Source organism: Medicago truncatula, chromosome 7, assembly GCF_003473485.1.
Source record: "Medicago truncatula cultivar Jemalong A17 chromosome 7, MtrunA17r5.0-ANR, whole genome shotgun sequence".
NCBI classification, from domain to species: domain Eukaryota; kingdom Viridiplantae; phylum Streptophyta; class Magnoliopsida; order Fabales; family Fabaceae; genus Medicago; species Medicago truncatula.
The window spans coordinates 23,597,742-23,724,094 of record NC_053048.1 but is presented as its reverse complement, the minus strand read 5'-3'; the positions used below and the strand labels follow the sequence as shown (position 1 = coordinate 23,724,094).

Here is a 126,353-nt window from a genome sequence, read left to right as displayed (position 1 = left end):
TCCACCCGAAATCCAAGTTTAACATGATTAAGATGTTTGACCAACTTTACAAGTCTTACGTAAGTCTATATGAGCTGTAGGCTTAACTTATAATCTCATTCATTTCATAAAAGTTCAATTCAACAAAAATCTGGGATTTCCAAAAATATCCAAGTTTCAACCCAAAATGGAAAATCCAAGTTGAAAGAATCATTTTACAAAGCTCGGATTGGCCCCCTAAAGCCCGGGACAAAAACCAAAAGTGGCTGAATCTGGGCAGGTTCGATTAAGCGACCACCTGGTTCGCTTAAGCGAACAAGTTCTAGTAGCTACCTGTAATGTACGCTTATTGATCACTCCCTTTTCGCTTAAGCGAACACGTTCCAGTAGCTATTAGTAATGTACGCTTTACAGGTTCGCTTAAGCGACCTCCTTCCAGAACTTGCTATGATGGTTCGCTTAAGCGAACAGTCATAGTTCTGCAGAAAAAATATTACGGGTTTCAACCCCTTTTCACCCGAAACCCCCAATTTTGATCTCCCAATGCCCAAATGCGTTTCCAGAGTTTGTTTACAGGTTAATATAACTAAATTGATTCACAAAGACACAACAAACATGAAAACAATTGACATTTGCACCAATTCACCAATTTTACAAAACCACCAACAACAACTCATTTCTCATCAACAAATCATGAATTATGAATACCCAAGCCATGAATCATCATTAACAACATCACTTAGCAACAACAACATCAATTGAACATGACTCTTACAACAATTCAACAACAACATAGCATAATTCAACAATTTGAGTATAATTCAACATATATCACTTTCTCATACTTTGAACATGAAATTTCACAAACAACAATTCAATTATCCACAACTTCGTGCATTCAAACATATCATCATAATTAGAGCACGAATTATAACAACTTTGAACAATTAATTATTTACTCAATTAAGCACTTAATCATAAAATAATTGAAAAATTACACTAAAAATGATTATGATTGAATTCTAACCCCCTTACCTTAATTATCACCAATTCTTAGCCCAAGCTTCACTTTACCTCGTAGGATCTCTTCCAATTCTTGAATTTTCAAGTTCTTCTTCTCTCTAACCCTTTTTCCTCTTCTCCTTCACTTTCTCTCTCTACCTCTCTCAAAATATCTTATGTAATGAAAAATGAGTGATATTTTCTCTTAAGACAAGTCTTATATGGTCTATTCTCTTAATGAGTTTAACCCTAAAACCTTACTGGACTTAACCCACTCCAACTCAATTCTAAAATGTTTCTACATTCACAACGGTAAATACTAATTACTACACTAGTAACTTAGTAAAATAATGGTTCTCACCAAAATTACTAATTTTAGCCCCTAGCACGAAAACCCATGAAAATTTACCCAATGATGAAACACACAAGCACAAATAAACACACAATAAAATAATTAAAATAATTCTAACAAAAATCAGGCTGTTACAACGCCAAAGTCATTGATCAGATCTGCGCTTAATCAAAGCTAGTCTTTCTACCTGAATCAAATAATCATCGCACTAAGACAGGAAATCAAAAGCGCACCGCATAAAGACATGAAATCAAAAGCACACCGCATAAAGCCGGGAAATTAAAGCAAACAGATTCGTGCAAAGACAACAAAATCACAAAAACAGACGAAAGAAACCTGAAAATATGTGAAAAGCGCATATTCAATTAGTATAGAAGGAAATAAGTGATTTTCACATAGATCTAGGTTTTTTCTTTGTGATTTCATCATCTAAGTGTGGTGATTTGTTGTTCATCGTCTTGTGCGGCGTGGTTTGATTTTCCTTCTTCATGCGTGTTCATTTGATTCATATTGAAAGATCGATTATTCAATCAAAGATTTGGATGTCAACGTTGCAGATTTGAAGGCCATGGATATTCTGGTCACTTTAATTTTATCATATATTTTTGTAGGCATTATGCCGTTATATGCTAGTAACTTGGATGTTGTGAGTTTGTTCGCAGATTCATCCTTTATATTTTTAGCGGTGTTAAATGATATATCTCCCGATTTGAATGAATAAAGATTATTTTATTTTATTTTTTTTTTAAAAAAAAAGAAGGAAAACAATTAAAAAGGGTATTTTGGGTCAAAATTTACTCTAAATCACATATATAATTACTTTTATTTTTAGTGAATTTTGTTTTAGAGAAAAATGTTAGTAGCATTTCAGCAGCAATCAATCAATTATATATGATGCTACATCGCTAAAAATGTGAAGATAACTAAAGATGTGTTTACATTTAAGTTGACAAAAATAAATGATATGAATTCATTCAAGTTGATAGAGTACATGGATATAATAAAATTGAAAGTCATTAAAAACAAAAAGGATGAATCTGGAAACATACTCACATCATCCATTTAATAGCATAAACGAAAAAGTATTTATGCATATAAATATGATTATATTCAAGTCTCTGAAATACTCATTGTCAAAATAAAAAAAAAAAAGTCTCTGAAAATACTTATGTCTCCGGATCTACAACGTTGATGACGCCAAAGTCATTGATCGGAAGTGCACTTAGTCAAAGCTAGTCTTTCTACCAAAATCAAATAATCACCGCAGTAAGACTAGAAATCAAAACAAACAGATGACCCATTTGTTATAGCTTTTTTTAAAATAGATTTTTGTTGTGTAATATGTTTTTGTTATAATTTTTTAAATAAATTTTTTTTTAAGGAAAGTTTCAAATGAAAAATCAGTTTGAATAGCTTATCTTCAAATGTCATTTTATGTATTTCATCATCTTGTTATAAAAAATTTTGGATACTAAAATTTTGAAAAAAAATCTCTAAAAAAAAGCTATTTCAAATAGCTTTCATAAAAATTATTTTTGAAAGATATCATTTTGAAAAAAAAATATATGTGTGTTTTCCTATGTAAAATCTCGAACAACAAATATTTAAATTAGTGAATATCAAAATATCTTTTTTAACTTATATCAAATGAGTTCGGGGTAACTTTTACTATTTTTGAGTAAATTTTTAAAAATACAAAGAATTTTTTTTTTAAAATCTATAACAAATGGACTACAGTCATGCAAGACAACAAAATCAACAACAAACGAAAGAAACCTGAAAATATGTGAAAATCATATATTCAATTAGAGTATAATGAAAACAATTCAGAGGGGTGATTTTTGGTCAAAATTCACTATAAATCACCCCTCTTTCTTAAACAAGAAGAAAAGAGTGACGATTAGGGTTTGACAAGAAGAGAAAGAGAGGTAAAAAAATATGTTTTTTACTCTATAAAGTATTATGTTGATTATATAAAGTATTACCTAATAAACTCGATAAGAGAGTTTGTCAAATATAACAAAATTGAATACAATTGGCCATAATGGCTCTGCACTACGTGGTATCACACTCTTTGAACCAATTTTGAATTTCACATTTGCTAATTGTAAATCATAATATACATGATTGCATGATATAGTCATAAAGCTTGCTCTACACCCATTAAGCACAATGGGATAAAGCACATAGTTTTGGAGAGAACATAACAACCTTTTCATCTTGAATACACATTTCTATACTCTTGAAGCAACAATAATTTTTATGAGTATTTTAAAGATAACAAACTTCGTGGAATAAATGATGAGTTTTGTGAATGGTGTGATCTATTGGTAATTGCACTTGAGTTTTTGTTAAATGAACAAGAATCACATAAATGGATAAGTTAAAAGTCACTCACATCAATAAGTACATTATACCTACTCATCAATGAAAGAACGAGGATATCATCAGTTGCAACAACAATATTGAATCCCCATATAGATTCATAACTCAAGAATCATGATGGAAGAACTTACATTACAAGCTACACAAGAATGTTCTTGAAGTTATGTGACATGGGAAAACCAAATAAAAGAAAATATGCATACAAGTTATGAAAATTCTCAGAACCTGCTCAAAGTGTCATACTTCTAAAGCATCCAAAGATAAGAAATTCAGAGTTCAAAATGTCCATAAGAACAGAGTTAAAAAAAATCATATGAATGATTACTTCATGGATCAATAATAATATTTAACCCAAAGTATTTCCAGAAATAATAAAGGATTACTTCATGGATCAACAAGAATATTAAAATTCATTTGTTACAAACAATGGTGAACTAAATCAAAGAAATATTCTTTTAGACTTCAAAGAAAGAATCATTTTGTTTGTCAAAACAAATTATCTTTCATTTATATGCTTGAAGTAGATTTGAATGGAATAAATAACAACCTGCATAAGGTTCAGAGTTTTGAAGAACATTAGAATGTTTAAGAACATCAAAATGTTCAACATACAGCACAATTATCAAAAAGAAAGGATCTCAGTAGAAACATTCTGAAGTTTATATGGAGAACCCATAAAGAGTTTAGAAGGTTGTTTGGAAGGTTCCTCAGAGCAAATCCTGAAATCAATGTACATGCCAAGAACAGACATGCCATGTACATATCATATGCAGAAAATGATTTCGACATGGGATCAAGAAATCATAAAAGGCACACCTATGGTGATTAAAGGATTAATAAACTTTGGTAGTTTCTTGGTATTTAATATGTGTTCTTGAGTGATTAACTAAGACATGAACAAAGTATAAATTAAACCAAGAATCAAGTGATAAAAGAAAACATTAAAGCTTATGAACCCAATCAGAGTTCAGAAGGTTCGACGATAGTTGATAAGGTTGTTCATATAGTTTATCAAGAAGTCTCACATGACATAAACAAAAGTATAGAAAAGGATTATGACTTTGGATTAATAAAGACATTTATTTGAATAAAAGGTCAAAAGCATATTCAATGTTCATTAAAGGCTTATGAACAAATGAAGTACAAAATTATGAATATTCTTAATATATGTTATACATATTGATGTCCTTTCACCGCATGAATTTGTTTGCATTGTCTTCTGGTTGCGGGTTGTTTTTCAACTTCGGTGGTTTCAGTTGCGTTGAGTATACTTTTTGCTTGATTCTGATTCGTCAGATGTTGATATGCTTGTTGAGATAAATTCCAAAAATCTCTTTTTAAATTGTTTTGACGATAACAAAACATATAAATTATATTAAATGGATTATGGGATTATTTGTTATTTAAAATGTGTTCTTGAGTGATTTTTAAAGATAGGTTACAAAGCAAGCAAATGTTTTCAAGAACATTCTCATAACAACGCTCATCACCACTCTCTTGATATGCCACATCAAAGTCAGCTCAAGCAAAGATAAATTAGAAGATATTGGTATTTAAGAAGAATTTATGTGTCAAGGATCTTAGTGGAAATATTGAACAAAAGGATCAAGAGTTCTATGCTACAAAAGGAACATATTTATTATGATATACCTTCAAAGGAATGAAAAAAAAATATAGGTCCTATGAAGAAACAAAAAGGAACCCATGAGCATTAGACAACACAACAAAAATGAAGTACAAAAGCCAATGAGAAATGGACAACACATCAAGCTAAAAGGAATAGATAAAATCCAATCACTTGTACTTGCTTTCTTTCCCACCAAGGTGTGAGTTTTCTACGGCTCACAACAAAGCAAGTGTGGCTGCCAACAAGCAAGCAAAATATGCGTGGTACTATTCATGATGTCACACTTTATTGCAAGCTGTCCAAACAGATTTTTGAGAACGTTCTTAGAATTTTGAGAACAATCGGCCAAGCAATTTTACACAAGAGTTTTTCACTTTGATGAGTTGGCAAACTTTCGTCTACCTATTTTACCCTCAGGAGCGTGTGTTTAATACCTCAGCAAGGGACTCCTTTCATCTATAAATAAAAGGCTTGCAAACACTACTAAAAAAACAGTGTTTTCTGACGGAATTTTCGAACGAAAGCTTATTTGTCTGAATTTTTCGGACAGATTTGGGACAATTTTAAAGGAGCAAAATTTTCTTCCCAAAATTATCTGAAATTTTTATGGCATGTTCAAACAAGATTTTTCCCATGAATTTCACACGAATTTCCTTAAAAAAAAAATGTGTCCCAAATCCGTGTGATATTTTGAGACGGATTTCAGACGACTAATATTTGAGGGTTTTAATTTTATTTTTTAATTTGGAAAATTTCATATCCCGCTTCTCACTTAGAATTTATCTCGTGTGTGTTGCTTTGCTCGCAAAACCATTTCCCCTCTTTCATAACCCTAAAATCAATTTCACCATCAACTTCTCAACCTCTTCAATCAATTTCTTCCAAAAACGTTCTCAAGCTCTTCAATCACGTTTTCAATCTCTCCAATCACGTCTCAAGCTCTTCAAGGTTTGCTTCTCTTCTCTTCAGATCTTAGTTTGGATTCTGAGTTTTTTTTTTTTTTTTTAATTTCTCAAGCTTTTTAAGGTATTACCATTCACTCTCTCTATTAATAATATGTGTTATCTTCAAAAAATCAACCATGTTCCCATAAACTTGTACTTGATTCTTGGTTTTGTTTTAGGGTTTATTTTGTTTTACTTATTAGGGATTTTAGAGTGCTTTACCATCTAGACCTGGATTCATGTTTGCTGTTGAAATTTATATTGTTAAATTTTGGTCTTTCATTTAGTTAAGTTATGGGTTTTTTTTATATGGTCTGAGTTTAAGTGAGTGCTCTGACATTGTTTCTGCATAGTTTTATTGTCGAATTATCACAAGTTTTTATCCTTATGCCTTTGTTTATTTTGTACAATTTATTGACACCGAGCTAAATGAAAGTGAATTGTATATGTTTCCAAGTTGGACCTGTATCAGGACTTTTATGTTTTTTGAAGCATAAATTTGGACAATCAGGCCTTTTATACATAGTAAGAAGCATAAATTTGTTAGGAAATTTATTTTTATCAGTCTAGATATTTGTTAAGAAGCATAAATTCGACTTAGTGTCTGCTCTCAACACTTATTATACAATGTTAAAAAGACAACAACAATTGAATTAGATTTGTTTTGCTAGTTCTGTTTCAAATTTATACAATGGAATGGTTAGGCTGAAACAACTAGTGGCAAATGAGTTGCATGAGGATGAATGAGTCATAATTTTGTGATGTCTATGAATTTGGTCTTGCAATATGTGGATGGAAATTTGGAGTTAAGAGGAGATGAAGATAGAGTTATAACACGTGTTAAAGAAATAACAAAATATTTTCATGGAGATGTTAGTAAAGAGGATAATCCACTTGGGGTATTTGTTATTGTGAGAGATTTTATGGGAATGTTAGATAATCTTTGTAAAGAGCTTTGAAGGTCTAAAATTCCACGTACACCAAACTCTCTTGCTCCATTTAGATAGATTAGACTTAGTCTTTACTTACACTTAATTTCATGTTAGTGTTCATAGGAATTAATTGAAATTTTCAAACGACTTGAGTGTAACTTGAATTTCATTTTATGGACTTTTGGTATATGTGGACTTCATATTCTTTTATCTTTATTTTATGGTGCTAGTACCCACTTTTGTCAAAGTGTGTAGTGTGTAAATATGCAATGCTTGTATAGGTAAGCTTCTCTCATCACTTATGTGACCATGCACGTCAGCTTTATAACTTAAGTAAGTGAATTATTGTTTCATAAAAGACAAGTAAATGAGTCATTGTTGAAATATAAGGATGCCAAATAATTGGTGGAACTAAAATAGTATTCTTTTTGGAGTTGTTGGGTGTAAAGATGTGATGAAATTGAAAATGTAAAAATAGCAATGCGTGCAAGTTTTGTTAATGTCTAGCCCTTAATTGTGGCAATTCAAGTTAGCTTTATTATAACTTTGTTGTGTTTTGTGATGCTCCTGTGTGATGATGGTCTTCAAACATTTGGTCTATTTTAGAGTTAAAAGACCTTTTAGAATATTTATTTGTTAATGTTTCTTGTTTTACTTTCTTTTTTAGTTACTGGTTCTACTCATGACATTAATTAAATTATAGGAAAGAATTGTTGCTTCAACGAGTCACTCGTGGCTTATTATCTTGAACAAGAACCTCACCCATCATCCTCCAAAAGCTTGAACCAACTGAACCACCTTTTCCAAAGTATGTTCCATATTCCGTTATCTTCAATTGGTTTCTTTATCTGAGAATTATGTTGTGACTTTTCTAGCTGTTTTCAATTAGCACTAGTACATTTAGCTATAGTAATTTGATGTTATTGCTCATATTTAGGATTTTCACTACTGATTGTTACCATCACAAAACCGGGAAGATTTAAATTTTACTAAGAACCCCTGAGACGTGATTAATAGCAATAATAAACTCCTTTAACCATGACCAGCAAAATGAAGTTTTAAACATGAATGGTTTTTTGCAAAGTAATTAAGGGAGAAATAAAAAAATGCATGAATTCTCAAACAACTACATTTTTATAAGATGTAAGATTAGTTGCAATGGGCGTGTTAGACACTATGATCGAGAACAAAGATGCATTCTTAAGTAAAGATTAAGAGCACGAGATAACTAAAGTTCACGATTCTATCAAGGATTGGAAAAGTTAATGCCAAGGGAGAATGGAAAAGAATATAATTGCATAATTACTTACTGCATTGATTTTTGCTGATTAAGACGAGGTAGAAGATCTTGTGGAAGACAATGGTTGCTGTCATTGTGCAATTAGACAAAGTTGTGAGAATATTAATTGACAACATAAAAATTCCAAATAACTTATCATAGACATACAATATAGCTTTTCTTTATCAGAATATATCATGTTTTGAACAATCAAAATTTCTGCTACGATGTCCTTGTTTAGTTAGATAATTTATCTCAAAGAAATTAAATACAAACATCAGCAGCAACATTTAAAAACCTGATATTTTGAGCATCATGCCACATACTTATTAATGTAAGAAGAGATATAAAATCATATAATCAACCCTATGCTTGAGATAGAACATTCATTTAAGTCCTTCTACATGTAATGTCTCAGGTTGTGAAGATAAATAAAGGAATCCTAGATTTTGAATCTCTTCTCTGAGAAAACTTAAATCAGCCTTGCCATTTTCTTCACCATTACGACCACCAAACTAAAAATTAAAATAGATATTAGAAGAATACAAGAAATACATGCACATTGCATTTTATATTAGTACTAGGCACGAAAAGTAGTTACCTGACCCAAAGCTTCTGGGTGGAAAGGTATAAATTCTTGCAGCGCAAGTTGATCTTGCACTAATTGGTTCGATAAATTAGCATTTGGCATAACATGTCCACCCAACATGCTATCAACATTGGACAAATCAATTCTTTCTAGGACAATAGGTTCGCGATGTATATAATCATCATCATTCTCACTAGTGATTGATTTTCTTATGTTACTATGGTAACCTTCAACTGCATTGTCTCATATCAATTACAACACCATTAGTCACAATATGATAAATTTATAGTTACTCCAAGCCTTAGAAGCATTACTTAGATATAAACACTGTACTATTTATAGTTTCAAATTACTATAATAATTAGACTTAAAAATATAGTTTTTGAAAAACAAATAAGTTAACAACAGATGTCGATTTTTGAATAACAATATTCTAGTGTTAGAACTTACTTCCTGTAAAAGACCAAGGATTGGGGAGTGGAGTAGTATCGTTACTCCACTCCCCACTCCACTCCCCATTCATTACCAAATACTCCTCCACTCCCCAATCCTTGGTCTTTTACAGGAAGTAAGTTCTAACACTAGAATATTGTTACTCGACAATCGATATCTCTTGTTAACTTATTTGTTTTTTAAAAAATATCTTTTTAAGTCTAATTATTATAGTAATTTGTAACTATAAATAATACATTGCTTATGTCTAAGTAATGCTTCTAAGGCTTGGAATAACTATAAATTTACCATATTGTGACTAATGGTGTTGTAATTGATATGAGACAATGCAGTTGAAGGTTACCATAATAACATAAGAAGATCAATCACTAGTGAGAATGATGATGATTATATACATCGCGAACATATTGTCTTACAAAGAATTGATTTGTCCAATGTTGATAGCCTCTTGGGTGGACATGTTATGCCAAATGCTAATTTATCGACCCAATTAGTGCTAGATCAACTTGCCCTACAAGAATTTATACCTTCCCACCCAGAAGCTTTGGGTCAGGTATCTACTTTCCGTGCTTAGTACTAACACAAAATGCAATCTGCATGTATTTCTTGTATTCTTCTAATATCTATTTTACTTTTAGTTTGGTGGTGTAATGGTGAAGAAAATGGCAAGGATGATTTAAGTTTACTCAGAGAAGAGATTCAAAATCCAGGATTCCTTTGTTTGTCTTCACAACCTGAGACATTGCAGGTAGAATGATTTAAATGAATGTTCTATCTCAAGCATAAGGTTGATTATATGATTTTATATCTCTTCTTACATTAATAAGTATGTGGCATGATGCTCATAATATAAGGTTTTTAAATGTTGCTTCAGATGTTTGTATGTAATTTCTTTAAGATAAATTATCTAACTAAACAAGGACATCATAGCAGAAATTTCTATGCTGTCAATTAATATTCTCACAACTTTGTTTAATTGCACAATGACAACAACCATTGTCTTCCCAACAAGATCTTCTACCTCATCTTAATCAGCAAGAATCAACGCAGTAAGTAATTATTCAATTGTATTCTTTCCATTCTCCCTTGGCATTAACTTTTCCAATCCTTAATAGAATTGTGAACTTTAATTATCTCGTGTTCTTAATCTTTACTTAAGAATGCATCTTTGTTCTCGATAATATTGTCTAACACGCCCATTGCAACTAATCTTACATCTTGATGCATCATTTGACATCCTATAAAAATGTAGTTGTCTGAGAATTCATGCATTTTTTTATTACCCGATGATTAATTTGCAGAAATCGATTCATGTTTAAAGCTTCATTTTACTGATCATGCTTAAATGAGTCTATTATTGCTATTAATCACGTCTCAGGTATTTCTTAGTAAAATTTAAATCTTTCTGATTATGTATGCTAAATGTTATCACTAAAAGTAATTTGATTGATAAGTTTGGTCTAGGTAGATTTATGTTGTCCTGATGTTTCGTGGTTGTTGTATTGGTTTGTGTTTGATTGTTCTTGTCTTGTATTTTGCTTTGTCTTGGAATTTCCTTTTGGTTGGAGTTATCTTTCCAAACCTCTTTACCTTTTGGCTATTTAATTTTTTCGGGTAGTTGTTGTCGCCCTTGTTCTTGCTAGTGCACTGGAGTGTGTATCTGTTTGTCTTGTGTTCAAGTTGGTCATCTTTTGAACAAAGTATTTCTCAAATTTTTATTAATTTACTTTTCAGTATTGACTAGTGAACAATTTAGTCATGTTATTTTGTGATATATTGTGCTAGAACATTGAGCACATATATGAATCTAGTTTGTATAATTTTTTTTTTAGACAATGAGCATTTGTTTACTCTTGAATTATTATTTAATTTTATTTGAATCTAGTATGTATTATTGAATATGAATTTAAGTATTTGAATTTATCTCAAACTCATTAAAATAAATTAATTTTGTTGCAATTCTGTAAAAAAAAAAAAAACTTATAATCTCTCCCCAAAAACGTGGTAAATATTTTAAGGTTTCCTAATTTCGTCCGAAAATCGTTGGAAAATTTGTCTAAATATCGTAGGAAATTAAACTCAATACCGTCCAAAAATTGTAGGAAATTAAACTTACTCTTGTCCGAAATGTGTAGGAAATTAAATTAAATTCCGTCCGAAATGCATAGGAAATTATATTTAATTACGTCCGAATGCGTCCGAAATCTATTCCAATGTCCCACAAACATAAACTTCAGAGTTTGTGTGAAAATTGTGTGAAATCCATTTAAAACATTTTTCGGACGGAATTTGGGACAGAATTATGATTTGCGACGCGGCCTTTTCGGACAACGCCCTATCCGTCCGAATTCCGTTCGAAAACACATTTCCGTCCGAATTCTGTGGGAATTTTCCTTAAATTTCGTCCTAAAACCGTCCGAAATTTCCTCCGAAAATGACCATTTTTTAGTAGTGAAAGAGGAAAGGCATTGAGTCATTAAGCAAATATCCTCTTACTTGATTTTCAAAACATCAAGAATACTCTAAAGACTCTTCCATCGTGTGCAACACTAAAAATCCAGCAACAACTCTTTTTACTTGAGTTCTGTTCAAAGGCAAAAGCATTATAAAACAAAAGCAAAAGATATTAAGAAGAATCATTAAAAGTGTTTAGGGATTGTTGTTTGTAAAATGCTAGTAAGTAAAACGAGTGTCAAGCCCAAGGGGTGAAAAGAGAGAAATTGTATAGATCAAGGAAGTTATCTAAGAAAAAGACTTAGTTGAGATATAGTTAAATACTCAACTACATATTGGAAAATCTCATAGTATTGTGGGGACTGGACTAACCCACATTAAGGGAACCATGATAATTTCTTGTGTGTGATTCTCTCTCTCTCTCTATATATATATATATATATATATATATATCACACACTTCACAATATTATTATTTTATTTACTAACGTACTATACTAACATAATCCAAGTAAACACTTGAGAATTTTTGTTTGGTAATTTTTATTAGATCACAATTCAACCCCCCCTTTCTTGAGATTTTTTTTTTGTTTTTTTGAAAACTGGTATCTGATCCAAGAATCGACTAATCCGAGGGGACCAATCCCACCACTCACTTGCAGGGGTCCCGTTTTAAGCCAGAGCAATCTCTGTATGGACTTAGCCCACCGAAATTGGCACCAGAGAGAATTGAACCTGAGACCTCTGGAGGAGCAAACTCCAAGATCCCAAGCCAACCACTAAGCCAACCCCAAATGGGTTTCTTGAGATATTAATTTTACTTCAATGCCTTGTGATCTGGAGTTTTTCAGGCCGTTTCGTGCTCACTTGTTGTGTTCGGTGATTGTCGATGCATGTTTCTCTGTGTTGGCGGTACTCATCTTTGGCTGATTTCAAACGGACCCTAAGAGATGAAATTCTACTCACAAAATTACTTGACAAAACAAAAAAGAGCAATAAAATTGATATTTTATACAATTAGCTAATTATAATTTATTCAATAATATTGCCATTTAACCCTCTCTATTTATCATTTTGTTCCAATCAATTGTCATTTAACCCTCTCTATTTATCAAATGGAGGCTATCATTTGGAGAGATAAACAAAAAAATAGATAGCATGTGTTACGATTAAATGAATTTCACCATCATTTTAAATGGAAATTGTGCTCCTCGATTTTCGGATATCAAACCATTAATTGGTTTAAATCGTCAATCTTTGAACTCTCGATTTTTATTCTTGGGAAGGGAAAAAATGAGTAAAAACCCTTAAGACTTTGGATTCGGGGGTTGGTTACGCGAAGGGAATGTGCTAGCACCCTAAGCGTCTATGGTATTCCATAAAACCCTCTTACCTAGATTATCCTGTGCTAAATTCATTTGCTTACTTGAAAAATTATTACCTAAAAATCTAAGTGAAAGAATGGAGGGAGAAGAAGTATGTTTTTGGTTATTTTTATTTGATTTGGAAGGAATGATTCCCCTGCCTACATACCCTTGAAGAAACGGATCAAAACCCATGTAGTTCACCTCAAAAATTTCTTTGGTGGATTAGGTTGATTTTAAGATTTTTGAAAATGGTTTTAAGAAGAGAAAGAGGCCTCAAGGCATGAGATAAAAGAAATGAGTGAGGTTGATTGATTTTAAATTTTGAAAATGATTGAAGTTGAATTAAAATTGATTGAGATGATTAAGAAAATAAAGGAAAAATGTTATTAAGAAAATGATTTTGAAGTTTTGCATATTTGATTTTTTTGAGAAAATGATTTTTCTAAACTAACGGTGAAAACTAACGTAACGTCGTAAAAAAAAAAACGAGCGGAAAGCGGTAAATAAATTGTGGTAGTGTCGGTGCTTGTGTTACCTACATTATTACATCAATTCCTAAATACAACCCTAAGGCCTTTATGCCAAAATAAAATGCAAGAAATAAAATTACATCAATTCCCTATTTATAAACACTAAGTCAATGACAAAATAAAATGATGAGAAAATTAAATGTGCATGCTATGATTCAAGACAAAAATTAAATCGTTAGTAAGCATAAGAAATATCATGGTGAATGAGACATAAGAAATAAAAAGTAAGGAATTAAGACAAGCAACAATTAAGATCATCATATAAGAAATAAACAAAAAAAATTAAAAGAAAACAAATAGGATAGATTTTTAAAATTAAAATGATGAGAACAATATTTTGGAATTTTTCTAAACACAAAAAAAAAATCAAAAAGTGTAAAAACAGTAAAAATAAAGACAATTAAAAATAAGAAATCAAAAATTGGCTCAGCAGGATCTAATCTGGACCGTTGGATGAATCCAGAGGTCCAGATCTGAATCCCAAGATCTCATCACAGTCATAGGATCTAAGATCCAACGGTTAAAAAAAACAGAAAAAGGAAGGATATACTGGAAGCACAGTGACCGTCAGATCAACGATCTGACGGTTCAACAGCAGGCACGCAGTATTCCACACAAAAGAAACAAACACTCAACCACATACGAGATGCATCATCGGCCGTTAGATCTACGATCTGACGGCCTAGATTTAACCGTACACGATAATACGATGGAAAAACACACATGGAATTAAAATAAAATGATGAGGTTATATAAAGTGGTTTCAACAAAAAAAACAACGTAAATCAAAAAATCCTTCTCTCTCTAAGTTAAACTTAGAGAGAGAAGCTCTCCCTTCTCTCTAAAAGAAATGTCGCCGGAGAAGATGACGAGGAGTGGTCGGAGCTGCTCTGGCGCGGTGGTCGGCCATAGCGCCGCCGCGTCGGAGCTTTTTTATTTACTTTTTTTTTTGAAAATTTTTACATCAAAAGCTTCTTCTAACAAAGAAAGTTTGAGTGAAATTACCTTCGGTTTCAAAACGGAGAAGACTGGATCTACTACTTTAAGCTCGGATTCACTTCCTTCTTGCTAAATTCCTCCGATTCAGTTCGAATCCAGTCCGATTTGCTTTCCTTTTGCTCCGGTTCGGTTCGTTTTGCTTAGATCCGGTTCGGTTTGAGTTGGATTTGTGTATTGGAATAGATGATGATGATTAGTGTTGTATTGATTTTCGATTCTAAGAAAAATGGAGAAGGTTCATGATGAACTTGTGTTGGATTAGGGATTCGGTTTGTTTTTTTTTGTTGGTACAGTGGTTCAATGGTTTATGGATTCCGAGATCACTGTGTATGATTTGTGTTGTTTCTGTTGGAATTCGGAGTATGTGAATCAAAGGAAAATTGTTGTTGTTTATGTGATTTCTGTGATTTTGTGTTCATGAATGTTCATGAGGATTCATGAAGTGTTCATCATTTTTGTGGTGTTTGATCTTGTAAAGAGGAGAGAGAGAAGGAAATTGTGTTTGTAGTCACTGATTTTTCTCTGACGCGTTCTGACTCTAATTGGTCACGTTTTCTCTCTCTGAACAGTGCAGCAGTAAATGCTGCTATTTATATCTGACACATGTAGGATTCTGGATCAAATTGACTACTAAGCTTCTGACACGTGGACATGGACCAAATGACTTTCAAGAGGACTAACTTGGACTTTGTAGAGACTTAATAAAAAATAATATGAAATAGAAAACTTGGATTTTGAAAAAACGTGACTTAATCAAAAAACGAAAAGAAAAAGAAAAGGAAAAAACAAAAGAATATAAAACAATAAAGAAATTAGATAAGTGGAATTAAAATAATAAAGATAAAGTGAATGAATTAACAAAAAGTAAAAATTGTCCCTTTTGGTAACTAAAATGAGCTACTTCAAAGTAATCTGCAGAAATTTACGATTAGACCTTTTAAAATGACTTGACTGTTATGACTAAAAAGACTAAAATGTGTTATTAATATGCAAATGAAGTGATTTTAATTGTTGTAAAAATGCAAGCGGAGACTTAAATGCAAGATAAATTTTTTTAAATGATTAAAGACGAAAAATATGAGTTTTAAATGGTAAAAAAACGAATAAAAGAGAAAGTGGATTATTTTAAAATATGGACAAAAAAGATTTTAAACGGTCCAAATTTGGGGTATGACAGAAACAACCCAAACTTTCAAACAAGGTAATTAAAATCGGACTGGACCATCTGGTTCAACGGGAACCGAACCACTGTCCGGTTCGGTTGAGCCTAAAAACCGATGGCACATTAAATCGGATAAAAAGCCAGAAAATCGGTCTAAACTGAAAACTGTTGGTTTATACGGTCTTGAAGGTTTGAACATCTTTGCTCCGATCTGTTTCCATATGTTCCTGATTTACATGACTTTTTGTTTAAAGATTTGGGCAATAAATAATAAGCCTTTAAATCTCCTTTTGTTTCAATGACTGCAAGATTAAAATCCGGAAAATATACATATTGAATTAGATACAACGAAATTGCAGAACAAATACAGGGAAGGAAGGAAATTGCAAAAGAAAGAGAGAATCAGGAGAAAAAGAACTGTAATCAATTCATTTCATTGAAATTTTCATGGAAGCACCAACGAGGATGCAAGAGAAGGAAGAAAAATAAATTGGAGTAGAAGAAAGAAGGGTAGATGCTGCAAAGATGAGATGGAGAAAGGAAAACTAAAGGAAGTGACTAGGTACTCATCTATTATAATTTAGGGTTTCTTTGGGGAAGTATAATTTTGGGTTAAATAATAGACTGGGCTTATAAAAGGCGGCGTCTAGCCAAGCAATTAGTTTGCCGAAGTTAGAATTTTTTTACAATAGGAATGTGCCTGATGCTCTGAAGAATAGCATTACCAATATTTTGGCGGTCTGGGCTGTTTTGGGAACATGTAAGTACTTAGGTATGCCATCTATGATAGGAAGGGTTAGGACGGCTACTTTTGCTTTTATTAAAGACTGTGTATGAAGAATCAACTCTTGGAGTAGCAAGTGTCTTTCGAAGGCGGCGCAGGGGGTTATGATTAAGTTTGTACTCCAAGCTATTCCGTCTTATGTAATGAGTCTTTTCCAAATGCCATATACACTCATTACTTCTATCAAAAGGATGATGAACTCATTTGTGGGGGGGGGGGGGGGGGTCACGGTAGAACCACTCATAAAGGCATAAATTGGCTTAGTTGGGAAAAGTTGTCCATGCACAAATCTCAAGGGGGAATAGGTTTCAAGGATCTCTCAGCTTTCAATCTTGCGATATTAGGAAAGCAAGCGAGGAAATTCCTTTCGGAATCTCAATCCTTTGTCTCCCGCATCTTTAAGGCTCGATACTTCCCGAGTAAGTCCTTTCTTGATGCTAGCATTGGTCGCAATCCGAGTTATGTTTGGCGGAGCATTCTACGTTCCCTTTTCATTGTTCATGGTGGAGCAAGATGGAGCATTGGCTCTGGTGCAACAATCCCTATTCTTCATGCACCATGGCTGGCTAATGGCGAGTCAATTGATGGTAACATTGCTGGTGGTTTATATGTTCGTGATTTTAATGTTCAAAGTTTATTATCTGAGCATAGTAAAAGTCGGAACACGCCTCTTGTTCAATAGATTTTTAGTAACAACATAGCTGAAACAATATTGCATACACCCATGTATGATTAAGTTATCCATGATCGTCTCATATGGAAAGCGGAAAGTAATGGCTGTTATTCGGTGCGGAGTGCATACAACATATGTGTGGAAGAGTTAATTGATGTGTCTCACCTCCGTCGTCCAGGTAATTGGTAGAATATTTGGCGTTTAAAAGTTCCGCCAAAAGTTTAAAATTTGTTATGGCGTATGTGTTGCGGATGTTTGTCAACAAGAGTTTGCTTGCAAGATAAAGGAGGTCTCGTGCCCGACAAATTGTGGAACTTGCGGTGCTGATCACGAGGACATGAATCACCTATTGTTTGAATGTTCTTTTTCTATCCAAGTTTGGAATTCCGTCGGAATTTTGTATGAAGTTCAATATGCAGCCATATGATGAGTCAATAATTAGTGTTTTAAATATATTATTTGAGTCTATTTTATTTAGATTTTATTTGTTTTTATCTCCTGTCTAGAACTATTTTACTTCAATTGCAAGTTATTTAATTTCAGAAACAAATATTTTAAATATTGAGTCTTGAAGCAAATGAAATATGATTTGGAGCTGATTCGGGCTGAAAATACAGAGATTGAAGACAAAAATATGATTCCCCCAAGTCAGAAGCTTGGCATGGCCCGTGCCACCAGCCACACGGACGTGCCAACTCCCAGGATCTCTTTTGTTGTTTTCTGCTTCATGGACAAGCTACCTGTTAGTTTATTTCTGACCTAAATGCCCGTGGTTTCTTGTGGAACATTCTAGTGATATATTTCTTAGGGCTTAAGTCATTGTAAACTATAAATAGAGTAGCTAGCAATCACAACAATTCATCTTTTGTTCTTGGAAATAATAAGTGACAATTGTCTCTTTGAATAAAAGTTCATCTTTATTTTCTTTATTTTATTTTATGTTTTTCTTCTTCTTCTTCTCTATGTCTACAATGAACGTGAGTGAGTAGACTTCTTTATCTTGGGATTGTTGGATGAGTCTAATGACATAATCCCTATCAAACCAAGCCTCGAACCCTAATTTTATGTAAATCTATTTTCAAACATGAGAATAGTCTAGCAAACCTTGAGACAGTAAAGTTTCAAGCTTCAAGGATTTCAATAGCAATCAACCATGAGAATAGACGTGGTTGCTAGAGAAACATACTCACTGAAACCGAAAGGAGATGTGATAGGCTAAAGAGAAACTTGTATTTAGAAAATAGGTCCAACATAAAGTTCTAGGTTTAGGTTTGGTTTATGAAGGATTTGTCACCATGACAACCAATAATCCCAAGACACCTTTTTATTACTATTGTTATTTTAATTCAAATAAAAATCCAAACTTTTTAACTTAAACTCTCATCTAACCATTGTTGAAAGTTAATCAAATTCATAACTCCTTGTTGGAACGATATCTTTATTACTACATCGGTAAACCGTGCACTTCCGGATTTACCCCATCACCATACAGTCGAATTCAGCTATTAATTCCATTTTCTATTTGCTACAGAATCTACCCATGAACATTCAACGGTGCCCAAGTTGTGGAAGCATTGAAATCTTAAAATTTGGGAGAATGTTGATGAAAACAGTGCCCAAGTTGTTGACATGGCTCGACACTTGATTGAAGAATGGCAGAGAGCTAATCTGTTGTGTCCGGCACCATACCAGCAAGTGCATGCGCAACAGCAACAACCTGCTACCCCACTGCAGGTTAACGCACAACACCACCATAACAGGCCAGCAGGTTCTGTGCATCCGAAATGAACGCCACCGAGCAGTGGAAGAATCAAATGCAATGTAGACACGGCCTTTTCGGAACAATTTCATAGGACAGGCATCGATGTGTGTATTCGTGATGATTCTGGAACCTTTGTGTTAGCTAAAGTGCTGCAATTTGATCAAGTCTACCCCCGTAGCAGTTGGCGAGGCGTTGGATCTATATCATGCACTTCAATTGCAAGATATGCAATTTGATAATATAAAATTTGAGCTTGATTCAAAAATCACACGAGATGCTTTTCATTCCCGCACAATCGATGTTACTGAGTTCGGACATATAATTGACGCGTGTAGAGGGATATATTCCACCTCTTTTACAAACTACTGGGTTGAGTTTATTAGGCGACAAGCGAATGCGGCGGCTCATGCCTTAAAAGTTGTGACATTTTCTTATAAATAGGACCAAAACATTAAGGACTAGAGGGAGTATGAATTTAACAACAATTTACAACTTTAAATAAATTATCACAACTAGATTGTACTGTTCTTCCTTCTTACGAAATGCTTTAACACAAAAAAAAAAAAAAGAAGACTTTTATATGTATTTAGTCCATGCAAATAAGAGTCGTTTAAAATTTGGTCTCTGAATTTGTTAATCCTTGTTTTTTGCCGCTGCAAAATTTAATCATTCAAAATTTAGTCCCTTATGTCTTAATCTCGCTGAGGTGGCAGTGATTAGCTGACGTGTTCGGTGTTAATTGGGATAAGTAATTGCTGACACATATTTTTGACTTGAATGGACAAAAATGCCCATAATAAAATTAGAACACGATGAAAGGACTATTTTGCCCTTGTCTTCTACCTTTTTCCATCTTTCCTCTCCCTCCTTTCACCGCCAAAGCCGCCACTAACAAGTCATCCATTTCCTAAGTTCAATTAGATACAACTCCAACAACAACTCGCCTCCACCCAAAGTGTCATGCCATAAACCAAAACTCACTCAATTCATATGATCCAGAAGAACGAAGAAGAGTGGAGAGGAGGGAATCAATTTTCTAAAAAAACAAAAGGGAATAAGAGAGGGAATCAGTTGCAGAGAGCAAAGGGACCGAATCAATTCAAATTCTGAATTTGAGCTACATGAACAGAAATAGGGAAGGACCAAAATGCTTAATCAATTTAAATTCTGAAATTGGATTCGAGCTACAGGGACAAGACAAAACATATGTCTTAAGCTTCACTTTCCATAGCTTAGGATGTTTAATTCGGACAAAACTCATATCTGAGATGCGAGGAGGATTTAATTTTGTGCAGAGTTTTTGCGATTTTGAGTCGTGAGAGAACAAGAACGAACATGTCCAAGGCTTTTGCGATTTGAGTGAAAAAGGAATAGGGTTTCAGATTTTGTGTCTTTGCAACATCAATGAACAAGGAATTTTAGTGATGAAGGTTTTTCTCTTCCGCGTTAATCTTTTCAAAAATGTTTCAATTCTTATTGTTTCGTTTTGATTTCAAGGTGAGAGAGGAGGACGAAGAAGAAGCACTGAACACAGAGGAGAGAGAGAGAGAGAGAGAGAGAGAGAGAGAGAGAGAGAGAAGAGCGCGCGAGAGAGAGAGGAAGAAGATGAAGTTGTTGTTGTCTCATGAGGAGGAAGAAGTCTTGTTGAGTGGAAGAAAAAAAAGAAGAATGTTTTGAGAGGAAGAAAGGACTTGAGGGCATTATGGTATAATGAAGAGGAATGAAGAAGATGAAGTGAGGGCATTTTAGTCATTTCGCATATGTCTAAACAATTCGAAGGCATTTTCATCAGTTCACCCTCTATTTCGGTGACCAAGCAAATCACTTAGCAAATCAACAGTGTCACGTCATCAAATTACTGACGTGACAGTGATTAAATGGGGATATGGATGAAATTTTAAATGATTAAATTTTATAGTGGTAAAAATCAAGGATTAGCAAATTCAGGATCAAATTTAAAATGACTCATATTTGCAGGGACTAAACATATATAAAAGAAAAAAAAATTGTTATTTTACACAATCAATTTTTTTTGGTGGTGTATTAATTTTTTGGTGGTGACACAATCAAATTATTAAATTAAATGAATAGATTGTTTAATCATTGATTAAAACATAAATTGATAAACAACAAAAAAAAACATCGAAGCAAAATTTCAAAGAACCACCCTATCTGATATTCCACTATTGACAAATTTATGAGTTGTTTGTAAACGAGACATATGAGTTTACTTTTTCAATTTGTTTTGCATTTATTTTTCGTTTTGTTAGTAATTATTGATGCTAAACCAGATATGAGATTGAGTAAAAAAAACAAGCTCTGGATATTTTTTCATCATACACAAGTCCAAATCAATCCACCTTAACAACAAGAAAAATACTAAAACCATCAACTATAAAAATTGTAATCTATAACCCTAAACTCTTTTATTTAATTTTATTGTTCAAAAATAAGTAACGCGGATTGTTTGGACGAAACGACAATCCCCGTGAATACGATACTCTACTTATACTTTATTACTTCATAAACAATTTAATACATTTGCCTAATCCGACCATCAAATATGCTTAAGAAAGATATTGATAATTAAACATTCTGAAGCACTAAATTGTTTAATACATATTAAAATTCAAAGTACAAATCAATATTGTGCATAACAAAAGTAAGAGGAAACATGGGTAAAAAAAATCCTAAGGTTGTCTTGTTCGCATTTGATGCAGCAAAGCCTTGATATCTTCAGCCACAAAGTCCTACTTTTCTATAGAAGCATCTAGCTTGGCTTCCATGACCTCTTGCTTCTGTATAAATACACTCAAGTCTTGAAGTTCATGGTGGGATGGTGGTGGTGTGAAAATGTTGATGTTATTTCTTGAATGTCTAAGGATTGGATGATTAGATGTTGACGGGGTGACTTCTGAAGATGGCATGGCATGTTTAGATGCTTGTTGAGTAACAACATATGAAACTGAGTCAGAGTTTGTTTCAACATCAGACATGACCATTGTGTTAGACAGGGTTTCAACCTCAGTTTCGTTTTCATTTTGGGTTTGTGTGAAGGGTTCTCGGGGGTGAAGCTAACATAAATTGATTGGACAATAGTTTCAAAAGCTAGAAATTCTTCTTATACTAAATAACCTTCCAGAAGGTGAGGGGAAGTGACAAGTGTTGGGATAGGTATTAGAAATCGGCCAACTCCTAACCGATGTGGGACTCTTAACACACGCCTCACGTTCAGAATTACACATCTGAAGCGTGAACATAAATGACGGGTGGCCCAAAGAATCATGAAGAGGCTCTGATACCATATTAAAAATCGTGGTTGGGCCTAACACAACCCCACAAAACCGGCTTGTGAGATGAGAATTGCCCCCACTTATAAACAAATTGTCAGGCCAACTCTTAACCGATGTGGGACTCTTAACAATAGGAATGTCAGAGACTTCACTAACGGGTAAAAGAACTATAGGGTGAGTTTTAGAGTCAGTTGCAGACTCTAATAAACCTAAGTTTGGGTCATGTTGGATAGAAGTTGATGAGAGGATAATATCAAACAGCTGTTGTAAGAGATTATCAATTTCTGACTGTTTGATTTGGTGTCATTGATGTAGGTTTTATAAATTTTCTAAACCATCATCAATAACGTCTTCATCTAACGTCGATGAACCATCAGACACATTAATGGATGGGGAGGATGGTTGGATCATACTTATAGGTTTGAACACATTTATAGGAGATGGAGTATGTTCGGACGATTTTAGAGATAAGGGTTTAGGAATGGATTTTTGTGAGGAAGGGTTAGATTAAGGTATGGATTTTTGTGAGGAAGGGTTTAGGTATGGATCACCTCCTTGTTATCCAGTTGAGAGATGAGAGGGAAGTCTTGGGTAAAAGTAAGATTCTCCTTTCTGATGCTAAAAAGAACTTTAGAATCCACAACCTCATTTGCCTTCAGGACTTTCATATGTCCCAGAGTTGCTGGAGACATAGTCTTTTCATACTCAATGTCCAACTCTAAGGATGCACCAAAGTCACGAAGATTTTGAATCAACCTACTTTGATAGAAGAGCTTAAACAATAATCTTCCATATGGTATATTCTTCTTCTTGTGCTTCCTGCACTCCTTAATGTTTTCATATAGACGGTGAAATATGTAGGCATGTAGATTTACCTTCACCTTGTTTTCTAAAAGTAAGATTAGGTGTTCGTGATCCCAGCTAATCTGATCAGTATGTTGGAGTGTCTTGGTTGCAGGCACCCAAGGACTATCTTGAAGTACAACTTGTGAAGAGGGTTCGTGTTGTACTTACTCCAACGTTGCTCCAAATCTTGTGGGCGACATGTTTACCAAATGACGGTAGAAGCGACTGATCAGAAGGCCCCTCGAAAAAAGAATCAGGTGCCGGTGGGGCTGTTGGTGAGCCATGTTGCTCATGGGGCTAAGACTCATCATGCTCCTCAACAGAGTTGTATTAGCGCTTCTTAGTGACGTAGTACTCGTTTTGAGAATGTTCCACACCCGTCTGTGAGGTCCCCTTTATGCCACTCCTACAACTGCGTCCCCTTTAAATGATAAGGGGGGCATCCACTTTCTCCTTGCGAGCGCTAGAAGTCATCATCTCCTTGCCTAGTCGGCGCCTAATTAGGTTTGGGTTGTAAAACATATCCAAACACATTAAAACTAAAAAAATGAACGAAAAAATCATTATCACATTTCATCAACTTGGAATTCAAAATACAAAACAACGATTCATTGTGTTATTTTAACTTTGGATAAATTGCCACTTTGGTCTCTGACCTTACATCTCGCTGTCACAATGGTTCTTTACTCAAGATAAAATACAAAATAGTCTCTGGATGTGTACCTCTATTATCAATTTAGTCATTGACGTTAAAACCTTGTGTTAACTGATGAGGTGACAATGGTTTTGAATGATTTGGACGTGTGACGTGGCATAAGGGCCAAAAGGAATGTAACCAAACGGTCATTTATTAGTAACCAAAGTAATCGTCCATTCTCCCTCCAAATCAAAACCCAAATGAAAACCCACCTTCATCCCTCCTCACCTTCCGCTGGAAAACCCAAGCAACCTCGTCGTCGCGCTTCCATATTCGTCGCGTCGTCACATGTACAATTTCATTTGTCATTTGAAACCCCAAGGTCAGTGACATTCGAAGTCCATTTTTTTACTTGTTTTGATCATGCACAATATTAGCTTTTCATCTTTGTTATGCTCATTAAATTCTGCACTTTTAATCTTAGCTTTTCATCTGCATATTAAATTCTGCACTTTTTGCAATATAAATTCTGCACCTTAAATTCTGGATTGTCTGGAACCATGGAATTATGGCTCTATTTTTGTCAAATCCATTGAAAATTTATACCAATGAGAATATAAGTTTAGTCAAATTCATTGAATAAATTATGTCAAAGTTTAGTCAAGAATTTAAGTTTAGTACAAGTCGAAATATTACAGTTCCAAAAGCATAATTTAAAATGCATCAAGTATCACTTCTTTGGAAAGTCGGGGGTTGGGATAAACTCCATGAACTTAGGTTGAGTTGAACTAGATGGACCATAATTTGGATATGGTACTCTAATAACGCAGGAGCAGTTGGATGTGTTGGTGTAGGACCCCTCATTGGTGTTTGTTTATACCTCTCATTTGAAATAATTGGCCCTCTAATGACATACCTCCTTGCAGGAACACCCTGCAACAACATTTTCAATCATATATATCAGTCCTTAATTCATAAAACATTCAACAAATCAGTCCTTAAATTATTACTCTTACTAGCAAATCGATCCTTAAAATTTAACAGTCATACATGTCCAAGCACTACTTCATTTGCAACACCATTGGCAACATTTTGTCCCTGAATTGCAACATTTCCAGCAACAACATTTCCAACATTGACATTTTCAGCATTTTGTGCAACTTGTCCATCATTTTCAGCAACAAGATTTTTTACATTTCCTGATACATTTCCAGCATTTTCTGCAACACCTCCAACATTTTCTGCATTTTAAGACTTTAACACAAAACCCTAATATCAGTAATCTAAAAAACACAATCAAAGTAAGCAAAAACAAAGCATAAAATGAAATTTAAAGTTGAACACGAATGCCTAAAAACTGAAAACGAAAATCACAAAAAAGGGAGAAAACGAACATGACTGAATAAAAAACGAACATGAGGCGTAACCTTAAGAAACGACGAAATCTTCTGTTAAAACAGAATCTTTTGCAATGTTCCTCGCCGTAAATGATGATGATGAAGATGATGAAGGTTTTAGCGGGAAGGAGAATAATCAGGGACGTGTTTGATGTTCTGACTGAAAGGTGAGGATGGAAATGTGTGGGGAATAAAGGGGTAGATTTGGAAAAATAGAAAAAATTGAATTTAAAAAGGAAAACTGAAATTTTTAGTGTTTCCATCAAATTGGTCCTTGTACATATGACTTTCTTGTAGACACGTGTACAAGACAACATGACATGCAGAACGACAAATCAGCAGCACTAACGGAGTATTTGGATAGAAGGACGACGTTTGTTAATTCAGAACAAAGTGTGCATTTCGATAAATTGGGGGACGTTTTTGTTCGATTCGTGCAAATTCAGGGACGAAATTGAATATTCACTCTTTTGAAAACACATGCTAGCTAATTGGGCACCGTCCAAATTTTCTTTTTGGGCACCGTCCAAAAGTTTCAAACTACTCCAACATATATCCCCGGAAGAAGTTACATTTCCTACGCACAAAATTTGAATGAATGCAATTTACTAGATAAGATATATTCCCTCCTGCATCAAGTTACAAACTCATGTACTATCCCTTATAAATAGTCATGGCCGGTCAATATTTTATCAAGCACCACATCATGCATCACACTCATACCAAAATTTGGTTGTTTGAGCTTAATGGAGATGAAATCCAAACCACCGTGACAGATGATGAGAAATTGATTGACGATCATATATCATCTTTCTTACGCCCTACCAACAATCACGGAACGAAGGTTATTGGGATTGATACCGAGTGGCGTCCAATTATCTATAACAATCACGATGAAACCAGACCCGCAATTTTTCAACTTTGCGACGGATATTCGTGTCTTATTCTTGACCTACACTCTCAGTTTGAGGTTCCCCTCTCACTTCTTAATTTTCTTCGTCAACCAAATTATACCTTCGTTGGTTGTGGCATTAAGGATAATTTTGTTAACTTGGAGAAGCATCATGGGATTGGATGCAGAAATGCAGTTGAACTTGGAACCCTAGCTGCCACTCTCATGAATGCGCCTCATTTAAGTTTTTGTGGCGTTGATGAACTTGCATTTGTGGTCGATAAACTTGATCTTCGTAAGTATAGGCCTTTAAGCATGAATTTTAACTGGGGTGATTATCCCCTTAAGGAAGAACTTGCTAAACTTGCTACTGTTAATGTTTACTCTTATCATAAGATTGGGAGTAAATTGCTTGGAAGGTATATACCTTAATTGGTTTGTTTTAGGAGTTTTGTTGATTATTGAAAGATTTATGGAATGGTCGTCTCTAATTAGTATATCGAATTATTATATCTTTTAAGGTTAAAATGTTTTTTTTGTTTCTTTTTCTAACTTTACCTAACATTTTTTGTTTGTTTTATTGTCTTAAAATTCTACCTATCAATGGCTGGCATGATTCATTTGCCAATCGTTGTTCATGGTGTTAAATTGTAATTCCAACAGGAAAAATATTTAGATAGTCACAACTTAAATAAAAATCATTTAGACACATTCTCATAAAATATATATAATTTAATGATCTAATAAATATATTATTTAATTTTTCTTTTATACTTTTTTCATATATGTCATTTATGTGTATGTATGTTTAAATGAAATTTATTTAGATTTGTGATCAAGTAAGTTTATCTCTTCCAATGATGTCATGCTTTTTCCATTGTTGACTTTAAATATATATCACGAATTTAAGAAATTTTTAGTAATTAATATAAAATATGTTCATAAACTAATATGTTTTTTTTATTAAAAACAATGTTTTAAATATTGGTTCAAATAAACTCAATAAGAATATTCAATCACTAATCTAATCGAATGTATGATTGAATCAATTAAAATCAGGACATAGTTTCTATAAAAGTTTTAAGTCGGTCTAAAACGTTGCTCATATTGCAATAAGTTAGTCCTTTCTTCACTTGACCGTTTAGAGATATAGTTTGAGAACATGGGTGTTAGAATTTAACTTATTTATAAAATTAGTTTTAAAATTTTTTATTTTATTTTATTAAACTCAATATTATGTGGCAGAATGGACTAATTTATTCAACAGTGAGTAATGTATGTGATCAACTTAAAACTTTTAAATTCTATACGGTTATTGTGGAAACTAAGTTTTAAAATCTTACTTATGTTAACCCATTTGGGGTCGGCCTAGTGGTTGGTTTGCGATCTTGGAGTTTGCTCCTCCATAGGTCTCAAGTTCGATTCCCTCTGGTGCCAATTTCGGTGAGCTAAGTCCATACAGAGCTTGCTCTGGCTTTAAACGGGGCCCCCGCAAGTGGGCGGTGGGATTGGTCCCCTCGAATTAGTCGATTCTTGGATCGGATACCGAGTTTTAAAAAAAAAAAAAATCTTACTTCTGTTACCTTACAGGTTGAGCGGGTTGATAGATGGATTTGGTCTTGACATACTTCTAACTATTACACTGTTAGTTCTGGTTACTCTTACTTAACAGAAGCAAATAGCAGTCAGGAGCAGATTAATAATAACAACTTCCTGTGGTTGAAAGCGGTGTCTTTAAAACTATCAATTTTTTCCTAAATCGGATCACAGAGACAAGTTGCTCCAAAGCGCGTGTTACTGGTTTCCGAAAATAGTTGTGTTGAAATTGCGGTCTTAACAAGGATATAGATCATTTATTTCTAAATTGCGTTTTTTTTTGGAGGTATCTGGCAACACATTGTGGGTTGGTTTGGCTTCTCAACAACTTTTCATGGCTCTTTTACACTGTTAGTTCTGCTTACTCTTACTTAAGAGAAGCAAATATCAGTTAGGAGCAGATTAATACTTCATCTGTCCCAAATTGTATGACGTTTTGGACATTTCACACATATTAAGAAATGTAATTAATATTTCCCAAATTGTATGACACCTTGTTGATTGGGGATCGAAGTTGGGCTAATATTCAATCTCTGAAAGCTCCGCTTCTTCTCTTTGATGCGATATCTGGTCTTAAGGTGAACTTCCACAAAAATATGTTAGTTTGTGTTAATATTCATGATTCTTGGTTGGTTGAGGCAACCTCTGTTCTTAATTGTAAATTGGGCAGAGCCCTCTTCCTTTATTCGGGATTGCCTATAGGTGGTGATTAGAGCTGTCAAAACGGGCGGCCCGGTCCTAAACGGGTCGGGCCTAACGGGCTTCGGGCTTTATCGGACCGGGCCAAAAAGCCAGTTTGAAAAACAGGCTTGAAATATACTACCTTAGCCCGGCCCTACACAGGCCGCTGGCTAACGGGCCGGCCCTTATTAAAAATTATATATATTTTTATATAAAAAAAGCACTATAAAATACTCCTATAGATTTTTGTATAAATAAATTTTTAATATGTTTAAATAATGTCTAGCACAAAACTAAATTGTAAACATTTTCGTACACTAGTCATAAACTAAAACGGCGAGGAAAACAATTTTAAATAAATTAGATACGTTATGGTTATAGATATTTACTTCCCTAAAAAAGGTTATAGATATTTATATATTTGATCTTTAAAATTATAAATAACGAAACGAGTAAATATAATTTTATATTACATTCATATGTGTTAATTCATTGAATTTTTCACTTTTATTTTTTACTTTAATAATCAACTAAGTAAAGAATTATTTGAAAAATATATATAATTCATAGAATTTTTTTGTTATGCGGGCTACCCGCGGCCCGTTCGGGCTAGCCCTAACGGGTACCGGACTTTTTAGGGTCGGGCTAAAAAGCCATAGTAAAATTCGGACTCAATATTTAAGGCCCAAGCCCTATAATTAATCGGGCTAAACGGGCCGGCCCGTAAGGCCCGGCCCGTTTTGACAGCTCTAGTGGTGATCCTCGAAAATTAAAATTTTGGTAACTGTTGATTGATCGTATTATATCAAGATTATGGGATCGGAAGAGTAGAAATTTTTCTTTGGGTGGCCGTTTAGTTCTCCTAAAGTCTGTCTTGTCCTCTCTTCCGGTCTACTTTCTTTCCTTCTTCAAAGCTCCTGCAGGTATCATTTCTTCTATTGAATCTTTATTTAATTGATTTTTCTGGGGGGGGGGGGGGGGGGGGGGGGGGGGCGGGGGGGGTTGTGAGGAGGTTTGAAAAAATTCTTGGATTAACTGGGACACTATTTGTTCCAAAAAGGAGGAAGGCGGTTTAGGAGTGCGGAGGATTAGGGAATTTAATTTGGCTTTACTTGGTAAATGGATTTGGCGAATGCGGGTTGAGAATAGGAGTTTGTGGTATAGAGTTTTATTAGCCAGATACAGCGAGGTATAGGAGGGAAAATTGCTGAGGAGGGGAGGTTTAACTCTGTTTGGTGGAATAATTTGATAAATGTTCAAAATGGGGCTGGTGTGGGAGGTGGTTTGATGATAATGGTGGAGGAGAGGTGGGAGATGGTGCCCAAACTTTATTTCGGTGGGATCCTTGGATTGACGGGTTAGTTTTGAAGAATAGTTTCAGTCGCCTTTTTGATCTTGCTACTAATAAAATGGCAACGGTGGCTGAAATGTATTCTCTTGAGTGGGGGGGTTGAGGGTGTAGCTTGGCACTGGCGGCGTCATTTGTTAGCTTGGGAGGAGGAAAAGGTGCATGAATGTTGTGATATTGTTTTGCAGCCTACTCATCCTGGCAGGTGCATTTGGCACTTACATGCCTTCAACAATTATAATGTCTCAAGTGCTTATAACCATATGTTGACATCAACCAGCAACAACTTGGCGGTTACTAACATCATTGAAATTTGGAACAAGGAAGTGCCCCTGAAAATCAGTCTCTTCGCGTGGCGCTTGTTACGTGATAGATTACCAACAACGGACAATCTAATCAAAATACACATTTTACATCCGAATGCTTAGTTATGTGTGGGTCGTTGCGGTACAATAGAAGATGCAAATCACTTATTCCTCTCTTGTGATTTTTTGGCAAACTTTGGTTTGGTATCTCTCACTGGCTTGGTTACAACATAGTGTTTCCTAAAAATGTGTCAGACCATTTATATCAACTTGGCACCTTTAGCGGTTTTTCTAACAGTAGACACTTAACTCTTAACCTTATTTGGTTATCTTGTGTGTGAGTGATTTGACTTGAAAGGAATGCTTAAATCTTTACCAATAAAAAGCTTCTTTTAATCAATTGCTAGATAAAGTTAAGCTTCAATCTCACTGGTGGCTGAAAGAAAATCGTCATAGTTTTGTTCTCTCCTACCATTCGTGGTGGTTGAATCCTTTACCTTGTTTGGGAATATTTTTGTAATAGGGTAGCTTTCTTTTTTGAGCTTGTTTTGGCTCCCCGTTTTTGTTATTACTTGTAATTGACTGTTTCAGCTGGGATTTGACACTCCTTATACTGAAATCTCCCGGCTTTCAGTATTTTAATACATTTTAACTTCTTAAAAAAAAAACTCTCAACTAGTCTTGGTTTTTATTTTTCTATTTTCTATCCAACCAATTAATTGTATTTTACTATCTCCCACCTAAAAAAATAGGTGCGCGTGTTTCATTCATTTATGATACTATGAGATGCTGCCACGAAGCAAAAAGTAAACAACTTTTAATCAAAAACCCTTCAATGATTGCAAAACTTTTACTATTATTTGACTGATTCCCTCTTTTGTACGTTGTGAAGGAACTTTCGTGATGATTCAAAACCAACGTTCACACGGTTATTAAAAAATGATATGCTTCCAAAATATACTTTTTAAGAAAAAACAATATTTTTCAATTGACTAGTTGACTTGACGGTCTTGCAAGTCTTCCTATCTACCTTGTATAAATAGTTACCAATTCTCATCTTTACTTCATCACCACTTCATTGCTAAAAAACACTTCACTCAAAACTTCATCATCAACTTGCTCCTCTTCATATTCCTTTGCATTTGTCATCAATAGTTCTTAGTTAGCTCGCACAAACTTCAACAACAATGAAGGTCAGAATTAGAATCTTGAAAGCCATTTTTCTTCTTTCACTTTTCTCATTTAATTTATTTTGTTTTCATGAATAAATTATGTTGTTGATGTCCCTTTTCTTGCTGTTATATCCTTTTATATTTTAGAATGGAAGTAATTAATTGTTGGGTTTTAACTCTTTGATTTACTTTTTAACAGAAAGTAGTGTTGAAAGTGGACTTTTATAATGATAGAATCAAGCAAAAAGTTATGAAGACAGCATCTAGCCTTTCAGGTACATAACATGACTCTAACTTACATTAATTTGATAAGGTCTACTTCTAACGCAATCTAAGTTCATAAAAAAAAAAAAAACTTAAATAATAGTTATTTTATAACTATTTCAAATTTGAACTCCGTTGTCTGTGAATGAAGCCTAATTTAATTTTACTTTTGTGTAAATTAAAAGACAAACCATATAACATAAAAGTTTAATATTTTATTTTTTATTTTGCAGGGGTTGAATCAGTATCAATAGACTGGAAAGAGAAGAAATTGACAATATCAGGGGATATTGATCCGATAAAAGGAGTGTGCAAGCTAAGAAAGTTGTGTCAAACTGAAATAGTTTCAATTGGACCTCTAAAAGAAGAGAAGAAAGGGTCAACAAATACAAATGAAGTTATTCCACTTCAATACTTTGAAACCTATCCATTTTATTATCAGATGACCCCATCACAATATTTTCAAGATTACTATTATGGGTCTGTTTGGTAACACCCAAAAAAGAGTTTTTAGCTCTTAACTTATAGTTTATAAGTTCGTTTGACAAAAAAAGCTCTGTTTGGTAACACTTTTCACCATGAGTTTATAGCTTATTTCACGAGCTTATAAGCTATTTTTCAGAAGCTATTTCAAGTAGCGTTTGAGCTTATAGCTTCTCACTTTTTCTTCCAATTTTACCCTTATTATTTCATTTAAATTCCATTTTTATCCATTACAATTTTTATAATAAACTATGTAATAAAGACTACCATCCCCTTATTCCTTGAATTTTATTTTTACTTTCTCATGATCTAGAATTAGATTTTGTTTTTCCTTCCTTCCAAAGCATGCAAAGACATCGCAAGAAATTGATTTCTTATCACAAGAAACATCAGAAATATATTAATAAGATTAAATATATGTACTGCTTGAAACATGTAAGACAAGTAGTGATTCAATTTGTTACTAATGACCGACTTGGTCACTACATCAGCTATATTTTCTGAAGTATGATTTTTTTTTTAAGTAATATCTATCCATATGCAAGTAACTATCTAACGTGTGATATACCTCACATCAATATGTTTGGTTTTATCTAAATACATCTCATTTGTTTGCCAGATAAATTGCAAGTTGACTATCACATTGCAATCGAACTCCGCTCAATATCCAATTATCTCGCTATTTGCATCTCTTTTGTGTCTATCTATAAGTCATACTCAACCTAAATAATAAACAAGGCCGAAGAAATATTTTCAGGCAATAATATTACTCATATTGCAAGAATCATTAGACAATAATCAAAAGCCACAAATTTCATGTTTTGGGTCACTGAATCGATTCACATATATATGAATTGTAGAGGTCTTTGACTTCCAATGAAACAATTCACAACTTTTTGAGTCGTATCACTGTCGAATCGATTCATGTTTGTTTGAATCGTATCATCAAAGTCTGAATCGCATCATTCTTCATCATGAGCTCACTTGAACCGACTCACATTTACAATGAATCGTATCAATATTCATTGGTCTCTGACTTACATTTTTGCTATCTGAATCGATTCACTCATTTAATGAATCGATTCACTTAGTTGTTTTTGCACGAAAATTTGCACTTACCCTCATTTTCTATATATATATATTTACTCTCTCATAACTCCCAAACTATTTGAAATTTTAAGGTTGTTTGAAATTTGTTGTTCCCGCCTTCGGTAGTGAGAGGACTGATGTGATGGGTTAACACTGGTTTTTGTGCCAAGGGTTTTCTCTGGCAATATGATGCACACTCTCATGTTTAATTTGAATAGCGTAGTTGCGCAATGACAAGTGTACCAGTCGTTTTTATCAAGTAATAAAGTTAGTAAGTAGAGTATCGTATCCATAGGGGTTGTCCTTTCATCCGAACGATTCTCGTTACGTATTTTTTTAAGTTTGATGGTATAAAAGTAGTTGCAATTTTTATCTGTTTCCAACAGAGCGATTTTACCTGTTTTTGGTTGCAGAAAAGAAAGTAGTGATTAGGATTCTTCAAATGCCCTCTGTATATTTGTTGTTAGATAATTAATAATATAAATGTCACGTTTATTTATCTTAGTAAACTATATAAGTGATGAGGTTGTTGGGAGTTTTCTAAATAGGTAGGGCACCACCTGACCCAATGGGCATCATCCACTGGGTACCTAATTAGGCCTTTCCCTCCGATGGCTAACTGCACCTATTGATCGCACGGTGATCCCTACGTGCAGGGTCTTGCTAATTCAAAGGTAATTGAAACATAAACTTAAATTTTCTTTCCACTGTTTCCCAAGGCAATGAAGGTCAAGGTTCCCTTAGGTCTGCCCATCTATGAATCTTATGACACTCATAGCACACTCTTTATACGCTTACTTACTAGTTCTAGAAACGGGCAACCCTAATCTACGTCTACCTTACTAAGGGTTTCAAGAGAATGGTCTTACTAAACTATAGCCATAAATAAGACAGCTAGGTGCTTGTTTCCCTAATTACTAACAAGTTAATTCCTAGCTTCAGTAATACACCACACGACCCAATGGGTATCATCCACTTTTACCTATGTCCCGGGTCGACAATTCCAGTGGTTTCTTTGGCTAATTAATAATTACTTACTTCCTAGACCGACAGTTAACAGTAAAAGGATATAAATATCAAGATATAAGCATACAGTTAGTGAAAACAATATTAGGTAATGTCACAACCTAAGTACCTAATCTTGGGTTTCACCTCTCATAGAAATAAAACTATAATCTAATAAAACTTAATAGCGAACAAAAGAATAAATAAATTAAATAAACGACAAATTATATTAAATAAATATCCAACAAAAATATACAGAGGTTCATCTTAGAACGCTAACCTAAAAAGATTTAGTTACACATGGCAACTAAAAACAAGATATAAAAGATAAAAACATACCCTAGAAAGTTAATGAGAAGATAGAAACTCTCCCGAAGCTCCAAAGTAGCCTTCCTCTTGAACTGCTCCAGTTCTGAACGAGAAATTCTGAATGAGGAAGGCTGGTATATTTATAGTGAGAGTTTCTACCTAAGTTTGGGCTAAAAGTGCGGGCTTTACCCAAAACCCTAACCGGAAAAGAGAAATGTTCCCCAAGTTTTCAGGCGCTCGAGGCACATTACCAGTGTGCTAGGCGCATGGATGTCTACTCCATGTGCTACGCACATTGCAAATGTGCTAGGCGCATGTGATATCTTTCCTGGGTCCAAATTCTCCGATTTTCTGTCGTTTTAAGTCTTCGTCTTCAAATAACTTGCCTCAGGACTTGGGAACAGAATTCCTCACATTTGTAAGTCTTCTGAGGCCTCTTGAATTTTGCTGCTATTTCATACTAAAATAAACTAAAAAACATGCTAAGAATAATGTAAGATGACATGTCATCACAATACTCCTGGAAAATTTCCCAGGGGTTCACGCTCCTGGCATAATTTCCTGGCTAATTCCAGCATTTCCTGTAGTGAATTAAATTGACCCACCAAACAAATAGAGATTCCTCTTAAAACCCTACACAATTAGGGTTTAGTTACTCATGGTAGCCAAAAACAAATTACAAACACAAATAAAACATACTCAGGAGACAAAGGTTGAGGAGAGACTCCACCCAAAATGTTCATTAAGGGTGGGCAAAAATAACCAAAAACCAAATCTAACCGGTTAACCAAACCGAACGGTATCTAAATTAATTGAACCATTTTACCAATTCTCAAACCGGACAATTATTTTGATAACAATTCACTAACCAAACTGAACCGTTAATAACCTCCATTGTCCGAACCGAACCAAACCAGTAACCATATCTATTTTATACAAAACAACTTAATACGATCTCGTTTTAAAAAACAACTTATTACGATATCTTTTTTAAAAAACAACTTATTTAAAACAACTTATCTTATGCAAAACAACTTTTTACGATTTCTTTTTAAAAACAACTTATTCAAAACAACTTATTTTATGAAAACAAACTTATTTTTTCTGAATAAGTTATTTTTTTTTAAAAAAGATTGTACTAAGCTGTTTTGAATAAAAAAGTTGTTTTTAAAATAAGCTGTTTTGAATGATTTGTTTTTTAAAATAAACTGTTTTTCATAAACTAAGCTGTTTTGAATAAGATATTTTTAAAATAAGTTGTTTTGCATATAATAAACTATTTTCAATAAGTTGTTTTGCATATAATAAACTATTTTCAATAAGTTGTTTTGTATAAAATAAGTTGTTAAGAGATTTCCTGATTCACTTGTTATCTAATGATCCCATATATTTTAAACATTTCCTGATCTCACAAGATGTTAGAGATTTGAAGGATTCATGACACTATTTATCATGAATATCGTATGAATGAAGAATGAACAATTTCTTACGTTGAACTAATATGGATCAAGAAAACTATCATCCACCAAAACAAAATCTCATTTGATAAGAACCTCAACAAAGCATTATAAAAGAAGTAACAAAAATCAATATTACCTCAAGTACTCCTAGAGCCTCGTACTGATAACGTGTTATAAACTAAACTAAATGACAATATCAAAAATAGAGAAGATGAGAGCTTTGTATTATTCTCTTTTTAAGTGTATTCTTTACATTGTATATAAGTCTTATTTATAGGACACAAATATTGTGAATTACAAGTACATAAAGAGTCATAGGACTAAATTCCAAACGTAATGAGTAAAGTCATTTACTCATAGAAGGTTAGGAATATAGAAAGGTTATAGACAATGAACATCCACGTTATGTTATTAATATTATTCATTCATAACACATTATTCTTAATACATTTTTGACAAACCACTCACAATTGAACTCAATATCATGGATGTGATTCTGAACAAAATTTCTCACTAATAACATATGGAATAGTGTTTTCCACGAGAAATAATATAACTAGACTCTTACATATTTCTAATCAAATCTATACTATTTAGTCATCTAACCAATTAATTGTATTGTACTATTTCCCACCTAACAAAATAGGAGCTCTAACTCAAAGCGTGTGTTTCATTTATTTATTGCAGCCACGAAGCAAAAAGCTAAACAACTTCAATGATTGCAAAACTTTTACTATTATTTGACTGATTCACTCTTTTAATTTGTACGCTGTGAAGGAACTTTCAGGATGATTCAAACTAACATTCACACGGTTACAAATGCTTTTGAAGAAAAAGAAACATTTTTTCAATTGACTAGTTGACTTGACGGTCTTTTAAGTCTTCCTATCAACCTTATATATATAGTTACCGACACTTCACCATTTCATTGCTAAAAAAATCACTTCACTCAAAACTTCATCATCAACTTACTCCTATTCTTATTCCTTTGCATTTGTCATCGATAATTCTTAGTTAGCTCGCACAAACTTCAACAATTATGAAGGTCAGAATTTGAATCGTGAAATCCATTTTTCTTCTTCATTTTTCTCATTTAATTTACTATGTTTTCATGCATGAATTATGTTGTTGTTGTCCCTTTTTTTGCATCCTTTTATATTTTAGAATGGTAGTAATTGCTGGATTTTAATTCTTTGATTTACTTTTTTTTAACAGAAAGTGTTGTTGAAAGTGGACTTTTATAATGATAGAATCAAGCAAAAAGTTATGAAGACAGCATCTAGCCTTCCAGGTATATATATATTGAATTTCATATATCATATAAGTACCACTGCTATGTAATGTGGCTAAATTACATGACTAATAAGTTACAGATGGAAATGACCAAAATATTTTAGCGGTAGTTAACTACCGTTAGCATACAATTAAAAAATCGACAACTAAACATATCAAATGTTGCTGTAATCTTTTATCATCTTCACTTACGATACCATCATGATTGATTTTAAATTTCGAAGATATAATATGACTATAAGTTACATTAATTTGATAAGGTCCATTTCTAACACAATCTAACTTTATTAAAAAAAATTTTAAATAAGGCAAAATTATTATTAATAACGATGACAGTCACAGTTATTCTACAACTATTTCAAATAGTAATTGAACTTCGTCATTCCAGAATGAAAACTAATTTAATTTGACCTTTGTGTAAATAAATAGACAAACCATCTAACACAAATGATTCATTTTTTTCTTTCTATTTTGCAGGGGCTGAATCAGTAGCAATAGACTCGAAAGAGAAGAAATTGACATTATCGGGGGATATTGATCCTGTAAAGGCAGTGTGCAAGCTAAGAAAGTTGTGTCAAACTGAAATAGTATCAATTGGACCTTTAAAAGATGAGAAGAAGGATTCAACAAATACAAATGAAGTTATTCCAGTTCAATACTTTGACACCTATCCATTTTATTATCAGATGACCCAACCACGATATTTTCAATATTACTACTATGTTTGATGTGCATAATAAGAAAACAATCTTTTATTGAGTTTGATAAGCGTCACCACCAACCATTTCTTATTACAGGAAACATCATAAAATATATGTAGTGTTTGAAACATGTAAGTCCAAGCGGTGCTTCAATTTGTTACAAATGAGTAAGTTGGTCAATACATCAACTATATTTTCTAAAGTATGAACTTTTTCATGTAATATCTATCAAGGTGTAAGTAAATCTCTAATGTGTGATACCTCACATCAATATGTTTGGTTTGGGCATCATACACCTCAATGTTTGCCAAATAAATGGCACATTGACTATCACATTTCAATCGAACTCCACATTGTTTAACACCCAATTTTCTCGCCATTTGCCTCGCTTGTATCTATATACAAGTTATACTCAACATAAATGATAAACCATTTACAATATCATTAATTAATTTTAACAAAAGAATTTTAAAAAATTATCATTTGAAAAATATAAAGCATGTATCTAATTGTGTCATACATGTCACACGTCCATAACTTAAATGGACTAAATAGAGCATTAGGTAAATGGAGCATATATGCTCCATTTAGATTATGGACGTGTGACATGTGCCAAAAAAAGATCTTAGGATTGAGATTTATAATAAAAAAAAATATTTATTTCATAAAGAAAAGTAACAAAACAAAAGGTGTCCTTCTGCTCCCCTTCCTCTCATTGCCATAAACCTCCACCCGCTGTCGTTCGTCGCCGCTGATCGCCTTATTAACAACATCTCCCCTCTTCCTCTCATCGTCGTCATGTTGCTGTCGTTTCAAACCATTGCTGCTGATGTTATTGATTTTCAACTTGGTTTTGCAGCCTTCTCAAAACTACAATTCTTTCTTGTTTCTATTCTGATTTGGTTTCTTTGATGGTTTTTGTGTTGACAGTTGGATTATTAAAGGAGATAATCATCCAACGAAATATGTTTCAGCCAAAAAGGGCAGATTGAAGGAAACGGGGAAACAAATCTTGAAACGGCGGTATACGCTGGTGGGGCAGAGACCATAGTGAGAGGAGAGAGACGATGAATGGATAAGGAAACGACAGCGATTGGTGGCGGTAGGTGGGGGTTGACGGTCATGAAACGAGAGGGTGGGAAGGAACACGTAAAAGAGGAGAGCATAAATTTGTTTTTTATTATAAATCTCAACCTTAAGATCTTTTTTTGCCACATGTCACACATTCATAGCCTAAATTGACTAATATAGTAACTAGTAGCTAATTCGGTGAATGAAAGTGTAACTTGTGTGTGACGTTGAGTAACGCTTATATAGCCAAGGAGTTCGATAACTACCTATGTATTACGCGACGTAAATCCTGAACGCCGTTAGAGATGACTATGACTGCTAGGATTTGATCATGGCGCGCTACTGTGCGGCAAGGGCCACAAGGCTTCATGTGCACCTTCACGGTGCTTCTTTTTGAATAGCATGGACCTTGGCTTTATTGGTTCGTTTGCGATGGATTTTCTGCTAGTTCGAAATAATAACCATAAAAATGGGTTGAGAAAGAACAAAGAAAATTGCTTTTTCGACAATGAATACTTCCTATTGACACAAGTAAATGACGCTTTTATCCACAGCGGCAGTTAACTGCCGTTAGGCAATGCACCGAAAATTAACAACCGCTGGAAGCCAGCGGCAGTTAACTGCCGTTGTGTTCGTGATATGAACAAAACAGCATAGGAGTTTCCAAAACTCCATTGTTACATTTTTTGCTTCCATAGGTGCGAATTTCACAAACTATAAGCCATTCCAAGCCAATTTCAATCACAAAATCAATTAAGTTTTTCGAATCCAACTGTGTTGCTATTTTGTGATTGATTTGATAGTTTTTTTTGTTAAATTGCGATTATAGAGGTTTGTTGATTTTATGATGTTATGATAGTTTAGTTTGTTTGAATTGTTAGGTTTAGGTTAGAATTGCTTAGATTGTTAGAATTGTAGAATTGTTATGAAATTATGGTAGAATTGTTGTATAATCGTTGCAATTAGTTTAGGTTTGTTATGAAATTTTGTTGTTATGAATTTGTGATAGAATTGTTACGATTTGTTACGGTATAATTTTTAGAATTAGTTTAGGTTTTGATGAATTATTGTAGAATTGTTACGACATGATGTAGGTTTTGATCGCCGATTTGTTTATGTAGATATGTCTCAGAATCAGGGAAACGTTGAGTTGAACAAGAAGAAGGAGGGTGACGACAAGAAGAAAGAAAAATCGCCGATGACATGGCACGGAATCACATGTGATGGATCTTTCAAAAAGAAGGATTCGAAGGTGCTGGTGTATAATCATTCGAGGTTGAGGAGGAGCGGGAGGACATGCTATTTTGGTCCTCAGCCAAAAGCAGGTGCCCCAGGGACTGTCGAGGACAACCCAATTGACTTTTGTGATGAGGAAGATGATTGAATGTAATGTGTTGTAATATCTAATTGTTTTGGATCTTTTTTTATGGTACATTTTGCTTGACATATTGGTACTTTGAATAAATTTTCGTTTTAAATAATTTCAATTAAAATCGCGTTTTGAATAATTTCGATTAAAGTCGCGTTTTGAATAATTGCGTATTGGAATTAAAACAAATCAAATCTAACGTGAATTCAACTAATTAAAATTGCGTAATGAATAAATAAATTTGAAAAGTGAATAAATAAGATAATTATTGTTCAATTCAAAACAAAATATATGTTATCACATTGCATTACATTACATAATGTACCTTCCAACTACAACAATTGTCTTGCCTTTGAATGGGGCAAATTCAAACTTGCTAACCAGCAGGACTCCAGTATTCGATCATCATTTTGAACGCTGGTATTCAAGTGTGAAAAGAATGAGGTGCATTCCTTGACACTTGAATACCAGCGTTCAAGATGCTTATCGAATGCTGGAGTCCTGCCGATTAACAAGTTTGAATTGCCCCATCCAGAGTAAGACAATTGTTGCAGTTAGAATGTGCATTCCAACTACAACAATTGTCTTACCTTTGAATGGGGTAAATTCAAACTTGCCAAACAACAGGACTCAAGCATTTTGCCTCGCATTCATGTTTTTCCTTTGAAAATAATAAACTTTTGTTAGGCTTGCTTTAGATGATGGTATTCAAGTGCCACCGAAATGAGGTTCATTCCTTGACACTTAATACCTTCATCTAAACCAGCATAACAAGAATTTAATATTTTCAAAGGAAAAACATGAACACTGGACGAAATGCTTGAGTCATGGCCGTTTGGCAAGTTTGAATTACCCCATTTCAGAGGTAAGACAATTGTTGCAGTTGGAATGCACCTCACCCTAACTAATGACGATGATCTTCTGGCAGAATCAAACTTTTGATGATATCTTCAGTTGATCTCAGCAACATCACCCGCATATCGATCCACTGGAACATGTTGTGCTTCCAAAACATGTTCGTCACGTTTTCGTCGTTCGTTAATTCCACCCAAGTGAATGATATTCTTCCCTCGTCGAGTGTTGGACGTTTATACCAAACGTGTTACACCCTCCTTGTGTCTCTAAGGTTGACTCCTTGGTTGAATTCAGTCAGTTCATCCTTGAGACCTCTTAACGTTACACCAAGGCATCAAACCTTCAACCTCTGAGGTTCTCCGCCGTTGAATTGTGCATGAACGTCGATCCATGATGAGATAAAACCGCAAGTGCACGGTCTTACCGAAGTAGTATAAAAGAGTATCGTTCCGACAGGGAGTAGTTCAATTTAATTAACCTTTAGAGATGATCAGAAGAGAAGAGAATTGTAAGTTGGGGGTTTTCAAGCGTTTGAAAGATAATAATAAAAAGAGCCTTGGGATCGTTGGTTTCCTCTAAATGACAAGTCCTTCTCAAACCAAAACTATAAGCTTATAATGTTATGTTAGACCTAATTTCTCAAGACAGTTTCTCTTATGTTCCTCTAGCAACCAAGCCTATTTCGCTAACTTGATTACTATTAGATTTTGGTTCCTCTAACAACCAAGCCTATTTCGCTGACTTGATTGTTATTAGTTCCATTGAAGATCGAAACTATATGTCTCAAAGATTGCAAAACCTATTTCGCTGACTTTGCAATCCTTGTCTGAATTCACTTGTTCGAATATCAAAGCTCCACTTTCGTTTTATGAATTGATATTTGGAATAATGGATAAACAATTATCAAACCCTCCACTTTTGTTTCCACGGTTTGATAATGGTTGATCCATGTTAAGACGGTGAATTCAGATAAGAAATTAGGGTTACATAAGATTAAGGCTTAGAGCTTGGTTTGATTAGGATTATGTCATTTAGACTTATCCAACAATCCCAAGACAAGGAGAAGTCTACTCGCTCATGTTCATCGTAGACATGGGGGAGAAGAGAGAAAGCATAAAAGTAAATGACAAGAAAGTAAAGGAAAAGAAAAGAACTTTAATTAGAAAAGCAATTGTCACTTATTGTATTCCAAGTAAAGATGAATATTTGTGATGGATGGCTACTCTATTTATAGCATTTGATCGACTTAAAATCTAAGCTATTACATTTGGGCTAAAAATAGAGTAGCTTAAAATCTAAGCAAAAGCAGCAAAAGGCACTCTGGAGGGTGGCACGGCCGTGCCAAGGCTAGCACGGGCCGTGGCAAGCTTCTGACTTGTGGGAGACATATTTTTGTCTCTCAATCTTCATATTTTTGCGTCCAATTGGCTCCAAGTCCCTTTCTTTTGCTCCAAGACTCAATCCATCCAATATTCTTTCCTGAAATATAATAAAATTCAATTTAAAGTAAACTATCCTAAAAAGGAAATAATACTAATATAAAATCATATAAAATCTAAATAAAACTAAACTAAAAAGCATATTAAAATAGTCTATAAATGACTCATCAAACTCCCCCACACTTGAATCTTTGCTTGTCCTCAAGCAAAAGACATAAACATAGTAGGACAAACAGTTATATCAAATGACAATTCAATTAAAGCACATGTCTCCTCAAGGGCTTAAATCCCAAATGTACACTAATCACAAACTCAAGCATTTCTTGTAATTTTTATTCAACCCAACGATCAAGTTTCAAGTGAGTGTGTGTGTGAAGTCCAACCCTTTTCTTGCTCCTGTATAAGATAGGCATTATGAGGAAACATGGTCTAATCCTAGCACTAAACCAACCAAGAAAGATTCCTTCTATAATTCATATAAGAGAGATGGGAGTATTTGAGAATCTTTGTTCTTTGCCATTTGCACATTTAAGTTCTTTATTTAAGGAACAACATCTTCACGTAGGAGGTCGGAGGGCCTACCCCCTTCCCCAATCTAGATTCAATGGTATCCCTTAAAACATCATCTTCACGTAGGAAGTCGGAGGGCCTACCTCCTTCCCCAATCTAGATTCAATGATGAGATCTTGGAATTTATTTGGCTTTTTGGCTTTTTATGAACTCCCTTATACTAACTTATACTACTGGTACTTTGAGAATCTTTAAAGGTTAATGCCCCACTAAGATTAAAACGCGTTTCCTTAAAATACCTATTCATACATTTACTCAAGGGAAGCAACTTTGTGTTTTTCTCATTGGAGAATTTTATTCACTTTAAAACAAGATGTGGGTATATCAAGAAGACTTAAAACACAAGAGTTTGCTTTCATGTACAAGAATCAATCAAATAAGAGGAGACAATGAAAATTTTGTGTCATGATATTTTCAATAAAAATTAGCTACTTAACCATGCCTTTTACAATAAAACAAAACAAAAGAATAAAGTTCAAGGGAGTTTGGAAACACTACGACTAAAGACGCTTTATTAGGCTCCCCCCACACTTAGGAGAAGCATTGTCCTCAATGATTTAAGATATTAGAAACGAAAGAAATAAGGAAAAAGTGAGAAAGGATGCAGAAAGCTCACAATTTGCCGAAATTTTGAACTCCGGAGGCCTTCAGGTTGGCACGGCCGTGCCGGCTGTAGCACGGGCCGTGCCATCATTCTGCCAAGTTTTATGAAAGTGGTGTTGTGATGCTTGGCACGGCCGTGCCAAATCAAGCACGGGCCGTGCCACCTTTCTGGTTCTTGGAACTTTGATGTTTTTTTCTTGCGTTTCTTAATCAATCTTGGACACTTACCTACAAAACAAAGAGAAATAACAGAAAACAAAGAAAGCAATTAAATTGGTGGGTTGCCTCCCACGAAGCGCTCTTTTAACGTCACTAGCTTGACGAAAATAAGGATAAAAATCCTTAAGGCGGGTCACTAAGGGTGAAATCAGCCACTACTTCATTTACTTCTCCGGTATTATAGATTTTAAGCCTTTGTCCATTAACCGTGAAGGATCCTGTTTCTTCAGAAAAGATTTCAATCGCCCCATAAGGGTAGACCGTGCGAACTTGAAAAGGACCGGACCATTGTGACCGTAGTTTACCTGGAAAGAGCTTTAGCCTAGAGTTAAAGAGCAGCACAAGGTCACCGCTTTTGAAGTGCTTCTTGATGATTTTCTTGTCATGCCAGTTCTTAGTTCTCTCCTTATAAATGCAGGCATTCTCATATGCATCTATCCTAAGTTCTTCTAGCTCGTTTAATCGAAGTTTTCTTTTTTCACCGGCTAAATTGGGGTCTAAGTTGAGGTTTCTAATTGCCCAATAGGCCTTATGCTCGAGCTCAACGGGAAGGTGACAAGATTTCCCATAGACAAGTTTAAAAGGGGTCATTCCAATGGGGGTTTTATAAGCCGTTCGATAGGCCCAAAGGGCATCGTCAAGCTTACTTGACCAATCTTTTCTAGAGGTTGAAACAGTTTTTTCAAGGATAGCTTTGATTTGTCTATTTGAGACCTCCACTTGTCCGCTAGTTTGGGGGGTGATAAGGTGTCGCAATTTTATGCCTCACTCCAAGTTTTTGCAAAAGTTTTTCAAAATGTCTTGAAATGAAGTGAGACCCTCCATCGCTTATCACAACTCGTGGCACTCCGAACCTAGGGAAAATGACCTTTTTAAACAGTTTTATAACAACCTGTGCATCATTAGTGGGGGAGGCAATAGCTTCAACCCATTTGGACACATAGTCAACGGCTACTAATATGTATTGATTCCCAAAAGAGGAGGGGAATGGTCCCATAAAATCAATACCCCAAACATCAAAAATTTCTACTTCAAGGATGTTGTTCAAAGGCATTTCATTTCTTTTAGTAATGCTACCGGTGCGTTGACATTTGTCACATTTAGAGATAAAGAGATGCACATCTTTGAAAAGTGATGGCCACCAGAAACCAGAATGAAGAATTTTGAAAGAAGTCTTTTGTGTACTGGCGTGGCCGCCATAAGAAGAGGAGTGGCAATGAGTTAGAATACTACTTACCTCGTTTTCAGGAATGCATCTCCTGAAAATCCCATCTGAGCCTCTTCTGAAGAGGTAGGGCTCATCCCAATAGTAGTGCTTGAGATCATTGAAGAATTTCTTCTTTTGTTGGTAGCTTAACTCAGGCGGTAGTACTCCTGCTGCAAGAAAATTAACAAAATCTGCATACCAAGGTGCGTCAGTTTGTGCCAATAAGAAGAGTTGGTCATCCGAGAATGAATCATCCAAGGGTAACTCATCTTCATTGGTCTCCCGAAGTCGGGACAAGTGGTCAGCGACAACATTTTCTACGCCCTTTTTATCTTTTATTTCAAGGTCAAATTCTTGGAGGAGCAAAATCCATCGGATCAATCTCGGTTTGGCATCTTTTTTGTTTAGCAAGTATTTTATGGCCGAGTGATCTGTGTAAACAATGATTTTTGATCCCACCAAGTATTGCCGAAATTTGTCAATGGCGTAGACAACTGCTAGCAATTCTTTTTCTGTTGTGGCATAGTTACCTGTGCCCCATCTAGGGTCTTACTGGCGTAGTATATGGCATGCATCTTTTTTTCCTTTCTTTGACCTAACACTGCTCCAACCGCATAGTCGCTTGCATCACACATTATTTCAAAAAGGCAAGTTCCAATCTGGTGGTTGTATGATTGGGGCAGTAATTAGTGCTTCTTTCAACCTGCAAAATGCCTGCAAACAAGCATCATCAAAGACAAAGTCTGCATCCTTGAGAAGCAGACTTGTTTGTGGTTTAGTGATTGATGAAAAATCTTTAATGAAACGGCGGTAGAACCCTGCATGTCCTAGGAAACTTCGAATTTCTTTGACTGAGGTGGGAGGTAGCATTTTTTCAATAATTTCGATTTTTGCTTTGTCTACCTCTATACCTCTGTCAGAGACCAAGTGTCCTAGGAAAATTCCTTCTCTTACCATGAAGTGACATTTCTCCCAATTTAAGACTAGGTTCACCTGTTCACATCTTTCCAAAACTTTTTCAAGGTTAGTCAAACAATCATCAAAACTAGATCCATGCACAGAAAAATCATCCATAAAGACTTCCATTATCTTTTCAACAAAGTCAGAAAAAATAGACATCATGCATCTTTGAAAAGTAGCAGGGGCATTACAGAGACCAAAAGGCATTCTTCTATAGGCAAAGGTCCCGAAGGGGCACGTAAAAGTTGTCTTTTCTTGGTCATTAGGGTGAATCGGTATTTGGAAAAATCCAGAATAACCATCTAAGTAGCAAAAATGTGAATGCTTAGCTAACCTTTCCAACATTTGGTCTATAAAAGGGAGAGGGAAGTGATCTTTACGGGTTGCTTTATTAAGCTTCCTATAATCAATACACATTCTCCAACCGGTGACGGTCCTAGTGGCAATGGATTCATTCTTATCATTTTTAATAACTGTGAGACCACCCTTTTTTGGTACAACTTGCACGGGGCTAACCCATTTGGAGTCAGAAATTGGATAAATAACACCTGCATCTAGGAGTTTTAAGACTTCTTTTTTCACAACTTCTTTCATATTAGGATTCAGCCTTCTTTGATGTTCAATGGAGGGTTTATAGTCTTCTTAAAGAAGTATCCTATGCATGCATAATGAAGGATTTATTCCTTTAATGTCGTCAATGGTGTACCCTATAGCTTTAGGATATTTCTTGAGGACATAAAGCAACTTTTCAGTTTCTACTTCATCGAGACTTGCATTTACAATAACAGGATAGGTAGAGTTAGGACCCAAGAATTCATACCTTAGATTTGATGGAAGTGTTTTAAGTTCTACTTTCGGTGCTTCCTTGGGTAGAAGTACTGGTTCTTCTTTCACTAACTCCTCCACACTTAGACCTTTCATTGGAGGAGTTCTATCCAACAGCTCTTCATAAGCTTTTGCCTCCCCTTCTAGTTTTGTACCTACATTGTTTACTAAGCATACTTCCAAACCATCATGTATAGTTGATGCTAAAGAGCACTCTTTCACGCAATGATCGATTATATCTACCATGCAACAAGAGTCCTTAATGGAAGGACTTTTCATTAGTTTAGCAAGTTCAAATTCAACAGTCTCCTTACTGACATTAAAGGCAAGCTTACCCTTTTTTACATCAATGATAGCTCCTGCAGTAGCAAGGAAAGGTCTTCCTAAAAGAATTGGTACTTGATTGTCTTCCTCCATTTCCATTACAACAAAATCAGCGGGGATGTATACCTCTCCTACCTTAACGGGGACATATTCTATGATTCCAGCTGGATACTTAACAGAACGGTCCGCTAGTTGTAGGGTCATCCTTGTTCATTTAAGTTCCCCTATTCCCAACCTCTCATAAAGGGATAAAGACATTAGGCTGACACTGGCTCCTAGATCACACATAGCTTTCTTCACAACTTCCGACCCTATGACACAAGGTATGAAAAAACTGCCTAGATCTTTAAGCTTTGGTGGCAATTTATTTTGGATGATGGCACTACATTCTTCCGTAAGGTTAACCGTCTCACCTTCCTCAATCTTTCTTGTTTTAGAAAGGATTTCTTTCAAAATTTAGCATATGTAGGCATTTGGGTTAGGACTTCGGTAAAAGGCACATCAATATATATCTTGTTCATCATTTCTATGAACTTTTTGAATTGCTCATCTAGCTTTGATTTGGCAAACCTTTGTGGGAAGGGAATTTTTGGTTTAAAGGGAGGTGGTGTGTTTTCCTCAACTCGTGGTTCTTCTCTTTCTGCCCTGGTTTCCCTAGATGGTGGTTCGCAGATCTCTTTCTCACTGTCATCGGTTTTGGTTCTCCTTATGGGGTCTTCGAGTGGCTTACCACTCCTAAGTGTAACAGCATTCATTTTATTGGGGTGGTCAACCTTACGAACTACCTGGGAGAGCTGAGTTTCAGAAGTTTTGTTGTGAGAGGAGATGGAGTCTATCTTTGTTGTGAGAGTAGCAAGAGAGTTGTTCAAAAGTCTAGTTTGATCCTTGAGCTCTTGGAGCTGTTCGGATTGTTTAAGAAAATAGTTTTCCATTAAAAGTTCAATGTGAGATTTTTGAACAACTCTTTGGCAATTCTGAACAAAGTTTAACTGCTCAACACTACTTAGGTTGCAATCGGTGCTAGAATGACTAGATAGGCCACATGCTTCACAAGGAGGTGAGAAGGTAGGTGTGCTAGCACAAGTGCTCATGCGATCAAGTCTTTGAGATAACGCATTCACCTTGGTAGATAGATAGTCAATGGAAGAGGTTTCATCCATACCTGCCTCTTTTTTAGAGGGTGAAGGATCGATGATTGCTTTTTCTTCTGTCCATTGGAAAAGGTTTAGAGCCATGTCCTCAATCAACGCGTAAGCTATCGTGAAGTCTTTGTTCATTAGGGCACCACCTGCAGCTGCATCAATAGTCAATTTAGTGCTAGATGTTAGACCATTATAAAAGGTGTGGATGATTAACCATTTTTCTAGACCGTGATGGGGACAACGTCTAAGTATTTCTTTAAAACACTCCCACACATCGAAAAGAGATTCCCCGTTCTTTTGAGTAAATTGGTAAAGCTTTCCCCTAAGTTGGGCGGTTTTAGATGGGGGAAAGAAACGGCAAAGGAATTCTCGCCTTAGTTGGTCCCATGAGGTGATGGAACCGGGCTTTAAAGAGTTGAACCAATTGTTGGCCCTATCTTTTAGAGAAAAAGGGAAGAGATGTAGCCTGACGGTTTCTTGGTCGTCTTTGCAAGTTACACTAAGTCTCCAAAAGGTTGAGATATGTAAATTTGGATCTTCGGAAGGTGATCCAGAGAACTGGTTTTGTTGTACCAGAATTAGTAGTGCAGGTTTTATTTTGAAGTTGCTACCTTGAACCGTTGGGTAAACTATAATAGTGCATGGCTCATCCGAAGAAGGGATCGAATACTCCTTAAGAGTGCGTTCCTTAGCCATGTTATCTATTATCTTTATGCTACCCAAAAAGTCAAGTGTAGGAAAAGAGAGAAGAAGGGAAGAAGAGGGGAGAGAAAAGAGTTCTAATCACAAAGAAAGAGTTAATCAAATTAGTTTACTCCCCGGCAGCGGCACCAAAAACTTGATGAGATAAAACCGCAAGTGCACGGTCTTACCGAAGTAGTATAAAAGAGTATCGTTCCGACAGGGAGTAGTTCAATTTAATTAACCTTTAGAGATGATTAGAAGAGAAGAGAATTGTAAGTTGGGGGTTTTCAAGCGTTTGAAAGATAATAATAAAAAGAGTCTTGGGATCGTTGGTTTCCTCTAAATGACAAGTCCTTCTCAAACCAAAACTATAAGCTTATAATGTTATGTTAGACCTAATTTCTCAAGACAGTTTATCTTATGTTCCTCTAGCAACCAAGTCTATTTCGCTGACTTGATTACTATTAGATTTTGGTTCCTCTAACAACCAAGCCTATTTCGCTGACTTGATTGTTATTAGTTCCCTTGAAGATCGAAATTATATGTCTCAAAGATTGCAAAGCCTATTTCGCTGACTTTGCAATCCTTGTCTGAATTCACTTGTTCGAATATCAAAGCTCCACTTTCGTTTTATGAATTGATATTTGGAATAATGGATAAACAATTATCAAACCCTCCACTTTCGTTTCCACGGTTTGATAATGGTTGATCCATGTTAAGACGGTGAATTCAGATAAGAAATTAGGGTTACATAAGATTAAGGCTTAGAGCTTGGTTTGATTAGGATTATGTCATTTAGACTTATCCAACAATCCCAAGACAAGGAGAAGTCTACTCGCTCATGTTCATCATAGACATGGGGGAGAAGAGAGAAAGCATAAAAGTAAATGACAAGAAAGTAAAGGAAAAGAAAAGAACTTTAATTCGAAAAGCAATTGTCACTTATTGTGTATTCCAAGTAAAGATGAATATTTGTGATGGATGGCTACTCTATTTATAGCATTTGATCGACTTAGAATCTAAGCTATTACATTTGGGCTAAAAATAGAGTAGCTTAAAATCTAAGCAAAAGCAGCAAAAGGCACTCTGGATGGTGGCACGGCCGTGCCAAGGCTAGCACGGGCCGTGCCAAGCTTCTGACTTGTGGGAGACATATTTTTGTCTCTCAATCTTCATATTTTTGCGTCCAATCGGCTCCAAGTCCCTTTCTTTTGCTTCAAGACTCAATCCATCCAATATTCTTTCTTGAAACATAATAAAATTCAATTTAAAGTAAACTATCCTAAAAAGGAAATAATACTAATATAAAATCATATAAAATCTAAATAAAACTAAACTAAAAAGCATATTAAAATAGTCTATAAATGACTCATCAATCCACCCGACCATTGTTTCAAATCTAAACAATTAGAAATTAAAACTAATCAATGAAAAACTCATTCAAACACTTGTAGTGAAAATTTGACATAAACTCTAAAAATCCTAAACAAACCCTAAAAAATTTATAAAATTCAAAAATAAAATATAAATTTATGCAATATAACTTCATTATAACAGGTATTCATAATATATGTTAATAGCATTTCAGATCTACAACATAACTATATTATAAACAAATATTCAAACCCTAAAAAATTTATAAAATTCGAAAAAAAATAATATAAATTCAAGCAATATAACTTCATTATAAGAGATATTCATAAGATATGTTAATAGCATTTCATATCTACAACATAACTATATTAAAAACAAAAATTTAAAATTTAATAATTAAACAACAACTAAAATTATAAACATATAAACACATATACTAACTAAAATGTATGACAATAGCATAAGTGATAACTTACTTGTGATTTAGTGGAAGAAATTTTGGATGATTTGGTAGAATTTTTTTAGAGAGAGTGAGTGAAAATTTGAGAGAAAGATGGTGAAAATGATGGAGTGAGTGAGTGTCTGGCTACTGACTTGGATATATCACGAACACAACGACAGTTAACTGCCGCTGGAAGGCCAACGATTGTTAGCTACCGGTGCATTGCCTAACGGCACATAACTGCCGTTGGGGGTAAAAGCGTCATTTACTTGTGTCAATAGAAAGTATTCTATGTCAGAAAAGCAATTTTCAAGAACGAATGGGAAAGGCACAAATTGAGATTTGGAGGATTGTTATTTCTACTTACTATCGATCGCCCTGAATGAAGGTAAGATCTTTAAATGTATTTATTATGTGAAAATAATAGATTCTAAAATCTTTTAAATCATGATAGTTTTCTTGAATGCAAACATGAATCAGAAAGTTATAATTTCCAATGTGGTTTTCAAAAATTAAATTACCCACCACTAAAAGAGAGATGGAGAGATATGGTATATTTACACAAAACTTGAAGACATAAGATATCACCCTTATACAATCAACATTTATCCCATTATTTTTTGAGTCATGTTAACTTATGTCCTTAGGGCATAAGTTAAGGAGTTTAAAATCGAAATTAAAAAAAAAATTATATTAAAAGTATAACTTTTGAAACTTTTAAGATATTGAATGCACAAGTTTCAAGAAAAACTTTCTACATTTGACTTCTTAACTTATGCACAAAGGGCATAAGTTAACCTTTCCCTTGTTTTTAACAGATTTTTGACAAACCACTCACACTTAAACATAATAGAGAATTGTTGTTGATACATTTGGTTATGCTGAGAAACACGAGTAAAATATATATATATATATATATATAATTCACTTTAATTAATTCAATTGAAAAAATATTTTTAGATAACTTTGATTATAAATTAATATTTTACAATAAAAAATGCAAGAAGAAAAATATTTGAATAATTAAAGGGGCACAATTTATAGTTTCGTCCAGGACACCAAAAATTTTAAGGCAGACCCTGAACCCAAGCTCACGGGTTTTTAACTAGTTTCTAATCAAATCTATAAAATTTAGTCATCTCATAGTATCATTTTATTTATGTTAATCATGGTAAGCTGCTAATGCACAATGAAATCTTACATGAAAGCTCTCAACGAAGCTTGTTTTTTTATTTTTCCATTATTTTCTATCTAACCAATTAATTGTATTGTACTATTTCCCACCTAACCAATTAAAGCGTGTGTTTCATTTGTTTATATACTATGAGATGCAGCCACGGAGCAAAAAGTAAACAACTTCAATGATTGCAAAACTTTTACTATTATTTGACTGATTCACTCTTTTAATTTGTACGTTGTGAAGGAACTTTCATGATGATTCAAACTAACATTCACACGGTTACTAATGCTTTTGAAGAAAAAGAAACATTTTTTCAATTGACTAGTTGACTTGACGGTCTTTTAAGTCTTCCTATCAAACCTTATATATATAGTTACCAATTCTCATCTTTACTTCATCACCACTTCATTGCTAAAAAACACTTCACTCCAACAACTATAATTCCTTCAAAACTTGCTCCTCTATAATTCCTTTGCACTTGTCATCTATAATTCCTAATCAGCTCGCACAAACTCCAACAACTATGAAGGTGAGAATTTGAATCTTGAAATCCTTTCTTCTTCTTCATTTTTCTCATTTAATTTACTATGTTTTCATGCATGAATTATGTTGTTGTTATCCCTTTTTTTTGCATCCTTTTATATTTTAGAATGGTAGTAATTGCTGGATTTTAATTCTTTGATTTACTTTTTTTAACAGAAAGTGTTGTTGAAAGTGGACTTTTATAATGATAGAATCAAGCAAAAAGTTATGAAGACAGCATCTAGCCTTCCAGGTATATATTGAATTTCATATATCATATAAGTACCACTGCTATGTAATGTGGCTAAATTACATGACTAGTAAGTTACAGATGGAAATGACCAAAAAATTTTAGCGGTAGTTAACTACCGTTGACATACAATTAGAAAATCGGCAACTAAACATCAAATGTTGCGGAAATCTTTTATCATCTTCACTTACGATACCATCATGATTGATTTTAATTTTCGATGATATAATATGACTATAAGTTACATTAATTTGATAAGGTCCATTTCTAACACAATCTAACTTTATTAAAAAAAACTTAAACAAGGAAAAATTATTATTAATAACGATGACAAGGAAAAATTATTATTAATAACGATGACAGTCAGAGTTATTTTATAACTATTTCAAATAGTATTTGAACTTCGTCATTCAAGAATAAAACTAATTTAATTTGACCTTTGTGTAAATAAAAAGACAAACCCATCTAACACAAATGATTCATTTTTTTTCTTTCTATTTTGCAGGGGTTGAATCAGTAGCAATAGACTCGAAAGAGAAGAAATTGACATTATCGGGGGATATTGATCCAGTAAAGGCAGTGTGCAAGCTAAGAAAGTTGTGTCAAACTGAAATAGTATCGATTGGACCTTTAAAAGATAAGAAGAAGGATTCAACAAATACAAATGAAGTTATTCCACTTCAATACTTTGACACCTATCCATTTTATTATCAGATGACTCAACCACGATATTTTCAAAATTACTACTATGTTTGATGTGCATAATAAGAAAAGAATCTTTTATTGAGTTTGATAAAATACGTCTTGTGTTTTCCTTGAATTTTATTTTTACTTTATATGACCTAGAATTGGATTATGCTTGTCTTCCTTCCAAATCATGCAAAGACATCACTAAGAAATTAAGCGTCACCACCAACCATTTCTTATTACAAGAAACATCATAAAATATATGTAGTGTTTGAAACATGTAAGTCCAAGCGGTGCTTCAATTTGTTACTAATGAGTAAGTTGGTCAATACATCAACTATATTTTCTAAAGTATGAACTTTTTCATGTAATATGTATCAAGGTGTAAGTAAATCTCTAATGTGTGATACCTCACATCAATATGTTTGGTTTGGGCATCATACACCTCAATGTTTGCCAAATAAATGGCACATTGACTATCACATTGCAATTGAACTCCACATTGTTTAACACCCAATTTTCTCGCCCTTTGCCTAGCTTGTGTCTATATACAAGTTATACTCAACATAAATGATAAACCATTTACAATACTCCCTTCGTCTCAAATTGTATGTCGCTTTAGGGAAATTTTTGTATCCCAAATTATATGTCGCTTTACAATACTAATGCAACATTAATGTTACTTTTCCTATTATAACCTTAGCTATTTATTACTCTTCTTTCAATTCTTTCATTTATCTTTCTCATATTATTTATTAAGAACAATTTTGTAAAACAACTCATAATATCTCTTTTCCACAGAATATTAATTGCATTTCTTAATATGTGCGGAATGCCTAAAACGTCATATAATTTGGGACGGAGGGAGTATCATTAATTAATTTTTATAAAAGAATTTTAAAAAATTACTATCATTTGAAAAATATAAAGCATGTATCTAATTGTGTCATACATGTCACACATCCATAACCTAAATGGAGCATTAGATAAATGAAGCATACCTTTTTTTGCTTCATTTATCTAATGCTCCATTTAGGTTATGGATGTGTGACATGTGGCAAAAAAAGATCTTAGGATTGAGATTTATAATAAAAAAACAAATATTTATTTGATAAAAAAAGTAACAAAACAAAACGTGTCCTTCTGCTCCCCTTCCTCTCATTGCCATAAACCTCCTCCACCCGTTGCCGTTCGTCGCCGTTGATCGCCTTATTAACAACATCTCCCCTCTTCCACTCATCGTCGTCATGTTGCCGTTGTTTCAAACCATTGCTGTTGATGTTATTGATTTTCAACTTGGTTTTGCAGCCTTCTCAAAACTGCAATTCTTTCTTGTTTCAATTCTGATTTGGTTTCTTTGCTGGTTTTTGTGTTGACAATTGGATTATTTAAGGAGATAATCATCCAACGAAATATGTTTCAGCCAAAAAGGACAGATTGAAGGAAACGGGGAAACAAATCTTGAAACAGTGGTATACGCCAGTGGCGCGGAGACCATAGTGAGAGGAGAGAGACGATGAAAGGATAAGGAAACGACAGTGATTGGTGGCGATAGGTCATGAAACGAGAGGGAAGGAGGAAACACGTAAAGGAGGAGAGCATAAATTTGTTTTTTATTATAAATCTCAACCTTAAGATATTTTTTTGCCATATGTCACACATTCATAGCCTAAATTGACTAATATAGTAACTAGTAATTGGGTGAATGAAAGTGTAACTTGTGTGTGACGTTGAGTAACGCTTATATAGCCAAGGAGTTCGATAACTACCTATGTATTACGCGACGTAAATCCTGAACGCCATTAGAGATGACTATGACTCTAGGATATGATCATGGCGCGCTACTGTGCGGCAAGGGCCACAAGGCTTCATGTGCACCTTCACGGTGCTTCTTTTTGAATAGCATGGACCTTGGCTTTATTAGTTCGTTTGCAATGGGCTTTCTGCTATTCCGGAATAATAACCATAAAAATGGGTTGAGAAAGAACGAATGGGAAAGGCACAGATTGAGATTTGGAGGATTGTTATTTCTACTTACTATCAATCGCCCTGAATGAAGGTAAGATTTTAAGTGTATTTATTATGTGAAAATAATAGATTTTAAAATCTTTGAAATCATGATAGTTTTCTTGAATGCAAACATGATTCTGAAAATTATAATTTACAATGTGGTTTTCAAAAATTAAATTACCCACCACTAGAAGAGAGATGGAGAGACATGGTATCTTTACACAAAACTTGAAGACATAAGATATATGAGTCACACCCTTATACAATCAACATTTATCCCATTATTTTTTGGGTCAAGTTAACTTATGGCATTAGGGCACATGTTAAGGAGTTTAAAATTGAAATTAAAAAAAAAATTATATTGAAAGTATAACTTTTGGAACTTTTAAGATATTGAATGCACAAGTTTCAAAAAAAACCTTCTACGTTTGACTTCTTACCTTATGCACAAAGGGCATAAGTTAACCTTTCCCTTTTTTTTAACATATTTCTGACAAACCACTCACACTTAAACATAATAGAGAATTGATGTTGACACTTAAATTATTATTTTGTTTAGTAGTTAGTAATATATATATATATATATATATATATATATATATATATATATATATATATATATATATATATTGAATTCGCTTTGATTAATTCAATTGAAAAGATATTTTTAAATAACTTTGATTATAAATGAATATTTTGCAACAAAAAATGCAAGAAGAAAAATATTTGAATAATTAAAAGGATATAATTTATAGTTTTATCCAGGGCACCAAAAATCTTCGGGCTGACCCTGAACCCAAGCTCACGGGTTTTTAACTGGTTTCTAATCAAATCTATACAATTTAGTCATCTCATGGTATCATTTATTTATGTTAATCATGGTAAGCTGCTAATGCACAATGAAATCTTACATGAAAGCTCTCAACGAAGCTTGTTTTTTATTTTTCTATTTTCTATGTAACCAATTTAGGCTAAAATATGGTTTTAGTCCCTGCAAATATGTCTCGTTTTGGTTTTAGTCCCTTAATTTTTTGTTTTGTTTTTGAAAATAGTCTCTGACCCCACTTTTGTGATGATTTGCATACGTGACACATTATAACTAAACAAATTTTGTAGTTTTTGGTCCCTGCAAAATATTTTGTTTTTAAAAAAGGTCCCTGCAAAATTTTTTGTTTTTGAAAATAGTCCCTCCCAGGGACTATTTTCAAAAACAAAAAATTTTGCAGGGACCAAAAACAAATTTTTTTTTTTACAAAGACTAAAACCAAAACGAAGCACATTTGCAGGGATTAAAATCATATTTTAACCACCAATTTATTGTATTTTACTATTTCCCACATAACAAACAAAATAGGATCTCTAACTCAAAGCGTGTGTTTCATTTGTTTATGATACTATGAGATGCAGCCACGAAGCAAAAAGTAATTAAACAACTTCAATGATTGCAAAACTTTTACTATTATTTGACCGATTCACTCTTTTGTACGTTGTGAAGGATTCAAACTAACATTCACACGGTTACTAATACTTTTGAAGAAAAACAAACATTTTTTCAATTGACTAGTTGACTTGACGGTCTTTAAAGTCTTCCTATCAACCTTATATATATAGTTACCAATTCTCATCTTTACTTCATCACCACTTCATTGCTAAAAAACACTTCACTCAAAACTTGCTCCTCTATAATTCCTTTGCACTTGTCATCTATAATTCTTAATCAGCTCGCACAAACTCCAACAACTATGAAGGTCAGAATTTGAATCTTGAAATCCTTTTTTCTTCTTCATTTTTCTCATTTAATTTACTATGTTTTCATGCATGAATTATGTTGTTGTTGTCCCTTTTTTGCATCCTTTTATATTTTAGAATGGTAGTAATAATTGCTGGATTTTAATTCTTTGATTTACTTTTTGTTAACAGAAAGTGTTGTTGAAAGTGGACTTTTATAATGATAGAATCAAGCAAAAAGTTATGAAGACAGCATCTAGCCTTCCAGGTATATATATATTGAATTTCATATATCATATAAGTACCACTGCTATGTAACGTGGCTAAATTACATGACTAGTAAGTTACAGAGCGAAATGACCAAAAATTTTTAGAGGTGGTTAACTACCGTTGGCATATAATTAAAAAATCGGCTAAACATATCAAATGTTGCGGTAATCTTTTATCATCTTCACTTACGATACCATCATGATTGATTTTAATTTTTGAAGATATAATATGACTCTAAGTTACATTAATTTGATAAGGTCCATTTCTAACACAATCTAACTTTATTAAAAAAAAATTAAATAAGGCAAAATTATTATTAATATCGATGACAGTCACAGTTATTTTACAACTATTTCAAATAGTATTTGAACTTCGTCATTCAAGAATGAAAACTAATTTAATTTGACCTTTGTGTAAATAAAAAGACAAACCATCTAACACAAATGATTCATTTTTTTCTTATTATTTTGCAGGGTTTGAATCATTATCAATAGACTCGAAAGAGAAGAAATTGACAGTATCTGGGGATATTGATCCAGTAAAGGTAGTGTGCAAGCTAAGAAAGTTGTGTCAAACTGAAATAGTATCGATTGGACCTCTAAAAGATGAGAAGAAGGATTCAACAAATACAAATGAAGTTATTCCACTTCAACACTTTGGAACCTATCCATTTTATTATCAGATGACCCCACCACAATATTTTCAAAATTACTACTACGTTTGATGTGCATAATAAGAAAAGAATCTTTTATTGAGTTTGATAAAATACATCTTGTGTTTTCCTTGAATTTTATTTTTAGTTTATATGACCTAGAATTGGATTATGCTTGTCTTCCTTCCAAATCATGCAAACAGATCACTAAGAAATTAAGCGTCACCACCAACCATTTCTTATTACAAGAAACATCATAAATATATTAATAAGATAAAATATATGTAGTGTTTGAAACATGTAAGTCCAAGCGGTGCTTCAATTTGTTACTAATGAGTAACTTGGTCAATACATCAACTATATTTTCTAAAGTATGAACTTTTTCATGTAATATCTATCAAGGTGTAAGTAAATCTCTAATGTGTGATACCTCACATCAATATGTTTGGTTTGGGTATCCATACACCTCAATGTTTGCCAAATAAATGGCACATTGACTATCACATTACAATCAAACTCCACATTGTTTAACACCCAATTTTCTCGCCCTTTGCATCGCTTGTCTCTATATATAAGTTATACTCAACATAAATGATAAACAATTTACAACTAGTATAATGACCCGTGCCAGCACGGGAAGTAAAAAACTTTTTTGATCATATGTATAGATTTTATATTATGTTATCTTAAAGTTATAATTGTCGTTATAATTTAAATTCGATATGAAAAAAATATCATCTTAATTTTGTATATATTTTGAAATATCTAAACATTGCATATAGCGAGAAAAGTATTTGGATTATTATACTTGTACTAATTATTTGTAGTATAAGATGCACTCATTGTTAAACTTAGCATATGTAATATTTTTGCAAAAATACGCCGACGTACTGTATAATAATATTTGTTGACAAAATGTATTTTATTAATCATAAAAACTAAAAAATATGTATTTTTTTATATATAATAGTCAGTATCATATGCATACACGTAGTCGGCAAATGCAAATGTTTAATTTTTTTACGGGTGTGCATAAATATAGTTTGGGCTACAGAAACGCCGATTGTTATTTGTTTTTCATTTTTACAAAACAAATGGTCTAATGTAAATATTGTATTTTAGCGTAACAACGATGTAAAAAAAAAAGGTTCCGCGGATTGTTAAACTTGAAAAATGCATGAATTAATAGTCAATGGCAGGAGGATCTGCTTATATAGAAATTGCATGTCTATAATGACTCGTACGCCTTACAAAGAAATTAAAAATAAAACGACTTCCAAATAATAGGCAACTTTAGTTTTCTAAATTATAGCAACAACAATTCTAAAACATAACCAATGATCATACTTTTTGAAAAACTTCACGATACACAACAATTATGGTCTCCTTACAAACATTATTATCTTCATCCAGGATGAGCAGCTTCAGACCTTTTCTTGAAGTTACTCGAGAGACAGCGACATAAAGTTGTCCATGCGTGAACACAGACTTAAGAAGATAAACCCCCACTCGAGATAAAGATTGACTCTGGCTTTTATTTATTGTCATTGCAAAACAAAGCGTCAATGGAAATTGCTTGCGCCTGAATTTTAAGGGTAGTCCTGGATCATTCAGAATAAGATTCATCTTGGGAATGAATACCCTGGTGCCTTCCCTTTTTCCTGTAATTACAGTAGCAGCTATCGTGCTCTTCCCTAGATGTGTAACTGTCAGCCTCGTACCATTACACAGTCCATTGACCTGATCGATGTTTCTCATCAACATAACTGGACATCCCACCCTTAGTTTCAACCGGTGATTTGGAATTCTAGAGCTCTTAATACCATTAAGAAATTCCGTTGTGAACCACTCGCTCTGGACATCAGACTTTTTCACCCAATCGACAAATTGAATCAGAGCTTAAATACTCTTTCTCTTCACCTGGAATCACTGACATCATATATTCGTTAACATGCTCAACCGAATCAAGCGTTGGTGCGAGTATTCCCTTTTCTTGGAAAAAAGAGCGGGTCACCAATGTTATCATTCAAATCGGGATATACAAAGTCTATGAGTGACATCAACGGATTTGTTGTGTCGGATATGAGCAAATCTTCGGGAATTTCTACATTCATTTCACCATTCTCATCGTTGTCCTCTCCAATTGAGGGTATCCACTTGCCAAAATTATCAGTTTCTTCCTTCTCTGCAGGTCCCGAAGATGCACCCAATCTCATATTAACAGTAAGCCTCAACACATTACAATAAGTCCATATCTTTGATGAATTGATTGAGGCATCAACAATATCCTGCCTCGTTCCTTTTCGGACAACAGACAATATATGCCTGAAATCACCACTTAAAACTACTGTCATTCCACCAAAAGGTCTAAACTCGTATAGGGGATCATTCTTGGATATGATATCATGCATTGATTGGTCAACTGCCTCAAAACACCATCGGTGCATCATTGGAGCCTCATCCCAAATTATCAACTTTGAAGCATGCACCAGGTCTGCCTAGGACTATCCTTTTCCATCGTAAGCGATGATGCCTCATTAATCTCAACAGGGACTGTTAGCGTCGAGTGCACGGTTCTTCCACCTGGTAATAGAAGAGTCGATATACCGCTGGATGCAACATTCAATACAATTAACCCCTTCGATCTAACAGCAACTGACAATGTTTTCCATATAAAGATTTTTCCAGTACCACTGTAACCATATATGAAAAAGAAACCATCGTCGTCAAAATCAACAGACTCCATGAACTTGTCATGCACACATCTTTGTTCATCAGCTAGCATCAGTAACATATCAGCGTGTGTCTTTTCCCGTTTATCTTTGTTGTAATTTAGCTCATCAACGATAAACTTAATTTTGAACGTTGGCATGTCTACTGTGTTTGCCATGGGCATAGATTTGAAGTCAGTAAGCGACCGTCCATTTTCCTGAAGCAGCATTTCAATTTCAATCAAACACATGTTCTTCAAGTCATCGTCACCGATACGCAGATCTGCATATTAAATGTAAAGTCACGAAATTAATATTAACACCTTTGCATGCATATGTGTGCACGTTGAAGAGAAACAAAAAATATTAGCTTTATATGAGAGTCCTTTATATTTAAACATATCAGCCTAAAAAATGTGGAAAATGCTGAATGGTATCGTGGAGTTAGTAACTCTTAGTTTGTTCTTTACTATATCCTAAAAAAAGTACCTCTTAACTACTTAAACTACTCTAATCACCCTTTACTATATCCTTAAAAACACACCCCTCGAAAACAACCTTGACATCAAGGTTGGAATGTGCTAAATTTCTTAATGTGTAATAGTCTTCAAATGTATCACCCTTATCCCTAATTTTTAATAGTGAAGTATTGTTTTGATTCTCACTTTAATTTGAATCTTTGGTTCCACCAAGATTCTTTACTCCTAGCTAGGTCCAAAACCTATTAATTCTTCTAGTGTCTCTTTTGCTACTTTTATAATCTCATATGTCATTTTGTTCCACGTATCATTTTTACTTCTATGTAGCTTCACAGAACCTTCCTTCAAAATCTTTTGTAGGAAAACACTTTGGTTTTGATCCTTTAAATGTCACCAGTTGATCCTTGTATACCAATCGTGCCTCTCATCTCTGCTCTTATCTTAACCCTTACATCGATAACCAATACTATATGTTGGATAGTCAAACTCTCTTCATGTAAAACTTTAAATTCAAACAAATATTTTTGTCATAATGTCTAATAAGAAATAAATCTATTTGAGAACATGAAATCCCACTCTTGTATGTAATAAATTTCCTTTTTATTTTCCTAAAGTAAGATTAAAAGACAACAAAAAATCTAGGATGGATTTACCCTATGTATTTATGTCCCCGAGGCTATACCCTCATTCACACCTTTAAAACTTATCAAACACTCCTTACATGCCCACTTAGATCCCCTCCTAGAAAAACATTTTCTCCTTGTGGTATATCTTGAATTAAACCTTTCAAATCCTTCCAAAATTTAACATTAGAATATTATTCCAAACCTACCTAAGGTGAGTAAACACTCATAACATTAAAGATGTCTTGTTTCCTTTTAAAAAAATAAAATAAATAAAGATGTCTTACTAAACTAAAAATTTGTGGGATACAATCAAATCTCACATCCTCTTTACATCCACAATATCCTTTTTCAATTCTTTATCCACAATAATGCCTACACTATTTCTCGATCTAACTTTTCCAGTTTATCAATGCTTAAACCTTGAACTATCTAATTCTTTCGCCTTTTCACCTACCCACATAGTTTCTTGTTGGCACATAAAATTAATCTTCATTTTAGTCATAGCGTCAATTATTTCCATATATGTTCAAGTAGGGGTGCCTTTATTCCATGTTCTAAAACGGATCATACTCTCATTAACTAACTTATGTACCCACACTCGTTCATAAAGATGTGGAAACCCTTGCATATTTTTTATTGTATTCAGGCAGCGATGTATCCATCCTTGATCATTTAACATTGTATTTGAGCTATACAACACGTTTCTTCTACGCATTGACCCAGTGTCACACTATTATATACTCGGTCCATGTCATAGAGATTGAAAGTGTTTCAATTAAATTCAAGTGTTCAAAATTTAATTAGTAGAATCTAGTCCAAGTAATTAGTAGAATCTAGTCCAAGTCTTAAAAATTTTATAATATAGAATGTCGTTTAATTATATATATTTTTGAGATTTTTTTTAAAAAGTTACGTGTAATTATTTATTGATCCAACCTAATGAAACTTGATTGCATCGGGTAATAAATTACAATGAAAACCGACCCATCCCGTGATCACCTGTAGGCGTGGATGCTGAAACATGTTTGCTTAATTTTTTTTTTAAATAGGTATCATCATCCATAATTAATTTTTTTTTTTATACCCATGACGATCATAAATTTGTTTAAATTTAATTTTTTTATTGAATGATTTTTCTTACAAACGACGAAAGAATTAGATGATTGTATTTTCTATGTTAGTGGTCATTTACTATTAATTGATTTTATTTCCCTCATCAATGGAACTCTCTTTAGTTCATTAAAAAACAATGACATGTTGAAAGTGCTTATCCCACTTTTACTTAAAAAAAGAGGCAATTTTTAAGGACAAAAAACATGAATATTTTTATTTTATTTTTCAGGAGAAGGGGATGGTTTACATGGTATAATATGGGTTAGACTACCCGTTGTACTCTCTTTTATTATGTATTATTTTTCTGATTACAACTCCAACATTTAAATATCCGATTGTCATTCTTTATCTTTTGATAAAATATCTTTTTAAATTCTGATTTAATGCACATTAAGATTATAGAAATCAATACTTTTTTTAATAATTTCTATAATTAAAACAATAAAAATTGAAATTCCTGTAAATAAAAAACTATAATATCGAATAAGTAAACTTATTTTGAATATTTTCTACAACTAATTAGTTACCTTATTTTTAACTTCCATTTAAAATTTAAAGTTGACCATAATTTTTTTCCGTTAATTTTAAATTAGCAACCACATAATATCAAATAAGTTATTTGTCCCAAATTTTTTATTTCATACTTTGATTGATTCTCTTGATTCTGAGAACATGCTTGCTTGGTTTGATTTTTTTTTTTTAATGATGGTTCATTGATCTAATGTTTACCAAGAATAGTAGAAACATGAATTGAAGAAAGGGATGAGGGTCAAGATTAAATACAAATAAGAAAATGAGACATACATATTCATTATTGAGTGATTTAAAATATTCCTTGAATTTATTTTTTGTGATTGTCTTGATTGATGCATTTCAAATTTTCTACAATTTGTTTACCTTTAATGCAATTAATTATTAATTAATGAGTTTTATTTATTTTTTTTTAAATAAAAGAGGATTTTTTTATGATGGTTTAAAAGTTATTCAATGGTGATTGACTATGGAAAACAGAAAACTTGCTATATATTCTTAAATGATTTAAAGAATACCGTGAATTTTTAAGATATCCTTGATTGCAACATGTCAAAGTTTCAACAATTCATTTATAGTACAAATACATTTCACAATTTTACAATATGAATTGTTCACATAACTTATACTGACCAATTTTTTTTAACTAATGTTAGCATGTAAGATGTTGTTTGATTTGTCTCAATCAATATTTTCAAATAGGATTATCAAAGAATGTATTTATTTTTTAAAAAAGAAAATAGGATTTTTTTTATGATTATTTTAAGATTATTGACCGTTAAAAATGATAAATATTGCATTTTTTTTTACAGTAATTAATGCAGATATATCTTGCACATTAATACATATACAATTCTACAAATGTAAAATTTCTTTGTCAGAGTGAAAAAGATATAGTACAAATATCATTCTTTTAAGATTCACCTCGAAGCAAATCTTTACCTTCAAAGGACATTAATGTTAATAGAATTGGTCCATGAACCCATCCATGGAACATGCATACTTGATTCACCTCGAAGCAAACCTTGAGCCCATTCTTTTTTTTGTTGAACTTATAGATATAGTACATTTGATGTACGATAATTTAAAACTATAACGATGAACAACAAAAAACATATGAATTTGATTTATATAATTTTTATATATATAGAGATTTTAAATTGTCTTATTTTTGGTGATGTTAATATTTTTAAAATTATATTTATACCAATAAGATTCATAAAATATATTTTAATTTATTTAACCTTTTTAAATATGCTTAAAATTATGTTAGTATAAAATTTATTTAATATATACCAATTTCTCAAATAAGTTGACTATCTCGAAAAATAAAATAAAAATAGTTTACATATCATTAATGCATTAAAATCATATGATTCACCTTCCTTTCACCAATAAAAGTATAAGACCTTCCTTTCTCCAATAAATGTATAAGATATTCTATTAATGGTTTTAAATTAATTTAATCAAAATACTATGATTCACATTACCTTTTAAAATTAATAATGGTTTTGTGTGAATATTAAATAATTAAGTTTGTTAATATCTCATCAAACTACTATTTGTATAGATCAATTTTCGTTTTGTATATTCGATTTATGCTAAGAAAAAAAGCAACATCGTTGTGTTAGAAAGAATGAAGACAATACAAATAAAAAAAACTATAATAGTGGATGTCCAACTCGAATTTTTCATTCGCACCAATAACCAAATTTCTATAATATTCAATAAGATCCTATCAATATTAGAATATTAAGAAGAAAAAAATCATGATAAACATATGACAGTTCTTACAACCTATTTTTGTATATGCACATCAAAGTTGAAAGTACAACATAATCATTAATCTATAGAAACACCACTATTTTGGAATGTGAAATATCATTTACAACACAAACTGTATCTCTAAAACTAACTACATGGATAGTCGTGCAAAAGAATAATCTTCACTTAAAAACTAATAAAATTCATTCATATTAATCAGAGTGTTTAATCCAATTTCTTCTGAGTTCACACCATATGTTGATTCTTCCATTAGATTCGTCGTTTGAGATCCACTTCTGCAACAATTAAAGATCGGGTGAATAAAGATCAAGATAAATGAACATAGAAAAAATATAGAGAAGTTCGTTTAATTGTTTTTCCAATTGAAAAAAATATCAGAAATCAAACCATTTTTAAGAATTAGATATATGAAAAAAATGAATAAAATGAAAGAGCGATGAAGTTTTTCAAAATTTTATCATGAATCTCGAAATTGTGTGAAAATGTTGAAATTAAAAAACAAAATTTATAGCAAAAAGACGTGAAATTTGTGAGTTGTAACTCAAAACATTGTGAAAATTGCGAGTCTCAAACACAATATTTATAGTCAACATGTACCAAGCAATCAAAAAAATTATTCCCTTAATTTATGGATGTAGTAATTTTTATCAATACCCATTTGAAGACATGTTTTCTCATTAAAAATATGGGAAATTCTTGCTTACCCATTAATAAAAGGTGGGTAACACTACCCATTCTTTATATATTATTAATAAAAATAATAGAAAACAAATAAATACTTTGATTGATGTCAACTTAGGGTTGTGTTACCCACATTTCATTGATGGGTAAGGAAGTTGTCACCAACAAAACATATTTTCTCAATTATTAAGAACGGGGATTAAATAGTTTGCTAAAAAATTCCAAAGCATTATCCGTCCATTCACCAAACATGTAATGCATAAATATAAACTATTTAATATTATGTAATCCATCAATACCCATTTCATTGAGTTTGCACATATTTTCTCTTTAATTTTTGAAGATATAATATGACTCTAAGTTACATTAATTTGATAAGGTCCATTTCTAACACAATCTAACTTTATTAAAAAAAACTTAAATAAGGCAAAATTATTATTAATAACGATGACAATCACAGTTATTTTACAACTATTTCAGATAGTATTTGAAATTCGTCATTTAAGAATGAAACTAATTTAATTTGACCTTTGTGTAAATAAAAAGACAAACCATCTAACACAAATGATTCATTTTTTTCTTATTATTTTGCAGGGGTTGAATCATTATCAATAGACTCGAAAGAGAAGAAATTGATAGTATCTGGGGATATTGATCCAGTAAAGGTAGTGTGCAAGCTAAGAAAGTTGTGTCAAACTGAAATAGTATCGATTGGACCTCTAAAAGATGAGAAGAAGGATTCAACAAATACAAATGAAGTTATTCCACTTCAACACTTTGGAACCTATCCATTTTATTATCAGATGACCCCACCACAATATTTTCAAAATTACTACTACGTTTGATGTGCATAATAAGAAAAGAATCTTTTATTGAGTTTGATAAAATACATCTTGTGTTTTCCTTGAATTTTATTTTTACTTTATATGACCTAGAATTGGATTATGCTTGTCTTCCTTCCAAATCATGCAAACAGATCACTAAGAAATTAAGCGTCACCACCAACCATTTCTTATTACAAGAAACATCATAAATATATTAATAAGATAAAATATATGTAGTGTTTGAAACATGTAAGTCCAAGCGGTGCTTCAATTTGTTACTAATGAGTAACTTGGTCAATACATCAACTATATTTTCTAAAGTATGAACTTTTTCATGTAATATCTATCAAGGTGTAAGTAAATCTCTAATGTGTGATACCTCACATCAATATGTTTGGTTTGGGTATCCATACACCTCAATGTTTGCCAAATAAATGGCACATTGACTATCACATTACAATCAAACTCCACATTGTTTAACACCCAATTTTCTCGCCCTTTGCCTCGCTTGTCTCTATATATAAGTTATACTCAACATAAATGATAAACCATTTACAATATCATTAATTAATTTTAACACAGGAATTTTTAAAAAAAAAATCATTTGAAAAATATAAAGCATGTATCTAATTGTGTCATACATGTCACACATCCATAATTTAAATGGACTAAATAGAGCATTAGGTAAATGGAGCATAGTTATGGATGTGTGACATGTGGCAAAAAAAAATCTTAGAATTGAGATTTATAATAAAAAACAAATATTTATTTAATAAAAAAAAGTAACAAAACAAAAGGTGTCCTTCGGGTCCCCTTCCTCTCATTGCCATAAACCTCCACCCGCTGCCGTTCATCACCGCTGATTGCCTTATTAACAACATCTCCCCACTTCCTCTCATCGTCGTCATGTTGCCGTCGTTACAAACATTGCTGCTGATGTTATTGATTTTCAACTTGGTTTTGCAGCCTTCTCAAAACTACAATTATTTCTTGTTTCAATTATGATTTGGTTTCTTTGATGGTTTTTGTGTTGACAGTTGGATTATTTAAGGAGATAATCATCCAACGAAATATGTTTCAGCCAAAAAGGACAGATTGAAGGAAACGGGGAAACAAATCTTGAAATGGAGGTATACGCCGGTTGCGCGGAGACCATAGTGAGAGGAGAGACACGATGAAAGGATAAGGAAACGACATCGATTGGTGGCGGCGGTCATGAAACGAGAGGGCAGGAAGGAACACGTAAAAGAGGAGAGCATAAATTTGTTTTTTATTATAAATTTCAACCTTCAGATCTTTTTTTTGCCACATGTCACACATTCATAGCCTAAGTTGACTAATATAGTAACTAGTAGCTAATTGGGTAAATGAAAGTGTAACTTGAGTGTGACGTTGAGTAACGCTTATATAGCCAAGGAGTTCGATAACTAACTATGTATTACGCGACATAAATCCTGAACGCCGTTAGAGATGACTATGACTCTAGGATATGATCATGGCGCGCTACTGTGCGGCAAGGGCCACAAGGCTTCATGTGCACCTTCACGGTGCTTCTTTTTGAATAGCATGGACCTTGGCTTTATTGGTTCGTTTGCAATGGGCTTTCTGCTAGTTCGAAATAATAACCATAAAAATGGGTTGAGAAAGAACGAAGAAAATTGCTTTTTCGACAATGAATACTTTCTATTGACACAAGTAAATGACACTTTTACCCCCAGCGGCAGTTAACTGCCGTTAGGCAATGCGCCGACAGTTAACAACCGCTGGAAGCCAGCGGCAGTTAACTGCCGTTGTGTTCGTGATATGAACAAAACAGCATAGGAGTTTCCAAAACTCAATTGTTACGTTTTTTGCTTCAATAGGTGCGAATTTCACAAACCATAAGCCATTCCAAGCCAATTTCAAGCACAAAATTAATTAAGTTTTTCGAATCCAATTGCGTTGCTATTTTGTGATTGATTTGATAGTTTTTTTTGGTTAAATTGCGATTATAGAGGTTTATTAATTTTATGATGTTATGATAGTTTAGGTTGTTTGAATTGTTAGGTTTAGGTTAGAATTGTTTAGATTGTTAGAATTGTAGAATTGTTATGAAATTATGGTAGAATTGTTGTATAATCGTTGCGATTAGTTTAGGTTTGTTATGAAATTTTGTTGTTATGAATTTGTGATAGAATTGTTACGATTTGTTACGGTATAATTTTTAGAATTAGTTTAGGTTTTGATGAATTATTGTAGAATTGTTACGACATGATGTAGGTTTTGATCGCCGATTTGTTTATGTAGATATGTCTCAAAATCAGGGAAACGTTGAGTTGAACAAGAAGAAGGAGGGTGAAAACAAGAAGAAAGAAAAATCGCCGATGACATGGCACGGAATCACATGTGATGGATCTTTCAAAAAGAAGGATTCGAAGGTGCTGGTGTATAATCATTCGAGGTTGAGGAGGAGCGGGAGGACATGCTATTTTGGTCCTCAGCCAAAAGCAGGTGCCCTAGGGACTGTCGAGGACAACCCAATTGACTTGTGTGATGAGGAAGATGATTGAATGTAATGTTTTGTAATATCTAATTGTTTTGGATCTTTTTTTATGGTACATTTTGCTTGACATATTGGTACTTTGAATAAATTTTCGTTTTAAATAATTTCAATTAAAATCGCGTTTTGAATAATTTCGATTAAAGTTGCGTTTTGAATAATTTCGTATTCGAATAAAAACAAATTAAATCTAACGTGAATTCAACTAATTAAAATTGCGTAAAGAATAAATAAATTTGAAAAGTGAATAAATAAGATAATTATTGTTCCATTCAAAACAAAATATATGTTATTACATTGCATTACATTACATTACATTCCATAATGTACCTTCCAACTACAACAATTGTCTTGTCTCTGAATGGGGCAAATTCAAACTTGCTAACCAGCAGGACTCTAGTATTCGATTATCATCTTGAACGCTGGTATTCAAGTGTCAAAAGAATGAGGTGCATTCCTTGACACTTGAATACCAGCGTTCAAGACGCTTATCGAATTCTGGAGTCCTGCCGATTAACAAGTTTGAATTGCCCCATCCAGAGTAAGACAATTGTTGCAGTTGGAATGTGCATTCCAACTCCAACAATTGTCTTGCCTTTGAATGGGGTAAATTCAAACTTGCCAAACAACAGGACTCAAGCATTTTGCCTCGCATTCATGTTTTTCCTTTGAAAAGAATAAATTTTTGTTAGGCTTGCTTTAGATGATGGTATTCAAGTGCCACCGAAATGAGGTTCATTCCTTGACACTTAATACCTTCATCTAAACGAAATGGGCGAAATGCTTGAGTCATGGTCGTTTGACAAGTTTGAATTACCCCATTTCAGAGGTAAGACAATTGTCGAGCGTTGGACGTTTATACCGAACGTGTTCCACCCTCCTTGTGTCTCCGGTGTTGACTCCTTGGTAGAATTCAGTCAGTTCATCCTTGAGACCTCTTAACGTTACACCAAGGCATCAAACCTTCAACCTCTGAGGTTCTCCGCCGTTGAATTGTGCATGAACGTCGATCCACCCGGCCATTGTTTCAAATCTACACAATTAGAAATTAAAACTAATCAATGAAAAACTCATTCAAACACTTGTAGTGAAAATTTGACATAAACTCTAAAAATCCTAAACAAACCCTAAAATTTTTATAAAATTCAAAAATAAAATATAAATTTATGCAATATAACTTTATTATAACATGTATTCATAATATATGTTAATAGCATTTCAGATCTACAACATAACTATATTATAAAAAAATATTCAAACCCTAAAAAATTTATAAAATTCGAAAAAAAATATAAATTCAAGCAATATAACTTCATTATAACAGATATTCATAAGATATGTTAATAACATTTCAGATCTACAACATAACTATATTATAAACAAAAGTTCAAAATTTAATAATTAAACAACAACTAAAATTATAAACATATAAACACATATACTAACTAAAATGTATGACAATAGCATAAGTGATAACTTACTTGTGATTTAGTGGAAGAAATTTTGGATGATTTGGTAGAATTTTTTTAGAGAGAGTGAGTGAAAATTTGAGAGAAAGATGGTGAAAATGATGGCGTGAGTGAGTGTCTGGCTACTAACTTGGATATTTCACGAACACAATGACAGTTAACTGCCGCTGGAAGGCCAGCGGTTGTTAGCTGCCAGTGCATTGCCTAACGGCAGTTAACCGCCGTTGGGAGTAAAAGCGTCATTTACTTGTGTCAATAGAAAGTATTCTATGTCAGAAAAGCAATTTTCAAAAACGAATGGGAAAGGCACAGATTGAGATTTGGAGGATTGTTATTTCTACTTACTATCGATCACCCTGAATGAAGGTAAGATCTTTAAATGTATTTATTATGTGAAAATAATAGATTCTAAAATCTTTCAAATCATGATAGTTTTCTTGAATGCAAACATGAATCAGATAGTTATAATTTACAATGTGGTTTTCAAAAATTAAACTACCCACCACTAAAAGAGAGATGGAGAGACATGGTATCTTTACACAAAACTTGAAGACATAAGATATATGAGTCACACCCTTATACAATCAGCATTTATCCCATTATTTTTTTGGGTCATGTTAACTTATGCCCTTAGGGCACAAGTTAAGGAGTTTAAAATTGAAATTAAAAAAAAATTATATTGAAAGTATAACTTTTGAAACATTTAAGATATTGAATGCACAAGTTTCAAGAAAAACTTTCTACATTTGACTTCTTAACTTATGCACAAAGGGCATAAGTTAACCTTTCCCTTGTTTTTAACAGATTTTTGACAAACCACTCACACTTAAACATAATAGAGAATTGTTGTTGACACATTTGGTTAGGCTGAGAAACACGAGTAAAATACGTTTTTGCCCCTTCGGCAGTTAACTGCCGAGGAATTAAAAATATGGTTGCAGTTAACTGCCGAGGATAACCTCGGTAGTTTACTGCCGCCGGTTTAATTTTTCCTCGATAGTTAACTGCTGTGTCGTCCTAAAGCCAATAAATGGCAGAACCTCTTGAGGCAGAACCTGTTACATGTGTTTTTACACATTGTTTCAATGCCAAATCATAAAGTCAATCAAAGAAAATTACCAACATAATTGAAATTAAAAATATGATACGGAAACGAACAATTGTCATATAAAAAGGTCATTGAAATACAAACAAAGTAACAAATGTCATTAAAATACAACAGAACGAACAAAATGTCATGAAAATATACACCAAGTCCTAAAAATCTATCCTAAACATAAAATACTACTACTCCTGGTCCTGTTGATGCTGCTGGTGCCTCCTCCTCGGCCTTTGGCCTCGCTTCCTAGTCAAGATCGCCGCGATCTGCTCCCTAACATGGGTCATGACCTGAAACCACTGCTGAGGACTCATGACCTCCTCCTGTCCTATCTGCGCATCAGCGTAGGCAACAACGGCACTAACCATGTCATAGGTGTTAGGCGAGCTTCACGCCTCATACAGACAGGTAGGCGGTCCATCACAGATCCACTGGAGGTAAGTATTACATCATCATAATCCACATAACAGTTAGACATGATTGTTAGTGGATTATGTACCAGAGATTGTTATTATGCATGGATGTAGAAAAATCCTCCTTTGATCTCAGGTGTTTTGTTCTTCATTTTGGGTTTGTTTTCAAGAAAAATGATTTTTTTTTTTTTTTTTAGTTCAGATTGTCATGTTTGTCGTTGCGATCCTGTTTTTGCATTTGATGCATTTTTTTCATAATCTAGATAAATGCATGCATGTGGATTATAGTAGATGTCATGATTATTAAATTTTAGGTGATGGTAGAGTTGTGACACAGTTGTTATTTTAGCTTTTGACGATCATGTTTTTGCATTTGATGCATTTTTTCCATGGTCTAAATAAATGCATGCATGTGGGTTATAGTAGAGGTCATGATGATTGAATTTTAACTCATGGTAAGGTTTTTACGCAATTGTTACTTTAGCTTCTGGTACTATAGTTAAAAAAAATTGATGCATGTGGGTTATTATATTGGTATATCATGATTGATGTCATTATTTTCGTGATTCAATTGTGGGTGGTGTTAAAGATTTAATACAACTAATATTTTAACACGTGACGTTAAATTTCCAAGTTGATGATAAAGAACCTTGATTTGTTGTTTGATTTTGTGAGTATTCCTAAAGCTGTAACAATTTTCATATTTGGTTTATTCTTTCTTATATCATTGAGCCGTACGAAAGTTGATTTGTGTAAATTTATTTTGGTCATATCATTGAGGTCCAGAAAGTTGATGATACAGAAATTTGTGCATTTATGATCAGGTTGATTTGATATACAAAAATTAATCACACTGAAATATGTTAGCTTCTTTCGATATCAGAATGAACAAAGGGAATAAAATTAACTGATGTATTGTTGTATTTCTATATAGCGCTTTCAATGTTAAGGGATTATGACTACATTAAAAATCTCAAAAAGGATTTGGACATTTGGAAAATAGGATTTAGAGTGCTTGATCTTGGATTGTGACTGGTTGTAATGAGAATCAACATATGGAGCTCATTATTTATGATGCAAAGGTTAGAGGAGTTAGTTAAGATTTGTTGTAATTTCCTTTATGACTTATTATACTTTGTATAATTATCATGTGTGTAATAATGACATTGCATTTTCCTTCAAAAAAAAAAAAAAAAGACATTGCATTTAAGCCCGTTGACCATCCCTTTAAGGTTGTTTTTGGTTCTGGTACAAAGGTGCCGATGTCATTTAAGGAAATTCAAGATGGAAATTCAAAACTGACGTTTTATATGGTATAGTTATGTGCTTTAATTTATTTATGTGTTTTCTCCGATTATAAGGTTATTATAGATATACATTTTTTTTTAAGAAATCGTCGGGTTTCTTCATAATTTGTGTTAGGATACATACCGCATCACTCTTGGGAAAACAACTGAATTCAATCCTAACCAGTTTGGGTGACATTATGATAGCTGCACCAAATATCCGAAGGCATCAAAGTCAAATGGTGCTAGCTATAGATGTACATGCGGGAGTGATGCTTAATTTCCATTTGTTTCAACAATGTTAATTGGTCAACGGGGTACATATAATCCACATGCATGGATTTATATGGACTTTATAGGAAGCTGAGGATAAATTACAAGTCATGGTACATTTTCTTTAGCTTAAAATCAGTTACGTTACCTTCATTTTATAAATTATATATAACTATATTCGCAGACATTTTATCCATGTTAATGTGCATTAGACTAATATTGCAGTCATTTCCCTTTTTAGCATTTTGAAAACGAGGTGTGAAGAAAAAATCTGAAAGGAAAGCGCAAAACAATCAACCTAATTGATGACCAGACATAAAGAAAATATAAGTGTCGCAGCATTACCGCCGAAAGAGCAAGCTATGAAAAATACTTGGGTGGACAGTGGTTCACTAAAAAAATCACCGAAGAACTTGCACGTTCGAGTTGTTCCAAAGTAGACCTTTACTGCTGAACTATTTGACCTTCTACTATTTTGGCGTATCGCTTGGATTGTAATCCTAAACTATCTTGACCTTGAGATGTCATTTGTTTTGTTCATTTTGTCTTATGTAAATATTGGTAAAAATCACTTTTTGGTTAGTCTATGACACTGACAGACTCTTTTATAAACCTAATTATTATGTAACATTAATCTGCATGGTTGCTTCATTGGTTCCAATTAGTATCATGTTAATTATAATGTTGTTTTCCTAATCTCTTGAACAAAATAGAACATGTTCTTTTCCTACAACAAAGCTTTATAATGCTTTGGTAAATATTTTAGAATGGTACATATAGCTGAAATTTGTGCAATATGCTTGCTTGATTTTCACATTTATGAAGGACAACAATTTCTTAGAGAGGTGCAGTTATTTCCCTTAATTTGCTCATTTCTCCTTTATAACAAAGATTTTCAAAAATACAATATTCGACCCAAGCAGGGGTGGCCCTGAGGGAAGGCTTGAGGGGCGGAATTCCAGGGCACCACTTTTTTAGGGCACCAAAATTATTATTTTTATTTAGTAGTTAGTAATATATATATATATATATATCTTTAATTCGCTTTGATTAATTCAATTGAAAAAATATTTTTAGATAACTTTGATTATAAATGAATATTTTGCAACAAAAAATGCAATAAAAATATTTAAATAATTAAAAGGGTACAATTTATAGTTTCGTCCAGGGCACCAAAAATCTTAAGGCCGGCCCTGAACCCAAGCTCACGGGTTTTTAACTAGTTTCTAATCAAATCTATACAATTTAGTCATCTCATAGTATCATTTATTTATGTTAATCATGGTAAGCTGCTAATGCACAATGAAATCTTACATGAAAGCTCTCAACGAAGCTTGTTTTTTATTTTTCTATTTTCTATCCAACCAATTTATTGTATTTTACTATTTCCCACCTAACAAACAAAATAGGATCTCTAACTCAAAGCGTGTGTTTCATTTGTTTATGATACTATGAGATGCAGCCACGAAGCAAAAAGTAATTAAACAACTTCAATGATTGCAAAACTTTTACTATTATTTGACCGATTCACTCTTTTGTACGTTGTGAAGGATTCAAACTAACATTCACACGGTTACTAATACTTTTGAAGAAAAACAAACATTTTTTCAATTGACTAGTTGACTTGACGGTCTTTAAAGTCTTCCTATCAACCTTATATATATAGTTACCAATTCTCATCTTTACTTCATCACCACTTCATTGCTAAAAAACACTTCACTCAAAACTTGCTCCTCTATAATTCCTTTGCACTTGTCATCTATAATTCTTAATCAGCTCGCACAAACTCCAACAACTATGAAGGTCAGAATTTGAATCTTGAAATTCTTTTTTCTTCTTCATTTTTCTCATTTAATTTACTATGTTTTCATGCATGAATTATGTTGTTGTTGTCCCTTTTTTGCATCCTTTTATATTTTAGAATGGTAGTAATAATTGCTGGATTTTAATTCTTTGATTTACTTTTTTTTAACAGAAAGTGTTGTTGAAAGTGGACTTTTATAATGATAGAATCAAGCAAAAAGTTATGAAGACAGCATCTAGCCTTCCAGGTATATATATATTGAATTTCATATATCATATAAGTACCACTGCTATGTAATGTGGCTAAATTATATGACTAGTAAGTTACAAATGGAAATGACCAAAAATTTTTAGTGGTGGTTAACTACCGTTGACATACAATTAGAAAATCGGCAACTAAACATATCAAATGTTGCGGTAATCTTTTATCATCTTCACTTACGATACCATCATGATTGATTTTAATTTTTGAAGATATAATATGACTCTAAGTTACATTAATTTGATAAGGTCCATTTCTAACACAATCTAACTTTATTAAAAAAAAATTAAATAAGGCAAAATTATTATTAATATCGATGACAGTCACAGTTATTTTACAACTATTTCAAATAGTATTTGAACTTCGTCATTCAAGAATGAAAACAAATTTAATTTGACCTTTGTGTAAATAAAAAGACAAACCATCTAACACAAATGATTCATTTTTTTCTTATTATTTTGCAGGGGTTGAATCATTATCAATAGACTCGAAAGAGAAGAAATTGACAGTATCTGGGGATATTGATCCAGTAAAGGTAGTGTGCAAGCTAAGAAAGTTGTGTCAAACTGAAATAGTATCGATTGGACCTCTAAAAGATGAGAAGAAGGATTCAACAAATACAAATGAAATTATTCCACTTCAACACTTTGGAACCTATCCATTTTATTATCAGATGACCCCACCACAATATTTTCAAAATTACTACTACGTTTGATGTGCATAATAAGAAAAGAATCTTTTATTGAGTTTGATAAAATACATATTGTGTTTTCCTTGAATTTTATTTCTACTTTATATGACCTAGAATTGGATTATGCTTGTCTTCCTTCCAAATCATGATATTAATAAGATAAAATATATGTAGTGTTTGAAACATGTAAGTCCAAGCGGTGCTTCAATTTTTTACTAATGAGTAACTTGGTCAATACATCAACTATATTTTCTAAAGTATGAACTTTTTCATGTAATATCTATCAAGGTGTAAGTAAATCTCTAATGTGTGATACCTCACATCAATATGTTTGGTTTGGGTATCCACACACCTCAATGTTTGCCAAATAAATGGCACATTGACTTTCCCTAAAAAAAAAATGGCACATTGACTATCACATTACAATCAAACTCCACATTGTTTAATAACACCCAATTTTCTCGCCCTTTGCCTCGCTTGTATTTATATACAAGTTATACTCAACATAAATGATAAACCATTTACAATATCATTAATTAATTTTAACAAAAGAATTTAAAAAAATATCATTTGAAAAATATAAAGCATGTATCTAATTGTGTCATACATGTCACACATCCATAACTTAAATGGACTAAATAGAAAAGGGTATGCTCCATTTACCTAATGCTCAATTTAGGTTATAGATGTGTGACATGTGGCAAAAAAAATCTTAACATTGAGATGTATAATAAAAAACAAATATTTATTTAATAAAAAAAAGTAACAAAACAAAACGTGTCCTTCTGCTCCCCTTCCTCTCATTGCCATAAACCTCCACCTGCTGCCGTTCGTCGCCGTTGATCACCTTATTAACAACATCTCCCCTCTTCCTCTCATCGTCGTCATGTTGCCGTCGTTTCAAACCATTTCTGCTGATGTTATTTATTCTCAAAACTACAATTCTTTGTTGTTTCAATTCTGATTTGGTTTCTTTGATGGTTTTTAGGTTGACAGTTGGATTATTTAAGGAGATAATCATCCAACGAAATATGTACCATGACATGCTTTTAAGCTAAAGAAATCCGTCACTAATTTCCATCGCTAATTTTGCTTTTTCTAGTAGATGACTTAGAGATTTTTATAAAGCTTTCAATAATGAGCAAAGTTGCTGGTATATATAGCAAACCAATGTGAAGGAAAAACATGCCACAAGCGATCAATACATATTACTTTCAAGCAACGTGCTACCAATTTTGTGATAAGAGTAAACATTAACAGTAGCAAGTCTAGCAAGTTCTTCATTACTGCAAATAAATTTCCAATCAAAATCAAGGTCAGAAGGCCTGTACTTTCGAAGATCAAGTTATTGACCACAAATGCAAGTTCATCAATGCCGCAATAGCTTAAACGAAGCTTTTTCATGACTGTAGCTGCCAAGGGTCCAAGTTCAACTGCATTTCTGCATCCAATCCCATGATGCTTCTCCAAGTTAACAAAATTTTCCTTAATTCCGCAGCCCACGAAGGTATAATTTGGTTGACAAAGAAAATTAAGCAGAGAAAGGGGAACATCCTTATGCCGACAATGTAACTCAATAATAAGACATGAATGTCCATCACAAAGTTGAAGAGTTCCCGGTTTGGTCTGGGAATTGGTTTCATCATGATCATTTACCGATAATTTTACGCCACTCGGTATCAAATCCGATCACCTTGGTTACATAATTGTCTGTAGGGTGTAAGAAAGACGACATATGTTTGTCAATCACTTTCTTTTGATTTGTAATAGTGGTTTTGATTTCCATTCCATTTAGCTCAAACGATAGAACTTTGGTGTCATACATGATGTTCTCTGCTTCACAAAATAGGGATGCCACGGTTATTTATAGGGATAAGCGTGTGTGACATTTGATCAGTAGTATAATTCCAAAAACACCTTCCAAACCATTAAAACACCTCTCCAGATAACCATCAAACCTACCAAAAACCCACGTAACCGCACCTTAAACAAACCACACCAGCTAACATCCGTGTATTTGAAAACCAAGAAAACCCACAAAAAGCATAACCACCACAAGCACCACCACCAAAACTACCATTAACCACCAGTAATCCTCACCAAAAACCAGCATCAGCAATCACGAAAACCAATAAACCCCATTGACCCTCTCCTCAGCCACCACCTCACACCCCTAGCCACCACACAACCACCACGAAAACAGCTACGACGTTTTCGATGCTCTCTATCACCACTTCATCACCACCAACAAATAAATCCACCACCACACTGCAGATCCACCACCACACCACAACAAGTCAGACTCTTCTCTCCACCGATCCACGAAAACAGCATAGTCGACACCACTGCAAAACCACCACGTCATCACGAAAACAACAACGAAAACAGCTACGACGTTTTCGATGCTCTCTATCACCACTTCATCACCACCAACAAATAAATCCACCACCACACCGCAGATCCACCACCACACCACAACAAGTCAGACTCTTCTCTCCACCGATCCACCAAAACAGCATAGTCGACACCACTGCAAAACCACCACGTCATCATCACCTTCACCTTCTATCATCGTCAAAATCATGCCATACTCCACCACAACACACAAACAGAAAATAAAACACGCAACAATTCTAAACGAAAAAGTCTCTGCCATTTCGAATAGGAACAAAAACAACCAAAACACACAAGACCATCGGAGAACAGATCTGGCGTTTAGAGGTGGTGCGGAGGACTGGTGTCACTCGTCGCACCACCACCCTGAGCGGCTACATCTTGCAAATTGAGGGTTTGGATTTGGGTGGAAGAAGGTGTAAGCGGCGACTGTTTGTTAGAGAGATGCGAGATGTGAGAGCTAGGTTTTTTATAATTTGGGACGGAGGGAGTAGTGTTTTAAGATTATACTCCCTTCGTCCCTATATATAATCCCATTTTGCTTTTTTCACATTTCTTAAGAAAAATTGTTAGTGTAATTAATGTGTCTATTTTGCGTGTTAATATTACCAAATTGTATTTTGTTTGTATGTGTATTAAATTTGACTTTTCATATTTCAAGATAAGTTAGTAGTATATTAATTAGGGGTATGTTTAGAAAAAAAATAATAAATGCATCTAGTAATTTGAAAAAGGGTTTACATTTAAGGACAAATTTTTAATCAAATAGATGTTTACATATACGGACGAAGGGAGTATAACGGTAAAAATGTAAATTAATTTTAGAGTAAATTACACTCATCTCCCTTCAAAGATGTTTCAATTACACTCCTCACTCCTCTTATGTTAAAATATCCACTCGTCTTTCTTGAAAAGTAAAATGTATATTCTTCTCCCTTACAAGATGCCTGAATTACCACCAGCACCCTTAATAATTAAATATGCATTACACTTTAATCTATTTTAACATAAATAAATATTTTTATGATATATATTAATTTTGAACCACCATTAAAGAAAAATTAATTCATTTCTTTATAATTTAAATGTCAATGATAATTAAATTTAAATATTTTTCTATTGATTTTATAATTTAGAGTATAAAATTAACTTTTAAATAACCATGCTTTATTTACTTTAGTAATTTTTCACATATTTTAATTTTATTTTGAGTTGTTTCATATTTTATAATAAGGTTTAAAACTACATGTTAATGAAATTATGAATAAAAAATATCGTAAAATATGCATTCAATTTTTTATTATATTAAAATAAACCCGCAATACTATTTTTTTTCGAAGTGTGTTGTTTATTTTTTTTTGCTAGATTATATTAAAATAAAATAAAAAAATTAATTGAGTAAAGTGTAGATTTTAACATAAGAGGGGAGGAGAATGTAATTCAAGCTTCTCTTAGGGGATGGGAGTGAAAAGTTTTCTAATATATTATACTATTTGATATCCACTAATCATGAACAAGCACCCGCATTTTCTTGAGCCCGTTCTCACATGCTTCGGTTTTTTTTTCCGGCACTTTGTAAGCTCCACTCCTTTCACACACTAGGCGGAACATTGGATTGATCAAGCTTGATTTTTGTGTAACAATTGTAAATCCCGCCTTGTTTGTTTGACGACGCGCCCACTCAAGCAATTCATCTCTATCTTTCAACTTAACGTCGTCTGAAAAAAAACCTAGCCGTGTCGACCTCATGTGGGCTTGAAGTGGGAGGACACCGGAGCCGCCAACATACTTTGAAGCTTCAACATGGACGAAAGCTCCATCAATGTTTGGTTTCGCTTCAACCTTAGGCGGTTTGACATCTCCGGAAATTTCGACAAAATTTTGTTTTGTCTCTCCCGGAACATCTTCCGCGTTCTCTACCATTACTACAATTATACAACACATAAATATGAATTAACAACGAACTAATACATAAACATCAATGCCATAAAAAATATTGAATTTTGAGATTGAATGGAGGTGGAAATGAAGTTGATGAAGAAAATAGTATGTAGAGGGAGCAAGTGGTTGTTTCAGTTAACTGCCGAGGGGGCAAAATCGTATTTTCCTGATATGGCACGACCATGTCAAATATGGGAATAGCAATTCTCTTTCTCACCTAACAACGTACAAGCTCTAACTCTAAGCGCGTGTTTCATTTATTTATGATACTATGAGATGCTGCCACGAAGCAAAAAGTAAACAACTTTTAATCAAAAACCCTTCAATGATTGCAAAACTTTTACTATTATTATTTGACTGATTCCCTCTTTTGTTGTGTAGGAACTTTCTTGATGATTCAAAACCAACGTTCACACGGTTATTAAAAAATGATATGCTACCAAAATATACTTTTCAAGAAAAAACAATATTTTTTCAATTGACTAGTTGACTTGATGATCTTTTCAAGTCTTCCTATCTACCTTATATAAATAGACCAATTCTCATCCTTACTACATCACCACTTCATTGCTAGAAAAATCACTTCACTCAAAATTTCATCAACTTACTCCTATTCTTATTCCTTTGCATTTGTCATCGATAATTCTTAGTTAGCTCGCACGAACTTCAACAATTATGAAGGTCAGAATTTGAATTGTGAAATCCATTTTTCTTCTTCACTTTTCTCATTTAATTTATTATATTTTCATGCATGAATAATGTTGTTGTTGTCCCTTTTTTGCTGGTATGTCCTTTCATATTTTAGAATGGAAGTAATTAATTGCTGGGTTTTAATTCTTTAATTTACTTTTTAACAGAAAGTAGTGTTGAAGGTGGACTTTTATAATGATAGAATCAAGCAAAAAGTTATGAAGACAGTATCTAGCCTTTCAGGTACATATTAAATTTAATATTATAAGTACTACTACTGTTTAATGTGGCTAAATTACATGACTTATAAGTTGTATGCATGAATAAGACACTTATTTTAATATCCTGAAATAAACTTTAGATACTATTTATCGGATTCAAGAGTTTGGTAGAAACTATTTGGGGTTGGCCTAGTGGTTGGTTTGAGATCTTGGAGTTTTCTCCTCCAAAGATTTCAGGTTTGATTTCCTCTGGTGTCAATTTTGGTGGGCTAAGTCCATACAGAGCTTGCTCTGTCTTTAAATGGGTCCTCCGCAAATGATTCGTGAGATTATTCCCCTCGGATTAGTCGATTCTTGGATCGGATACTGAGTTTTCAAAAACAAAAGAAAAAGAGTTTGGTAGAGAAATTCACACAACAAGCGTGGATAAGAGAGATATAGTGGGATTGATTGTGCAACTAAACATATCAAATGTTCTCGTAATCTTTCACCATCTCCACTTACAATACCATTTTGATTGATTTTAATTTTTGAAGACATAAGATGGCTCTAACTTAAATTAATTTGATAAGGTCTATTAATATTGCAATCTAACTTTATTTTTAAAAAAAAAAAACTTAAATAGTTATTTTACAACTATTTCAAATAGTATTGAACTCCGTTGTTTGAGAATGAAATCTAATTTTATTTTATTTTTGTCTAAATAAAAAGACAAACCATATAACATGAAAGATTCATTTTTATTTTTATTTTGCAGGGGTTGAATCAATATCAATAGACTCGAAAGAGAAGAAATTAACATTATCGGGGGATATCGATCCAATAAAGGCAGTATGCGAGTTAAGAAAGTTGTGTCAAACTGAAGTAGTTTCGATTGGACCTCTAAAAGAGGAGAAGAAAGAGTCAACAATCACACATGAAGTTATTCCACTTCAATACTTTCCAACCTATCCATTTTATTATCAGATGACCCCATCACAATATTTTTGAGATTACTACTATGTTTGATGTGCATAGTAAAAAAAGAATCCCAATGGCTATGCTAGTATATTAGTATATTTGATAAACTTTTTTTTATTTGAATATCTGCTAAATTTAAGAGCAACATAGAGTTTGACAAAATACATCTTGTATTTTCCTTGAATTTTATTTTTACTTTTTTATGATCTAGAACTAGATTTTCTTTTTCTTCCTTTCAAAGCATGCAAAAACATCACAAGAAATTGATCTCACCATCAACTATTTCTAATCACAAGAAACATAAAAAAAAATATATTAATAAGATAAAATATATATAGTGCTTGAAACATGCAAGTTCAAGCAGTGCTTCAATTTGTTAGTAATGACTAACTTGGTCAATACATCAGCTACTTTTTAACTGATCTATATCCAGATGCACGTAACTTTAACTTGTGATACCTCGCATCAATATGTTTGCTTTTGGCTACATATGTCTCATTGTTTGCTAAATAAATGGCACATCACGGGGTGCTAACTTAATTGGGATGTCGGTGTTGTCTCCTGATGTCTGTCTCTCTCCTTGCTTAGCAAAAAAAAATAAAAATGGCACATTGACTATAACATTGTAATCGAACTCCACCTTATTTAACATTCAATTTTCTCGCCCCTTGTCTCTCTTTTGTGTCTATATAGTATAAGCCATACTCAACACAATATCATTAATTAATTTTAACAAAAGCATTTCCCTTTCAAAAATTATCATTTGAAAAATATAAAGCATGTATCTAATTGTATCATAAGAAAGTGAATGAATACAGTAACTAGTAGTTACCATACCATCTTGAAAGTGTGCATGTTTTTGTTCCATGGCTTGCAATAAGTGGTGAGGCAAATTCCTATTAGCAATAATTTCTTAAAATTGATCGCAAATTAGTAGTTACCATACCATCTTGAAAGAATTCCTATTTAAGAACTTCATGCGATCAATTTTAACAAATGTTGGGCAAAGCAAGAATAAGAAACAAAAAAAGTTATAACATCAAGAAAATATTAAAAAAATAACAATATACTATTAATTAGAGATTTCCATAAAGCTTTCAACAATTAGCAAAATTGCTGGTATATATAGCAAACCAATGTGAAGGAAAAACAAGCCATGTGCGATCAATACATATTACTTTCAAGCAACGTGCTACCAATTTTGTGATAAGAATAAACATTAACAGTAGCAAGTCTAGCAAGTTCTTCATCACTGCAAATAAATTGCCAATCAAAATCAAGGTCAGAAGGCCGGTACTTGCGAAGATCAAGTTTATTGACCACAAATGCAAGTTCATCAACGCCGCAATAGCTTAAACGAGGCATTTTCATAAGTTTAGCAGCCAATGGTCCAAGTTCAACTGCATTTCTGCTTCCAATCCCATGATGCTTCTCCAAGTTAATAAAATTGTCTTTAATTCCGCAGCCCACGAAGGTATAATTTGGTTGACGAAGAAAATTAAGCAGTGAAAGGGGAAGATTATAATCCCGAAAGCAATAATGTAACTCAATAATAAGACACGAATGTCCATCACAAAGTTGAATAGTTCCCGGTTTGGTCCGGGAATTGGTTCCATCTTGATCCTTATCGATAATTTTACGCCACTCAGTATCAAATCCGATCACCTTGGTTCCATGATTGTCTGTAGGGCGTAAGAAAGACGATATATGTTCGTCAATCACTTTCTTTTGATCTGTAATGGTGGTTTTGATTTCCATTCCATTTAGCTCAAACGATAGAACTTTGGTGTCATGCATGAGGTATTCTGCTTCATAACATAGGGATGCCACGGTTATTTATAAGGATAGGCGTTTGTGATATTTAATCAGTAGTATAATCTCAAAAGCCACATTGATTTGATTTTGATGTAGAAAGCTGGATAGATATTCCATCTCGTAAATTGCATTTGTTCATTCATATTTGGTTAGATAGGAAATGTAACTTCCTTCGGGAATATACTACGTTAGTAGTTTAAACTTCCAATATTCGAACCTTTACGGTTATCTTTGGCAGTCAAACGGGTGCCTATTTATTTTTAGTTTTTTATGGTTTTCGCATCGGTTTCCGACCAATCAAAGGTGGACGACTAATCTGGCTCATGTTTTAAGCACAAAAATTTGTTTTAAAATGAATGTCATTTTCAATTTCCAATGCAATAATAACTTTTTCTTTTCAATTGTACCCTTCAATTAATACAATGTTACACTACTTCCAAAGTATTATTTTTTCTTTAATTAATAACAAATCAATAGTTGATTAGGATAATTTGATAAAATTGTTATGGTATTTGACTACTTTATTCTATTTCTTAATATATGTACAACTGATTAAAGCGACACTCATTTTAAAACGAATGAAATACTAACTTCCAACAATGTTAATGACATTTTACTTTTCAACATTATTTTAACGCTCGGTGAAACCTTTTTTTTATACTACAGTGTTTTAAGATTATACTCCCTCCGTCTCTATATATAATCCACTTTTGTTTTTTTTCACATTTTTTAAAAAAAGTTGTTAGTGTAATTAATGTGTCTATTTTGTGTGTTAATACTATCAAATTGTCATTTATTTATATGTATATCTAATCTAATCTAACTTATTTCTAATCCTAGTTAACACTCCAATTATCACTCCAAAACCCTAATCCTAAAGTTTTAGGCGCCAACTAATTATGGCCCTTGGATTGATCCAGCCCTTTATATCAAACTTTGTGAAAAGCGTGCATAGTTCCAATGTTTGCATTGTTAATTCCAATGTTTTGGTTACCAATGTAATGCATATAGTAAAACAACAACCTCTCCAACCCACCCTCTTCATCGTCGCTTTCTCTCCTCCCTCTCTTTTCCTCTTCCACAAATTCTCACTCAAGCCTTTCAGCTCTGACCATTTCCTCACAACCAAGCCTTTCAGCTCCGCCGCTGCTGTCTTTGATTCCAACCCAACACTTTCTTCTTGCTCAAATCAGAATCGTTGATATTCTCTTTCTCTTTTCTCTTCATCAATGGGTCTTCCAATTATGGGTTTTCCCTTTTCAGCATCATCTTCAATCTTAATTCCTATCAATTGACTATTCAAATCAGATCTCAAAGTTTCTGAGAAGAAAGAGAATACGCCTGCTAATGTAATTGGATTTCCGATGAATGACTTTCCTATAATCACGTTTTTCAGGTAAGCAATTGTAAACGGTTAATTTCTTGCTCACACTTTCATCTTCGTCACTCTATTCTCACGCCTCCATAAATCAAAATCGATTTACCCTTCAATTTTCCTCTGAAAGTTGATTTTTATGTTTATCTCTGTAAAAAAATAACTTTGTTCTTTGAATATCAAATACTCAATTACAAATTTGTATATCAAAAAACTACGTAGATTCAATTGAATATCTTCGCACTTCAACGATATCCTTCTATTATTATATGAGTTTCAGAAAATTTTAGGAGCAATTAATTACTTATTTTTGTAATTTCTGCTTTAGCTTAGATATTCAACACCATTTTTGTTTGATTTGCAGCCGTTGGCAGGCTTTGTTATGGTAGAGGTCCTTAAGCAACTTTTTTCTCAACTGTTTGTCCCATACTCATCTGTGCTCTCACATTATCATCTTTGTTTACTAATAAAACTATTCCATTAGTTTAACTTTTGATTCTTCTCTTAACTTATTCACTAATGTATTTAGTTTATGTATTTTTATATGCACTTTATGTATTCATTTTATTTTGATTAATATAGTCATTTTTTGATGCGTAGCTTCAATTGGGATATGTTGGGTGTGATTTTCATTTGTACACTTTATAGATACATAACTCTTCTCTATCAATAATTTATTAGTTCGGATTGTTCCAATGATGATTTTTTATTTTTTTTATTTTCATCTATCGGTTTTAACGGATTGCATTTTTTGTTTTCAGTCTGTTGTCATATTTCAGTCTGTCGTCAAATTAGATCCACATGTTATGCAAGAGGAACTTTCATTTAGTTCGGGTTGAAACTGTAATAAGGACAGCCACATGTGTCTCTAATTAAAACAGAAAATGACGAGACTCTAATAAGGACAACCACATGGTATGCAAGAGAAACTTTCATACAGTTAGAGGAGTATTAAGTTTGAGATTAGTATCTAGATTGTCAAACTTACTCTTTATATTAAACCAACTCAAATAGTTTTAAGCTTTATTTTTAGAAACATTGGGATGAATTTGTTATTTGATCTATGATGACTCATATTGGGTGCTCCTCCACTACTCAGGAGTATTAGCTATTAATTAATGTTCAAAGCAAAACTGAAAAAAAGTTTAATTCGCAAATTTTAGTTTGTTAGTAGTTCATCCAAGTTCAAGGTTTTGGGAAATTGAGTTATTGTGGGGGTTCACATTTTCATTTTTGTTATAATAGACTGCAAGTTGGGTTTGTGCTTACAAGGTTAGTAACATGTTTTCCAAACTTATGTATTTTCTTGGATAGCTATGTTACTAATGTATTTCTATTTTCTATGCCATGAAGCTTAGCATTGAGGCACTCAACCCTCTGAAAGCCAACTCTTTACTCTATACTTGAAGAATTTGACAAGAGATCTAACAAAACTTATGTAACATTTTTCACCCATCATGTTTATGATCAAGGGATGATATCTGATCTTATGGTATTTTTACAAGTCAAATTGAGACATATATATCGGAGTTTGCACCATTACTTACTGCAAGGTTTAGAACAACTATGATATGATATTAGTGTGCCAAAGTGAATCAGGAAGAGGCTAATATGCCAATGTAACATTTGTAATATTACCTAATATATAATAATAATTTATCTTTCTCAGCAAATTGGCAATCAAACATGTTCTATTGGCATCAACATCCCTCCTTTGTTTAGGTCGAAATCCTTTAAGGATTACATGTCATCTCTCTTTCTTATTAATCATTATGGTTCACACTTCTCCTATGCATAAATCCAACAAAAGATGTCAAAATACATCTTCAATTGACGACATTGGCATGGATTAAATTTATCTTTGTTGATCGTTTGTTGCTTATATTTATATAGCATAGTAGTTTTTCCCTGTGTTCTAATTTTTTAATTGCTCAATTCATGGAAACTGTTCAAAATAATATTCTTTTGTCGTGCATGTAATTTCAAATAATTAATTGTTAGTATGAACTCAGTTTTAAGTAAGTATCTCGAGTTACATTAAGAGATGGTCTGAAGATATTATTAACGCATGACAATGGGGACTGTAATTACACCACTTCAAACGTAGTGTATAAAGAGATATTCGAAAAATGTGTGATCACCTGTTATATATCATAAAATATTGTTGATGTTATATTAACTTCTCCATTGTTTATGACCCGGGCGGTAGCACGGGTAAAAGTTCTAGTTGTATTAAATTTGACTTTTCATATTTCAAGATAAGTTAGTAGTATATTAATTAGGTGTATGTTTAGGAAAAAAATAATAAATGCATCTAATAATTTGAAAAGGAGTTTACATTTAAGGATAAATTTTTAGTCAAATAGATGTTTACATATAGGGACAGAGGGAGTATAACGGTAAAAATGTAAATTAATTTTAGAGTAAATTACACTCCCTCCCTTCAAAGATGCTTCAATTACACTCTTCACTCCTCTTATGTTAAAATATTCATTCCTCTTTTTTGAAAAGTAAAATGTATACTCTCCTCCCTTACAAGATGCTTGAATTACCACCCCCTCCCTTAATAATTAAATAGGCACTGCACTTTAGTCTATTTTAACATAAATAAATATTTTTATGATATATATTAATTTTGAACCACCCTTTAAGAAAAATTAATTCATTTCTTTATAATTTAAATGTCAATGATAATTAAATTTAAATTTTTTCTATGGTTTTTATAATTTAGAGTATAAAAATAACTTTTAAATAACCATGCTTTATTTACTTTAATAATTTTTCACATAGTTTTATTTTGGGTTGTTTCATATTTTATAATAAGGTTTAAAACTACATGTTAATGAAATTATTAATAAAAAGTAGCGAAAAATATACATTCAATTTTTTATTATATTAAAATAAACCCGCAATACTATTTTTTCAGAACTGTGTTAGATTATTATTTTTTTGCTATATTATTTTAAAATAAAATAAAAATATTGAGAGAGAGTAAAGTGTAGATTTTGGAGTAAATTACACTTCCTTCCCCTAAGAGAAGCTTGAATTACACTTCCCTCCCCTCTTATGTTAAAATATACACTCTCATCCCTTGAAAAGTAAAATTTATACTCCACTCCCCTATAAGATGCTTGAATTACAATCGGCGGAAGCAAATATATTCATAAAGGAGACATCACTGGATCATGGAGGAAAGAACACCCCCTCGCTGACTTCCTACGTGAAGGTGATGTTTCTCTAATAACTCAAAGTAGCTTCCATAAATCCTTCTAAAAGGAGGAAAGAATTAATTGCATAATTAGGAGGCATCATTAACACATGGAGGAAAGGATACCCCCTCGCTAACTTCCTACGTGAAGATGATGTCTTTTAACTTATAATTTTTTGCAATACTACTTAGGGTGATCATGGAATCTAGGAGGAAAGGATACCCCTCGCAGACTTCCTATGAGAAAATGGTATCCCTTAAGCAATCTGCAGCCCCCAAAGGCATTTAAATTGTCAAAATAAATCTAACTAATTCCCATCTCTCTTATATGAAATGAAGAAATGACTTTTCTCGGTTGGTTTAGTGCTAGGATTAGAACCTGTTTCCTCATAATATCTATCTTATACAGGAGCAAGAAAAGGGTTGGACTACACACACAAACTCACTTGAAACTTGATTGTTGGGTTGAATAAAGATTACAAGAAATGCTTGAGTTTATGATTAGTGTACGCTTTAAATAAAAGCCTTTGAAGAGACATAAGTTTTCAATTGAATTGTCGTATGTTAATCTTGTTTATGCTGCTATATTTATGCCTTTTGCTTGAGGACAAGCAAATATTCAAGTGTGGGGGAGTTTGATGAGTCAATAATTAGTTATTTTAATATAATATTTAAGTCCGTTTTATTTATATTTGAGTTTATTTTATTTAAGTTTATTTCCTTTTTAGAACTCTTTTACTACAATTGCATATTATTATATTTTAGGAACAAATATTCTATAGATTGAGTCTTGGAGCAAAAGAAAGGAGAATTGGAGCTAATTCGTGCCAAAAATATAAAAGATCTTATACAAAAATACCTGGTGCAAGGATTGAGAAAAAAATATGAATATCTCATACAAAAATATCATGTGCAAAGAATTTGAAGATCTTGTACAAATATATACAAGAGGCGCGCCCCACTTTAGTCCTTTTGCTGCTTTTGCTTTCTGGACAAGCTACCTATTAGTTTATTTCTGACCTAAAAGCCCTTGGTTTCTTGTGGAACATTCTAGTAATGTATTGTTTAGGTTTTAAGTCGGTATAGACTATAAATAAAGTAGCTAGCTATCACAACAATTCATCTTTTGTTCTTGGAAATAATAAGGGACAAATGTTTCTTTGAATAAAAGTTCACCTTTATTTTATGTTCTTCTTCTTCTTCTCTTCTATGTCTACAATGAATGTTAGTGAGTAGACTCTTCTTGTGTTGGGATTGTTGGATAAGTCTAATGACATAATCCTAATCAAACCAAGCCTTAAACCCTAATCTTATGTAACCCTAGTTTCTAATCTAAATTTACCGTTTTAACATGAATTAACCATTATCAAACTATAGAAGCGAAAGTGGAGGGCTTGATAATAGTTAATTCATCATCTCAAATATCAATTCATAAAACGAAAGTGGAGTTTTGATATTTGAACAAGTGAATTTAGACAAGGATTGCGAAACATGAAAATAGTCTAGCAAACCTTGGGACAAATAAAGTTTCGAACTTCAAGGATTCTAATAGCAATCAACCATGAAAATAGGCGTGGTTGCTAGAGGAACACACTCACTGAGACCGAAAGGAGATGTGATAGGCTAAAGAGAAACTTGCCCTTAGAAATTAGGTCTAACATGAGGCTTTAGGTTTAATTGTTTGGTTTGTGAAGGATTTGTCATTATGATGAACCAATAATCCCAAGGCTTTTATTTATTTTCTTTTAATTAAAAATCCAAACTTTATAATCTCAACTCTCATCTAATCATTATTAAAGTTAATTGAATTCATAACTCCCTGTCGGAACGATACTCTTTTATTACTACTTCGGTAAGACCGTGCACTAGCGGTTTTATCCCATCATACCACCATTTCGACTTTTTAATCTCTCCTCAAAAAGAAAAAAAATATTGAAACAATATTTATATACTGTTAAGATCATTCTTAATTTCGATCAGACATTATTGTTCCAAAAGGGACTATGATCTTAAAACTACGTTTTATTACGAATGGACATACATTATCGAAGAGATTATGCTTTTAATACCTTTCTTAATTTCGAAGGGACATTATACCGAATAGCGTCAAAGGTCTTTAGAACACTTTTATTTCTGAAGGGACGGAAAAATGAGAAGAGAAGAAGAATAGCTCGTCAACTCAAGCTGGAGGGAGAAGAGAGAAAGAGTTCTCGACAACTCGATAGAAACTCTTTGGTCTTATTTTTAAACTGAGTGGAGTTTGTAACACCCCGTTTTCCCAACGTAAAAATTTCATTTAATTAATCAGAGTAATTCACATAAACGGAATGTCACACTTCTTTTCTTAAAATCATAAGCGGAATAATTAACTAATTATCCTTCAAAATTCAATAACATAATATTTAATACTTCGCAGCAGAATTTATTCAAACATCTAAAGTAATTTTGGCACGAAGGCCTCATCAAAGTATCTCATAAAAATCCAATTAACAACTTAATCATGTAAATTCATAAGCAATACGTAAGGAATAGAAAAACATGCAACAAGTTCCCATCTCGTTACGTATCAGAGCACCTAAAGACACACGTGAGAGATAATGTGTAACGCTCCTATTTCTATTAAAGCAATTAAACATGCGAATAATACATTTATTCAAGAAATAGAGATTACGTCTTATTCAAAATTCAAAAAAAACGATAGACATGTATATAAACCTCAACAGTTGCAACAGAATATAAATCAGAGTGATCAAATATGTACATGCCATGAGCAAATAAATCATATCCCAAAGATAAACCTCAAAAGCCCAAACATACGGGTAGTCATCAACAAAACAATAATCCAAAGGAAAATATAAACAACATAATCTAGACCGACACAACAAGCCTAGATCAGAGCCGACTCGACACCGATATCGGAGAAAGCTCCCGATATCCCAAGCAAAGACTCACCGAGCACTACTCCTGCACAACGTCTACTCACCCATACAGGCAAGTAGGTGGTTAAAACCACTGGGGGTAAGCATTACATTCTCATAATCCAGATAACAATTAAATCAAATAATATCATGTACTTGAATAATAATAGTCATGCATAAATACTTATATCACAACTTGATAGCTCATATTAACATATATCAATCACATGAGTAATTATCCAATCATAATTATTCATTCACAAACATCAATCATTGAGCAATCATTATCAACATTCATTCATCTCATTTCATCACCAATCACATATTTCACATAGGACTCATGATATGATATGCACTTAACCATCAAAGCAGACATATGCAAAGTCTTTCTACTCAATGCATCCGCAACAACATTAGCCTTTCCGGGATGATAACTCAACTGAAAATCAAAGTCCTTAAGATATTCCAACCATCTTCTCTGCCTCATATTCAACTCTTTCTGATCAAACAGATACTTCAAACTCTTGTGGTCACTGAACACTTCAAACTTAGAACCATACAGATAGTGCCTCCAAATCTTCAATTTATACACAACAGCCGCCAATTCCAAATCATGAGTCGGATAATTCTTCTCATGCACTTTCAACTGCCTCGAAGCATAAACTACAACCTGACGATTCTGCATAAGCACACCACCAAGACCCATCTTAGAAGCATCACAATACACCACAAACGATTCCTTCGGATTCGGCAAAATCAACACCGGAGCTGAAGTCAACCTCTTCTTCAACTCTTGGAAACTCTTCTGACACTTGGCATCCCAAACATAAGCTTGTCCTTTCCGAGTCAACTGCGTCAATGGCAACGCCAACTTAGAGAATCCCTCGATGAACCTCCGATAATAACCGGCCAAACCAAGAAAGCTTCTAATTTCAAAAACAGACTTAGGAGACTCCCACTGCAACACTGCATCAACCTTGGAAGGATCCCCAGAAATACCCCCCTTAGAAATCACATGACCAAGAAAACTCACTTCCTTCAACCAAAACTCACACTTAGACAACTTGGCACACAACTGGTTATCTTTCAAGACTTGTAACACAATCCTCAAATGTTCAGCATGCTCTTCCTCAGACTTTGAATACACCAAAATATCATCTATGAACACCACCACAAAACGGTCCAGATAAGGATGAAATATTCTATTCATGTATTCCATAAAGACACCTGGCGCATTAGATACTCCAAATGGCATCCCAGAATACTCACTGTGTCCATACCTCGTTCGGAACGCAGTTTTGGATATATCTTCCGCCTTTACTCTAATCTGATGATATCCTGATCTCAAATCAATCTTACTAAACACCTCTGCACCAACCAGCTGATCCGTCAAATCATCAATCCTTGGAAGTGGATACCGATTCTTAATCGTCACCTTGTTCAACTGCCGATAATCCACACACAACCTCATGCTTCCATCTTTCTTCTTAACCAACAACATTGGAGCACCCCACGGTGAAACACTTGGTCTAGTAAACTGCTTCTCAAGCAATTCTTCCAACTGATTCTTCAATTCACCCAACTCTGATGCAGACATCCGATACGGCGCAATCGAAATTGGACTCGTGCCTGGTACCAAATCAATTACAAACTCAACTTCCCTCTCCGGCGGTAACTCGGTAATATCCTCTGGAAAAACCTCAGGAAACTCTTGTACTACCGGCAAATCACTAACTCCTTTCTTACCACTAACCTTCAAGGATGCAAACATCATAAACACACAAGCCTCACCATCTAAGGACTTCTTCACTCGCTCCGCGGTCAAAAACTTCCTATCTAACTCTTCTACCGGTTGAGAAAAAGTCACACTCCTAGTCAAACAATTAATGCTAACCCCAAAAGCTAACAACCAATCCATACCAAAAATCACATCCATATGCTTCAACGGAAGACAAACAAGATCCAACTCAAAATCAACATCACCAAAATTAACAGGACACTTAGCACACATAAAAGAAGTAGTCACTGAACCGCTAGCCGGGGTGTCAACAACCATTCCCCGCAACAAAGGAGTTACAACCAAATCCAAACGTTCAACATAACTAGCCGAGATAAAAGAATGAGTAGCACCAGTATCAATAATTGCAATCAAAGGAGTACTATAGATAAAACACATACCTCGGATAAGATTATCCGGCTGTTCCACCTCCTCCGCGTTCAAAGCAAACACCTTCCCCGCCGCCTTGTTCGACTTGGTACACTTGGTACTAATATGACCCTTCTCTCCAAAATTGTAGCAAGTAATCTCTCTTGCAACAACTCTGCAATCGGCCGCCTTGTGACCCGCTTTCCCACACTTGTGACAAGTAAAATCATTCTTGCACTCACTAGTATAATGACCCATAGCTCCACAGTTAAAGTACTTGACATCTGCCAAACTTGGCCTAGAGCCTCCACCAGATTCTCTCTTCTTTCCTTTATCCTTGCTGTAAGGTTTCCCAACTCCATAGCCCTTTCCTTTCTTTTCATTCTAAGCCTTGTAGTAATTAGACTTAGCCTTCCCAGCATCATCAAACATACGACACTTATGCACCAAAGTATCAAAGTCTCGGATCTCCTGAACACACATGTACTGATAGATGTCCGGCCTAAACCCACTCTCAAACTTCACACACTTCGAAACCATAGCATCCTCAGCATTGATGTAGGGACAAAACCTCGAAAGCTCCTCAAACTTCGCCGCATACTCGGCTACCGACATGATCCCTTGTTTCAGATTCAGAAACTCAACCTCCTTCTTGGTCCTCAAGTCTTCAGGGAAATACTTCCTCAAGAATTCAACCTTGAACTTGGCCCAGGTCACCACATCACCTCCCAACTCAAGCCTGCCCTTGGCATTGGTTCACCAGTACTCTGCTTCCTCAGCTAGCATATGAGTCACCAATCTGACCTTCTGGTCATCCCCCGTAACCATAGCTCGGAAAATCTGCTCCATTCCCTGCACCCAAGTCTGTGCTCCCTCTGGATCGAACCTCCCTTTGAAAGTCGGTGGATTGTTCCTTAAGAACCTATCAAGCCTCCTCTCTTCGGCCTCACCTTCATTCCTACGGTTAGCCGCCGTATTCTCATTCGCTTGAGCCAAAACTTGTGCCATAGTCGCTAAAGCTTGCGCAATTGCCGCATCATCACGACCGCCTGCCATCTCAGCACTACACAACCAACTCACTAATAAGGAAACAACACAACAAAGCAAATGTCGAAGGTTCTAAGCTACCATTCGCACACAACAGGGAAAAACAACAAAGATTAATCTAAACACGACTGACCATGGCTCTGATACCAACTTGTAACGCTCCTATTTCTATTAAAGCAATTAAACATGCGAATAATACATTTATTCAAGAAATAGAGATTACGTCTTATTCAAAAAAAAAAAACGATAGACATGTATATAAACCTCAACAGTTGCAACAGAATATAAATCAGAGTGATTTAATATGTACATGCCATGAGCAAATAAATCATATCCCAAAGATAAACCTCAAAAGCCCAAACATACGGGTAGTCATCAACAAAACAATAATCCAAAGGAAAATATAAACAACCTAATCTAGACCGACACAACAAGCCTAGATCAGAGCCGACTCGACACCGATATCGGAGAAAGCTCCCGATATCCCAAGCAAAGACTCACCGAGCACTACTCCTGCACAACGTCTACTCACCCATACAGGCAAGTAGGCGGTTAAAACCACTGGGGGTAAGCATTACATTATCATAATCCAGATAACAATTAAATCAAATAATATCATGTACTTGAATAATAATAGTCATGCATAAATACTTATATCACAACTTGATAGCTCATATCAACATATATCAATCACATGAGTAATTATCCAATCATAAATATTCATTCACAAACATCAATCATTGAGCAATCATTATCAACATTCATTCATCTCATTTCATCACCAATCACATATTTCACATATGACTCATGATATGATATGCACTTATTGACACATAAATGCATGTGGTACCAAATCTCAACAAGGTCGTCACCTTTCGATGCCACTTGCACATCGAATGTAAGGGCTCACACCTGCCTTACAATAATCTCAAAGTAAAAGAGTTCAACCCTTTTACAGCAACAACGACTATGATGCATGGACATGTATAAGGACTCGATAATGCGACAACAATTCACAATCTCAACTCAATATATAGGACAGCACCCAATTATATTGATTATCTCCACAACATTGCATTATCAAGAAAACATGCCCACACAAATAAATCATAGTATTCATCATCACACATCAACATATTTATCAATAATCAACAATGTCATCCAACATCAATTACATGACTTTCAATAATCAACAACATCACTTATCACGTATGATTTGACCAATTCAAGAATTCTCATATTCCAAGCAATTAGCATACGTTTCAGTCGATAATCATCATACCTCAAACATATACATGCATACTCAATTATTCACTCTAAGTACCTCATTAACCCATTATTAAGTTTGGAAAAGTTTCACGGCTTATAGAAAAAGTTATGATAAGTTTTCACAAAAATCCACATGACCCATGTGTAGTAATTTGATCATAACTCAAATTCTAAAAATCATTTGAATGCCAAACCAAAGCCACTAGAACAATAATATATTTATCTAAAATTTTCATGTTTACACCAAAGTCTAATTCAAAACAGAAATATGCGAAAAGGGAGCAAGAGCGCGAAACAGGGGAAGCTGTCACTGGGCTTCTCGCCTCGCGAGTAAGTGTTACTCGCCATGGCGAGCAATTCCAGTGGCTACACGCCACCCACTCGCCTCCAGCTCGCCTCGCGAGTGATGACAGTTTGCAGAAAATTCTGTTTTCGTGAAAAATCCATTTTCACCCTAAAATCCCAATTTTTTGACTTCCCAATACCCAAATTGATTCCAAAGGTTTATCAAAATGTTTTTAGACATGAAAAGATACTCAAATCCATATACAAACTTGAATCAAACATCATTTTAAACAAAATCACCATTTGACCCATTTTCACAAAACAACAACAACATCTCATTTCTCATCATCAATCCATAATTATGTATACCCAAGTCATAATTCACCCACAACAACATCAGTTAATAGAAACAACATCAATGGAACATGAATCACATCTCATTTCAACAACAACATATCAAAATTTCATTAATTAAGTATAATCTCATAACTTAACATTTATACATACTTTGAAACATGTAATTTCACACACAAACATACCATAATCATCAATTCATGCACAAGAAAATAGCATCACAGCAAGAGCACGAATTTAGCAACAATTGTTCATCAACCCATTTTCATACAACATGAGAAAATGCAAAAATTGTACATGATTATGATAATAACTAACCCCCTTACCTTTGAAGATGATTATTCCTAACCCTTGCTTCAATTCAGCTCCTAGGTCACCCAAATTGATTCCTCAAGCTTTCCCTTCAACACTCTTGTTCTTCTCTTCACCTCTTTCTCTCTCTACCTCTCTCTCTCTCTAGGAAAATGTTTTGTGAAGTGAATGAATGATAAATCTATGACAGCAATCTAACATCAATCACCTGCAAGTTACTCATACGAAGAGCAACATTTCCAAGCAGAAGGGGTGAGATTTCACAAAACAATAATATCAAGCATATAATTCATTAATTAAATTTAACAACATAAATAATTTCATCTATTAGTAATAATAATCCTTCATGTAATAATTCTTAATAACTCAACCAACTTCTAATTATCATTAACTTCATATTCATTACATTACAAACATCATCATATAGCACATAATAACTAAATCATAACCAACATAGATCATCACATCATAAATATCATCTTTTAACACACAACATAATCATCATCTCACAATAACATAAACAACACAATATATTACCATCTCATAATAACTTAAACAACACAACATAATCATCACTTTATAATAATAATCATATACAACACAATATAATCATCACTTAATAATCATAATCATATATAACACAACATAATCATCACTTAATAATAATATCATATACAACACAACATAATCATCACTTAATAATAATAATAATCATATACAACACAACATAATCATCCCTTAATAATAATAATAATCATATACAACACAACATAATCATCACTTAATAATAATAATCATATACAACACAAAATAATCATCACTTAATAATAATAATCATATATGTCATACCCCAATTTTGGACCGTTTAAGATCGTTTGTCCGTATTTTAAAATGGTTCACGTTCCCTTTTATTCGTTTTTTTACCATTTAAAATTCGTGTTTTTTGTCTTTAGTCATTCAAAAAGTTTTTTATTTTACATTTAAATCAACGTTTGCATTTCACAACAATTAAAACCGTCTCACTTTCTTTTTTATGACGCATTTTTTGTTATATAGTCTTTTTAATCGTAACGGTCATGTCATAAAAAAAAAAAGAGAAGGTCTAACCATATTTTAAAAGTCGCGTCTTTTTTTTTACTATTTTTATCATTTCAGACAAAATTTCGGCAGGGAGGTTACTTTGAAGTACCTCATTTAGTTCCGAAGGGACGTTATTTTTATTTTTATTTAATCTTCATTTTTATTTTTATTTTTATTTTATTATTTTACTTTCAAAAAAAAGAGAAGACAGTCACGTAAGTGACTTTGGTCTTTCTTCTCTTTTTTTCTTTTTTTATTTGTTTACTTTTATTTTTATTTATTTTTGCTTTTTTGTTTATTTTTATTTTTTGTCAAGTCTTTTTCTCCAAGTCTCAGCTGCAAGGGTATTTTGGTCTTTGATCTGTACCAGAGCCAACCCTATTTTGTCACTATAAATACACTGTCCAATCATTGGGAAGGGAGTCAGAGAGAATCACTGTAGCAGCCGCAGCAATCACCATCAGAAACCCTAATCTTTCATCTCTCTCAACTTTTTCAGATCAAAAATAAAAATACACAATAATCATCATGAATGTTCATAGCTGTTCATCATGAACATGAACCTCAATCATTTCCAGAAACACACAATAACAACATAAACACCTCAAATCAATACAAGTCCGAACCCAACAACACAAATCCGGATCTGTATCACTACAAATCCGAATCGCATAACAACAACAGCTCAGAATACCACAACAAACACGGCAACAACTCAGATCGGACCAAAATCAAAGAGAGAAAACCGAACGAAATCTAAGCAAAACGAACCGAACCGGAGCAAAAAGAAAGCCAATCAGACCGGATTCAAGTCGGATCGGAGAATTTCAGCAAGAAAGAGGTGCATCCGAGCTTAAAGTAGTAGATTCCTTCCTCTCAGCTTTGAAACCAGAGGTAATACGTTCTTCTTTCTCTCCTTCCGATCTGCTTGGTTCGTGTTTGTTTGAAAACATTTGTGAAAAATTTTGTTGATGAAGCTTTTTCTAGATCTAGTGTTTATGTGGTTTGTTTTCAAAATTTTGAGTGTGGATTCGTTTAGAGAAGGGAAAGAGGAGCAGTTTGGAGTATTTGTTTTCGAAAAAGAAGTAAAAAAAAATTCCGGCGCGGCGGCGGCATGGACCACCACCGCACCGGAGGAACTCCGGCCGCCCCTCTTCATCTTCTCCGGCAGTTTGTTCTTGAGAGAAGGGAGAGCTTCTCTCTCTAAGTTTAACTTAGAGAGAGAAGGTTTTTGTTTTATGTTTGTTTTTTTTTTGGTGAAACCATTTATATAGCCTCATCATTTTATTTTAATTCCATGTGTGTTGTTCCATCGTATTACCGTGTATGATTATAGCTAGGCCGTCAGATCGTAGATCTAACGGCCTATGATGCATCTCGTATGTGGTTGAGTGTTTGTTTCTTTTGTGTGGAATACTGCGTGCCTGCTGATTGAACCGTCAGATCATTGATCTGACGGTCACTGTGCTTCCAGTATATCCTTCCTTTTTTCTGTTTATTTTTAAAACCGTTGGATCTTAGATCCTATGGCTGTGATGAGATCTTGGGATTCAGATTTGGACCTCTGGATTCATCCAACGGTCCAGATTAAGTCCTGCTGAGCCAATTTTGTATTTTCTTTTTTTTATTGTTCTTTATCATTTTTAAATACTTTTTACATTTTTTTTTACATTTTAATGCTTTTAAAAAATTCCAAAAAATATTGTTCTTATCATCTTAATTTTCTCTAATTTTAAAAATCCATCCTATTTGTTTTCTTTTAAAAATTTTTTTTATTTATTTCTTATATGATGATCTTAATTGTTGCTTGTCTTTATTCCTTGCTTTTTATTTCTTATGTCTCATTCACCATGATATTTCTTATGCTTACTAACGATTTAATTTTTGTCTTGAATCATAGCATGCACATTTAATTTTCTCATCATCTTATTTCGTCATTGACTTAGTGTGTATAAATAGGGAATTGATGTAATTTTATTTCTTGCATTTTTATTTTGGCGTAAAGGCCTTAGGGTTGTATTTAGGAATTGATGTAATAATGTAGGTAACACAAGCACCGACACTTGCACCGACACTACCACAATTTATTTACCGCTTTCCACTCGTTTTTACGACGTTACGTTAGTTTTCACCGTTAGTTTAGAAAAAATCATTTTTCTCAAAAAAAATCAAATATGCAAAACTTCAAAAATCATTTTCTTAATAACTTTTTTTTCCTTTATTTCTTAATCAAACTTTCAATTAACCTCACTCATTTCGTTTATCTCATGCCTTGAGGCCTCTTTCTCTTCTTAAAACCATTTTCAAAAAAAATCTTAAAATCAACCTAACCCACCAAAGAATTTTTTTTTTTTTTTTTTTTTTTTGGAACTACGTCGGTTTTGATCCCTTTCCCAAAAAGGGTACGTAGGCAGAGGACTTGTCCTTCCAAATCAAATAAAAATAACCAAAACATATTTATTCTCCCTCCATTCTTTTACATAGATTTTTAGGTAATAATTTTTCAAGTAAGCAAATGAATTTAGCACAAGATAATCTAGGTAAGCGGTTCCTTCGGAGTACCGAAGTCGTTTAGGGTGCTTAACACCTTCCCTATTCGAAACCAACCCCCGAATCCAAAGTCTCGATAAGGGTTTTTACTCATTTTTTCCCTTCCCACGAATAAAAATTGAGAGTTCAAAGATTGACGATTCAAATCAATCAATGGTTTGATATCCGAAAATCGGGGAGCACAGAATGGCGACTTCACTGGGGACTTAGATCCTATGCGGGTTAAACCCACCTTACTTTCTTTATTTTGTGCTTTATTATTTGTTTACGCTTTGTAAATATTTTCTTACATGTTTACGTGAGTGGTGAGATAAGCTCTACACCCGAGCTTGAGGGAAACTTAAGATAGGACGGTGGTATAATCATAGTTCCATGCCAAGAGTACTCTTCGGTATTGGCACATGTGATAACCCCACTCAACGGAGGGATCTTGGAAGTATATATTGTCAACGTGAGTACTCATGTATGGTTTCCAATCTCAAGTGACCTTTGAAGTTGAGGACCGTTAGTCACCTTTAACCCATCTTGGCCTTTTAGGACGTAGTGCGGTGGCTAATCGAGAGTACTCTTGAATTAGTTGATACGCGATACTACACCCAAACGAGACTTTCCGACGAATATAATTGGAATGGGAGTACTCCCGTCACCCGATAAATATTCGGAAGTGGTTAAAGACTTTGGGAACTTGGTAGAACCCTTGTTACAAGTGCAATTTAAAACCTTAGTCCTTACCAAATGGCGTTGTTACCCTTTGACTCCAGCATCCTATGTGCTTTAGTATTATCATGCATACATGCATCCATTCATAAATATTTTTTCCATTCATCGAAATTTTTTTTTTTTTTTTTGAAGGACTTATAAAAGCTTTGTTGTAAACATTGTAGATATGAGGAGCCTTAGGCAATATAGTTTCAGGAAGCCAGATCTCTTGAGTTTGAGGAAGCTAGGGAAGAAAGTGGTTTGTACGGACGATTTCTACAAGCAACATGGAAATTTGATGGGTGTTGTTAAGACAGATATTGACGAAGGGCTTCTCAACGCTTTTGTTCAGTTCTATGACCCGAGCTACCATTGCTTTACTTTTCAAGATTACCAGATCCTTCCCACCTTGGAGGAGTACTCTTGTTGGATTAATTTACCAGTGTTGGACAAAGTACATTTCAGTGGCCTCGAGGAAACTCCCAAGCACTCAACCATTGCCGCAGCCCTCCATCTTGAAACGGACGAAGTGAAAGCACATCTCATCACTAGGGGGAAATTTTTGGGTTTCTCCACCGATTTCCTTTACGAAAGGACCACATTCTTTGACAAAATGGGGGTTGCCTATGCTTTTAACTCCATCCTTGCCTTGCTTATTGATGGCCTCGTACTCTTCCCTAGCCTCGACAACTTTGTGGACATTAAGGCTATCCAAATTTTCTTGTCAAGGAACCCTGTCCCTACCTTATTAGGTGATACCTATCTCTCCATCCATAGACGCACCCAAGCTGGTCGTGGAACTATCCTTTGTTGTGCACAATTGCTATATCGGTGGATCCCCTCTCACTTACCCCGAACTCCTCGCTTCACCACCAATCCAGAAAACCTTCTTTGGTCAAAAAGACTCATGTCCCTTACTCCAGCCGAGATAGTGTGGTACGATCGGGTTTATGACGAAGGAACCATTATTGACAGTTGTGGGAAATTCTCCAATGTACCACTTCTTGGGTTGGAAGGAGGAATTAGCTACAATCCTACACTTGCCCGACGCCAGTTCGGATATCCCATGGAAGGGAAACCTCTCAGCATCTATCTAGAGAATGTATATTACCTCAACATAGATGACAGTAAAGGCATGAGGGAGCAGGTTGTGCGAGCTTGGCACACCATTCGTAGAAGAGACAAAGGCCAGTTAGGGAAGAAGACAGGTGCCGTTCATGAATCATACACTCAGTGGGTGATAGATAGAGCTGTCCAAATTGGGATGCCTTACAAGATATCAAGATTTGTATCTGCAATCACTCCAGCACCACCCCTACCCATGACCTTTGACACCGAGAAGGAATACCAAGAGCGTTTAGCTGAAGCGGAACGTGAAGTACATAGGTGGAAAAGAGAGTATCAGAAAAAGGATCAGGAGTATGAGGCTGTAATGGTCCTACTAGAGCAAGAAGCCTATGATAGCCATAAGAAAGATGTGGTAATCGCCCAGCTGAGAAAAAGTATCAAGGAGAAAGATGCCGCACTTGATCAAATTCCCGGGCGGAAGAAGAAACGTATGGATCTCTTTGATGGGCCGCATTCTGATTTTGAGGAGTAGTTCGCTTCAGAGGCTTGAGAGTCTTTTCAGTTTGTTTTTGATGTTTTTTAGTTATGGAGTCTATCCCTTGGCTCACTTTGTTTAAAGGGAATTATCTTGTTTTACTTTGAAAGTCTATCCCTTGGCTCAGTCTGTTAAAAGGGAATTATCTTGTTCTACTTTGAAAGTCTATCTCTTGGCTTTGTTGTTAGAAAGGGAATTATCTTGTAATCAACTTTGTTTTTTATGATTTGTTTAGGTTGGTATGTTTACAAAATTGCTTCTATAGGTCCTTCAATAAAAAAAAAAAATATATATATATATATATATATATAAATTGCATATTTTGGCATATAGCATATCATGCATCATATTGCATTCATAAAAAGTGTCAAAATCAAGTCTCATACTCTCCTCATTTCTGCCTCAGAAAAGCAAAGTGGCCCGGCGTATTCAGTACAAACCCACTCGCATTCACAACACTCGAGTTCATATCAAGAAGAGGATGTTAGCGGCAGAACAAGAAAACGCTCAGCTCAGAGAGGAACTGGTTAACCTCAAGGGAGAGATGGAAAGAATGGCACTTATGATGGAAACTATGATGGCTGAGAGAGAGCAAGCAGCAATCTCCAATTCAACTCCTGTTGTGGTCGTCACAGCTGCACCTGAGGGTCCCCCGCAACCATCTCCGACTATTACTACAACTATCGGCCTCACTCAGCCTCTGAGGACTGATTTTTCTTCTGGTAATTTGGCAACTATGGGTAACTCAGGCTTCCGTCCTCTTGGCCCCCAGGGTCCCTTTGCTACTCCTCAGTATTCCATGCCTTCAGGCTACCCTTGGGGCATGCCGATTGCAACTAACGGGGGTTTTGGTCCAGGTGCTACTGAAATGCCATTCACACAGGGTCAACAGACTTCGGCACATTTCCAGATGAGTCAACCGATTCCGCAAGCTACCATGACTCAAGCAGGTCCTACTGTGCATGTTGGGCCACAACATGAAGAGCAGATTTATCACTCCGACAGTATAATGGGGGATGATAAAGCAATCGATTGGGAAGAAAGGTTCGGTGCTCTAGAGAAGAAGATGAGTAATATGCGGGGGAAGGAAACAGTCGTCCAAAGCATATATGACCTTTGCTTAGTACCAGATGTAAACATACCTCCAAAGTTCAAGATGCCTGTATTTGAGAAGTATCAAGGGGACACGTGTCCACAAAATCATCTAACTATGTATATTAGGAAGATGATAGCTTACAAGAATAATGTTCCCTTACTCATTCACTGCTTCCAGGATAGTTTGACTGGTCCGGCACATACCTGGTTCATGGGGTTGAAAGGAGTCACTACTTTTGAACAGTTGGCTGAGGCCTTCATGCAACAGTACAAATATAATACCTATCTGGCGCCAAGTCGCAAAGAGTTGCAGTCCTTAACCCAGAAAGATAAAGAATCGTTCAAAGAATACGCACAACGCTTCATTCAAAAAGCTGCTCAGATTCGTCCTCCCTTAGATGAGAGGGAACTTTCAGAATTGTTCTATGAAACCCTGAGCCCTTGTTATTCAGAAAAGATGATTGTCTGTGCATCACAGAAGTTCACTGACTTGGTGGAAACAGGAATGCGTATCGAGGAGTGGGCTCGTAAGGGAGCAGCTGTTTCGGGAAGTTCTTCAGGTGGTTCTTTAGGGGTTCCGTCCAATGGTAATAAGAAATTTGGGAATGGTTACCCAAAGAGGAATGCTCAAGAGGTTGGCATGGTGGCTCATGGAGGACCTCAGCCCGTGTACCCAAATCACCCCTTTGTTGCCAACATCACCCCACAAATGACCGCACCCCAGAACCCAAACTATCAATCACCCAGACCTCAAGGACCTGCACCATACTACCCCCCATTATACCAACCACTATACAACCTACAACAATTCCCTCAACAACCATATTACCCCCAACAACCATACCAACAACCCCGTCCTCAGGCTCCTCACAATCAGCAGAATCAAAGGCAACAATTTGACCCCTTGCCAATGACCTATGGAGCATTGCTCCCTTCTTTACTTGCACAGAATCTGGTCCAAACAATACCACCTCCTCGCATTCCAGACCCTCTCCCACGCTGGTACCGTCCGGACCTTCATTGTATTTACCATCAAGGGGCACCAGGCCATGATGTGGAGCGTTGTTTTGCTCTTAAGAAAGAGGTTCAGAAACTGATAAGTAGCAAAGAGTTAACCTTCACCGACCCTGATGCTGTAGCTCAGAACAATCCTCTGCCTACTCATGGGCCTGCTGTTAATATGATTCAAGACGATCAGGAAGAGGCTCGCATTCTCTCTGTAGGTGATATCAAGACTCCTCTGGTACCGATACATGTGAAAATGTGTAAAGCAACTCTCTTCAACCACAATCATGAAGCTTGTGATATATGTTTGATGGATCCTCGTGGATGTATACAAGTCCAGAATGATGTGCAGGGTCTCCTAATTAGAAGGGAACTTGTGGTTACAAGGGAACCCGAGAGCAAGGACGTCTGTGTTGTCACTCCGGTATTCAGAGCCAGGAGGCCGCTGGTGATAAACCCCAACAGTACAAAGCCCGTTGGTACTCCCTTGGTAATCTGTGTGCCTAGGCCCACGCCTACTACTGCTCAGAAAGCTGTACCCTACAAGTATGAAGGCACGATTCTAGAGCCCGGAAGTGAGACAACTTCACCTGTTGCTGTGGATAATATCGCAGAGAATAGCCGGATTTTGAGGAGTGGCCGCATCCTTCCTACGGTGGGTCCGAAGAGTGTTAGTGTTCCGGTCGATGAGCCAGTAAAAGAGCGAAACGCCGGTAAAGGTAAAGCTGGGGAGCAGGCCAAAGAGTTTGACTTTGAGGATGCCGATGAAGTCTTGAAGCTGATCAAGAAGAGTGAATACAGGGTGGTGGACCAGCTGTTACAAACTCCTGCGAAGATTTCCATCATGGCCCTGTTGTCAAGTTCTGGTGCTCATCGGGATGCCCTGAAGAAAGTACTAGACCAGGCATTTGTGGATTATGATGTAACTCTGGGTCAATTCGAAAGCATTGTGGGGAATGTGACCGCGTGTAACGGTCTGACTTTCAGTGATGAAGATCTCCCGGCGGAGGGGAATAAGCATAATCAGGCATTACTCATCTCTGTACTTTGCAGAACGGACTCGTTATCCAACGTCCTGATAGATACCGGCTCTGCACTTAATGTGATGCCCAAGTCAACTCTCGACCAATTGGCGTACTCCGAGGCTCCTTTGAGACTTAGCAAGGTGACGGTGAGGGCCTTCGATGGAACTAGGAGATCGGTGTATGGTGAGGTAGATTTGCCAATTTCGGTCGGCCCACATGAATTTCAGGTTACTTTCCAAGTCATGGAAATCCAGGCTTCTTTCAGCTGTTTGCTCGGCAGACCATGGATTCATGACGCCGGGGCAGTGACATCTACTCTCCATCAGAAATTGAAGTTTGTAAGTCGTGGAAAGTTGATCACTGTGAGTGGCGAATCGGCTTTTTTAATCAGCAATTTGTCTGCTTTCTCTGTTATCGGTGGTAGTAGTTCAGACGGGCCATCATTCCAAGGGTTCTCTGCCGAAGAAAGTGTCGGTAAGATTGAGACTTGTATGGCTTCGTTGAAGGATGCCCGAAGAGTAATTCAGGAAGGCAAAACCGAAGGCTGGGGTCAGCTAGTGGAGTTGCCAGAAAACAAGCGTAAAGAGGGAATTGGTTTCCTTAACAGTAAGCCTGGGATGTTCGACCCCACCAGAGGTTCTTTCCACAGTGCTGGTTTCATTCATGATTCGCCAGAGACCAATGCAATTTTAGATGATGCGCCTGGAGGAGTGACACCGGTCTTTGTGACCCCTGGAGGAGCTTGCTGCAACTGGATTGCTGTTGACATTCCTTCTGTGACACCCCGCTCTAAGTAATGTGTTTGTCTTGTCTTTTGTTGTTTTTTTTGTTTTTAAGAAAACTCCTTTCGTTCTGCCCAAGGCGAAAGTGAAATCATGTAGGGCTTTGTTTTGCTTCTAGTACTTTTATTACAAATAAAAATCGTCGTTTCTATCACGGCTTTTATTACTTTTTATTTTTTGTTGCTTTTTCTGGAAAAAATGGTAATAAAAATCCAAAAAAAATCATTCTCTTTTTCTTTTAAATTTCAAAACCAAAGGTCTGCATTTACTCATTAAAATCAATCATGAATCATGTGCAGACTGAACATAAGTGAATCCGTTGAACACAGTGACTCCATGCTTTCTCCCAACTTTGAGGTCCCGGTTTACGAGGCTGTGGTAGAGGAGGATGAAGAGATCCCGAATGAGATCAAATGGATGTTGGAACAAGAAAGGAAGACAATTCAACCTCATCAGGAAGAGATAGAAATCATCAATCTGGTTACTGAGGAAGACAAGATAGATATCAAGATTGGGGCATCGTTGGATGTATCTGTCAAGAAAAGAGTAATTGAGATTATCAGAGAATATGTTGATATATTCGCATGGTCATGCAAAGACATGCCGGGTCTAGACCCTGATGTCGTTGAACACAGACTGCCTTTGAAGCCTGAGTGTCCTTCGGTAAAGCAGAAATTGAGAAGATCTCATCCTGATATGGCCCTCAAGATCAAAGAGGAAGTGCGAAAGCAGATTGATGCAGGTTTCCTAGTCACATCAGAGTATCCTCAATGGTTGGCCAACATAGTGCCTGTTCCAAAGAAAGATGGCAAAGTCAGAATGTGTGTTGATTATCGAGACTTGAACAAGGCTAGTCCGAAGGATAATTTTCCTTTACCTCACATTGATGTATTGGTTGATAACACTGCTAAGTGCAAGGTTTTCTCCTTCATGGACGGTTTCTCCGGCTACAATCAGATCAGGATGGCTCCTGAGGATAGAGAAAAGACGTCTTTCATCACGCCCTGGGGTGCTTTCTGCTATGTGGTGATGCCATTTGGTTTGATAAATGCTGGGGCCACTTACCAAAGGGGTATGACCAAAATCTTTCATGATATGATTCACAAAGAAATTGAGGTCTACGTAGATGATATGATTGTTAAGTCTGGCACAGAAGAAGAACATGTTGAGTATTTGTTGAAGATGTTCCAGCGGTTGAGAAAGTACAAGCTCCGGTTGAATCCTAACAAATGTACTTTCGGTGTTAGATCTGGTAAACTCCTAGGCTTTATTGTCAGTCAAAAGGGTATTGAAGTTGATCCCGACAAGGTCAGAGCCATCAGAGAAATGCCTGTTCCAAAGACAGAGAAGCAAGTCAGAGGTTTTCTTGGTAGACTCAATTATATCTCCATATTTATCTCTCACATGACCGCAAAGATCAAGGGGTGAAGTGGAATGATGATTGTCAGAAGGCTTTTGATCAAATCAAAGAATATCTGTTAGAACCTCCAATTCTTGTTCCTCCAGTTGACGGAAGACCTTTGATCATGTATTTAACAGTACTGGAAGATTCCATGGGCTGTGTTTTGGGTCAACAAGATGAAACCGGAAAGAAAGAGCACGCTATCTACTATTTGAGTAAGAAGTTCACTGATTGTGAGTCCCGATATTCTGTACTTGAGAAAACTTGTTGTGCTTTAACTTGGGCTGCCAAGCGTCTCCGTCATTATATGATTAATCATACAACTTGGTTGATATCCAAGATGGATCCTATCAAGTACATATTTGAGAAGCCAGCTTTAACTGGAAGAATTGCTCGCTGGCAGATGTTATTGTCCGAGTATGATATCGAGTATCGCACTCAGAAAGCAATCAAAGGTAGCATCTTGGCAGAACATTTGGCTCATCAACCAATCGAAGACTATCAACCAATCAAATTCGACTTCCCAGATGAAGAGGTTATGTATCTAAAAGCAAAAGATTGTGACGAACCGGTGTTCGGTGAAGGTCCTGATCCTGAATCCGGATGGGGTTTGATATTTGATGGAGCTGTTAATGTCTATGGAAGTGGAATTGGTGCGGTACTCATTACCCCTAAGGGTACTCACATCCCTTTTACTGCGAGGTTACGTTTTGATTGCACAAACAACATTGCAGAGTACGAAGCTTGCATCATGGGTATCGAGGAAGCCATCGACTTGAGGATCAAGAAAATTGTCATTTATGGAGATTCCGCTCTTGTGATTAACCAGATCAAAGGAGAATGGGAAACTCGTCATCCTGGATTGATTCCCTACAGAGATTATGCAAGGCGTTTGCTGACTTTCTTCAACAAAGTAGAGTTACATCATGTGCCCCGCGATGAGAATCAAATGGCAGATGCTTTAGCTACTCTATCCTCAATGATCAATGTGAATGGTCACAATACTGTGCCAGTAATCAATGTTCAATTTCTCGACCGACCTGCTTATGTGTTTGTAGCCGAAGCAATTGATGATGACAAGCCATGGTATCATGATATCCAAGTTTTCCTTCAAACTCAAAAATACCCACCTGGGGCATCCAACAAGGACAAGAAAACATTGAGAAAATTGTCAAGCCGTTTCTTCCTTAACGAAGACGTTTTGTATAAAAGGAACTTTGATGGGGTCCTACTTAGATGTGTGGATAAGCATGAAGCAGAAAAATTGATGCGCGAGATTCATGAAGGCTCTTTTGGAACTCACTCATGCGGTCACGCCATGTCGAAGAAGATATTGAGGGCTGGGTACTACTGGATAACAATGCACGGCGATTGCTACAATCACGCCAAGAGATGCCATAAGTGTCAAATATATGCTGACAAGCTTCCAATGGACATCATTTCATATTAGTGGCTATCGATTATTTCACCAAGTGGGTTGAAGCAGCATCTTACGCCAATGTGACCAAGCAGGTAGTGGTCAAATTTATCAAGAACAACATCATCAGCCGCTACGGTGTTCCCAACAGAATCATCACAGACAATGGCACAAATCTGAATAACAACATGATGAAAGAGTTGTGCGATGACTTCAAGATTCAACATCACAATTCTTCTCCTTATAGACCACAGATGAATGGGGCAGTTGAAGCTGCAAACAAGAACATCAAGAAGATCATACAGAAGATGGTAGTTACTTACAAGGACTGGCATGAAATGTTACCCTACGCTTTGTATGGATACCGTACCTCAGTGCGAACCTCGACAGGGGCAACCCCTTTCTCTTTGGTATATGGTATGGAGGCTGTACTACCTGTAGAGGTTGAGATTCCTTCTTTAAGAGTCTTGATGGAAGCTGAATTGTCTGAAGCTGAATGGTGCCAGAGCAGGTACGACCAGTTGAATTTGATTGAGGAAAAACGTATGGCTGCTTTGTGTCATGGACAGTTGTGCTCACGATTTTCGGATGTCAAACCATTGATTGATTTGAATCGTCAATCTTTGAACTCTCAATTTTTATTCGTGGGAAGGGAAAAAATGAGTAAAAACCTTTATCGAGACTTTGGATTCGGGGGTTGGTTTCGAATAGGGAAGGTGTTAAGCACCCTAAACGACTTCGGTACTCTGAAGGAACCGCTTACCTAGATTATCTTGTGCTAAATTCATTTGCTTACTTGAAAAAATTATTACCTAAAAATCTAAGTGAAAGAATGGAGGGAGAAGAAGTATATTTTTGGTTATTTTTATTTGATTTGGAAGGACAAGTCCTCTGCCTACGTACCCTTTTGGGAAAGGGATCAAAACCGACGTAGTTCCACTCAAAAATTTCTTTGGTGGGTTAGGTTGATTTTAAGATTTTTTTGAAAATGGTTTTAAGAAGAGAAAGAGGCCTCAAGGCTTGAGATAAAAGAAATGAGTGAGGTTGATTGATTTTAAATTTTGAAAATGATTGAAGTTGAATTAAAATTGATTGAGAATTTGATTAAGAAAATAAAGGGAAAATGTTATTAAGAAAATGATTTTTGAAGTTTCGCATATTCGATTTTTTTTTGAGAAAATGATTTTTCTAAACTAACGGTGAAAACTAACGTAACGTCGTAAAAACTAACGGAAAGCGGTAAATAAAATGTGGTAGTGTCGGTGCATGTGTCGGTGCTTGTGTTACCTAGATTATTACATCAATTCCTAAATACAACCATAAGGCCTTTATGCCAAAATAAAAATGCAAGAAATAAAATTACATCAATTCCCTATTTATACACACTAAATCAATGACAAAATAAGATGATGAGAAAATTAAATGTGCATGCTATGATTCAAGACAAAAATTAAATCGTTAGTAAGCATAAGAAATATCATGGTGAATGAGACATAAGAAATAAAAAGCAAGGAATAAAGACAAGCAACAATTAAGATCATCATACGCCAAAAGCTTCCAATGGACATCGTTTCATATTAGTGGCTATCGATTATTTCACCAAGTGGGTTGAAGCAGCATCTTACGCCAATGTGACCAAGCAGGTAGTGGTCAAATTTATCAAGAACAACATCATCAGCCGCTACGGTGTTCCCAACAGAATCATCACAGACAATGGCACAAATCTGAATAACAACATGATGAAAGAGTTGTGCGATGACTTCAAGATTCAACATCACAATTCTTCTCCTTATAGACCACAGATGAATGGGGCAGTTGAAGCTGCAAACAAGAACATCAAGAAGATCATACAGAAGATGGTAGTTACTTACAAGGACTGGCATGAAATGTTACCCTACGCTTTGTATGGATACCGTACCTCAGTGCGAACCTCGACAGGGGCAACCCCTTTCTCTTTGGTATATGGTATGGAGGCTGTACTACCTGTAGAGGTTGAGATTCCTTCTTTAAGAGTCTTGATGGAAGCTGAATTGTCTGAAGCTGAATGGTGCCAGAGCAGGTACGACCAGTTGAATTTGATTGAGGAAAAACGTATGGCTGCTTTGTGTCATGGACAGTTGTGCTCACGATTTTCGGATGTCAAACCATTGATTGATTTGAATCGTCAATCTTTGAACTCTCAATTTTTATTCGTGGGAAGGGAAAAAATGAGTAAAAACCTTTATCGAGACTTTGGATTCGGGGGTTGGTTTCGAATAGGGAAGGTGTTAAGCACCCTAAACGACTTCGGTACTCCGAAGGAACCGCTTACCTAGATTATCTTGTGCTAAATTCATTTGCTTACTTGAAAAAATTATTACCTAAAAATCTAAGTGAAAGAATGGAGGGAGAAGAAGTATGTTTTTGGTTATTTTTATTTGATTTGGAAGGACAAGTCCTCTGCCTACGTACCCTTTTGGGAAAGGGATCAAAACCGACGTAGTTCCACTCAAAAATTTCTTTGGTGGGTTAGGTTGATTTTAAGATTTTTTTGAAAATGGTTTTAAGAAGAGAAAGAGGCCTTAAGGCTTGAGATAAAAGAAATGAGTGAGGTTGATTGATTTTAAATTTTGAAAATGATTGAAGTTGAATTAAAATTGATTGAGAATTTGATTAAGAAAATAAAGGGAAAATGTTATTAAGAAAATGATTTTTGAAGTTTCGCATATTCGATTTTTTTTTGAGAAAATGATTTTTCTAAACTAACGGTGAAAACTAACGTAACGTCGTAAAAACTAACGGAAAGCGGTAAATAAAATGTGGTAGTGTCGGTGCATGTGTCGGTGCTTGTGTTACCTAGATTATTACATCAATTCCTAAATACAACCCTAAGGCCTTTATGCCAAAATAAAAATGCAAGAAATAAAATTACATCAATTCCCTATTTATACACACTAAATCAATGACAAAATAAGATGATGAGAAAATTAAATGTGCATGCTATGATTCAAGACAAAAATTAAATCGTTAGTAAGCATAAGAAATATCATGGTGAATGAGACATAAGAAATAAAAAGCAAGGAATAAAGACAAGCAACAATTAAGATCATCATATAAGAAATAAATAGAAAATTTTAAAAGAAAACAAATAGGATGGGTTTTAAAAATTAGAGAAAATTAAGATAATAAGAACAATATTTTTTGGAATTTTTAAAAGCATTAAAATGTCAAAAAAAAGTGTAAAAAGTATTAAAAAATGATAAAGAACAATTAATTAAAAAAAACAAAATTGGCTCAGCAGGATCTAATCTGGACCGTTGGATGAATCCAGAGGTCCAGATCTGAATCCCAAGATCTCATCACAGCCATAGGATCTAAGATCCAACGGTTTAAAAAAAAACACAAAATAGAGAAGGAAACACAGAAAGCACAGCGACCGTCAGATTAACGATCTGACGGTTCAAACAGAAAACATACCACAGTCCACACAGCAGAACACAAACAGAATTTAAAGACAGATCAAACAGTGGCCGTCAGATCAAGGAACGATCCAGATCTGATGGCTACTAACGCGATGGAGCATTGTATGGTTATGAGTACGCGCGCGTGTGATCCGGCAAAAAAGAAATTACTATAAAAGCAAGCTTAACAAAAAAACAACACAAATCTAAAACACTTCTCTCTCTAAGTTAAACTTAGAGAGAGAAGCTCTCTCCTCCCTCAAGAACAACACGGCCGGAGAAGATGAAGAGGGGCGGCCGGAGCTGCTCCGGCGCGGTGGTCGGCCGGAGCGCCGCCGCGCCGGAGTTTTTTTTTTTGCTTTTTTTCGAAAAATTTTTACATCAAATCACTCCTCTTCCCTTCCTCTACTCGAATCCGGACTCATAATTTCGAAAACATGCGCCGAAAATCCTAGATCTACAAATGAAGGTGTGAAAATTTTTTTACCTCTTTTTCCGGTCTCCTTCTCTCCTTTGAATCCGGTTCGCCTCTCTTTTCTCCTTTTCGATCCGGTTCCGTTTCTTTCCGTTCTGGTTCGGTCCGGTTCCGTTTCTTTCCGTTCTGGTTCGGTCCGGTTCGGTTTTGGCTTGTTTATGCTTGTTTGTGATTTGTGTGGTTATATGAATGGATTTGAGGTTTTGGCAAAGTTTTGGTGTTGCTGGATTTTTCCTATGAACCCATGAATGTTCTTCTTAAACTCATGCTATTTTCTTTGTAATTTTTGTGCTTGATTTGAAAAAGGGTTGGAAAAGTAGAAAATTAGGGTTTGTGAATTGATGCTGATTTTTTCTGACGTGAACAGTGATTTTCGGCCCATTTCCCAATGATTGGACAGTGTATTTATAGTGACAAACTAGGGTTGGCTCTGGTACAGATCAAAGACCAAAATACCCCTGCAGCTGAGACTTGGAGAAAAAGACTTTAACAAATAAATAAATAAATCAATAAAATAAATAATAATAAAAAAAAAATAAGAAAAAGAAAAGAAAAAAGGAAGGAAGAAAGAAAGTCACTCACGTGACTTTCCTTTCTTTGTTTTTTTTTAAAAAAAATAATAATAAAATAAAATAAAATAATAATAAACAGACTAAAAAAATAAAAAGCCCCTTCGAAATCTGACATGAGGTACTTCAAAGTATCCTCCCTGCCGAAATTTCGGTTGAAATGATTAAAAAGATACGCCTTTTAAAATGCGATTAGGCCTTCTCTTTTTTTAGACATGATCGTTACGACTAAAAAGACTATATAACAAAAATGCGTCATAAAAATGAAAGTGAGACGGTTTTAATTGTTGTGAAATGCGAACGTTGATTTAAATGTAAAAATAAAAACTTTTTGAATGACTAAAGACAAGAAACCCGAATTTTAAATGGTAAAAAAAAAACGAATAAAAGGGAACGTGAACCATCTTAAAATACGGACAAGAGATTTTAAACGGTCCAAAATTGGGGTATGACAACAGTTATATCAGTCAAGGATGAAACAAGCATTCGATAAAGGAGTCCATCCCCGTGAATTCAAGGAAGGAGATCTTGTGATCAAATGTATCAAATCCTTTCAACCAGATCCTAGGGGCAAATGGACGCCAAACTATGAAGGTCCCTACGTGGTGAAGAGAGCTTTCTCTGGTGGTGCTTTAATTCTTATAAATATGGATGGAGAAGAGTTACCTCGTCCTGTGAATTCTGATGCAGTCAAGAAATACTTTGTCTAAATATATAAAGGAACAGCTCGGTAGGTCGAAAACCTGAAAGGGCGGCTTAAACCAAAAATGAGCGTCTCGGTGGATCGAAAACCCGAAAGGGCGGTCCAGGCAAAAATTAGAAAAAAAAAAAAGAAAAAAAGAAATTATCCTGATAGATCGAAAACCCGCAAGGGCGATCTATGCAAAAATTAAGGATCGAGACAAGTAACTGCATCAGATGAAACATCACTCGCCCGAGACACCTTGACTGTCAGAAGTTCTCTAATATTGAAGCATCCAAACTGTGGAATTCAAAGTGGTTAGGAAGTATAGCGGTTATTGTGTTCAATGTACCTATCCCATATAATTACCATATTCCAACTCTTTGTAATCTGTGGTGCCATGCCTTTGGCCGGTTACCATTTCTATTAAATCAATTTGAGCCTGTGCCCCTTTGTTGGAATTCTTGTTTATTCTATGTGCAAAAAAATCTTTCTTTCGTTTTTAGTATTAGTATTTGAAGCAAAAATTTTGAAAACTTTTCTAAGGATTTTATGTTTTCTTTCAAAAAAAAAAAAAAAAGATGACAAACATATTATCTTTAAAAACATGTATCACATAAGTATGTGTCAACAGTTGGTCTGAAACAAGCAGGTTCAACAAAGAAGAAATGGTCATTGCAAAAAAAAAAAAAAAAAAAAAAAAGAAAGAAAGAAAGAAAAAAGCGCCCTAGTGGATCGAAAACCCAAAAGGGTGATCCAGGTAAAAATTAGGGGCATACAAAAAGAGAAAAAGAATACCTCCCGGTGGATCGAAAATCCGAAAGGACGATCCAGGCAAAAGTTAGGGATTTCAAAAAAATAAATACAAAAGGCAATGACTTTTCAAGCTTGGAAGTTTGGTATTGCATTGGAAAATGGCGACTTCTACCCAGCTTGGTCGTTGGGACTCACCCCAACAGCATGTTCGAAGGCTGTATCCCAGCAGTGGTTGGTTCATCTACCGTGACTTTATCCCCATTAAAGATTTCGAGTGGTCGTGTAGTGACGCCGGGCCATTCTCCTTGTAGACCTGCCCAGTCTTGTCTCAACAAATCTCACCATTACACTATCGTATGTGTCTCATACATGTTCATTCATTCATGCATACATAACACGCATACAAATATCATTCATACATAGTTGCATTTTTGCCCTTTATTTTGCTTCATTATCCTCAAAACGTGTCTAAACTCAGGTATGTTATAAAACCAATCATGTTTCAAAGTGGCAGGTCTCGCCAGTAACCAGTCTATACAATTTCCCCGTCATCTTCAGACAATTTCATTGTTCTCCTCAGGTGTATCTTTGTCAAGTTAATCCCCACTCATATCAAGCTTTACAATGTCTTTAATTCCGCCACTCGTCGGCCCGTCATGTATTTACTTTAGCCACTCGTCGGCCCGTCATGTCTTTAATTTAGCCACTCGTCGGCCCGTCATGTCTTTAATTCCGCCACCCGTCGGTTAACCACGTCTTTATCTCACTACTCGGCAGATAATTTTGTCCTTACCTTTAAAACAATGTTAACAAACATTATCATTTATTCCCCAGTCAGTCTTTATTCGTCATTCACATTCAGGTCAGCATCATATTTAGTCATACCATCACATGCATAAGCATCGCATCTGTGGCACTTCAAACGGTCCAAAATCGGCGTTTTTATATATTTAAGTCTCTCCGACCCTTTGGTTTAAAAAATATTCTCTTTTAAAACCTTTGTGACGAAGAAACTTAAATAGGGGCATCTGTCATACCCCAATTTTGGACCGTTTAAGATCGTTTGTCCGTATTTTAAAATGGTTCACGTTCCCTTTTATTCGTTTTTTTACCATTTAAAATTCGTGTTTTTTGTCTTTAGTCATTCAAAAAGTTTTTTATTTTACATTTAAATCAACGTTTGCATTTCACAACAATTAAAACCGTCTCACTTTCTTTTTTATGACGCATTTTTTGTTATATAGTCTTTTTAATCGTAACGGTCATGTCATAAAAAAAAAAAAGAGAAGGTCTAACCATATTTTAAAAGTCGCGTCTTTTTTTTTACTATTTTTATCATTTCAGACAAAATTTCGGCAGGGAGGTTACTTTGAAGTACCTCATTTAGTTCCGAAGGGACGTTATTTTTATTTTTATTTAATCTTCATTTTTATTTTTATTTTTATTTTATTATTTTACTTTCAAAAAAAAGAGAAGACAGTCACGTAAGTGACTTTGGTCTTTCTTCTCTTTTTTTCTTTTTTTATTTGTTTACTTTTATTTTTATTTATTTTTGCTTTTTTGTTTATTTTTATTTTTTGTCAAGTCTTTTTCTCCAAGTCTCAGCTGCAAGGGTATTTTGGTCTTTGATCTGTACCAGAGCCAACCCTATTTTGTCACTATAAATACACTGTCCAATCATTGGGAAGGGAGTCAGAGAGAATCACTGTAGCAGCCGCAGCAATCACCATCAGAAACCCTAATCTTTCATCTCTCTCAACTTTTTCAGATCAAAAATAAAAATACACAATAATCATCATGAATGTTCATAGCTGTTCATCATGAACATGAACCTCAATCATTTCCAGAAACACACAATAACAACATAAACACCTCAAATCAATACAAGTCCGAACCCAACAACACAAATCCGGATCTGTATCACTACAAATCCGAATCGCATAACAACAACAGCTCAGAATACCACAACAAACACGGCAACAACTCAGATCGGACCAAAATCAAAGAGAGAAAACCGAACGAAATCTAAGCAAAACGAACCGAACCGGAGCAAAAAGAAAGCCAATCAGACCGGATTCAAGTCGGATCGGAGAATTTCAGCAAGAAAGAGGTGCATCCGAGCTTAAAGTAGTAGATTCCTTCCTCTCAGCTTTGAAACCAGAGGTAATACGTTCTTCTTTCTCTCCTTCCGATCTGCTTGGTTCGTGTTTGTTTGAAAACATTTGTGAAAAATTTTGTTGATGAAGCTTTTTCTAGATCTAGTGTTTATGTGGTTTGTTTTCAAAATTTTGAGTGTGGATTCGTTTAGAGAAGGGAAAGAGGAGCAGTTTGGAGTATTTGTTTTCGAAAAAGAAGTAAAAAAAAATTCCGGCGCGGCGGCGGCATGGACCACCACCGCACCGGAGGAACTCCGGCCGCCCCTCTTCATCTTCTCCGGCAGTTTGTTCTTGAGAGAAGGGAGAGCTTCTCTCTCTAAGTTTAACTTAGAGAGAGAAGGTTTTTGTTTTATGTTTGTTTTTTTTTTGGTGAAACCATTTATATAGCCTCATCATTTTATTTTAATTCCATGTGTGTTGTTCCATCGTATTACCGTGTATGATTATAGCTAGGCCGTCAGATCGTAGATCTAACGGCCTATGATGCATCTCGTATGTGGTTGAGTGTTTGTTTCTTTTGTGTGGAATACTGCGTGCCTGCTGATTGAACCGTCAGATCATTGATCTGACGGTCACTGTGCTTCCAGTATATCCTTCCTTTTTTCTGTTTATTTTTAAAACCGTTGGATCTTAGATCCTATGGCTGTGATGAGATCTTGGGATTCAGATTTGGACCTCTGGATTCATCCAACGGTCCAGATTAAGTCCTGCTGAGCCAATTTTGTATTTTCTTTTTTTTATTGTTCTTTATCATTTTTAAATACTTTTTACATTTTTTTTTACATTTTAATGCTTTTAAAAAATTCCAAAAAATATTGTTCTTATCATCTTAATTTTCTCTAATTTTAAAAATCCATCCTATTTGTTTTCTTTTAAAATTTTTTTTTATTTATTTCTTATATGATGATCTTAATTGTTGCTTGTCTTTATTCCTTGCTTTTTATTTCTTATGTCTCATTCACCATGATATTTCTTATGCTTACTAACGATTTAATTTTTGTCTTGAATCATAGCATGCACATTTAATTTTCTCATCATCTTATTTCGTCATTGACTTAGTGTGTATAAATAGGGAATTGATGTAATTTTATTTCTTGCATTTTATTTTGGCATAAAGGCCTTAGGGTTGTATTTAGGAATTGATGTAATAATGTAGGTAACACAAGCACCGACACTTGCACCGACACTACCACAATTTATTTACCGCTTTCCACTCGTTTTTACGACGTTATGTTAGTTTTCACCGTTAGTTTAGAAAAAATCATTTTTCTCAAAAAAAATCAAATATGCAAAACTTCAAAAATCATTTTCTTAATAACTTTTTTTTCCTTTATTTCTTAATCAAACTTTCAATTAACCTCACTCATTTCGTTTATCTCATGCCTTGAGGCCTCTTTCTCTTCTTAAAACCATTTTCAAAAAAAATCTTAAAATCAACCTAACCCACCAAAGAATTTTTTTTTTTTTTTTTTTTTTTTTGGAACTACGTCGGTTTTGATCCCTTTCCCAAAAAGGGTACGTAGGCAGAGGACTTGTCCTTCCAAATCAAATAAAAATAACCAAAACATATTTATTCTCCCTCCATTCTTTTACATAGATTTTTAGGTAATAATTTTTCAAGTAAGCAAATGAATTTAGCACAAGATAATCTAGGTAAGCGGTTCCTTCGGAGTACCGAAGTCGTTTAGGGTGCTTAACACCTTCCCTATTCGAAACCAACCCCCGAATCCAAAGTCTCGATAAGGGTTTTTACTCATTTTTTCCCTTCCCACGAATAAAAATTGAGAGTTCAAAGATTGACGATTCAAATCAATCAATGGTTTGATATCCGAAAATCGGGGAGCACAGAATGGCGACTTCACTGGGGACTTAGATCCTATGCGGGTTAAACCCACCTTACTTTCTTTATTTTGTGCTTTATTATTTGTTTACGCTTTGTAAATATTTTCTTACATGTTTACGTGAGTGGTGAGATAAGCTCTACACCCGAGCTTGAGGGAAACTTAAGATAGGACGGTGGTATAATCATAGTTCCATGCCAAGAGTACTCTTCGGTATTGGCACATGTGATAACCCCACTCAACGGAGGGATCTTGGAAGTATATATTGTCAACGTGAGTACTCATGTTTGGCATGCTATTTTCAAGTGACCTTTGAAGTTGAGGACCGTTAGTCACCTTTAACCCATCTTGGCCTTTTAGGACGTAGTGCGGTGGCTAATCGAGAGTACTCTTGAATTAGTTGATACGCGATACTACACCCAAACGAGACTTTCCGACGAATATAATTGGAATGGGAGTACTCCCGTCACCCGATAAATATTCGGAAGTGGTTAAAGACTTTGGGAACTTGGTAGAACCCTTGTTACAAGTGCAATTTAAAACCTTAGTCCTTACCAAATGGCGTTGTTACCCTTTGACTCCAGCATCCTATGTGCTTTAGTATTATCATGCATACATGCATCCATTCATAAATATTTTTTCCATTCACCGAAATTTTTTTTTTTTTTTGAAGGACTTATAAAAGCTTTGTTGTAAACATTGTAGATATGAGGAGCCTTAGGCAATATAGTTTCAGGAAGCCAGATCTCTTGAGTTTGAGGAAGCTAGGGAAGAAAGTGGTTTGTACGGACGATTTCTACAAGCAACATGGAAATTTGATGGGTGTTGTTAAGACAGATATTGACGAAGGGCTTCTCAACGCTTTTGTTCAGTTCTATGACCCGAGCTACCATTGCTTTACTTTTCAAGATTACCAGATCCTTCCCACCTTGGAGGAGTACTCTTGTTGGATTAATTTACCAGTGTTGGACAAAGTACCTTTCAGTGGCCTCGAGGAAACTCCCAAGCACTCAACCATTGCCGCAACCCTCCATCTTGAAACGGACGAAGTGAAAGCACATCTCATCACTAGGGGGAAATTTTTGGGTTTCTCCACCGATTTCCTTTACGAAAGGACCACATTCTTTGACAAAATGGGGGTTGCCTATGCTTTTAACTCCATCCTTGCCTTGCTTATTGATGGCCTCGTACTCTTCCCTAGCCTCGACAACTTTGTGGACATTAAGGCTATCCAAATTTTCTTGTCAAGGAACCCTGTCCCTACCTTATTAGGTGATACCTATCTCTCCATCCATAGACGCACCCAAGCTGGTCGTGGAACTATCCTTTGTTGTGCACAATTGCTATATCGGTGGATCACCTCTCACTTACCCCGAACTCCTCGCTTCACCACCAATCCAGAAAACCTTCTTTGGTCAAAAAAACTCATGTCCCTTACTCCAGCCGAGATAGTGTGGTACGATCGGGTTTATGACGAAGGAACCATTATTGACAGTTGTGGGAAATTCTCCAATGTACCACTTCTTAGGTTGGAAGGAGGAATTAGCTACAATCCTACACTTGCCCGACGCCAGTTCGGATATCCCATGGAAGGGAAACCTCTCAGCATCTATCTAGAGAATGTATATTACCTCAACATAGATGACAGTAAAGGCATGAGGGAGCAGGTTGTGCGAGCTTGGCACACCATTCGTAGAAGAGACAAAGGCCAGTTAGGGAAGAAGACAGGTGCCGTTCATGAATCATACACTCAGTGGGTGATAGATAGAGCTGTCCAAATTGGGATGCCTTACAAGATATCAAGATTTGTATCTGCAATCACTCCAGCACCACCCCTACCCATGACCTTTGACACCGAGAAGGAATACCAAGAGCGTTTAGCTGAAGCGGAACGTGAAGTACATAGGTGGAAAAAAGAGTATCAGAAAAAGGATCAGGAGTATGAGGCTGTAATGGTCCTACTAGAGCAAGAAGCCTATGATAGCCATAAGAAAGATGTGGTAATCGCCCAGCTGAGAAAAAGTATCAAGGAGAAAGATGCCGCACTTGATCAAATTCCCGGGCGGAAGAAGAAACGTATGGATCTCTTTGATGGGCCGCATTCTGATTTTGAGGAGTAGTTCGCTTCAGAGGCTTGAGAGTCTTTTCAGTTTGTTTTTGATGTTTTTTAGTTATGGAGTCTATCCCTTGGCTCACTTTGTTTAAAGGGAATTATCTTGTTTTACTTTGAAAGTCTATCCCTTGGCTCAGTCTGTTAAAAGGGAATTATCTTGTTCTACTTTGAAAGTCTATCTCTTGGCTTTGTTGTTAGAAAGGGAATTATCTTGTAATCAACTTTGTTTTTTATGATTTGTTTAGGTTGGTATGTTTACAAAATTGCTTCTATAGGTCCTTCAATAAAAAATATATATATATATATATATATATATATATATATATATATATATATATATATATATAAATTGCATATTTTGGCATATAGCATATCATGCATCATATTGCATTCATAAAAAGTGTCAAAATCAAGTCTCATACTCTCCTCATTTCTGCCTCAGAAAAGCAAAGTGGCCCGGCGTATTCAGTACAAACCCACTCGCATTCACAACACTCGAGTTCATATCAAGAAGAGGATGTTAGCGGCAGAACAAGAAAACGCTCAGCTCAGAGAGGAACTGGTTAACCTCAAGGGAGAGATGGAAAGAATGGCACTTATGATGGAAACTATGATGGCTGAGAGAGAGCAAGCAGCAATCTCCAATTCAACTCCTGTTGTGGTCGTCACAGCTGCACCTGAGGGTCCCCCGCAACCATCTCCGACTATTACTACAACTATCGGCCTCACTCAGCCTCTGATGACTGATTTTTCTTCTGGTAATTTGGCAACTATGGGTAACTCAGGCTTCCGTCCTCTTGGCCCCCAGGGTCCCTTTGCTACTCCTCAGTATTCCATGCCTTCAGGCTACCCTTGGGGCATGCCGATTGCAACTAACGGGGGTTTTGGTCCAGGTGCTACTGAAATGCCATTCACACAGGGTCAACAGACTTCGACACATTTCCAGATGAGTCAACCGATTCCGCAAGCTACCATGACTCAAGCAGGTCCTACTGTGCATGTTGGGCCACAACATGAAGAGCAGATTTATCACTCCGACAGTATAATGGGGGATGATAAAGCAATCGATTGGGAAGAAAGGTTCGGTGCTCTAGAGAAGAAGATGAGTAATATGCGGGGGAAGGAAACAGTCGTCCAAAGCATATATGACCTTTGCTTAGTACCAGATGTAAACATACCTCCAAAGTTCAAGATGCCTGTATTTGAGAAGTATCAAGGGGACACGTGTCCACAAAATCATCTAACTATGTATATTAGGAAGATGATAGCTTACAAGAATAATGTTCCCTTACTCATTCACTGCTTCCAGGATAGTTTGACTGGTCCGGCACATACCTGGTTCATGGGGTTGAAAGGAGTCACTACTTTTGAACAGTTGGCTGAGGCCTTCATGCAGTCCTTAACCCAGAAAGATAAAGAATCGTTCAAAGAATACGCACAACGCTTCATTCAAAAAGCTGCTCAGATTCGTCCTCCCTTAGATGAGAGGGAACTTTCAGAATTGTTCTATGAAACCCTGAGCCCTTGTTATTCAGAAAAGATGATTGTCTGTGCATCACAGAAGTTCACTGACTTGGTGGAAACAGGAATGCGTATTGAGGAGTGGGCTCGTAAGGGAGCAGCTGTTTCGGGAAGTTCTTCAGGTGGTTCTTTAGGGGTTCCGTCCAATGGTAATAAGAAATTTGGGAATGGTTACCCAAAGAGGAATGCTCAAGAGGTTGGCATGGTGGCTCATGGAGGACCTCAGCCCGTGTACCCAAATCACCCCTTTGTTGCCAACATCACCCCACAAATGACCGCACCCCAGAACCCAAACTATCAATCACCCAGACCTCAAGGACCTGCACCATACTACCCCCCATTATACCAACCACTATACAACCTACAACAATTCCCTCAACAACCATATTACCCCCAACAACCATACCAACAAAGACCACAGCAACAACCCCGTCCTCAGGCTCCTCACAATCAGCAGAATCAAAGGCAACAATTTGACCCCTTGCCAATGACCTATGGAGCATTGCTCCCTTCTTTACTTGCACAGAATCTGGTCCAAACAATACCACCTCCTCGCATTCCAGACCCTCTCCCACGTTGGTACCGTCCGGACCTTCATTGTATTTACCATCAAGGGGCACCAGGCCACGATGTGGAGCGTTGTTTTGCTCTTAAGAAAGAGGTTCAGAAACTGATAAGTAGCAAAGAGTTAACCTTCACCGACCCTGATGCTGTAGCTCAGAACAATCCTCTGCCTACTCATGGGCCTGCTGTTAATATGATTCAAGACGATCAGGAAGAGGCTTGCATTCTCTCTGTAGGTGATATCAAGACTCCTCTGGTACCGATACATGTGAAAATGTGTAAAGCAACTCTCTTCAACCACAATCATGAAGCTTGTGACATATGTTTGATGGATCCTCGTGGATGTATACAAGTCCAGAATGATGTGCAGGGTCTCCTAATTAGAAGGGAACTTGTGGTTACAAGGGAACCCGAGAGCAAGGACGTCTGTGTTGTCACTCCGGTATTCAGAGCCAGGAGGCCGCTGGTGATAAACCCCAACAGTACAAAGCCCGTTGGTACTCCCTTGGTAATCTGTGTGCCTAGGCCCACGCCTACTACTGCTCAGAAAGCTGTACCCTACAAGTATGAAGGCACGATTCTAGAGCCCGGAAGTGAGACAACTTCACCTGTTGCTGTGGATAATATCGCAGAGAATAGCCGGATTTTGAGGAGTGGCCGCATCCTTCCTACGGTGGGTCCGAAGAGTGTTAGTGTTCCGGTCGATGAGCCAGTAAAAGAGCGAAACGCCGGTAAAGGTAAAGCTGGGCATGTCACATCACATTTACAAAATCATCTTAAATATAATATAAAAAAAATTTATTTAATTAAACATCCTTCGAAATTATCATTAAATCTGCAGCGGAATATTCTCATCAAACATCAACAATAACTGTTTTAACCTCCATAATAAATTCTTGGCATGAAAGCCTTAACATCATAAAATCCAATATCAAAAGGCTACATCAGCAACAATCCAAAAATGATACATAAGGAATGAAAAATAATAAGTAAACCCATCCCAAATGTATCAGAGCCCTAGACACTTTGAGCCACCACCAACTACTCAGGATCACCTGCAAGTTACCCATAGGAAGGGCAACATTTTCAAGCAGAAGGGGTGAGATTCACAACAATAATATAGATAATGAATGCATCAATTGAATCTAACACCCTATCATAATAATTCATCAACATAAATAAATATCAAAGTCAACAACAATTGGTAATTAAAGTCCACCACAACGACTCATGCAACACACCACCACTCCACTAAGACTCCTCTAATAACAACCATGCATGTGGTACCATAATCAGGGCCGTAGCCCTCACCGCTGTAGAATGGTTAAAGCATTCATTTTCAGGACATATATATGTATATGACTCACCACTCCAAAATACAACATTCATGTATGACTTAATTAAATGAAAGCATACATTCCAGCCAACATCAATTCATTATAGCCAATTTATAACATCCAGAAAAATACACCATCACAATAGCCATGCTTAATCATCAAGATAAATCAACCATCAACAAACAGAATTAACAATGCAAATATTGGGCAACTTGCCTCGCGAGCACATCTGCTCGCTATGGCGAGCTCAGAAAACGGTTTGCTCGCCATGGCGAGTTCAAGGCGAACTCGAGG

General features: G+C 34.8%; 11 protein-coding genes and 1 non-coding gene across 12 annotated transcripts in view; 10 read left to right on the top strand and 2 right to left on the bottom strand.

Moving 5' to 3' along the window:
• The first annotated feature begins 26,119 nt into the window (after positions 1-26,119).
• LOC112416614 (uncharacterized) lies at positions 26,120-26,770 on the top strand. Its single transcript, XM_024770872.1, has one exon. The coding sequence runs from the start codon at positions 26,120-26,122 to the stop codon at positions 26,768-26,770; it is 651 nt and encodes a 216-aa protein (XP_024626640.1).
• A 4,540-nt stretch (positions 26,771-31,310) lies between these two features.
• On the top strand, positions 31,311-32,672 carry LOC25499920 (heavy metal-associated isoprenylated plant protein 39). Its single transcript, XM_013592996.3, has 3 exons — positions 31,311-31,461; positions 31,640-31,715; positions 31,938-32,672. Exons 1-3 carry the CDS (start codon positions 31,456-31,458, stop codon positions 32,195-32,197), a joined length of 342 nt encoding a protein of 113 aa, XP_013448450.1. The 5' UTR covers positions 31,311-31,455; the 3' UTR covers positions 32,198-32,672.
• A 4,287-nt stretch (positions 32,673-36,959) lies between these two features.
• LOC25499919 (heavy metal-associated isoprenylated plant protein 39) lies at positions 36,960-38,412 on the top strand. Its single transcript, XM_013592995.3, has 3 exons — positions 36,960-37,095; positions 37,266-37,341; positions 37,821-38,412. Exons 1-3 carry the CDS (start codon positions 37,090-37,092, stop codon positions 38,069-38,071), a joined length of 333 nt encoding a protein of 110 aa, XP_013448449.1. The 5' UTR covers positions 36,960-37,089; the 3' UTR covers positions 38,072-38,412.
• Positions 38,413-44,293: 5,881 nt separating this feature from the next.
• LOC120577032 (uncharacterized) lies at positions 44,294-45,496 on the bottom strand. The gene is made up of 2 exons (XM_039827926.1): positions 45,408-45,496; positions 44,294-44,831 (listed from the first exon to the last, which is right to left on the bottom strand). The coding sequence occupies exons 1-2, from the start codon at positions 45,494-45,496 to the stop codon at positions 44,294-44,296; spliced, it is 627 nt and encodes a 208-aa protein (XP_039683860.1).
• A 3,355-nt stretch (positions 45,497-48,851) lies between these two features.
• LOC120577258 (small nucleolar RNA R71) lies at positions 48,852-48,958 on the top strand. The gene has a single exon (XR_005643331.1). It is a non-coding gene; the product is annotated as a small nucleolar RNA R71 (small nucleolar RNA).
• Positions 48,959-52,676: 3,718 nt separating this feature from the next.
• LOC25481600 (heavy metal-associated isoprenylated plant protein 39) lies at positions 52,677-54,279 on the top strand. The gene is made up of 3 exons (XM_013585916.3): positions 52,677-52,837; positions 53,008-53,083; positions 53,586-54,279. Exons 1-3 carry the CDS (start codon positions 52,832-52,834, stop codon positions 53,834-53,836), a joined length of 333 nt encoding a protein of 110 aa, XP_013441370.1. The 5' UTR covers positions 52,677-52,831; the 3' UTR covers positions 53,837-54,279.
• Positions 54,280-57,381: 3,102 nt separating this feature from the next.
• LOC25490377 (heavy metal-associated isoprenylated plant protein 39) lies at positions 57,382-58,965 on the top strand. The gene is made up of 3 exons (XM_013603792.3): positions 57,382-57,525; positions 57,698-57,773; positions 58,249-58,965. The coding sequence occupies exons 1-3, from the start codon at positions 57,520-57,522 to the stop codon at positions 58,497-58,499; spliced, it is 333 nt and encodes a 110-aa protein (XP_013459246.1). The 5' UTR covers positions 57,382-57,519; the 3' UTR covers positions 58,500-58,965.
• Positions 58,966-75,915: 16,950 nt separating this feature from the next.
• On the top strand, positions 75,916-77,269 carry LOC25490380 (heavy metal-associated isoprenylated plant protein 39). Its single transcript, XM_013603795.3, has 3 exons — positions 75,916-76,059; positions 76,232-76,307; positions 76,786-77,269. Exons 1-3 carry the CDS (start codon positions 76,054-76,056, stop codon positions 77,034-77,036), a joined length of 333 nt encoding a protein of 110 aa, XP_013459249.2. The 5' UTR covers positions 75,916-76,053; the 3' UTR covers positions 77,037-77,269.
• A 4,610-nt stretch (positions 77,270-81,879) lies between these two features.
• LOC25490382 (heavy metal-associated isoprenylated plant protein 39) lies at positions 81,880-83,424 on the top strand. The gene is made up of 3 exons (XM_024778525.2): positions 81,880-82,028; positions 82,205-82,280; positions 83,016-83,424. The coding sequence occupies exons 1-3, from the start codon at positions 82,023-82,025 to the stop codon at positions 83,246-83,248; spliced, it is 315 nt and encodes a 104-aa protein (XP_024634293.1). The 5' UTR covers positions 81,880-82,022; the 3' UTR covers positions 83,249-83,424.
• A 958-nt stretch (positions 83,425-84,382) lies between these two features.
• LOC112420001 (uncharacterized) lies at positions 84,383-85,015 on the bottom strand. Its single transcript, XM_024778524.2, has one exon. The coding sequence runs from the start codon at positions 85,013-85,015 to the stop codon at positions 84,383-84,385; it is 633 nt and encodes a 210-aa protein (XP_024634292.1).
• A 19,202-nt stretch (positions 85,016-104,217) lies between these two features.
• On the top strand, positions 104,218-110,638 carry LOC120577031 (uncharacterized). The gene is made up of 5 exons (XM_039827925.1): positions 104,218-107,797; positions 108,086-108,449; positions 108,519-108,858; positions 109,051-109,146; positions 109,203-110,638. Exons 1-5 carry the CDS (start codon positions 104,361-104,363, stop codon positions 110,636-110,638), a joined length of 5,673 nt encoding a protein of 1,890 aa, XP_039683859.1. The 5' UTR covers positions 104,218-104,360.
• A 12,516-nt stretch (positions 110,639-123,154) lies between these two features.
• The window catches only part of LOC120577030 (uncharacterized), a 4,611-nt gene continuing 1,412 nt past the window's right edge, over positions 123,155-126,353 (top strand). Inside the window, exon 1 of the mRNA XM_039827924.1 lies at positions 123,155-125,459. Coding sequence (XP_039683858.1) covers positions 123,155-125,459 — 2,305 coding nt within the window. The remainder of the gene's footprint in view (positions 125,460-126,353) is intronic.

What these genes read in the sequence shown, in the direction of transcription:
- LOC25490380 (XM_013603795.3), top strand. An exon ending in GACAGCATCTAGCCTTCCAG is followed by an intron (nt 76,308 to 76,785) that starts GTATATATATAT and finishes ATTATTTTGCAG; the next exon opens with GGGTTGAATCATTATCAATA.
- LOC112420001 (XM_024778524.2), bottom strand. Translation starts at nt 85,015, where the DNA reads ATGCATGACACCAAAGTTCTATCGTTTGAGCTAAATGGAATGGAAATC.
- LOC120577031 (XM_039827925.1), top strand. Translation starts at nt 104,361, where the DNA reads ATGTTAGCGGCAGAACAAGAAAACGCTCAGCTCAGAGAGGAACTGGTT. An exon ending in TCTGTGACACCCCGCTCTAA is followed by an intron (nt 107,798 to 108,085) that starts GTAATGTGTTTG and finishes AATCATGTGCAG; the next exon opens with ACTGAACATAAGTGAATCCG. An exon ending in TGGGGCCACTTACCAAAGGG is followed by an intron (nt 108,859 to 109,050) that starts GTATGACCAAAA and finishes GTAAACTCCTAG; the next exon opens with GCTTTATTGTCAGTCAAAAG.
- LOC120577032 (XM_039827926.1), bottom strand. Translation starts at nt 45,496, where the DNA reads ATGATCTCAAGCACTACTATTGGGATGAGCCCTACCTCTTCAGAAGAG. An exon ending in GATGCATTCCTGAAAACGAG is followed by an intron (nt 44,832 to 45,407) that starts GTAAGTAGTATT and finishes TTCAACCTCTAG; the next exon opens with AAAAGATTGGTCAAGTAAGC.
- LOC25490382 (XM_024778525.2), top strand. An exon ending in GACAGTATCTAGCCTTTCAG is followed by an intron (nt 82,281 to 83,015) that starts GTACATATTAAA and finishes TTTATTTTGCAG; the next exon opens with GGGTTGAATCAATATCAATA.
- LOC112416614 (XM_024770872.1), top strand. Translation starts at nt 26,120, where the DNA reads ATGGCCGGTCAATATTTTATCAAGCACCACATCATGCATCACACTCAT.
- LOC25499919 (XM_013592995.3), top strand. An exon ending in GACAGCATCTAGCCTTCCAG is followed by an intron (nt 37,342 to 37,820) that starts GTATATATATAT and finishes TCTATTTTGCAG; the next exon opens with GGGCTGAATCAGTAGCAATA.
- LOC25499920 (XM_013592996.3), top strand. An exon ending in GACAGCATCTAGCCTTTCAG is followed by an intron (nt 31,716 to 31,937) that starts GTACATAACATG and finishes TTTATTTTGCAG; the next exon opens with GGGTTGAATCAGTATCAATA.
- LOC25481600 (XM_013585916.3), top strand. An exon ending in GACAGCATCTAGCCTTCCAG is followed by an intron (nt 53,084 to 53,585) that starts GTATATATTGAA and finishes TCTATTTTGCAG; the next exon opens with GGGTTGAATCAGTAGCAATA.
- LOC25490377 (XM_013603792.3), top strand. An exon ending in GACAGCATCTAGCCTTCCAG is followed by an intron (nt 57,774 to 58,248) that starts GTATATATATAT and finishes ATTATTTTGCAG; the next exon opens with GGTTTGAATCATTATCAATA.